General features: G+C 55.6%; 8 protein-coding genes and 1 long non-coding RNA gene across 14 annotated transcripts in view; 5 read left to right on the top strand and 4 right to left on the bottom strand.

The window, feature by feature from the left end:
• MRPL37 (mitochondrial ribosomal protein L37) overlaps positions 1–3,080 on the top strand; it is a 4,270-nt gene extending 1,190 nt beyond the window's left edge. Inside the window, exons 3-7 of the mRNA XM_075155710.1 lie at positions 264–379; positions 917–1,102; positions 1,404–1,561; positions 2,080–2,283; positions 2,861–3,080. Of these exons, the coding sequence (XP_075011811.1) occupies positions 264–379; positions 917–1,102; positions 1,404–1,561; positions 2,080–2,283; positions 2,861–2,938 (742 nt within the window). The 3' untranslated portion in view covers positions 2,939–3,080. The remainder of the gene's footprint in view (positions 1–263; positions 380–916; positions 1,103–1,403; positions 1,562–2,079; positions 2,284–2,860) is intronic.
• Positions 3,081–7,915: 4,835 nt separating this feature from the next.
• Positions 7,916–66,572, bottom strand: SSBP3 (single stranded DNA binding protein 3). Of its 4 annotated transcripts, XM_075155706.1 has the most exons (18): positions 66,393–66,572; positions 66,183–66,255; positions 65,926–65,987; positions 65,157–65,241; positions 27,662–27,751; positions 18,894–18,974; positions 18,033–18,092; positions 15,854–15,920; positions 15,670–15,746; positions 12,735–12,799; positions 12,574–12,622; positions 12,232–12,267; positions 11,976–12,030; positions 11,432–11,502; positions 10,814–10,892; positions 10,534–10,562; positions 10,272–10,373; positions 7,916–9,382 (listed from the first exon to the last, which is right to left on the bottom strand). In XM_075155706.1, the coding sequence occupies exons 1-18, from the start codon at positions 66,446–66,448 to the stop codon at positions 9,353–9,355; spliced, it is 1,167 nt and encodes a 388-aa protein (XP_075011807.1). In that variant the 5' UTR covers positions 66,449–66,572; the 3' UTR covers positions 7,916–9,352. The 4 variants fall into 4 exon arrangements, 3 of the variants coding, with proteins under 3 accessions (XP_075011807.1, XP_075011808.1, XP_075011810.1); XR_012674437.1 differs by lacking the exon at positions 10,534–10,562; XM_075155707.1 differs by lacking the exon at positions 18,894–18,974.
• Positions 66,573–67,113: 541 nt separating this feature from the next.
• Positions 67,114–70,004, top strand: LOC142084753 (uncharacterized). Its single transcript, XR_012674436.1, has 2 exons — positions 67,114–68,525; positions 68,630–70,004. It is a non-coding gene; the product is annotated as an uncharacterized LOC142084753 (long non-coding RNA).
• Positions 70,005–81,953: 11,949 nt separating this feature from the next.
• On the top strand, positions 81,954–98,904 carry ACOT11 (acyl-CoA thioesterase 11). Of its 3 annotated transcripts, XM_075155703.1 has the most exons (17): positions 86,548–86,619; positions 88,142–88,340; positions 89,182–89,251; positions 91,221–91,271; positions 92,502–92,562; positions 92,797–92,898; positions 93,405–93,540; positions 93,844–94,000; positions 94,359–94,478; positions 94,576–94,720; positions 95,646–95,701; positions 95,829–95,895; positions 95,969–96,052; positions 96,165–96,298; positions 96,620–96,751; positions 96,828–96,954; positions 97,058–98,904. In XM_075155703.1, the coding sequence occupies exons 1-17, from the start codon at positions 86,557–86,559 to the stop codon at positions 97,211–97,213; spliced, it is 1,860 nt and encodes a 619-aa protein (XP_075011804.1). In that variant the 5' UTR covers positions 86,548–86,556; the 3' UTR covers positions 97,214–98,904. The 3 variants fall into 3 exon arrangements, with proteins under 3 accessions (XP_075011806.1, XP_075011804.1, XP_075011805.1); XM_075155705.1 differs by lacking the exons at positions 86,548–86,619; positions 91,221–91,271 and adding an exon at positions 81,954–82,240; XM_075155704.1 differs by lacking the exon at positions 91,221–91,271.
• A 1,884-nt stretch (positions 98,905–100,788) lies between these two features.
• TMEM205 (transmembrane protein 205) lies at positions 100,789–101,843 on the top strand. Its single transcript, XM_075155702.1, has 3 exons — positions 100,789–101,047; positions 101,148–101,311; positions 101,544–101,843. Exons 1-3 carry the CDS (start codon positions 100,918–100,920, stop codon positions 101,841–101,843), a joined length of 594 nt encoding a protein of 197 aa, XP_075011803.1. The 5' UTR covers positions 100,789–100,917.
• Positions 101,844–102,340: 497 nt separating this feature from the next.
• On the bottom strand, positions 102,341–110,290 carry TTC4 (tetratricopeptide repeat domain 4). Its single transcript, XM_075155701.1, has 10 exons — positions 110,178–110,290; positions 109,961–110,078; positions 109,657–109,818; positions 108,905–108,982; positions 107,957–108,081; positions 107,576–107,662; positions 106,463–106,677; positions 105,184–105,265; positions 104,017–104,099; positions 102,341–103,064 (listed from the first exon to the last, which is right to left on the bottom strand). The coding sequence occupies exons 1-10, from the start codon at positions 110,247–110,249 to the stop codon at positions 102,965–102,967; spliced, it is 1,122 nt and encodes a 373-aa protein (XP_075011802.1). The 5' UTR covers positions 110,250–110,290; the 3' UTR covers positions 102,341–102,964.
• A 1,574-nt stretch (positions 110,291–111,864) lies between these two features.
• Positions 111,865–113,927, bottom strand: PARS2 (prolyl-tRNA synthetase 2, mitochondrial). Its single transcript, XM_075155699.1, has one exon. It carries the CDS (start codon positions 113,481–113,483, stop codon positions 112,074–112,076), a length of 1,410 nt encoding a protein of 469 aa, XP_075011800.1. The 5' UTR covers positions 113,484–113,927; the 3' UTR covers positions 111,865–112,073.
• A 3,809-nt stretch (positions 113,928–117,736) lies between these two features.
• CIMAP2 (ciliary microtubule associated protein 2) lies at positions 117,737–122,401 on the top strand. Its single transcript, XM_075156991.1, has 11 exons — positions 117,737–117,832; positions 118,009–118,113; positions 118,207–118,323; positions 118,518–118,655; positions 118,750–118,884; positions 118,960–118,967; positions 119,211–119,370; positions 119,565–119,693; positions 120,429–120,461; positions 121,036–121,166; positions 122,272–122,401. Exons 1-11 carry the CDS (start codon positions 117,737–117,739, stop codon positions 122,399–122,401), a joined length of 1,182 nt encoding a protein of 393 aa, XP_075013092.1.
• A 1,747-nt stretch (positions 122,402–124,148) lies between these two features.
• On the bottom strand, positions 124,149–134,842 carry DHCR24 (24-dehydrocholesterol reductase). The gene is made up of 9 exons (XM_075155698.1): positions 134,531–134,842; positions 133,073–133,228; positions 132,530–132,635; positions 132,135–132,253; positions 131,781–132,044; positions 130,836–130,979; positions 129,673–129,870; positions 128,733–128,911; positions 124,149–126,428 (listed from the first exon to the last, which is right to left on the bottom strand). The coding sequence occupies exons 1-9, from the start codon at positions 134,759–134,761 to the stop codon at positions 126,275–126,277; spliced, it is 1,551 nt and encodes a 516-aa protein (XP_075011799.1). The 5' UTR covers positions 134,762–134,842; the 3' UTR covers positions 124,149–126,274.
• Between the last annotated feature and the right edge of the window lie 1,272 nt (positions 134,843–136,114).

Genomic DNA, 136,114 nt, shown 5'->3' with positions numbered 1-136,114 from the left:
AGGTCTGTGTTTCAACTTGAGATCTACTTCTAGCTGATGCAGAATGTCAATTTTAAATAAGTAATGGTAAGCATTACCTCTGCCAACTTGGAACAGGACTGGTGTGTGGGATATTAATCTCAAATCTGCGTTAGCTGTTTGGAAATGTTGTGCTACTATATGTTTTACGTACAGTAGTGTTGCAGCATTCATGTCTCAGAAGCATCTGCCTGCCATTACGATCACATTTTTTATGTAACTTTTTTTCTTTCCTCATTCTAAAGCCCAGTGCTGTTTGAAGACTTGATGCATTTATGTCGGTTAATGTCTGTGAAGTATCCTTCTTTGGCTAAAAGAATGTTGGCTAGAAATTACAAGATATCAGCTACGTGGGAAAGAGGTTAGTTACTGCTGTGGTGGAAGCATTTAGCTCTTTTCATTAATATAAGAGGGGTAACAAAGCCGCTAGCTTAAAGGCTGAGGACTTGGAGAAGGTGAAATGATTTCTGGAACCAAGTAATTCTTTCAGTTTTAAATAGTGCTGTAAGAACGGGCAGCCTTGGAAGATGGCAGGATACTTGCCCTGAGGAGATTATTAGGGTGTTAGACAACATCAACAAGATGGCAAGAGAAGAGAACCAGTGTCTTAGAACTGATTGGGGTTTTTTTTGTGTCCAAAATCTGTACTGTTGGTTTTCTACATTCAAAACTTGTTTGACTAGAGTAGTTAAGAAACTAACACCAGCAATTAACGTTGGTATTTTAGAAGAAGAACCTACAGCTGAGCTACTATGTAAGTTTAGTTTGGAGGTGAGGGGAAGAGAATAAGCCTTGCGGAACAAGGACTTGGTAGAATGCTGCTGCCCAAAAGGAAACGTATGTCTTTCCCTAATGTTATTTCGGCAATGTTTGAATGTAGCCTAATTTCCGTCCCCAGAATCCATTCTCCTTCAGGTCCGCGGCCTGAATGGAATACTTATGAACTCTATGGCCCCAATACCACCAGTAGCCTCCAAGGAGGAGATACTGGCCACTGAAGAACATGTTCTGGAGACCTTCCATCCCATCTCTCCTACAATTGATCTTCAGGAAGTGAATGTGTACAAAGAGCTCAACGATACAGGTAAATCTAGCAGTTGATAATAATTTTCTGTCAGACTAAGTGTTCGGGTTAACCTGGAGTCCTTGCCCTTCTGCGAGACAGCTGTGGGTAGGGGGTGGATGGGAGTGAGGGGACACAGTAGCTGGGCACAGGGTGCGCAGTGCAAGCGCTCCAGACCTGTGGCAGGTATACTGTGGCCTAAGCAGGACTGCGGAGAAGAACTTAAATCCCGGCAAATTAACAGTTCCTGAAGATACGGGAGAAAACATTGGCTGTGTGGTCTCTTACTGAGCGATTCCTGACATGATTATCTGCCATTTAGGTTTTAGAGATGGTTATCCATACTCTCATCCTCACACTCTGTTCTTCCTGGAATCGGCCAACATTCGTCCTAACAGGTTCAGACCAGAACAACTTCGTGCTAAAATGCTGATGTTTGCATTTGGCAATGCGCTGGCAAAGGCTAAGGTGCTGTACGGGGTACGTATTGGAGCCTGCTGCTGACTCGCTGGGCCTTTGTTCTTTCTCTAAAGCTGCAGCTAGTGGAAAGAGTCCTGACATTCCCTTGCTGTGGCATGTTACGGTAGTTTTCAAATCTGAGCTTCCCAGTCCGGAGGTCTAACTCTAACCTTCAGGTATGGTTCTGCTAATCCAGAAAAAGATCTCTCAGCAGTGAGCGTGTTCGTGATGTAACATGCATTAGGGTGATAATGGGTAGGAACCAGGGAGTAAGTTCAACTGTAAAACTCTAACCCATCCCACAGCTCAGTATGTAAATTGATACCTCATTGCTGGCTGAAGGAGGAATTTTAATTAAAATACAAAATCTACATTCAAAACTTGTTTGACTAGAGTAATTTTCTGGGCAAGGTAACAATACATTTATTAAAATCTTGGCTTTAAACCAAGTAGAAGATGCAGAATCAGCGAGTATTCATACAATTTCTGTGGTAACTGGCTCTTTAAACATTCTACCCTCACTCCCCCTTCTTTCCTAGAACGATCCCAAGGTTTTGGAGCAGCCAATAGTGGTGCAAAGCGTTGGCACAGATGGCCAGCTCTTCCAGTTCATGGTGTTCCAGTTAAATACAACAGACCTTGTCTCTAGTGATGGCATAAAAAATCTAGTCTGGATTGACTCTGATCAGAATCTGTATGAAAAAGCCCAGTGTATTCCAGAAGTCAAGAAGAGAGTTGTTACGGTAAGCGACACTTGGGAGAAGGTCCTGGAGATCCTACCCTTTCACCTCTGCTGGAGGTTTGAGAGCTGGCGTAGAGCTGCAGTGCGGGTTTTAAACCAGCTGAAGGGACCTGACACGGGCACTGGCCTCGTTCTTAAGCGGGTGTCACCGACAGGGAATATTTGTAGTGCTGATGTACCGCGTGGCGTGCAAGCCCCACGCCAAGCTTAGCATGAACTCGTACATAAAGATATCCCCGTCTGTAAGCTACCGTCTCGTAATGCGCTTGTTTAAAATCAGCTCGTGCTCTGATGAAGGAACTGCTTACACGCAACTGTCAGCTTCGCTGTCGAGTAAATAGAGCAGAGTGCAGTCAGCCCTGTTACGCTGGGAGGGCGTCTGGGTTTGATGGGCAAAGGGGTTTTGCCCTCTGAGATGTATACCGGTGGAAGTACCCACACGCAAAACCATCTGGGGAGGGAGAGCATAATTTGGACGCTACCACGTCTGAAGTCTTATTCAAGCGTATTTAAAGCCGTTGTTTGTCTACATTAATCACTTCACTGCAAACTGAGCATCCATATCTTTTTCTCTGCAGAAGCCCGCTGGAATATATGGCTTTCAGCCAGACACATTCAAGAAGTTTCTGGCACTGTATCTGCATGGAACTGTGTGAAATTCAGCTCAAATGAAAGTACTTCACCAACTGTACCTGCTGCTTCTCTTTGCCAGCACCATCACATAATTAAAGAAAGGTGGATTAATTTACTTTCAAAAATAAATTATATTGTTACTGAAAGTAAAATTTTTTTTTTAAACTAAATTGTGCCTGAAGAAACTCTTTCATTTTAGGGGCTCACCTCTGGATTCGGGTGAGAGTCAGTCATCAAATGCATCCTCCCGCACTCTTCCGCCGTTGCCTAGAAAGAACATAAGCCAGTCATTATTCCTCTGCGCAGGTTCTGCTCTCGGTGTGCTTTTGCACAGAGCTAGACTCAAACCTATTTTCCGAGGTTGCTTTCAGTACCTCTGAATGCAGTGTGTGTGGAAGAGACTCACAAAGCTTCAAGAGGGGAGCCTGAGACATGAGCCTTTTTCATTCTGCCTGGCTTTTACTTTGTTTTACTCCTGGCTGCTTTGGGATGTGTCGTGCTGCCCTGCGCTTAGTTCCCAAAGCACTTAATCGGTGAGATTGCTTTGTTAGATCTATAGAACCGCGGTCCTTTTATCCCCCAATCCTGGATGAAGAGACCTGTCCATTTTGGGAAAGTGGTGTAGAATGTAGCGTGAAACTTTGGTGCCTGGTAGCGGGTATTTGCCGCTAAAAACACAAAAGGAAGAATTTCTTCCTGCCGCACAGAGTTAACTGAGCAGGAAGCATATTCTTTTTAAGATGGGGGGATTAGTGTGGTTTTTGTAAAATGAAGGCTAAATTAGCTCCAGCCGCATGTAGAATGTTCTGCAGTTCTGCACTGAAACCCTCCAGCACATGGGAAGGCATAGGACAGCCTGCGCTATTTTAAGGTGTGGAAGAGCCTATTTCCAAGAAATTAATCTCACTTCAGTGTCTTGCATCGGAGCCTGGTCTGTGCCTTGTGATCTTCTCTGGCCGTCTGCATGAACACCCCAGTTGCGTTCCAGTCTCAATCCATCAGACAGCTCTACCCTGCAGGTTTCAGAAAACAGACTTTCACTAGTCAAATTTGACATCAACAGTTGCACCCAGTAAATTGGGATGCATCGGCTGCAAGTTAGATTAACAAATCCCTCAATAGTTAGGAGAAAATACTTGAAAGAGAAATAATCTAGTAAGCGTTGCATTGATCTAAATCATGTTAATTCTGCCTGCTCCAGGGAGGCCTAATTCAGCTCATCGATTTAAATCTGCTCAGATCTATAATTTGCATCCAGTTATTTAGGAATATATTTTAATACACTTGTGCTCTGTGGAGACTGTTCTGGTAGGTGTTTCTTTCTCAGGCTGTTGGCTCTCTGCTATGTCACACGGACCCTGCTGAACAGCTCTAGGCAACAGCCCTCCGACTGTTGACCTGCTGTCACCCGTCCAGCTTTGGGTCATTACCCGCCTTAGGGAGGAAACCCTGTAGGGCAGCCAGCCGCTGCGTTGACATTCCTGAGCGGAGCAGTTTCACTGAGGAAGCGTGGTAGAAGAGCGGCTGTGGTGGAGAGGGGGTGTGGAGAAATGGAACACCTCGCACGCTTCGAGTAGATGTGGGAGTCTGTGAAGATGGTCTACACGGGAAAAAGCATCTAAGTCCCTTTAGATGCTTCTACCTCTCAACAAAGAGATCTCTATTAGGACAGGCAGTAAAAGAGGAGAAACTAAGTGAAGCTGGAGTCCTGCTGTCTCCAAGAGTGAGCAGAGGCAACGCGTGAGCACAGGGAGAGATGGACGAAGGCAGAACAAAGGCAATTTTGAAAAATGGCAGAAGCAATAAGACATGGGACAGTCAGCGGGGGAATGAGGCTCAGCAGGTTTCAAGAGGCATCAGGAAGCCACTTGAGATGAGGGGCCATACACAAGGATGCAAGACCATGTCCCTGGTTTGCTCAGGGCGCAGCTGATCCCACCTGCGGTGAGGGGGGAAGCAGTATTCGTGTCTTGCTGGAAGGAGCAGCTGCCCCTTGTGCTGGGTAAGCTCCTCTGAGGTCCGGGAGGGGAACTCAAGGTGGGCAGAGCAGGGCTCCCAGCTTGGCACCTGGGACGGACGCTCAGGTTGGTCCATCCTGGTGCAGGTAGGAGGTCCGTGAACCAGGCAGCCCCTGCAGAGCAGCCCCCCTACCACGGACAGCCCTGCACGCGTGTGTGGTGTCCCGCTGGTCTGCCCAAGCACGCTACACGTGGTTCACCCGCTCCTTCCTCCAGCGTGACCTGCTGGAATTAGCCCAGCTGAGGGAGGTGGGACCGAGGGCAGGACAATGGGTCACAGAGGCACATCTGGGTTGGCATCAATAAATTATAAAGGCTTGTCAGCAGATGAATGGCATTACCTCAGCATGGACCAGGAACCAGGCATTAACTTTTAATGAACAGCAGCCAGGGGAAGCAGAACATGCAAGAACAGGGCGGCTGGAGTCCGAGATGAAAACGCGGCGGTGCCTGGCTGACCGGAGGAGAGCTCTGCAGCCGCTGGCGCAGGATCTGGCCCCCAGCCCGCTGTGGGGGTGATGCACGGTGTGCCGTCCCGGCTCCACCACTCCACACTACCCTCCCCTGAACCGCTCCCGCTGCAAAATCCAACTTCACGGGCTGCACTCATCGTGCCGGCAAGTACACACCGTGCTCAGATCGGAGCCCCTGGTTGTTCAGATCCTCCTCCCGCATTTAATTTAATGAAAACTAATGGGGGAGACAATTATCCCTAAGGTTGGGCTCAGGAGACGTTTAGAGGAGGGAACTTGGCAGTTTCTCATGACAGTGTTTAATAAAATTAGCCTGTAACCCAGTAAGAACCACTGGGAAGGGCTTTTCTATGCCCCGCAATAAAAACATAACTGGCAGCAATGCTGCCTGTTGCTTCGGGCAGCTGATGGGCAGCGCGGGCAGGGATGGCCCCAGGGAGCTGGGAGGGCAGGAGATCCTCATCAGCACCAACTCATTACCCTTGGGGGTCATGTTTGCAAATGATGGACAATGCTCGCACGCTACTTTCTGCAAAGCGCAGAGGGACGTGATTGCCTTGGACCAAAACCCAGATTGGGGCATGGCTGCGGACCCCGCACAAGGACATTTGTGGCGTTAACTCGCAGGCAAACCTGCACGGGTAGCAAAGGGTGCGAATGCATACCGCTCCTCGGACCTGCTGTTAATTACGTGCTAATGGGCTCTGCAGGCACGATGATTTTTCTGGGTGATTCCCACACCTGGCAGACACCCAACGCATCGTCCCCTCGCCCCTCTGCTCCACGAGCATCCGTGACCACACGGCTCTCGCTCCAGGAATTGCAGCAGTGGCATGGCTGCAGGTGCTGGTGCCGGGTGGGAGCGTCCCCCAGGATCGGCAGAGCTCCAGGGTGCCTCACAGCTCCTCAAATGCAGCCCCCCGAGCCCGCAGCCCCCCGAGCCCGCAGCCTCCCAAGCCCGCAGCCCCCCAAGCCCGCAGCCCGCGCTTGAACATTCCCTCAAGGAGGGAGAGAAGCTGCTCGATGGCAGCCAGCCGTACCCTGCCTGAAGTAGTCAAAGGCAGAGACCAAGGCTCAGACAGCAGCTCCCCGGAGCGTTTCAGGCACCCAGCACTTGCAGCCACCCATCTAAAGACCTAAAAAGTCCCAATATCTCCCCCAAGTGCTGCAGCAGCTGATTCAGAGCCTGGATCCTGCAACGGTGCATGCCCCCACCCGGCACCGCAGCCAGCCCTTGCCCAAGGAAGGGGTCAGCAGACCCCGTTGCAAGCCTATATATGTGTGTGTATATATATCTATATCTGTATCTTTGAAGGTGACTCTGCCGTCCCGTCCCCTCCCTTCCTTACCTCCCAGCAACGGGAGGCAGCAAGACCCAGCTCCTCGCCCCGGGGCATCCCCGATCTGCAACCTGCTCCGTGGGATGCCATCCTCCATCGCCATGCCCATGTTCCAACTCCTCCGGCCTCTAACAGGGAAAACCCTGGGGGACAGGGTGCAAAAAAAAAAAAAATAATCCCCCCTTTTTAGCCCCTGAAAGCCCCCCCTCCGCCTGCAGCCAGGCAGGCTGGGTGCAGGGAGGGTGGGGGTCCTGCGGAGCGCATCCCCAGCCCGGCGCAGGCAAGACTGACCGTTTTCCTGGGTTAAAAGCTGAATTTTCAAAATGCTTGGAAAAAAAAACCCCAAAGCGTAAAACAAGCGAGCATCGTTAAACCAAACCTCTCTGAGCCCCCGCCGGGTCCTGCACGGCAGCCGAATCCCCGTCCACCTTCCAGCCCCAGCCCAACCCCCCCACCCAACGCCGGCCACCTCTCAGCCCCACACCAGCTCCGCTCCCGCATCGCAAAGCCGGGGTTTGGGCCTCGATAATTAAGGGTCGAAAAAATCCACCCCCTCCCTCCCTGGGTCTGGCAGCAAACACCAGGAACAAACTGCAGAGCACCGAAATCAAATGTTTATGTTGATATTTATTACAGCATGGGGCGGGGGGGAGAAGGGGGGAGAACCGTTTCATTCAAAAAACCATCCCATACCAATGAAGACAATAATTTAGCTATTCATTTTAAAATACATTAAAACCGGTCCTTTCATTTCCTCACGTCAGAACAAAAAAAAAAAAAAAAAAGGGAAAAAGAACCAAAAAACCAAGCTGGAAAGCAGAAAAGGCAAAAAAAAGTTGAGCCCTGGGGGAGCCCCCGGGTATATCTGTGATGCAACAAATCTGCGTTCGGTTATTTCTCAGCGTTACTTGGAAAATATTAACCTGACTGTAACTATGAGACTGACACCCTCAGACCCCCCCATCCCACCCGTCCCTCCCTCCCCAGCGACTTTCTACAGGTAAAGCACAATTAAAATGCCTAGGAAAAAGAAGGCAAACATTTAAAAAAAAAAAAAAAAAAGAAAAGTCGTATTACACGCTAAAAAAAAACGTTTTGTCATCTCATGTCTTGCAGTCAGAATAATAAAAACAAGCCAAATGTTCCCCAAAAACATTTCAATGAAGGGGTGCGGAAAAAAGACATCCCTTTAATAAAACATTATCAACAAATATCGTACACAAACTACAATGTATAATAATTACTTTTTTTTTTCCCCCCCTCTCGGTAATTTTCGAACCAGACTACAAGGTAAGAAAAAACACTGAAACAAGATACAATGCTTTCAATAATCCGCACAAAGGTCAAATCCAAGGGAGAGAATATTTTACAGAATATGATATACATGGAGCAGAAATGGGAGCTGGAGAAAAACAAAGACCAAACTACAGGGTAGTGTCATGTACAGAGATCCCAACCCGCCGCCTTGGCTCGTCCCTTCCTCTCCCGCCAGAAGGAAGGGCCTTCGATGCTTGCCATTAATTTTTATTTTCTTATTACAGAGCGAGCCTACAGAATAGCAAGGTTACATTTTAACAACAAGAATTCCTTAAAAAATATCTCCATCCAGTTCCAAATCATAGATAAGTGAAACCCTGACAAGAGCACATCTCTAAAGAAAAGTACCCCCCCAAAATACCCCCAAAGCAAATCAAATAACCCCCCCCCAAAAAAAACCCCAAAGTTAGCTGGAGATCACAAAGTCCCAGGTCAGATCAACCCTTTCTTTCAGTGGATTTAAAAAAAAAAAAAAAAAAATTAAAAAAATCCATTTTTGCAGTGAACCAGCTGAAGGACTCTGGGGAAGGGAGGGACAGAGATTTCTTCTTGTACTCAGAGAGGGGGGGAAAGACTAACACAGTGCATGCCACAGTCACAGAGAGCAAGATCACGATTCATTCGAGGATGTGATCCTAGAAGGGGTCACCTGCGTTAACAAGTTTATAACGAGGTGGTGGAGTCTCTTCCCCAAAGCAGATCTTGTTAACTGGAGGAGGAAGCGTTGTGCTGCAAACGAACCAAAAAAAACCCCCAAAAATAGAAGGGAAAAAAACCCCCAAAACCAAAAAAAAAATAAAAAAAAAACAACAGGCCTTCTGAACGAAAACCACCATTGTAAACTGTCCAGTTTATTTAAAAAAATGACTACAACAGAGACAACATGAGATTTCATATCTAGACTAGCTTCCTGGTGTCGCACGGCACAAACATACAACAGGTTCGGTTTCTGTCTTTATTTAAAAGAACAAAGCAAAGAGATCGGAGTTGGGTGCTAGAGGCTTCCGTTTGTTTCCAAAAAGAAGTGTCATGTACATATATAAACCCTTCTGCACAAAGAAGGGTCTTGTCATGTCTTGAAATATTTTAAGTTTTGTCCTTCATGTTTTATGGAATAAAAAGTTCAGCCTTTTTATTGCATGAAACTAAACCTGGGGTTTTGGCCCCCGCCACGCGTCTCCCTGCCCATACACCTAGCTTCTTCTTCTTCTTCTTCTTGCATAATTCGTTGAGATCCTCCGAACGGCAGCTGACTCTCTTGATCCTGGAGAGGAGGAGGGGGAGGGAAATCACACACTCATCGTCATGCTGGGGGAATACTGGAAGAGAGACAGAGCCAGGGTGAGAAACCAGGCGGGCCAGACCCCCAGACAGCGAAGGGGGAGGCAAAAGGAGGCTGATGACAACTCTACAGCAACCGAATTGGATCTAATAAATCGGGAGAGGAGGATATGCTGGAGACTCGAATTTATCAGGGCGTAATCTGCTCTGTAACTTGCTTTTCCAGGGAGAAAATCAGCAGAACAGTATGGGGTGAGATGCAATTTAAAACAAATAATTAACATGCGCGCGCGTATACGCTGCTGATAGACGAAGAAGAGGAGGGATGTCTGCAGCCACGCACAGCTACAGAATTTACAAAAAAAAATTCTTTTTTTAATACCCTTGTCCTTTTATTAGTTCTTTTCTACTTCATATTCTTGTTCCTGCAATTCCAATGGCAACTGCATCCGCGCCAGCTCCTCTCCGTCCCGCGGGATCCTCTCCCCTCCATCCCGCAGGATCCTCTCCCCTCCGTCCCGTGGGATCCTCTCCCCTCTGTCCCGCAGGATCCTCTCCCCTCCGTCCCGCAGGATCCTCTCCCCTCCGTCCCGCGGGATCCTCTCCCCTCCGTCCCGCAGGATCCTCTCCCCTCCGTCCCGTGGGATCCTCTCCCCTCTGTCCCACAGGATCCTCTCCCCTCTGTCCCGCAGGATCCTCTCCTCTCCATCCCGCGGGATCCTCTCCCCTCCCTCGGTACAACCGCATCCCGCCGGGGACCCAAGCTTGCACCTACCAACGTGTTTCTTCCTCCCCACTTTCTGTCCCGGAGCAGCTCACACACAGCACAACCCAGGTCCAAAAGGCACCCACAGCCAAGCCCAGCCGCCCCCGTGCCGGGACGCCCCGGGGACCGTCCCCCCCGTCCCCAGGGAGGCACTCACTCACATTGTCATTTTGGAAGGAATGGAGAAAGTTGCCTCCCAGCTCCCCGTCGTCTCTTGGAGTGCCCGGGGGATTGCTAATGCCACTTATGTTGTTTGGAGAATTCTGCGGGAGATGGGGGGGAGGTGGTGAGCAGGTGGGGGCAGGACGCAGCCCCGCCTGCCCCGTCACGTCCCCCCCCATATATCCCCATCCATTGGGGTCACACCGGCACCCCAGTGCTGAGAAAAGGGGGGCCCGCACACCCGCTCTGCAACTCACTTACTTTTGGAAGTCCATCTATGTCTCCTGACCCTGCGCAGGGGGGGACACAAAAGGAGAACGGCCTTACTGAGCATGCAGCGATGGCCCCCGCGCCCCCCGCCCTGCTCCCCCCCCACATCCCCCTTCTGATTTCCAGCCAAAGGCTCTGCTTCGAGCACTGGTCCGAACTGGGGGCTGACCCCAGGACGGGAGCAGGCACTGGGATGCTCTGCCAGCGTCCCCGGGGAGCGAAGGCACGGCGGGGCTCCCCGAGCCGCGGCCCCCCCCGCGCGGGCGCTCACCTAACGATCCGTTCATGTGATGGGGCTCCATGCCGCCCATGCCGCCCATGGGGCCGTCGGAGCCGGGACCCATCGGGAACTGCGGAAGAAAAAGGCGACAAACCCCAAATCAGCCACAAAATCACCCCGCACGTCTGCCAGGGCCTCGGCGGCTCCTGGGGACCGTCCCCTCCCCAGCCGTCCCTCCGGAGCGGGGCGAGAGGAGGGACGCATCCCCCCCTGAGGCTGTGGGGCACGTCTGGGGGCTCGTGGGCCGGTGGGTTCACCCATACAATTTGGCCGGAGGGGTGCGGGCAGACCCAGACCCCCGGCAGCGCAGAGGGCTCCCTCCAACCAGGGTTTAACGAGATTTAAGCCTGCCCGTATCCCGCAAAACGCAGCATCTCGCCGGGCACGCAGCTGCCACCACCTCGGCCGGAGCAGCAGGACCGCCGCTCTCTTAATAAGCATAAAAAATTAACAAAGTCACCGACGAGTTAATCGCTTTTTGATGGTTTGTTTTATTTCTGTTTTGTAACAAATGGCTGAAATCAATTAAACTGCTTTACTCTCAACTGATGAAGTTAATTATGATTTGTTATGGTATCTGATATGTAAATTATTAGAAAGCAGACTTACATTCGATCGACTGCCTGCGGGCGGTACTGGATTAATCATTGTGTAGATGTTGTCACTTGAATTTGTTGAATCTGTGGAACAGTGAAGCCCAATAAGTCGGGTGATTAATTCATTTCTTAATTAAAACAAACTCATGCCACTTGAACTCATTCTTTTGTATTTTATCACCTAAAATTCCCTCTAAGTACCACCATTTTCTGGCTAATTTGTATCTAATGAAGATCCACAAAGTTTTTAATCACAGAAATTCAACTGTGAAAAATAATTCGACTCCTGGCTGGGAGGTAATTCCTCACCTCCCCACTCCCCGAGCCCCGGGGCATCCAAATCCGTAGGGGGATATAGGAACACCCCCAAATGCCATCCCGAAGCCAAGCAGACCACGCTGCTCGCTCCCCGGGAAGGCAAAAGCTACATAACTTGGTTATCGCTGGTTGGGCAGGGGTTGCCCGTGCAGCCCCAGGTATGGGGGTCTCCTGGCAGCGGAAGGGGCAGGAGCCCTGGAGGGCTGGCCCCGGAGAGGGGGGGCTCGGGGGGCTCGTACCTGCGGGACTGGGCATGATGGGTGTCCCTGGAGGACCGCCGCCGCCGGGCGGACCCTGCGGAGAGACGAAGCAGGGGTCAGCCGTGCAAACACCTCCCCACATTTTCAAACGCCTCCCCCAGCTGGACCTCGCACCCCCAAACCCAGCCCGGCTCCCCCCACGGCACCGATTCCCCCCCAAACCGCAGGAGCTCCCCGAGCCATAACATCTCTGCACCCCGACGACAGGACGGACAGATGGAGCAGGAGGACTCACCACGTATGTACCAGGCGATGAAGAAGAGTATGGGATCTATAGAGAGAAGAGAGCCGGGTTCAGCTGCGGGGTGCACGGGGGCCCCCGCAGGCTGGACCCCAGCAGGGCACAGCCGAGAGCCCCCGCCGCCCCCCCAGCCCGGCCAGGATGGGGGTCCCAGCGCCCACCAGCCCCCGCAGCCGCAGGGAGAGCAGCACAGGAGCAGGGCTTAGGCTTTAACTGCAGCGCCTAAAGAAGAGGTTGGAGAACCCCCTCTTGTTAGCAGGATTCAGCTAACGAGACCGTTTGCGGGACGGTCCCCGACCAGCCCCACTCTTGCTTCAAGGACGGCGGGATACTCACTGAGTTAGCACTGCTGGGGTTCGGCCACGGTCTGCCGGCTCCCGGCCCCCTGGGGTGAAAATTAAACAGGAAAAAAAAAAGAATATGATGTGTTTTTATCCGTACGGTCCCGCAAAGCCCGAGGCAGCGGTCAAACATCCCCGGCGCGGGGTTTGTCTTACATGTTAATTCCAGGCATGCCGGGACCTAGGGAGTTGGGTGGAGGTCTCATGCCGCTGCCGTAGTTCTGCAACGATAACCAAGGGTCAGTCTACTGTAACGGGAAGGGAAACCGGAGAAGACAAGCGAAGGGGAAAAAAAACCCCAACAACAAACAAACAAAAATCCCAGAGGGTTAGTTTGCAAAAACGAGCTTTAAAAAAAAATATGAGATGATGACGAACGTAGAGGCAATTAGCAATCGTGTTTATTAAAAAAAAACAGGCAGCTGAAGATGGAAGGGAGCCAGGCTGAGCCCCAAAGTTCCCCCAGGGTCTCTGATGCCGGTGGAGGGAAAACAGCCCCCTCCCAGCTCCGGGAGACAAATCTGCTCACAGCCCCCAGGCGCCAACAACAGCCTTTTGGGTTTGTCTTTTTGTGCAGGAGAAAACAGGGGCAGGAGGAGAAAAGGCGGCGGCGCTTGGGAAGTTATTGCTGCAGCGTACGTACGGGAAAAGGCTGCACGAGCTCCCCCCGAGATGGAGCAGCCCCTGCTTCCCAGGCTGGAGTAGGGAAAACCAAGCCAGGCTTGTTTTCCCGTTGCTTCCCGGCTCTCTGCTGCATCCCCCGGAGCGGGTCTGCAGCCGCGGGGAGCGGGCGAGGGCAGGCAGCCCCTCAGGGCTCCTCTCCTGGCTTATTCCACCCCGGCTTAGCCTCCAGCCAGGACTGGGAGCCTCAGATCTGCGTCCCTCATCTCCTAAAACCAGCTCTAGTACAAAGCCAAGCCCAAGGCAGCGAAGGAAGAGGAATCCCCCGAATGCCACGCTCCATTTGGTCTGCGCTTTGCTCCCTGTGCCCTCCGGGCAACGTGCAGCCGGATTTAGGTCACGCTGCCGCTCCTCCCCCCTTCCCCCTGTGATGCATCTTTTTGGGTTGTATTTCTGCAATTTAGAGAAAAAATTGCTAGGGCAGGAGGGGGGACGGCTGGCCGCTTCCTATTTCGCAGCCCCTCGGAGCGCTCCAAGCTGGATTTTAAGTGCAATACTTCAATGCCGTTGATTTTTCCCTAGATTTATGGATGCACCGGAGCACGATGCTCTGCTGAGGGTATTGCCAAAGTTTGTTTTGAAGAGGCAGAAAAGGGTTTTCCCCAAACAAATTACCGGCAAGTCCTTAATTGATCGAAATTCCAGCCATTTACACTGAATAGCAGCATCAAACCCCTTGTTTAAAAAAAAAAAACCAACCAAAAAAGCTCAGCGTTTTTAATTGGAGCTGAAAGGCTGGAAAACGAAGCCATCTGAAAGATGCTCAGGGAGGGTGGGAAGGGAACGCAGCTGTGCCGAGCGACCTGGATGCCGGGCGCTGGCAAAACATCGCCAAAACCCAGCAAGCTACATAACCTCTTCACAGAGGCACCGGCAAACCTAATCCTGGCTTCTGCAGAGCTAAAACTGCGACTATTAAAGGGAAAAAGGCAGCGGCTATCAGCTGTAAGGGATGATTCATCGTCGGTGCGTAATGAGTAGCTGTTGTCAGGATGCCGGGATGTCCTGGCTGGGTGTTCTGCAGCCCTTTGGAATAATGTAAGGAGTATTTGGGAAGGTCTTGATGCAAAGCTTAAAGAAAAAAAAAAGCCCTGGGCACACAAGGCGTGAGGGGCTGCTGGGTTTGGGTCGGTATTTTTGGTGGTTGCCTGCACTGCTGGTTCCTGGATGGCTGGGGGGAGGCAGCACCCCGCGGGTGCCAGATTGGGAAGCCCAGCGCTTCTCCAGGGAAAGGCTGCCTTTTAAAAAAAACCTCTCCCTAATGTACGTACACAGGAGTCAAAAATAAAGCTCTGAACATTTCACAACTCCTGCCGGCTCCCGGAGCCGCCGCCATCCCACGCGGCGCTGAACGCGCGCTCGCGGCTTCCAAGTTTCACGGCGAGCTTTGCAAGTGGGAAGCGAGCAGCCTCCCCCAGGCAAACCGCCGCCGCTCTCCTTGGCGCAGGCCACGCTAACAAATGCTGGGTTTTTTTGGGTGTTATCCTCCAGGAAAGGAGGGTTTTAAGCAGAGCAGCGGCGCTATCGGAGGGCTTGTCCGTGAAACGATGCTCGTGCGGGGTTTTTATCTCCTGCCCTAGGATGGATCCGGGTGCCTGCGGAGAAAGCCGGGCATCCCTGAGCAGCATCCTCAGGCTGGTGTTAAAAAGAGATGACACAACTCCCTCTTTACACAATATTCACTTATCCCTACAATCTCCGGGGGAAAAACAAAACAAAACTCCAGCGCACCCGCTCGTCTCTTGACAGACTCTGATCCTCGCGCTACAAACTCGACGTAGGCGACGATGCAGAGAGGATAAACCTCCAACCAAAATATGGTAATCTGGTTTTGAAGTCTCGTAGAAGGAACAAACAGGAGCGAGTCAACAACAAGCCACTCCGTAAAGTGAATCAACGGGAAGACAGCATATATTAACCCAGATCTCCTTAATTTCAAGAGTTTACTCCCCTTTCCTGAAATAGAGAGCTCAAGCAGGCAGCAGGAAGGGCAGGCGGAGGGGAACCTCGCAGAGGAAAGCCTTATTCCCCCGCTAAAGGGATCTTTGCCATTTCTTTTTATTTATTTATTTTTAATGCAAGCCTCCTTTCCCTTTCCTGCTGTTAGGGTCGTAACTATTTCCCAGGCAGGCACTGTAATGCACTCAAAGGCTGCTCCGGCGCGGCGCTAAGTGCCATCCCCTTTGACGGAAGGGCAGGAGGGAGGCTGCAATACCCTTAATGAGCTCTGAAGACCTCACTCATGTTAAAAGGAGGGATTTCCAGATGCAAGACTAATGTAAAACGCATTAACACTAATGGGGGGACAGGGTGTCGGGGGGGAACTCCCGGCCTTTTGAGCCCCAGGAGGTTGTTTCGACGGCGCGCGGCGTTTGCCGAGCCGTAAGATGCTCTTTGGCGCTGGGCTTACCTGCGGACCGGGACCCATGGGGCCCATCCCTCGCGGAGGATTCATCCTTTGCATGGGGCCGCCCATGTTAGGGTGCCCTGTTGGGAGGAAAGCAGGGGTGTTACATGGCACTGCAGCCACTTTGGGTCTCAAATTAACAGCTAACGAGAAACTTTAACGTTCAACCCTCCTCTGCTGGGTTTACCTTGCTGTCGTGTGGGATCCATTGAATTGGGCAGCAACGGCTGTGTACCGGGAACGGCGCCCGGGGGCTGTGAAAACAAGGCGGGGAAGATTAAAAAAAATAAAAATTGCTAAAATGCAGTCTACAGAGAGAGATTTGGGTTGAGGCTTTAGGCTTTTGGGAGGCTCCTCGGTGTGCTCCCCGGGATGCACCACCCCTCCTGCCGCAGCACGACCTGGGGCTGCCCGAGCATCCCGCGTCCTGCTGCATCCTGCGTCCTGCTGCATCCCGCATCCCACTGCATCCCGCATCCCGGGCATCTTCCTACAGCCCAAGGGCGTTTGCCTCCCCTTTCCTTTCACAAACACCCTCTAAAAACCAAACAAGGCACAAGCATTTCTTCCTCTCCCCGCAGCCCACGCGCCGTCAGGCTGCGTATTTTAGGGGAGTGGGGGGAAGCCCGGGCTGCACGGGGCAGAGGCGTCAAAGCTGGCAGGGAACGGAGCCGGGCAGCGCGGCTCCCCGGTATTGACACAGCACCAGGGCCAAACCGTACAGGTTGCAGCGATTCATCGGCTGCCGATGGGGAGATGCTCCATTTGCAGCAGAGCAGCATTCAGACCACGCAGGCAGGAGGGGAAGGCGGATGCTCCCCCTCCCCAAACCCAGCTCTGATCGGGCAACGCAGCTATTTTAAGTTCAAAGGCTGCTCCGAACAGATAAAGGGGGAGAAAAACGCAGATACCATCTGCCCGGGGGAAGCAAACCGTAAACAGTTTTGCTACAGCGCTGCCTTTTATTTGAATACCGACACAGACAGACCCCACTGCCGGAGCACAGCGTAGGCACCGGGTCTGCACGGCCGCGCCGAGGCAGAATCTGCCCAGCGCCAATTTTTTTGCAGCTTGGAAGCTGGCAGCAGGAGGAAGATAAACCGGGGGGGGGTTGTAGCGATGGATATTTACACTTCTGCTGCCTGACCTTCCCGCCTGCCTATTTATTCCTCTTGTCCCTCTGGATGTGACCATAACCTCGCTGAGCTCTGTGTTTTATAGGTGGTATATGGGGAAAAAAATGAAATCTTTCTAATTAACTTTACCCACTCCTGGATGCTCGACCCCGCCGCAAGAGCAGCCACCCCGAACCAGTCCCCTGCCTCTCCCGCCTGCTCCAGCTCTCCGTGCTCACCTCCAGCGGCGCTCGGGACCAGCCCGGGTACCACAGCAGGACAGGGGCCCGTTAAAACTGTCCCGTGAGAAGATGCCGTTAATTAATACCTCGCTAAGCCAGCCACCAGTGCTCTGGGTGGGAGGCTCTTCCAGCCCAGCTGGGCTTGGGGGGTCCTACATCAGCCCCCCCTTGAGTTTTTCTCAGCTACATCTCAGCTGCCTCACCATCCTTCTGCGAGTTCCAGCCATTCAAGTCTCAAATCCAGCAAGCACAAACACGAAGCAAGCTGCTACATCCCTTTTCCTGACCGTTCTGCTCTTTCTGCTAATAAGAGCTATATAAAAATAATAGTTAGCCAAAAAACAAGCTCCCAAGATAATTCTTGCACAGTCACCTTTGCCACTGAAAGGAATTGCAGGTTTCCTTTAATTCCCCGTTAATGACAAGTGACCTCTGGTTCCGTCATTATCCTATGGATCTGCACGGCATCGTTGGGAACGAGATGAATTCCTCAACCAAAGGCCACGCGTTCAGGCAACGCGTGGGGCGGAAGCCTCCGTCCGTAAGGCCAGAAACAAACTGCCCTTGTTTAAGCTGGGATAAGAGGATAAACCCAACCCAAAAAATTCAGCAGTGACCTGCTTGACCCCGCCGCTGATCTCAGCATTCGGCCAACCCAGCGGCAGGATTATCTCCATCGCTTTAATTTTCTGCGATTGCAGGGAAAATCCAGCCGGGCAGCGAGCCTGCGGCGCGGCCCGGCCGTGCTGAAAACACCGCAAATAAAAAGCGACATACGCCCCGCCGCCGTTTACACCCTGGATATGCCCGAACTTCAAAAAAAAATTAAAATAAAATGGTTATGTGACGCTTGATGCTCCAGCACCAAGAAATGAGAGGATGCCCAAGGGAGGCGACGCCTCCCATCCAAACCCAAGGAGCATCTGCAGGACACCTGGCCCTTGTCCCCCTCCCCAAATAAAAGCCATCCCCAGGAAACCCGCCGGCACGGAGCCCGGGAGCGCAGTACCTGGTTGCCCATCCTGATGGGGGGCCGGGGACCTCCGGCGTAGCGCGGCGACATGAACGGCTGCGGGGACACAAAAGGGAGGTCAGGGCCGAGCTGCGGGGAGGCAGCACGCTCCCCACGCACGCCGGTTAGACTGTACACACGGTTTTTGGTTTTGTTTTTGTTTTCTGGAGACATCCTTTTTAAAAAAGTTAAGTTTCCAAAGGGGAAAAAAAAAAAAAAAAAAAAAAAAAAAAAAGGTGTCCGGAGTCCATTTTTTCAACATTTTCTCTGTAGATTTATTGTTTGAGAGCGTTTGACATCGGCAATACTAGGTGAGGCTGTTAAAATTAGTGCATGGGAAACCCTGAGTGTTAGATACCGTTCAAGTTTAAATATACAGAGATATATTAAAAAAAGTGGCAAATAAGCACATACAGACACGCACACACAAAAAAACCCCCAACGCTAAGTACTGGAAAAAAAAGAAGAAAGACTTAAAGTTACTTTTTTACAAGCGCTGCTACTAACAGAAGCTTAAAAACCCACATGAAGTTACGTTTCTCAGGCTACCTTGGGAAGGTAAAACAGTCTGATACCCACGATTGACTTCTCAGTCCATTGATAACTGCACATCCGAAAAAAGGAAAAAAAAAAAAAAAAAAGAAGAAAAAAAAAAAAAAAGGAGGGGGGGAAAAAACCCACTATTTCGCTTCGGAGCTGGGGTGCCCGGGGGGATGCTCCCCGGGGAAGCGGGTGCCCGCTGCCCAGCATGCCTATAGAGGGCTAAAAAAAAAAAAAACCAAAAAAAAAAAAAAAAAAAAAAAAGCCAATCGAGCGCACGTCCCGGTTCACAGCCCTACCCATCGCTAGTGTCTTTACCTGACTGTGGGGTCCCATCATGCTGTTAGGATTGTGGGGTGGAGGCTGTGCGTGTGGCGAGGGCTGTGACCCAGGCGGTCCCTGTGAGGTCAGACAGTAGAAGGAGGTTATAGATTAGGACATGAAAAGCGCAGAAAGAGCTAAAAAAAGGATTGACGGGCGGACCTGTTTTGTCAGGGAGGCGGTTCTCCCGTTTTGTTTTTAAATTTTTTTTTTTTTCTTTTTTTTCCTCTTTTTAATTGAGTTTCTATTCATTTGTAGCTGAACAATGAATAATGAGATATGCCAAAAAATAAAAAATAATAAAAAAAAAAATTAAAAATCAGAACATCTGTCAAAATACAGCAGCCACATTGATGGTAAACGGTCCGGTAGTTCAACCAAGTCTGCAATGATAAACACACAGGGAAACACTTTGCAAGGGCGTGCAACGAGGAAGAAAAAATATGCAGGAGAGGACCAGAGAGGTTGGGGGAAATACAAAAAACACCCCCAAACTAAAAAAAAAAAAAAAAAATTCATTTTTTCCTCTCTCATCCCAAAGGTCGCAAACACCTCCGGGGTTGGTTTTTTTTTTTTGACCGTGGTTCACTGGAGGTGCTGGAGCGAGCGCAGAGGACGAGGAGCACGTCCCAGCTCGCGCCTGGGCAGCGTTTGGCCGGCACAACCGGGGCTGCATCGCCAGCCTGTATGGATGCAACATCCTTCCTCGAGGTGGATTCCCTAAGGATGCGAGTAAAATGCCTTGCGAGCAAAGAAAGGATGTCTAGGGGAAAAAAGGAGAGATTAGTCGGTGCAGGTTTAAGGCTGCAATGCAGCAGCCGCTGACATTTTGGGTTTGAACACCCGCTTTTTTTTTTTTTTTTTTTTTTTTCCAAATTTCCCTTAAAAGCCCGAAATGAAAATTTGCTTGGAAAAACCGCGGGCTCGGTGCAAGAATATACCGGTGCGTGTTTTTTAAGGAAAACAAAAAGCAAAACGTATTTTTTGAGTCAAAGGAGGTGTAATTGGTAGAGAGAGCAAACGAGCTCTGTCAGTAGGCGATGGGAAGCGACGGCAGGCTCCAGGACCGGCGCCGGAGCAGATGTTCTCTACCTGCCTCGTTACTAAATTCAACAAGTGTTCGCCTTCTAGCTGCTGCCAGCAATGGCATGGTTTGTTACCATGAGCAATTTTCTTAATTAACAGACATTAATTAGCCATTTAGCAATTTTGCAAGCATTTGTTTAGCAGCTTTCCTAAACATGAATACCACTGTGATAATGGTACTGATTAGAGGGTCCCCTAATTAACAGTACAGGGAAGGAAAATTGAAATCACATAAATTAAAAAGGGAGGGGAAGTTAATGAAGGCAGGACATATTTGCACCTGCAAATCTTTTGTACGGCGGAAACTTGAGTGCAATGTAAATAAAGTAAGAGGGTGGGTTTTTTTCCCTCTTTTTTTTTTTCCTTTTTTTTTTTTTTTTTTTTTTTCGATTTGAACAGTTCGGCGGCGAGATGGAGCCAAGCGGATTTAAACCAACAGCCTCCTGCCAGCCTCCCCGCTCCAGCCCCTGCGCCCGGAGAAATCAAGTCCCACCATTTACACCACCGCCTATTCTCCAGGAGCCGAAGGCAACCAGCCCCTGCCCCTCCTGCCTGGCGAACCTTGGCTGGAAGAGGTCACAGCACCTCAGGACAACCCTCCCGGTGCCAACACAACTCCCTTCTCCATCCACATCCCACCACAGTGGAGAAGACAAACCTCTGTGGTCCAACTGTAGCATCAACCACCTTTAGCAGAAGTCATCTCCATGCATGAAGCGACTTATTTTTGCTTCTGAGGTGGCTAACTCTCCCTGTGCAAATGCAAACTGCGCCGGGGGCAGCAGCCACCTCCCACCGCCGCTTCACGGAGGACAGCACCCCGCAACGAGGTCTGGCCACCACCAAAGCCCTTCCTACACATCACAGCTGCAGGATTTGGGGTAGAGAAGATTGGCAAAGGTGAACGAGCGATGAAACCAAGTGGAAAGGACAAACCAGGACTCGCAGAGGCCAACCCTCAAGTCCCATCAACGCAAGAGTCAACAGGTCCTCCACAACGCCTGCCTTGCTGCGCTGCAAGGAAGAGGTCGTTGTTATCCAGGTACCGACTGGACAGGCACGCAGCCCCCCTCCTGAAGTCATTAACCCCCTCATTAAACCCCTGACATCCTCCCTCTCACATCCCGCGGCGTGTGAGGGCGTGGGGCTAAGAGGTATCAAACGCGGGGGGGGGGGGACATGGCCACCTACACGCGCCCCGGCTGGGCCCAGCGGTGAGGCTTTGGGGCTGCATTTCAAGTCTTGGGAGCGAGCAGCGTTTGGTTACTGTAGAAAAAGCAGCTATAAAAGACACGGCGGCATTTGCACTGGAGAAAAATTCCCCCGCGGCAATCGGATCCGGAGAGCATCAGTTGTTTGCGTGGCTGAAATGCATCCTCCGGAGCGCGGTCCTGCCCCGCCGCCCCAGGGCCGCTCCCCGGGATGCTCCAGGCTCGGCGCCGCGCTTTGCCGACCAGCGAGCAGCATCCTCGCCGTCGCGTTATCCCACGTGGTACCGCTCCCGGCGCAGACTTCTGGATAACGTGACTGCAGACACCCAGCTCGTGCAAACGCCTCGGCAGGCGGAGAGGAGCCGAAAGGGGCTTTCTTCTTTTTTTCTTCATTCTTTTCTTCTTTTTCGCAACAGCGACGAGCAACAGCATCCGAAATACCGTGGGCTGCAACCGCCGCAGCCCCCTCCCGTGCCCCCGCGGCACGGCCGCGCTGCTCTGTCAGAAACGCAGACCCTCTGGATATTGTTATCTCTGTAAATATTTGCAGATGTTGCAGGGCCGGGACCGGCGTTCGGCCGGGAACGCCTGCCGGATCGGTTGCTTTTTCGCACGGGTTTCCCTCGCTGCAGAGGAAGCGGCAGATGATCCCGATGGATCCCGGCGGTCGAGACAAGTGTTTAGCAGAGATGACATGTGGGCTCTAACCAACAGAACAACCCTTTTTTTCTTAAAAAATGTGTACTTAGCGGTTATTAACTAGTGCTGTTACAAGAGGAGGCCGAACGCAGGCGCAGCCCGCCTGCCTCCGCACCACCTCCCTCCAGATCCCGAAGGCCCGAGCGCCGCATCCCCGCAGCAGAGCTCCCTCCCGCTTGCTGCGCCGGGCGAGCAGGACCCGCTCGGCAGGGAATTCACTCTCATCTCAAAGACCAGCACTCTCCCCAACCAGAGAAACCCCATCGATTCTCAAGTTCTCTTTTTTTTTTTCTTTTTTTTCCTTTTTTTTTCTTTTTTTTTTTTCTTTTTTTTTCTTTTTTTTTTTTTCTTTTTTCTTTTTCCCCAAACTGGATGCCTTGCACGGGGAGTTACTCTTCACCTTCCTGTAGCTGCCTCAAAAAAAACCCCCAACAACCAACCCCAACCAGCTAAAATGGCGTTCGAGGAAACCGTTTCCGACAGCTCTTGCTGCCCCAACCTCCTCTCCCCTTCACTTTTTCTCCCCCTCTCCACGACGGGGACGTCAGGAGTCCGACCTGGCCCAGCAGACGCCCAAAGTTTGCTGCTGCTGCTGCTTTCTACCGGGAGTTTCCAGGCGATCAGGTTCCTTCCACTCCGTCTTTCACCGGCTCGGCTCCTCAAACTTCTTGTAAAATATTAAAGATGGAAAATGGCACCAGCGATCAGAGCTCTGCGTGTGTCGATTTATGTTTCCAGCATAATTCACCACAAATGGATCATGTTCGATGGGTTACATACTTTCAGCTAATGGGGGAGTTTTTCTATTTAAAAACATTTCCGAGCACCTCTGGGGGCGGCGGAACGCTGCGGGATGGTACGAGACGGCAAAGCACCGCTGCCAGAGCCAGCGGCGATTCGCAGCCCGCAAGAGGAAGGCATCTTGGCTTTGCAAACACCTGCCCCTGCCCACCGGTTTTGACATTCGAAAATACTAAAAGAAATGAGGTGGATCTTCATTAAAGAGGTGCTGGGTGCATTGGATAGGAACTTCGCTGCTACCGAAGGAGAGGGAAGTTTGGCAAGTTGGCAACAAAAAAAGGAAGAGATCCCGGAGGAGCCTGGAGGAGGGAGGCTCCAGGGGCCCTCGGAGAGGAGAACCACGGCCGCCTCCCAGCACCGGGTGCCGGGGGACCCAACCACCCCTCCCTGAGAGAGGGCAGGGCAGGGCAGGGGAAGGCAGGGCAGGGGAAGGCAGGGGAAGGCAGGGGGAGGCAGGGGAAGGCAAGGCAGGGGAAGGCAAGGCAAGGCAAGGCAAGGCAGGGGAAGGCAAGGCAGGGGAAGGCAAGGCAGGGGAAGGCAAGGCAAGGCAAGGCAAGGCAGGGGAAGGCAGGGGGAGGCAGGGGAAGGCAAGGCAGGGGAAGGCAAGGCAAGGCAAGGCAAGGCAGGGGAAGGCAAGGCAGGGGAAGGCAAGGCAGGGGAAGGCAAGGCAAGGCAAGGCAAGGCAGGGGAAGGCAAGGCAGGGGAAGGCAGGGCAGGGCAAGGTAAGGCAGGGCAGGGCAGGGCAAGGCAAGGCAGCGCAGGGCAAGGCAGGGCAAGGCAAGGCAAAGCAAGGCAAGGCAGGGCAAGGAAAGGCAAGGCAGGGCAAGACAGGGCAAGGCAAGGCAGGGCAGGGCAAGGCAAGGCAGGGCAACACAAGGCAAGGCAGGGCAAGGCAAGGCAAGGCAGGGCAAGGCAAGGCAAGGCAAGGCAAGGCAGGGCAAGGAAAGGCAAGGAAAGGCAAGGCAGGGCAAGGCAGGGCAAGGAAAGGCAAGGCAGGGCAAGGCAAGGCAAGGCAGGGGAAGGCAGGGCAAGGCAAGGCAAGGCAAGGCAAGGCAAGGCAAGGCACGGTAAGGCAAGGCAAGGCAAGGCAAGGCAGGGGAAGGCAGGGCAAGGCAAGGCAAGGCAAGGCAAGGCAAGGCAGGGCAAGGCAAGGCAGGGCAAGGCGGGCCAAGTTACCCCACAGACGGCGGAAGGCAGCCGTGGGCAGGAGCTCTGCCTTGCCTGCAGCTGGGGCTCCCAACTGCAGAAGCCTGGTTTTAAGGAATATGTTAAACACAAGCTCTTCAGGAAACAAACCCGTGTCAGCTGGAGCCAAGAACAGTCACCTCCATCTGGCTGGAGCACCCGAGAGAAAGTTGACTGCAAATCCCACCATATGCTCCAGACGCTCGGTACAAAAGCCTCGGGCATCCTTAAACTTCCAGAAAAAAAACTTTCTCCGATGCTTGCTTTTCCTTTCCTCCAGCTCCTAAGCCACCTTCCTTCAAACCCTGCCTGGTGCCAGGCTGACACCGAGCTCTGCCCCGGGCTTTTGGGAAGGGCAGCCTGGTTTTGTGGCTCCTGTGCCACCTCGCCGGAGCTGGCTGACCATAGCTGGTGGCACCTGCGGAGCGGTGGCAAATCCCACCGAGACATCAGGAGAGCTGAGCAGGGGGAAAATGGTGGCATCCAAGGAGGGAACAGGACAACATGGACCCCCTCCTATTGCCCCTGGCTTTACCATCCTCACCCCTGTGGGTGACCTTACCCAAAGAGACGCACCCCAGGATGCAGGGAGGAGGGGTGGGAAGGTCAGGGGGTGTCTGTCAGGGGGAGCCCCCTGGGCTCCGGAGCCCCCCGTCCTCCCCGGCTCCCGAGGTCTCTCTGCATTAGGGGGCAGTGTGGGAACACCGAGCAGCCGGCGCTTTGTTTTGGTGCATCTCGGCGCCGAGCCGCTGATGCATAGCTAACGCAGCCGCCGACATTGATTTATGGTCAACTTTCCATTTCATCAGCGTGCGGGGTACGGGGCGGCGCGGGGAGTTCGCACTGGGGAAAGGAGGCACGGCCGCGGTGGGGGGTGGCTGACTGGGTCGTCCCCCCCCATTTATTTAGTGGTAGGAAGGTGTGGTATTAATTGCTTTCAATTTTTAATTTTCCTTTCTACGTTTCCCTGGCACCCCCCTCTCCCTCCTTTGAGGGATCTGCACCCCGGCATCAATCCAGCTTTCAAAACAAAAGCAGGAACGCCTCCGATGACCTTTAGGAGGATGAGCAGAGGGTTTGTTTGCTCATCTCAAAGGGACAAAGAGAGAGATTTAAATAAAAGCATCTACCCACGCCAGCAGTCAACCCGGCCACCTTTTGTCTGGAGCGCAGCCCGATGCCGTGCCGCCGGCTGGCACCACGCAACGCCCCGGCAACCCAAGGGTGCCCAGGACCTCTCCTTTCCCATCGTTTTGGGAAGGTTTTGGGAGACTTTGCAGGCTGTGCTTCCCTTGGCCCCCAGCCCGAAGGTCACTGCTGAGTCCCAGCGCGGGGAAGGGACTCTCCCTGTAAGACGGCGGCTGCGGACGGGCGCTGCAGCCCGGGCTCCTCCCCTCTTCCCCCCTTCCCGGCGCATCACTTCTCCTCCAAGCTCGCTCCTGTGGGTTTTTGGGCTGCTAGCTCCCTGGAATGGTCCGTATCATTTTCTCCCTTTGCCAAACAGCGGCGCACATCCGAATGCGTGGGGCTGGAGGGGTTCACGCACCCCCAGGGCGGCAGCACGGGGTTTCTGTAACCTGAGCTTTGCTGGCGACTCCCCTCTCAGCTCCTGGAGTGATGCCCCACCATGCCAGGACAGGATCAGGCCCTCTAAAACCCCATGCCTGCTCTCCTCAGGGATATCCCTGCGGGTCCCTGGTGCCTGCAGCGCGGTGCAGAAAAGCGGGATGCTGAAAACCGCGAGCCCTCCCGGCACAGGGAAGACCCTGGTTGGGGTGGTACCACCAGGAACCTCACCCACTCCCACGGCTGGCACGCCACTTCCAACAGAGATAAGAAATTACCCCCGAGCTGCGACTGGCTCGCCGCCGAGCCACCAGCCCACCTCTGCAAGAGCTGGTCTCCAGCACCTCCTGAAGCTGGAACAAGCTCCAACACCCGCAATAAATCAGATGGGCTTTCACAGGGGCGATGTTCAGACTGTGTTAAAAGGTGGGATTTTTCTTCTCCCCTCCTCCCCTCCATCCCCAGGGCTGGGAGGAGAAACCAGATGTTGGAGGGCTTTCAGGAAAGGCAGGCTCTTGAGATGTCACATGCGAGCCATATGGATCTGCACCCGTCCTCTCTTCCCTCCGGCAGCTCCGGGGACAGGCAGCGTCCCCGCACACGACACCTGCACTGGTGCCATTACTTCTGCTGGGTTTTCAGGACCCCCCCCCACCAATGGTCCTAAGAAAGCGGGGCTGCTTTTGAGCCCCCCTTCCCCAGCGGCTCCTGGTCCAGCCGCACAAGAGGTAGGGAGCTGGGATGGGTTGTTTGCTCCTGAATCGGACCCTCCGTGCAAAAATGCTATGGGAAGGCAGAAAGGAAAGCAGGGGGGACAGCTTGGAGGCTGTCAACGCGAAGAGTCAAGATGGGAGCATGCACAGCACGTCTGAGGAGATGCGACTCCTCTTCCTCACCTTCCCCTCTCGGGGAAAGCCAACCCGTACTCTTGAAGCCTTGCCCTAACTTGGTGCCAGTTTTGCAGCCCTCGCAGCTCTGCGTGAAGCAGAAGCCCCAAAGGACAGTCAGCTTCGCCGCGGGGTGAGATCAGGACTTTTGGAGACACATTTGTTGGAAGCAGCAGCTTGGCACTCAAATTGCTGGCAGCAGCTATGACCTACGAGATAGCATCTCTGCTGTTGGCTTCACCCCCTGCCGCCGAGCGCTGCTGCAAGATTCGCCTGTTTTAGGGTTCCCGATCGATATCGGATATTCTTACTTTGTCAAAAGCATGTTCAGGAAATGGGATCTCTCTAAAAAAAAATAAGACAGGACCCTCCTTCCCCCATCCCATACACACGCGAACGGCGATATCGGGCTCAGATATCGCCACAATAAATCACAAGCGCCTTATCGAGTCCGCCTGTCTACTGCCCGAGAAGTTCTCCCCTATACAAATCACAAGCCCAGATTACAAAAAAGCAGCTTGCCAAAACAAATATTCCTTTCAACTCTTATCCCATTTGTTACACGAACAAGTGTTTCTTCCTCAAGAAGGAAGATTTTAATGCACCGGGAGCTTCCACCGCTGCAAACCAGTGCGGCTCGTGCCGTGCAAAGAGATTCCAGAGAAACCCCCCAAAACCCCCATGGTTCAAGTTTCGAAAACTCCCTTTTCTGTGTGATTGTCGAGCTCCTTTCCATCAGCGTCACTCCGAACATACATCACCCCCTGCTCAGTCAGAGCTCGGCGTGGGAGAAGGAAGGAGCGAGGGGACTTTGGGGACTTTGCTGGAATTTGCTTACAAGGTGCCTCCACGGCATTCGGGGACTTGGCTGGAGCCGGCTCCTGCCTGCAGCCGCAGCCAGCGTTTGTTAATGCCTTCAGTGATTGCATTTGGAAAAAATCAAGCGGTTAACCAGAGGAGGGGGGGGAAAAGTTTCAGGAATCAAAATCCAGAATGTTTTCAATTATGCACGTCTGTTAGGACCGGAGAACAAATACAATCCCAACCCAAACACAAACCAAGCAGCTTTGGAAAAAAAGCGTTGGTTGTAAATACAAACAGTAACCTCTTCGAGCAAGAAAGAAATTTGCTTTAAGGCCACAAAAAATAGAAAGCAAACGTGGAAGGACAGAAGAACACGAGTTATTCCTAGACAGGTCAGCTACGCCGGCATGCTGCTTCCCTAGCATCCCCTTGGAAAAAAAACACAGGCACGACAGCGCTGACACCCAGAGCGTAAGCAAACACGTGCGCGGTGTGGAGGCGAGCATCGGGAGGAGCGGCAGCCTACCTGGAAGAAACCGGGCGGAATGGGGCCCCCGGGCATCCCGTCGTTCGGGGGAATGTTTCCAAGCACGGGACTCGGGGCGGCAGCTGCGCTCTGCGGGGAACAAAACCAGGACAAACATGGTGGGTTTGAGTTGGAATTAAGAAAAAAAACACATTAAAAAAGCTGTCTCCCCTGCCACACCACATTGAGTCAATTCGTGTGTTACCTCCAGAGCTCCGAGCATCGCTCCCCATGCCCCGGGCATCTTCGCCCTACGGGGGAACAAGCAGAGGATGCTCGGAGCCGGAGGGGCACCGGCTTCTGCAATTCGCCCACGAAGAAGATGGCCGTGCAAAAACTGGGGATAATTCTGGGGCTTATTTGTTCATTTACCCAGGCATTTAGTCTCGTTAATCCACCTAGGAGCCTCATCCATCGCGTCACTTCAGGCAGAAGCTGTTTTGAGGCTTTTAAAATGCTTTTCTTACCCCACCTCCCCCTGTGCGCTCGTCGGGTCGGTTCTATCCTCTGAAAAAGACGCTTCCCTGACCTCATCAGCACGCCAAGGTTTAATTATTAATTTCCAAATTCATTGCACCCAATCTGTGGTGTCACATCTCCCCAGGACGAGCCACCTGAGCGGCTCCAGCCCCCAAAAGGAGGGACAGGGGCGGACACGGGGTACCCGGACACCCCGCTCACTCCTGCTCAGCATCTCTATTTGTATTTACTTTCTCACTGCGCTGCGGAGCTGGCAGCGCTGGGAAAGCACCGACGTGATGGGAAGGAAGGAAAATGGTAAGAAAAAGATCTTTCCCTCAAGACCACTGCTGGCAACACGTCCCTGCTGGGTTAGGAGCGGTACCTGTGCCGTCGAAGTGCGCTCTCGTTTACCCATCGCCAAACGAACCCCACTGCCAGGGCAGTTACAAGGGAGCCTCAGTGATATTAATTGGCTTCGGATCACTGAACTACTCCCTCCACGAATTTTTACGATGGACTTACCCACCTAAAACCACATGGCAGGGCTGAGGAAAATCGTCCACCACGAAAAAAAATCGGTGGAAAAATTTTCCGCCAAGGAAACCCCACAGGCAGATGAGGTACACGTGAGCCTGCTCAGGCTTGGTTTTACCCCAAAACCTGACGCACCCCGACCCCACCAAACCCCACGTCCCGACAGCAGCCGAGCCGGCCCCAGCCCCCGACTGCATCCGATGCAGCGAGAACCACAAGATGTGAGAAGAGGGGGCAAGCCGGGGTGTCAGGACTTGGGCAGCCCGGAAAATTAAGGATTATTATTAAGGACTAAGGCTTGCCAAGGTGGGATCCCAATGCCTGGTTGGGAATCTCGCTATTCTGGACCAGCAAACCTTGCAGAGGCAGGAGAGCACCAGGCTAACCGCAGCCTTGTGCCTTCCCGGGGGCCATCCCTTGCGCCCCCTCCGTCACGCTCTCCGGCAGGAGCCGGCGTGCAGGATGCGGGATGAAGGCCAGGAGCACACCAGTCCAGCGGTGACTTTTCCCAGCATCTCAGAGCTGCAAGCGCCAGAGACGACAGCGCAGGCTGATTCCCCAAAAAGAGATCCCCTTCGCGAAAGAACCGGGGTACCCCTGCGGCTACGGGGTCCTGCGCCCCCAGGCACAGCCCATGCCATGCTCCTGCCGGTCCCCGGGACGAGGCAGCCTTCCCCACATCAACAGCAAAGGCCAGATCTGAGTGTTTTTACAGTTAATAAAAAAAAGTCCTGGCAGGAAAAATAAGCCTGCCCGTTCCAGGCTCTTTTTATACATCAGACGGCAGCAAAAATAGACGGGAGAGGGAGGGAATCCAGTTCTCCCCCTCCCTCCATCCCCCCAAGTGGGTCAGCTATAAAAGTAAAACCAAATCTTAATCCAAGGCCATGAACATATTGCAGTTTCTCTGCAAAGCAGATGACGGTTCTTAATGCAAAAATATATAAGACCGAGCCCCAAACTGCAGCGAGCCCATTTGGAATTTCCTTTATTAAACCCTCTATCACGCAAAACGCTTCTCTCCCAAGGCGGCGAGTGCTGCAATAAAGCTGCCAAGGTGATATTTTATGGTTTCAAGAGATTTCCAACACACCATAATCCTTTGCTGGGGGAATCTCCCAAAGCAAAACGGATCCCAAAGTGATGGGGAGCGAGGATGGGATCCAGGGGGATCCCCGCAACAGGGAGCGGAGGGAGGAGGGCAAAGCAGCCAAAGAAAATCTTCAAGCAAAACACCCATTTTTCCACAAAACCACAGAGTATTTTTCCGTGCTAAACACCCCGAAACCTCACCTATGCCTTCGCGGCGTAAACGGGGATTTAAAGTTCCTCGCACATGTGGCACTTGGCAGAACTCGGTAATTAAAAACCCGCAAGTGCCCTGAGCATATTGTAGGATGGCAGCCAAATTGGTCAGCCCTTGATGAATGATTTACAAGGCTGCGAAGTGACATTTTATTTCTTTTTTATTCCCCTCCCCATCGCCGCCGCTAAGGTAAACACCGAGGCACCTTTAGCCCCGCCGAAGCGATGGGAGCGCAGCCGCGGCTGGAGCAGCTCTGCAAAACCCCGCTGCCAAAAAAGGAAGAAAAAGGGGAAAAAAAGACACTGGGAACAAATTTCCCAAACCCTAAGGGTCAGCACCCAAACCCTGAGGGTCAGCGCCCAAACCCTAAGGGTCAGCACCCAAACCCTAAGGGTCAGCGCCCAAACCCTGAGGGTCAGCACCCAAACCCTGAGGGTCAGCGCCCAAACCCTGAGGGTCAGCGCCCAAACCCCAACAGTGAGCACCCAAACCCTGAGGGTCAGCGTCCAAACCCCAACAGTGAGCACCCAAACCCTGAGGGTCAGCGTCCAAACCCTGAGGGTCAGCACCCAAACCCCAACGGGGAGCACCCAAACCCTAAGGGTGAGCACCCAAACCCTAAGGGTCAGCACCCAAACCCCAACGGTGAGCACCCAAACCCTAAGGGTCAGCACCCAAACCCCAACGGTGAGCACCCAAACCCTGAGGGTCAGCGCCCAAACCCTAAGGGTCAGCACCCAAACCCTAAGGGTCAGCGCCCAAACCCTGAGGGTCAGCACCCAAACCCTGAGGGTCAGCGCCCAAACCCCAACAGTGAGCACCCAAACCCTGAGGGTCAGCGTCCAAACCCTGAGGGTCAGCGCCCAAACCCCAACGGGGAGCACCCAAACCCTAAGGGTGAGCACCCAAACCCTAAGGGTCAGCACCCAAACCCCAACGGTGAGCACCCAAACCCTAAGGGTCAGCACCCAAACCCCAACGGTGAGCACCCAAACCCTAAGGGTCAGCACCCAAACCCCAACGGTGAGCACCCAAACCCTGAGGGTCAGCACCCAAACCCGGAGGGTCAGCACCCAAACCCCAACGGGGAGCACCCAAACCCTAAGGGTGAGCACCCAAACCCTGAGGGTCAGCACCCAAACCCCAAGGGTGAGCACCCAAACCCCAAAGGCTTTCCAGCACCAATTTCCAGAAAACCTGGAATTTTTGCCCTCCCAGCTCCCCCATCCAGCTTAATTTCATCATTTTGGTTAAGAAACTCTTTTTAGGGACTCTGGAGATTTCGGCTGGAATTTGCCTGCCAAGCCCCTTTCACGGGGCGAACACCTAAGCACCCCAAGCCCCCCGGCGCAGGTACGGGCAAGGCAGCGATGCCGAAGGGGCAGGCAGGAGATGGGCAGTGCCAGGGCGCTGCAGGAGCACGAAGCCCACGGTGCCACCGCATCCAAGCTGCTGCTAAACCCAAAGCCCGTCCAGCCACACGAAGGTCCCCGTTGGCACCCGACGCCCCAAATTTCCTTCCACCAAAGCACGCCGGGGACCGCTGCCGGAGACGAGCGAGGACAGCGCCGGCACAGCCAGCACGCCGGCTCGTTTGCCTTTTATTAGATGGTAAATTTGCTCCACGCTGGAAACAAAATGCAGTTCCTGAGGTACACGTATATAGATATATACACACACATATATATATATATAGATTTTTTTTTTTTCCCCCATGTACGCTGGATTTTTCCCCTTTTTTGGTGGAAGCGAGCGGAGCGATGACAATCCGGATCGCCGCGTTTCGCTTCCAAATCGAAGCTCTCAGTTAACACACCGGCTCGGTACGCCAGCAGATGCCGTCTAAGCCTTTAAATCGCACACTAATTGCACTAATTGAGCTAACAGTCTCTGTTTCGTCTCCCTACCCTGAGTCAACCAGCGTCTTCTGGTACTGCTGTAGAGATCCAAGCTGTTGACTGTAGTGTTATTTTGTCAGCCATTAAACGATTCATCAGAGTCATTAATTGATTTATTACCGCTGCCTGCGAGCGTAGCTTTGCAAATAAAGAAGGATGGAGGTCAGGAGGCGATGGAAATCGGACAAAACAGCACAGCCAGGAGCTGGGCACTTGAATTATCGGTAGGAGCCCGCTCGCACAGGACCGCTGGCACCAGGTTATGGGGGAAAACCAGGGGAAAAAAAGAAAAAGAAAAGATGTGCTGTTTGGCTGCGCTGCCAAACCAGTTAGCTTTTTCACTACGTAGAACGTAAAAGGGCTATTAAAACCGTCTTGTTTTCTTAACCTAATCCTTAGGAAGAAACCAGGTTATTCCGCTGTATTAATTGCGCTTCAGAGCGGCGGGGAAGAGGCACCGAGGCGGCTGCGCCGAGCAGCTCCCTGGCCCCCGGCGCAGCCTGAGCTGCCCCGCGAGCATTCCGGCGTCACCCGAATTTGCTTTCCCAGGCCGGCTGAACCGGGAACACAACTCACCTCCGCTCGTCCCACAGCCCTGGGAGGAGCTGCGGACCGGTGTTTTTATTTATTTACTTTCTTCGATACAGAGCTGAGGTCTTTGCTAGGCGTGAGGGTTTGCCGAGAGCAGGGTGCGGCGAGTGGTTTCCTGCCCCCCGCCCTGCGGCAGGCTCGACCCGAGAGGAGCTGGGAGGCACCACCGAGGCCGAGAGGGTTTCGGGGGCTGAATTTAAAAACCAGAGCAGCCAGCGACAGCACGCCGCTGCTCCCAGAGCCCAGCCCCAGGGTACCCCCGGTAATAAAAGGCAGCACCCAACAAAGGAAGGTTTGGGAAGGTGGGGAGCTTTCTGGATGCTCTGGCCACATGGCAGCCCTCGGGATGCTGCAACGGGATTCCTCCTCTTCATCCCCACCGCCGGACGAGCCTAAGCCGCCTCCAAGAGCATCTTGAAGGTGGGCTAAGGCGCTGCACCCCGATGCATCCCATCCTGCAAGGCTCCCAGCGTCACGGCGAGACGATACCCTGCGGGGTGGCACGGCATCAGCCGAGCCCCAGCTTGCCACCCGCCCAAACCTGCCACGCTTCACCAACGCAAGTGATGGTTTCTATTAACTATGAAAACCAGGTTCCCATCGGCAGCATTGACTCTGCCGTTACACGCGAGCCGGTGTCCCCACCGCACGCTCCGGGCGAGCAGCTTCGCAGCTCACCCCAGCACCCAGCGGCTGGCTTTCACCAAACACTTTATTTTTTTATAAAAATAACCTCCAACCAGTGGTGTGAGGCGCTGGCAGGCAGCAGAGAAGATGCTCCCTTCGGGGGAAGCACCACCACCCCCCGCCGCTCTGCCAGCCCCAGCCTCCATCAACCCGGCAGCGAGATGGGGAGAGCAAAAATAGCTTCATGGCACAGACCTAAAACCAAACTAAGGATGGCCAGATATTTGCTTTTTTGGTTCAAGATGTTTTTGCCCTCGCTCTCCTCTCTAGAAGAGCGGACCGGAGGATTTTGGCTGCATTTCACACCTCGCAGCCACAGTGGGAGCAGCACAAGGCACTCGAGGGCAGCTGCCTCCGGTACGAGCGTGCGGGGATGCGCGGGACACGTGGGTGATCTGGTATCTATCTGTCTCCTTTGATTTTATTTTTTTTGCCTGGAGCACAAGCTTTGGAGCCTAAGGAAGAAATCAGGTGCAGGTCAGGACTTAAGCAGGCTGCGTAAACAGGTAATACGGAATTTAATTGGACTCCAGTTAAGCCTTTTCATCTCGTTAAAGCTGCCTTCATCTTATATAGCCAGGTTTTCAATTTAATAATAGAACCCTCCCACACCTTGCAGTAACCCGATTAACGCCGGGGAGGACGGCACGCCGACCGCTTCCTCCGGACCGAGCCCTCAGATGCTCTCCTGCATCAGTCCCCGCCGCGGGTCGGTGCCAGCATCTGCGTTGCATCAACGTGCATGGAAATAAAGAAACCACTGGCCCGCTGCAGCTGATGCGAGCGCGATCGCCGGCCCACGTGCCGGCAGCGGGCACCCACTGTGGCACCCACTTCAGAGACACGGTGCTTGCAAAGCCTCTCGGGTGGGCTCAGGGTGTTTTTGGGGCACGCCGTGCTCCCCAGCTGGGGTACGCCGGAGACTGTCCTGCTTCCTCCGGTGCAAGCCACTTGGCTGGATGCTCCGGGAGAGAAAAAAAACCCGTTTTGGTTTATTTTAGGATAAGAGAAGGTAAAAAGAGGCTGTTTTGTGTATTAGCAAGAGGAAGATATAAAAAAAAAAAAGATTTAAATAGGCTTGTAGCAGTACCACCATGCATACCACCCAAACGCCATCACCGCGCTCCCGTGGGACACCAAGCTATGCATCCAAGTTCAGCTTAATTATATTTCTATCATAGCGCAAGCTTTTTGGGCTTATTTTAAATACCTCACCTGCGAGCCGCCCGGCACGGGAAGCCCCGGCACACAGAGCACCAGCGTACACCCGGCCGGGAACAGCCACGCTCGGCCACTTTTTTTCCCTTCCTTTAAAAAGAAACAACCCCCAGCCCTGTATTTCCCTTGAGCTTTAAAAGAAAAAAAAAAAAAAAAAAAAGGCACAAGAGTTGAATGCTGTTTCAAGCTAATACGGGGCTTCCCCCCCGCCCCCGCCTTATAAAGGATAATCTGAGACAGCAGCTCCGGCCACGAAACAATAGGATTTTAATCTCTTAAGTCGGCGTCCCCCTTATCCCCGGGAAGGAAACCCCTTCAGTCATTTACAAGTTTGTAAATAAGGCTCTTGGTAGCATCTCGCGGACATCTGCTCCGCCAGCCCGACAGCGTTCCTGCTAACATTTACAAACATCCTTACGCAAACACCCAGCGCGCTCTGCTGAGCTGGCTTTCTCTAAATATATCCCAAGGAAATAACTTGGCAGGGCTGCAAAAATTTCACAGCAACCGAATTAAAGGGAGGGGGGGGAAAGGGAAGGGATAAGCACGGGAGGTGTAAACCAGACTAAATGTAATTAGGCTCGGCTTTGCACGCGCATGTGTAGGGAAAGGTTTACAAAGGGAAACTTCTGGGAAGTTAAGCCGGGCTTGCTGGTAGTGCTTGCCCTGACTTAGGAATGGCTTTGCAGAGGAGAGCGCTCCGGTGCTTCACGCCGCACAGTTGGGTGCACGGATGCGCCCCATCCCCTGGTATTTAGGGATGCTTTGCCATGGGCACCCCTGAGCCCCCCCATCCCCAGCTTGGAGCGAAGGCGAAGCCGGGGTCCCAGCTCGGCGCCGGCAGCGGGAGAGCTGCTGGCATCTCCCCCGGCACAAGACCCACGTCCAGCCCATACCTTAAAACCAGCGTACGAACCCTCCCCACTGCCAAACAGTCAAATGGATCTCGTGCAATTAGCAACCTGGAAAATGCAGTAAATACACAGGTATTAATTACTATCAATTCTCCTCTAATAATTCTAGCAACAGACAGGCCAGGCTCTTTTCCAGCAATCAATACCATCCATTTCAGGGTCCACCTGCCAAAAAAGTTATATAAAATAATTATATAAAATTTTCATTAGATAATGCAATTGCTTAGGACTATTAATCTACCGCTCATCTATCAGCGCAGGATGCTCGGCTCTACCGAGGGCTGCCCGGCCACCGCCGCCGTGCAGCTCCTCGCACCCATGACCTGTATTTTCTCCTGCACCGGACATTTTGCGGTTCCCCCTGGATTTGCTCCTGATGTACCTACACAAGATTTATGCAAAGCTTGCAGATTAATTTCAGATTTTTAAAAATTATTCTTATTTTTAAAACCCAAAGGGAAATAGCCCCAGCAAGAAAAGCTGCGGGGAGAGGTAATTTGATGGAGTTTTCTGCAAAGTTGTGATGGTTAAAGCAGACGGGTGTTTACTCCCCGTGACGCCCCTCGCTTCGCACCGCTGCCGTCGGGGTGTAATTACGTGGGGTTGCGTGGCTGGATGCTTGTCGGTACGTGCACCGGCTCGCCTTCCATCCCTGCCTTGAGCACCGCGGCCAAAATCAAGTCCTCTCCTTTACCAGCCTTTGAAAAGCCCAGATTAAGGAAAAATACTGCCTCCCTCTCAAAAAAATAGTAATAATTTGGTGATGAGGTGCAAGGGAGGCTGCTGGCGTTGGCAGCCCGACTTCTGCTTCCCAGCGCCTGTACAAATCACCGCTCCTCTGCCTTCTGCCTTCTTCCAGATTGAAATTGCCAAGAGAATTTTGGAAGGGGTTATAAGAAAAACTAGATTTAAATTGGTAATCTAATTTAAAAGAGAAAAAAATATATAATCTGCGGCTTTAGAAAAACACCGCGCCATTGCACCACGTGCATTTGAAAAAACATAGTTTTAACTTGTCCAAAGGATTTACTAACAACTAACGAGGATATTGCCAATCCCGTCGGCTAACCGGCGCACCGCAAAACGCCCCGAAGGCATCCAGCGCCTGGCAGTGATTTCCCCATTAAAGGTGTGCGCAGATTAGAAATATATTTATATTTATTCTTGCCGCCTTGCGTTTCAGCTAGCTGATCTCATCGGTTGCTGTTTGCAATCAAAAATAATACACAATAAGCTGTGAGTTTGGATGGGGAGAAAGTGATGCCCGGTACCTTCATCTGGACCTAGGGAAGGGGGTGAGACCCCCCCCCCAGCGCCTGCCTTTGCAGTGCAGTGGGAAACACCGTGACCTCCCCTAAAAAACACCCATTTCCATTGTTCGGGCAGCGGGATGCTGCGGGATGGAGCACCGACACCCCGGCACAGCATCCGGCGCTTCCCCCCTCCTGGTCCAGCCGGAGAAGACCGGGACCCGGCTCTGCCCCGCGGGAAAACATCCCCATTTTCTCCATCATCTCCCGCCGCAGGCAAAGAGAGGAGGGAATTAATGCAAATACTCCCATTCTTGTCATGCACTTGAATGCCAAAATATCCCATTTGCTTAAGCCTATTTTACTGTCAGCAGCTGCCCCGGTATTATTCCCCGACACCAAAGGCAAAGGGCGAAAGAAGTTGGTCCGGAGCAGGTGAACGCCATCTGCCCGTCCCCGACAAGATGCTGACGGCCACCATCTTCGTGTAATTACACAAAGCCCGTTTGAACGCTTGCGAAAGGTTACGGCGGCGCTTGAAAAGCGCCGCCGTAACCTTTCGCAAGCGTTCAAACGGGCTTTGTGTTCCTACGGAGGTGGCCGAGCATCCGTCCCGGCTCGCAGCGGCCCCTGATGGATGTGCCCGCTGATCTGTGAAGAGTAAAGTTTTTCCACAACGAGCCTTTAAAAAAAGAAAGAAATTAAAAAATAGAATAACAATAATAATAATAAAAAAAAAAGAATCGAATCCCCTCCTTTTTTAAGCAGCAGGTTAAAAAAAAAAAAAAAAAACCCCATCATTTTTAACAAATGTGGCTTTGTTGATGTTTGAAGATGCTTCGTAGCATCTTCTCTGCATAGCACCTTCTATTAAATATGCTGGTGGAGGGATGGAAATGCCTTAAATTGAGGCGGAGGCGGCAGCTGATTTAAAAAAGCGCCGTGACTTGCTGCGTGGGTCCAAAGTCCGGCACCTCGTATAAACCCTGGCGAGGCGGCTGGGGAGGAAGGCGGTGGACTTTGCACGGGAGCAGCCGGCACCGCTGCGGCCAGACAGGGTGGCCCATCAGAGCCCTAATTAACCAGGATTGATGGACTTATTGCCAATTTTGAGGACTCCTGTATTCGGTAGCAATGATGGCTATGGGCTTTTGTCTTCCCCACCACCCAAATAGCACCCAGCCTATAGCACCCACCCTATAGCACCCAACCTCCTGAGAGCATTGCCATGATGAGCCCACCAGGTTTCTGCACCCTCGATGTATCCCAAGAAGCAAATACGGGCTTGGAAGTCCTTCGTGAGGCTGCGGTCATGCTCCGAGACCCAACCTAGCCCTCAGTAAGCCTTTGCTGGGATGGCAACATCGGGGTGTCACGAGGAAAGCCGTTAGCAAACCCCAATCCCAAGCAAAATGGGTTTTGCGATTGAGTGATCCCTCACCGGCATGTATGGAGAAAAGCCACCATGCCTCAGCACGATTCCCACTATTTCCAGAGCCGTGTTTTAAAAATGGTAAAAATATTCTGCCCTCCATGCAGCGCTTTACACCTAAGTGCTGCCCAGGTGCAGAGCATCCTGCACCCCTGCATCCCTGCAAGGTTTTGCTGTGGAGCTATGGAACTGCAGAGCATCCTGCACCCCTGCATCCCTGCAAGGTTTTGGAGCTATGGAGCTGCAGAGCATCCTGCACCCCTGCAAGGTTTTGGAGCTATGGAGCTGCAGAGCATCCTGCACCCCTGCATCCCTGCAAGGTTTTGCTGTGGAGCTATGGAGCTGCAGAGCATCCTGCACCCCTGCATCCCTGCAAGATTTTGCTGTGGAGCTATGGAGCTGCAGAGCATCCTGCACCCCTGCATCCCTGCAAGGTTTTGGAGCTATGGAGCTGCAGAGCATCCTGCATCCCTGCAAGGTTTTGGAGCTATGGAGCTGCAGAGCATCCTGCACCCCTGCATCCCTGCAAGGTTTTGCTGTGGAGCTATGGAGCTGCAGAGCATCCTGCACCCCTGCATCCCTGCAAGGTTTTGCTGTGGAGCTATGGAGCTGCAGAGCATCCTGCACCCCTGCATCCCTGCAAGGTTTTGCTGTGGAGCTATGGAGCTGCAGAGCATCCTGCACCCCTGCATCCCTGCAAGGTTTTGCTGTGGAGCTATGGAGCTGCAGAGCATCCTGCACCCCTGCATCCCTGCAAGGTTTTGCTGTGGAGCTATGGAGCTGCAGAGCATCCTGCACCCCTGCATCCCTGCAAGGTTTTGGAGCTATGGAGCTGCAGAGCATCCTGCACCCCTGCATCCCTGCAAGGTTTTGGAGCTATGGAGCTGCAGAGCATCCTGCACCTCTGCATCCCTGCAAGGTTTTGCTGTGGAGCTATGGAGCTGCAGAGCATCCTGCACCCCTGCATCCCTGCAAGGTTTTGCTGTGGAGCTATGGAGCTGCAGAGCATCCTGCACCCCTGCATCCCTGCAAGATTTTGGAGCTATGGAGCTGCAGAGCATCCTGCACCCCTGCATCCCTGCAAAGTTTTGGAGCTATGGAGCTGCAGAGCATCCTGCACCCCTGCATCCCTGCAAGGTTTTGGAGCTATGGAGCTGCAGAGCATCCTGCACCCCTGCATCCCTGCAAGGTTTTGGAGCTATGGAGCTGCAGAGCATCCTGTACCCCTGCATCCCTGCAAGATTTTGGAGCTATGGAGCTGCAGAGCATCCTGCACCCCTGCATCCCTGCAAGGTTTTGCTGTGGAGCTATGGAGCTGCAGAGCATCCTGCACCCCTGCATCCCTGCAAGGTTTTGCTGTGGAGCTATGGAGCTGCAGAGCATCCTGCACCCCTGCATCCCTGCAAGGTTTTGCTGTGGAGTTATGGAGCTGCAGAGCATCCTGCACCCCTGCATCCCTGCAAGGTTTTGCTGTGGAGCTATGGCAGTGCAGAGCATCCTGCACCCCTGCATCCCTGCAAGGTTTTGGAGCTATGGAGCTGCAGAGCATCCTGCACCCCTGCATCCCTGCAAAGTTTTGGAGCTATGGAGCTGCAGAGCATCCTGCACCCCTGCACCCCGCAGCAGCGGTGCAGACCTTCCCCGAGCCCCGGACGGCTGCCGATTAGGTCACACCGCGTGCGACCTCCCGAGTGCCGCATCCCTGGGGAGCGGGTTTGTCGGCGCAGCGCGGCGCAGCACCGGGCACCGCTGACGCTCTCTCCGGGTGGGCTTAAAGCGTGAGCGAACAATTCGGGTTTGAAATGCGTCGAGCTCAAGGGAAGACGCAACACGTGGGTGTGAGGCTTTCCTCATCACCCGCCGGTGCAGGATCCCACCCTGGGTCGCGGCCATCGCTCTCCCCCGGCAGCGCGGAGACTGAGCCGGGGGCACAGCCAAAACCAAAGCGGTGCTAAATGTCCCCAGAAATCATCCCCGGGGGTCAGAGATGAGGGGTTTTGGGAAGGGTGGGATTGGAGCAACTTTCCCCTCCTCTCTGCTCATCTAATCCTCTGGGCTAATCCCTTCCAGCCATATGGAGCCCTCGCATCCCAAACCTGTCCCCGGGAAGCACCCGCTGCCGCCCCTCCGCACCCCGTATCCCCCCGGGAGCAGCGCTTTGCAGCTCAAAAGCGGTGCATGGGTGGGGAAAGGGTTCGAGCCCCCCCGCAGCACCCCGGGAGATGCTCCCCTGCAGCAGGCCCCCAATAGATCGTGCGTGCACGGTTTCTGATGAAAATCCACACTAAAAATACTCTTGAAACCCAGGTAAGCTCAGGCCCCGTGTCCGTCTTCCCCCCTTTTTTAACAGCAGGGTTTATTTATTGCAGTTATTGGTGGGTGCTCCCCCCAAAAATACTGTTTCCCAGGTTCGGTAATTGCTCAAGGCATCTGAAAATTAATAGAGCAGCTAGAGCAAAGGACAGGAGGAGTAAATCTGACGTAAACCAGCATGTAATTCAGCACTCTTCCCGAGAACTGGCGGTTTTCCCCGCGCCCGGCAAAAGCCAGGGGCTAAGGTAGCTCGGAGGGGGTGCAGATCTTCCCTGGTAGGCTGGGATTTTTCAGGAGGAGGAGGGTGAATGGGAAAAGTCTAATTTCCAGAGCATTTTAAATATTATGGCATGTTCTGGAGAAGGAGAAGAGGTGCGTATCCATGGGACGGGAGGGAATTCACCGCATCACCTCGCCTCCAGCCCTGCTTTCTCTCGCCTACCCCTACCCGGGATAGGAAACACCGCTCCAAAGTGGCCCCAAGTTTTATTTACCTTAACGCCAGCTCTTCGCATCGCTTTGGCACCGCTGGCAGGGGCAGTCTGGGCACGGCCGAGTCGCAGGGCTTCCCTGCGGAAAAATCCTTGTGGAATTGTGTAACTCAAGGAGCAAGCTGACAGGGTGCACAGCGGGCTAGGAGAGGATTTCTGATAAAAATGTGGGTTTTAAATTAGTCGCTTTTTTTGCATGCTTACAGAGCGGTTTGGTTAGATGAAACCCAAGCTATGTCACCCTTAAAGTTTACAAAACATTAATTATTTTACTTCTAAGAGCACCTCTCCCCGTCAAAATAAGGCGGTTAATACAAACCCCCCATTTATGAACTGGGAGCTTTTTAAAGTCGGCTCTGGAGGGACCCTATAAAACCAGCATGCAAACCCCTGCCCCCTGACCCAGCAATAAACTAGTACGTGAGGCAGGCAAACTTAACGTCTTGAGAGCAAGGAGGAAAAGAAAAAAAAAAAAAAAATTAGCCCCAGGCTTTCAGACAGCAGAGGGGGGAGGGAGCGATGTGAGAGCATGGAGCATCACTGCAAGGTCTTGTTTAGACTGGCAGCGCTGGGGAAAACCTGGTTACAGAGTGGGTGGACAGAGTCCGAGGGACGGACGGGGACGATGAGCGGAGGGACGGGCCAGGCACGGTGGTCACGGCCGTGAACCGCTGATGGAAACTGCCCGATGGGCTTTTTCTTTCTTTCTTTTTACATCCACCATTTAATTTCCATAGGTAAGAGCAGCTCCTCTGCTCCCCGCAGTCAGAGCCGCTCTCACAACACCCCGATGCAAGCCCAGGCACACCGCACCAGCGGCACGGCCCCGACAGCACCCTCCTCTCCACCGTGACATGCCCACGGGCGCCAGGTTGTGGCCCCATCCCCGCGGCGAACCCTCCTTGGTCCCCAAAGCTGAGCATCCCACAACCTCCCGGCTCCGACAGCCGCTGCCCTTCACCTCCCTGGGAGCAAAACACCCCCAAACCTCAGCCGCAGGCAGACCCCGAGCTCCCTGAAAGGCAGAGGATGCCCCGTTAGTTTTTCTAAGCCTTGGTACAAGCTGGAGAGGACACCCTTCCCCTGCCACCCCTCCTGGGGCACCCTGCAGATCCCCCCGCTGCCAGCCGCCCCGTGCCGGCAAAGTCGGGGCGTCTGCAGGGTTTCTCCCTGTCCCGGCTGGATGGGGCACCCACCGTAGCAGCCCCCCGCACCCACCAGTGTTTCGGTGGGCAACAGCCCCTACTGGGAAAACTCTTCCCGGCCACGGCATGGAAGCGACATCAGGGACGAGGGGTCTTTGTGCAGGCAGCACCCCGCTAAGCCGCACAAAGCTGCGGGGGGGTTCAAAGGCTCCTGGCGCAGGGAAGGGCCCCCTCCATCTTCCCACCTCCCCGGGCACCGGCTTTTGTATCGCCTTGGCCGGATTCGTTAACTCCCCTCCTGGAGCTGGGGCCTCCTCCGCCTGCAATCCCTGCGGATTTTACCTCCAGGCAAGAGCAAGGGGGAAAAAAAAAAGGGGGGGCAGCCCAGAGCCATAAAAGAGCCTGGTAAAAACAACAGACTGTGGTTGGGGGATAGATACACGATGGCTTTAAAAAAGCGCACCGCCGAGGAGAGTTTGATGGCTCTGCCAAAAGGAAAGAAGTGTCTTCCCACTTGCAAACAAGAGTTAATTATAGAAAAAAAAAAGGCCCAGGAAAGTGTTAAAACCATCTGTGCCACGAGGAAGAGGCTGGGGCCGCGCGGGCGCAGGCAGCAGCGCTGACAGCTGCTGTGTACAGGCAGCCTGGACCGCTCCCCCCGCGCCCTGCCGTGCCGTCCTCCCGCCCCGCCACCCTCGCTGTGCTACCCTTGCCGTGCCATCCTCGTCGTGCCATCGTCTTGTCTTGCCATCCTTGCTGTGCTATCTTTGCCGTGCCATCCTCGTCGTGTCATCCTCCCGCCCTGCCATCCTTGCCGTGCCATCCCTGCCATGCCATCTTCCCGCCTTGCCATCCTCCCCCCCTGCCATCCTTGCCGTGCCATCCCTGCCATGCTATCCTTGCCATGCCATCCTTGCCGTGCCATCCCTGCCATGCTATCCTTGCCATGCCATCCTTGCTGTGCCATCCCTGCCGTGCCATCCTTGCTGTGCCATCCCTGCCATGCCATCCTTGCCGTGCCATCCTTGCTGTGCCATCCCTGCCATGCCATCCTTGCCGTGCCATCCTTGCTGTGCCATCCCTGCCATGCCATCCTTGCCGTGCCATCCTCCTGAGCCAGCGGCGTTAGCAAGCCACAGTGCTGCGAAGTCCTACCCACCCTGGCACGTGCCGTGGGTCCCCAGCGGGACCCTCCCCCAGCAGCCGCCCTCCCGCAGGGGTGCACAGGGCAGGAGCTCCAGGTTCAGCAGACAAGGTCACCACCAACCCCCAAAAGTGCCCCAGGTGGCACAGAAGGGACGTCCCTGGGATGCACGCAGCAGGCTTGTCCTAAACGTGTCCCACCAAAGCACCACACCGGTACATCCCAAGGGACAGACCTCTAGGCACTCATTTTTACCCCAAACCCTAGGGGAACGAGGCCCATGCGATGACGCCAAGCGCCCTGCATTGCCTCTGCCATCTCCTCGACGGGGCCAAGGATGGACGTGCCTCCTGCCGTGGGCAGGATGAGGTCCGTGGGAGGCCAGAGACCAACCCACACGGCTGCAGCAGCGCCGCCCGACCCCGCAGCCGGATCCCAACCGCTTCACAAATATTTACCTAACTGGTTTTTAAACAAACCCGAAATGCTGGAGAGTTTAAAGTCCATGTCCCAATCGGCTCCTGTCTTGCTCTCGCCTGCCCTCGGGTCCCCAGCCGCCCTGCCCGGGAGCCTCCAGGCTCCTGCACCCTGCCCCGACCCCCGGATTTTAAAGAAACTGCAGGCAGGCAGGCAGGCGGGCAGGCAGACGGGCAGGCAGGCGGGCAGGCAGGCGGGCAGGCAGGCGGGCAGGCAGGCGGGCTCCTGCCCGGTCAGGCAGCCAGGCCAGTGGCAACACTTCTGCCTCTGATTTTATTAGGGACGTTCAGGCTGGATGATGCCTGAACACGCAACTGGTGCATTTCAGAGGAGACCTCATGCTGATGAGCTTGCATATAGATTCACTGCAGAAAATAATTAGCCATAATTAAGGGTTTCTGGTTTATGGCTCCAACAATTGTTTAAACAGCAGAGCCCTGTTCAAATTAAGTTCAGGACTCGCCAATAAATATTTCTTTACTGTGATATGGTTTAGTTTCAAACTTCTGCCCCGAGCAGCCAGCCTGGGCTGCTCAGATCGGGGCCAGAGATGCTTCTCCTGCGAGAAGGCACAGGAGCCGCACGGCTGGACCCGGCCCCAAAACCATGCTCTTTTGGAGCAAAAACCTGTTGGGGGTAAGAGAAGGGAAGGAAGGTAACAGTAGGAAAAACTGCCGGGAGCTGGAGAAGACAAGAACGGATGAAGAGCAAGAAGATACCACCGGTGGGTAGATGGCTCTGTGGCGTGATGTGGGCACCAACACGATCCGTGGCCCGGCCGGATCAGCCGGCATTTTGGCTCACCAAGTCGGAGGAGCAGTTTGAGGCTCTTCCACGTAGCATCTACCCACCGGGCCGGCCCCGGCCCCACCTGCAGCGCTCCCTCCCTACGGACAACATATGGCACGTCTCACCTCATTAGAGACATAACTAGCAGAAATAACAAGCAAGGCTTAACACAAAATCTAAACTAATGCACTAGAACAAGCTCTTCAGCGCCGAGGTTTTTTAGTGTCCCCCCAAAACCCTGCTCCCAAAGCCAGCCGTGGTCCTGCAGCATGCTCGTGCTCCACACCACCAGCCTGGGCGATATCAACTGGGCAAAGCAGAGTTAAACGTGAAGATCGATATTCACATCAAGGCAGCTTCTAGGAGGTTTTAGTTGGTTAAGTAGCCTTGAGATTTTGGCCGTGAAAGGCGGCGCTGCCGATGCGGCCGTATGCTGCCCAGGTGCACTCGGGGGTCTTCTATACAACTGCGATCTCCGGAGCAAGGAGCTGACGAGAGGCAGTCCCAGGCTGCTGGGGTAGGATGCAGGAACCATGCATGGGCGGAAACCTGCAAGCAGCTCCACAACACATACGTTGAAAGTTTACTTTTTTCCATTTTTTAATTAACACCAGGCCCCCGTTAGCGCTGGCAAAGAGGGAACCCATGGGTGTGCCACTGTCCACCACGAGGCTGTGATGCAGTCCCACCACGCTGGACCAGGTAAAGGACAAGAGAAGAGGAGCCCATATGATGGTCTGCGTGGGAGTTCCGTCCCCAGCGTGGTAGGGACGTCGTGTGGGGATGCTGGCCCTCAGCCTGGGTAGCTTCTCCTCTCTAAGGCAGGTCCTGAAGCCACCTCAGGGCCACCAAGTATGGAAAGCCCAGATGTTGCTGCAAATCAATAGAAGTCTTTCTGCTGTTTTCTTCAAGGAAAAGGGATGTTTTCCCCCATGGCTGCTTCTTCCAGCAGAAAAAACCTCAGAAAGTCCTGGGAGCAAAACCCCAATGCTGCTCTGCCACCCAAAAGGGCATCTTCATACACGTTTGGTGCCTCCCCAGAGGGACAAGCCGGGAGCACCCCTGGCTCCCGCCAACTGCAGGGTTTTTCCAAGTATGTTCTAGGAGCACCGTGGGAAGCGCACAGGGAAAATGGCCATATCATAAACCAACTCAACTTTATGACCCGACGTGGCAGAAGCCTTTGTACTATGGACGTAACTGCAATATATCAGTTAGCCATCGCTTCCACCAAGATCTAGCACTCTAGATTTTGCAGCAAACGCTGACTTAAAGACCCATATCAAATACATTATGATACCACTGTTTCCCGTTACCCACGCTGATGATTCAATTAATTTAAAAACAGCAGTGAAATTTAATTTCGCCATTAACCCTGCAATCCCCGCCAAGCACCAGCTGGGAAGACGGCAGCTGCCTACCCAAGTTTGGATGGACCGGACGGATGGGAGGAGAGTGAAGGGATGAAAGATGAGGAAATACAGATGTGAGCAGAGAAACAGGGCAAGGCAGGATCTTTTCTAAGCCTTTTGCAGGGGTAGAAAGTGTAGGAAAGTTTGCAGGAGAGATGGGACAGGGAGCAGACGAGGCGTCGCAGAACAGCGCCTGCAAAGGGCTTTATTCAAAACAGGCTCTTGCGGGAAAGGCTCATTCTCCTCCCTCCACCGGCGTCGCTCAAATTCACGTGGTCCTGCACAACTCCAACGACAAACACGATGCAGAGCAAAAAACACGCTGGCGGCCGCCCTCCAGAAGGGTAACCCCCGGAGCCTGCCCAGGTCTCGCCTTGGATCCATCAGTAGGGCCAAGGGTTAACAGGAACCGTCAAATGGAGCGTGAACTCCATAAAGGCAAGCTGTTCTTTCGTGGGGTGGGGCGGGGAAGGTTGCCCTTTAGAGATCTGCAGCGATGGTCTGCACGTAGGCTCAGGCCTCGGGTCAAGTGGGGCTCACCCGTGGCTTCATCGGGCAGCCCAGCTCACTGCGGAGGAACAGCACAGAAGGGACACGGCCGCCTGACGAGCTTTCCTCCCTGACACGCGGCCGGAGAAGAATAGTTAGCCCAAGCAGAGCCCTCCCATCTGCTTTTGTTTTCCAGTCTTCAGTCCTGGGCTCCGCTAAAGCCCCTGAAGTCACCGGGCATCTGTTCTCCTCCACCCATCGCAATCTGCCAGCCACCGCCGCTCTGACAGCCATCCATCACGCCGTAATACGCTGACCACGAGACCCAGTGGGACATCATTTTCAAGTCAAATGCAGCAGTTAGCATAAAATAAAGCATCGCCCCGGTTTGGGTTTGGTTTTTTTTGACGATTCCGCAGCTGCAGCGAGGGACTCGGTATGCAACAAAAGTGAGGGGGGAAAAAAGGCACAGGAAAATGGCAATTCTACTCTTCTGAGTCATAACAATTATGACGTTGTGATAAGAAACGTTTTCTATGAATTTTTAAGTACCAGTAATCCTGTTTTGCAATTGTCCCCCGGGAACAAGGCGACAGATTGAATGGGGCTGACAGTTATTTCCATCCTGACGAACGCGGCTCCGACGTGCCATCTCCTCCCTCCAAACTTCTCGGCCCGGCGTTCAACCCATCGCTCCGGCTCCGGTTTGTTCGGTGCAAGCGAAGCGGAGCTGCTTCGGCCACCGGTGTGACTGAGGACATCCCCAATAACCCTGCGAAAACCACCCCGCTGGCCCCAAATCCCGAGCGTGTATTTATTCGCGTGCCCATAAAGCAGAGCGGCTCTCCAACAGGACGCACGGGGAGGAAACCCACCCGACAAAGCCCCTTTTCCTGGCGCGTGCAGCTCTCCCCTTGAGAAACCTTCAGCCGTGAGCTACGAGGCAGCCGAGCATCTCGGTCCCCCCCAGTCCGGCCACAGCAAACACCCTCGCGGGTCCCGGGAAGAGGGGGATCACCAGCACCGGATGCCAGGGAAGAGCATCGCTCGATGTTTCAGTGTTTGAGACTCCAAAATTTCCATCACTACCCTAAAACCCTGCAGATTTATCTCACTGACACCAAAACAGGCTGCGGGAGAAGGCGGCAGGGAAACGTACCTTTTCGTTAAAGTCTTTTAGACCGGGAACAAAACCAGTTCCTTTTACCTCTTTTGTACAATGAGCACCGTCATCAGAATCAGTGCCGAGGAGCGGATTTGTTTTGCAGAGGATCAAATAAATAATGGATGACGAAGAAAAGCTGCCACGGCGAGACTGCTCAGGAGATGCTCTGCTCTACGCAGCCTTTCCCCATACGCTCGTTTTTATGGTCCCTCCTGCAGGCGCCAGCTCCAGCCCCAGCGATGGTCCCCAAACCCGGGTACCAAGGGGTGCACCGGCCAAAGCGACATGCTCCAGGACATCGGTGCCTTACGACTGTTGTCTTTGGCAGCCCGTATGTGCGACGGGGACGTGTTTTAACTGCCAGCGGGCAAGGAGAGGGATGCGGGATGTGCTCCTGCAACCCCAGGGCATTGCACGGTACCCAGGGTACGAGCAGCCCGGCACAGAGCAGCATCCCCGGAGGGAAGCCCAGCTTGCCGTCCTCCAGCACCGGCCATCCTCAGCCACCAGCCGGTTAATAAGTCTCAATCCTTTCAATAATATGTTAAAAAATAAAGGAAAAACTAAGTTTCTTCTTCCCTGTAAGCAGCCACCCCGCGCCTCTCCCACCTCCACCCTGCGACTGCTCCGTGCCACCACGCCAGCACCCTGCACGAGGCGGGACGATGCCCTGCGCCCACCTACGAGGGAAGCCTGGGCCTTTAAGGGCTATATAGCCAGAAGACATTAAAACCAGCCTGTCAATTTAGATGCAAATTTATTTTAGATGCGACAGAGGGCTTACAAAAGAAGATGCTGTTTGCTTCTGCTAAGGCTGTTGTGATTTGGCTCCCAAGCATTGGATGGGTGTTAGGATGGGTGACGGGGGAGCTTGCGGGATGGGTGCCGGGATGCAGAGGCTTTCACCTCCAGATCGGTCCCCGGCTGAAACCCAGCCTGGCTCCATAATGACCAAAAGCCCTTAGTCTGAAGGCTGCGCAAGCTGCTGCCGTCAGAGAGGTGCAAGCGCAGAAGCGTGCCCACCACCACCGCCTCCTCCGCACCTCTTCCCGGCAAGTCCTCCTCGGTGCGATGCCGCTGAGACCGGCATCCTTTGTTTTCCGCTTTGTTTTCCTTCCCCAAGCCTGGGCAGCCCTCCTCCTCCTCCTCCTCTCCTCCTCCCCATCTCCACCGCCACCGCCCCGGGGCCAAGCTGCAGCCCGGCAGGTCCCCGGGGCGGTTTCTCAGAAAGCGTAACCGTTTCTGCAGAAAGTTTGGCAGCTCGGGCCAATGGCAGGAGTTTCTTTAATCAACTCAAATTGCATTTTCTGCAGATAAGTCTCCCCATTCTTGGCCGCCAAGAAAAAGCCAGCCGGATGGCAGCAAAAAAATAAAAACCCAACACAACCCCCCCCACGGAGGCTGCAAAGTCACCGCACGAGCTCGCGGGGTGATTATTTATAGCGTTTCCCTCTGCAAAAGCCAAAAATAATTGTTCCAGCCCAATTACCGAATTTCTGAGTGCTCGGCTTGGGGGTAGCCACCAAAGTGCCATGCCTCGAGCCACTCGCAATTAGCGCCCGGCGAGGTGGGATGGCTAACGGCGGCAGGCATCTCCGGAGAGCCGGCATGCTGTCGGCACAACGGCGCTTCCCAGATGCTGGGTTTTGGTGAGGAGGATGTGTCTTATGAACGTAACCTCCATGGGGTTAAGCTGGGGCTCCAACGAAGCTCCCCAATAAAGCGCTGGGCTCTAACGAGGTTTCGCTGCAGCCTGTGCTGAACCCCAGAAACCCCTATAAAGGTCTGACCACAGACACCATCTGGGAACACGTGTGGGGAAACGTTGAGTTGGGTTCCTTCCACCCTGTCCTGAAGCCCAGCAAGACCAAAAGCTTTCTGCAGCCCCCTGCACCACCAGCAAGGCTCGCCGCTGGCTTAGACGCCTTCCCCAGCCATTTCAGCCCTCCTTCGGCTTCCCATCCCTCCTTACGAGCGCTCCCTTTTTGTTTGGAGAGTGTTTTTCCTTCTCCTCGGCTCAACCCACCCGTGCCGCTGCTGCCTTTTCCATCGGCAGCAAAGGCAGGTGAAGAGGAGCAACCGTTTTGCATGGGAAGAGGGGGGAAAGCGCCAAGCGCCCGCTCCGAGTCCCCTACCTCTGAGCACCTTCCCCAATATAAAAAAAAAAAAGATTACATATATAGACCAAAAACGCTGGTGGTGGAGCCAAGCCAAGGGGCAATTCAGGGCTGTACAGCTGCCGTGCTTGCAGTCAAAACTGAGCTCCCAGGTTGGGCATCACACATTTTGGGGACGTTTGTGTCTTGAAAACCCCGTAAAGAACAACCCAACCACCAGCAACCCAGCGTGAGCCCCATCAGGGAGGTGGAAAGCCCCCGGCACGGCTGCCAAGGATGGGCAGCAACCACTGCTGCCTCCGGAGGGAGAAAGTCCAGGCTCCCTCTGCACCCCACTTCTGCGTCTGCTGGCTTGACCCGTTGGGAGGTCTCAAAAAAATACCAGTTTTGTAAAAAGCAGGTAAAGCTGAGGAAAACCCAGCTGCTCCGGTGGCCCCAGCCAAAAGAGCCAGCAGGAGCTCAGCTGTGGAGGAACCTGCATGGGAACCCGGAGATGTTCCCAAAGCGTGCGTTTCTTTTCAGAGATAGCCTAAAATTTTTCCGTATTGGGAAGAGTTTTCCTTCGGTATCTCCTTTGGGATGACCAGATGTGTCGTACTGAGCTGCTCTCATGACAGCGATCGCCCAGGGTCCCCATGAGATGCGCCCTACGCTGCAGAGCACCCAGTCGCCAACACGTGCTACCAACTCGGGCAGCTAGTGAAGCTGCAAATGCTTAAAAAAAAAACAGGTTTTGACCACCCAAAACCTGCCCATTCCCTTCTGCATGGACTCATCCCAGCCCACAACCATCCTCGTCTCAGGGATGACCTGGGGAGCTCTTCCTCCCAGGCGCAGAGGAGGGGGCTGAAGACCCTCCTGGGGATCCACCTCCATGGGACACCTCCGATCAGAACCAGCCTGGCCTTCAAACCTACCTAGAGAACCACCAAGCCCCCGGCTGGGTGGATATGGGGTGGGGAGGACCCCATCTTTACCCCAGCAAGCGCTGCTCCCCCTCCCCGCGAGGCTGCGCCGGCTCCAGCCGCTCCTGCGATCCAAGCGGAGCAGATGGCACGCGCAACACTTACGGCTTCGCTTTCCAGCCGCCATCGCAGAGCCGCTTCTCAGCAGGGCGGAGGCGGGGGGGGGAGACGGCTTTTTTTTTTTTTTTTATTTTCCCTGGGAATTTTGATTTTCTTTAAAAAACCACTTACAATCCTGCGCTTGAGACCCGGGAGCCCCCGGCAGGCAGAGCGCAGTGCTCTGCGGATGGACGGTGCGTGCCGGATGATCGGCAGTCCGTCTGTCCATCCGTGCCTGGGGAACCAGCTGACTGTCCGAAATCCCCGTTGAGAGAGACAAATCCTGGAAAGCCTCACAAAGCAGAGATGGGGAGGAAAAAAAAGGGATGAAGTGATCAAAAAAAAAAGGGTTTCTGCTGGCTCGCCGGGATATCCTCCCCTTTGATGGCTCATCCCCTGCTCACCGAGGGGCAGCTTCTGCCTCTGCCACCCCGATGGGGCGGGCAGGGGGTCGGAGAAGCAAGCCCTGAGCGGAGAAGACCCATCTTTTGGCTCCCTGGGACACTGGTCCTCCCGTCTCCGTTGGCTAAGATGGAGCAAGAGAGATGCTGTCCCATCCAGGGCGATGACGGGCTCTGGGGGCATTCGCCAGCTGGGGGACCAGACCTGCCCGGGTCCAATGCTGCAGCGCTCCATGGTCCTCTCGTCCTACACCCATGGCTCAAACCAGGTTTTTTGCTTCCCGGTGGAAGCCAACACCTAGAATGAGGCTGGGAAACCATAAATCTGGGCATCGCAGACACCAGATTGCTTTCAGCAGCCGCGCTCTGCACAGAGCTCGGCGATAAGTAACAAAAAGTCTGCGCTTTGCGCCGCTGATTCCTTGTCTGGGGATGCATAAAACCTGGGAGATGACAGATCAGCACCTCGATCCAAGAGCATCCCCGCGCTCGCTCTGCCGGAGAGGGGGATAAACAAAGGCGGTTCTCCCCGGCGTCCGCAGGCAGCTGCCACCGCCGCCGTGCGATAGCGGGAAGGGGAAAAAACAAAAGAGGTCTGCACCGTTGGGATCCGCGGGAATGGGATGCTCCCGGCTCTATCCCAGACCCTTTATTCCGTTGGTACCCGCAGGGAGCTCGGCCCCGGCCCCTCGGACACCTCCCTTCCCCGGGGGTCTCCTTGCCCAGCCGCCGCGGCTGGATGCCAAGGGCAGCGTCATACGCCGTAACCGCTCGGCATCGCACGGCGAGGAGGAAAACATCCCGGTTTTGGGCAGAGAGAGCGGCTTGGCCATCCCGGCAAAGAGCTCAGTGATGATTTGGACCAGGCTGCAGCGGTTTTGTGCCGATGGGTGCTGTGGGGTGCGACAGACACCCATCCAAATCCAACGTGGGACCGCGCAGGCAGAAGAGTTTGAGCGCCCGTCCGATGGCACCCGGAGATTTGGTGAGGTCAAATATTTGGCAGGGAGGTTTTCTGATGCGGTTTCTTAATTTAGACGGCCTCACCGCTGGCAAGGAGCGGCGGGCGCTCACCGATGCTTCGCATGGGGCGGTCATGACAGCAAGGGAAAAGGGAATGAGCTGGGAAATGCCAACTTGAGGATGTTTCCAAGAAAAAAAAAAAAAAAAAAGAAGAAAGAGGCCACAGCTGCGGCACCGAAACGCCCAGGTCTTGGCCCATCCCTACGAGGGCACGTGCTGGTCGTGCTCGCCTGGCCTCGTGAGCTCAGCGCAGCCTAAAGCAGCTGGAATAACACTGCCACGCTCCTCCCAAACCCACCCTCCTTCCCTAAAAACGCTTGCTGGACCCCTGCATCCCATCTCCGTCACCTTCACAACCGCTGCAGACCCGCGCCCCCCTCTTTGCGCCCCATCAGTTTGTCGCTCGAGCCCCAGCTCCTCGCCCGAGAGCCCCACTGCCGGGCTGCACCCCGCCAGAGCAGCACGGACCCCCAAAATTTGGGTTTTCGAAGTGCCAACGAGAGCATCTCTAGCTCCCGGGAGCCGCGCAGGTTATTTCACCAGGCCACCACGGCGAATCCCACGGGAGGAGGGAAGGCAAGGCAGGGAACCAGCTCTGCAACCTCGAAGTCGAATAATTAGGAAACCCTCTCCCCAGCTCTCAGGACCCACCAGCACCCAGGGAGGAGACCGCGTCGCCGGCTCGTCCCCCCCCCCACCCCCGGGGTTTTGCCGAGGAATGCCGGGGGCGGCAGCGGGGGGAGCAGCCGCGGCGGCGGCGGCGGCGCTGGGAAGAGAACCAGCTGGAGAGCCGCAGCCTCATGAAATAATGAAATGCCAAACCAACCCCTGCATCTTCCACAGTCTCTCAGGTCACCTACCAGATTAGGAGGCCTGTTGCTAAGGCAACCATATCTTGCAAGTGCTAGCTGAACTTCCCCATCGTTTTTAACCCTTTAAGGAGCAAGGAGGGGGGGGCGGGAAAAAAAAAAAAAAAAGAAATATATATAAAAAAAATAAAATAAAAGGATAACGTCGATGATGCAACCCGCGGGAGACCGGCGGAGGCAAGGGGGGGGCAGCTGGGAAAGGGAAATAAAAGAAAAGGCGCCCCAGCAGCCGCCTCCCGCGCGATGCACGCCGCGCTGGCTCCCTTCCAGGCGGCTAATAAAATTATTCGGCATCCGCGCACGCACGCGAGACCCAGCAAACTTTCGATGCGCCTGGCACGGCAGCGGGGGAATAAAAAAGGCAACAAAAAGTCAGGTTACGCATATGAAATGGGGGCAAACAAAGCAGAAATGGAACTTTTTCCTTTTTTTTTTTCCTTTCCCTTTTTTTCTTTTTTTTTTTTTTTTTTAAAAATACAAGCCCTCGTGGCCTCGCAGACGCCGGGCAAGCCCTGCCACCGCGGCAAGCAGCCGGCAGGCCGGCGCCGCGCGGGAGGGGACAGATGGCCGGCGCTGCGCCCGGCAGCGACGTCGGGATGGAGGCGATGGGCGCCCACGGCCACCCCGCCAGATCTGCCACAACCAAGGGCCAGGAGCATCCACGTCGGGGATGCACAGCTTGCACTCTGCAACGATAAAATAAAATAAAAATAAAAATACCTCCCTCACCCCCGAGGGACCACATCCCAGTGGGGTGATGGGGACCACGGTCCCCTCCTCTGGGAGGATAAAAGCCCATTTTGAATGCACACAAGGGGGGAGCCCCAAACATTGCAGCTTGCTGGGATAACGGGGAGGCCGGTGAGCAGTAAGCAAAAAAAAAAAAAAAAAAAGGAGCAAGGCGATGCACGGGCAGCACAAGGGAAAAAAAAAGGAGGGAGGGGAGAAAGAGGCATGGAAACGAGGAGAAAATGTGGAGCGGCATAAATCAGGCGCGCGGGGGGAGCGGAGCCGGGGAGGTACGGCAGCACGTGCTGCGTTCCAAGCGCGCGGGCAGCGCACGCAGCCGGCTCCTGCCCGGCGGGGTCAGCGTCGGGAAGCAAACCAGCCTCGTGCCCCAGGGAAAGGGGCTCCCACCCACCCCCCCCAGGTGCTAATTTGGCTCCGCCACCCAAAACACCATCGTTGTGCCCTCCATCAAAATCTCTTTGGGAAAGAAAAAGCCTCCGCTGGTACTGGTGCAAAAGATGCTCGACGGCAAAAATTTAGGGGATCCCCCCTTTTTGCATCCCCCTTCCCACCCTCGGGTCAGGGTGGGGACAGCAAGTGTGACAATTCCTGCTGAATTCCCCTCAAGTGAGGGCAGCAAGATGGGAACTTGCTCCCAAAGCCACCTTCTTCCCACCAGCACGCTCCAAAATCATCATAAAGAGGGGTGCAAGGGTCCGTGCAAACCCAGTCCCGCTTTGCTCTGGGGCTGCAGTGACCCGGGCTCGCGGCCGGGCCACCACGCCAAGGGGCTGCCGGCATCGCCGCCTGCTCCGGTCCTGCCCTCCAACCTCACCCCCGCGCCGGCACCCCCGCACCTTGCCAACTGGCTGGCGGGAGAAACTTAATTAGCCATGTCCGTCAACCCCAAACATCTGTAACCAGCAAAATTTACAACCAGAAATAAAGAGGAGTGACCTTCGCGGTGTTGAAAGACAGTTGGGTTCTTGTATTACAACGACGGGGACAGGCAAAATTCATTATCTCTAATAGCCGTCCTTATAACCAGATTAAACACAAAGGCAGCAGTTCCATATCCCTGACCCACCCCCGTCCCCATCCCGGGCGCAGGGGAGCTCCCCTCTGCCGCAGCGCCGCTCACACAAACCCCATCGCTGCAAATTCAGTTGATGTTTATGCATGCGGCGATCTCCATCCCTCCTCCCCGAGAAAGACAATACCCCGGCTCGTCCCACCCCACCTGGCTGGGGACACCCAGCTGGTGTCACATCCCTCCCGGTCCTTCTCCGGGCAGTGCCGGGGAGATGCTTGGCTCCCCTGCGAGCATCCCTGGGGTACCGGCAGCGAGCACCCCCCCGCACCAGGGATGCTGTGGTGGTACCCAGAGCCGGTGCTGCAGATGTTTGCTCACAGGTTGCAAGGGAAAAACACCTGGTTTCCAGCACCCAACCAACCAGAGCCCGACCCTCCAAAAATAATCATCGTCACGTCCCAGCGCACGTATGTTCCCAAACACGAAGGCTTTTGTCCTGAAGACACAGCCACGGCTATCACCTCTGGCTGCGAGATGCACGCGGTGCCAACCACCGGCCGGGGAGCGAGAGTCTGTTATTTCCATCAGAGGATGTTCTCCAGGGGGACCTTCAGCTGCCAGCCAGGAGAAACAAGCCACTGGAGAAAACCTGAGCCTCCTAATGGCTTTTTCTTCACCAGCCCCGGCCCTGGCAGCGGCGCGAGGGCAGCTCCTTCTCCAGAAGATGAGCACCAGCAGGGCCAGCTGGTTTCTCCCGTGTTCAGCAGCAACAAGTCAAACTGCTTGGAAAACACTTAAGGTGGGGGGGGAAGCTTCAAATGGACCAGGCGGACGGTGCACCGTGCTGGAGCAACGGTAAAAGTTAAAATTAATTAGCTGGCAGGATGACAAAGAAGCCATTGTGCAGCACGGTGGAGCAATCCAAGTACAAAGGCTTTATATAAGTCATGTTGAAAACTCCTTGATGACTGCAGGTAAGGACGGACGGGCTGTCAGTGCCACGACACCCTGAAGGGCTCCAGGACAAGCAAGTAAATGTGCTTTTAATGATAAAACGAGCCCTGGGAGCCCCAGGCTGGACCTTCTCTCCAGAGGAGGCTGGCAAAGGTGTGAAGAGCCTGGACGTTATCGGGGCTGCGATGCCCAGGATAAAACAAAAGCAGCTGGTTTGGGTTTTTCCATGGAAAACTGTGCTTGAGCTGGGCTGAAGATGCCCATGTGCAACGTGGACCAGCTTCTGCCTCCTTGTGAGCTCTCGCCTCCATCCCCAGCCATACCCCACCAAGCACATCCCTGCCAAAAGCCCCCTTGATGTGACCAAGCGCCCTGGAGCGGGGGCCACCCCTGCCTCAAACCAGGCCCCAACGGGGTCTTACAAAACCAGACCTAACTCCTGGTTCACGCCTCGCAGCCTGCTACACCCCCAGGTGGGAGAAAGACCCCCAACAGCCAACGGGGTCTCCATCACCAACAAGCAGACCTGGGTTCTGCTCCTCGGGGAGGAGCGTGCCCCCTCCCAGAGCCGCGGGGGATGCAGGGGAGGGCCAAGGAGGGGGGGGGGGGCTGAAGTTGCGATGGAGAGTCACCCCAACGCTGCTACCAGCCACAACCCTCCCCCGCCTGCACCTCCCCACGCCGCAGGCAGATGGGCGGTGGTGCGGGGGGAGGCCGGGTGTGATTTACACCCCACCAGCTGCACGGCTCTCCCGCAGAAAGGAGTCGAGGGGGAGGGAACACCTCTCCCTCCTCCTCCTCCTCCTCCTCGCTGCAAGCATCGCTCCCGGGCAGGGGGATGCACACTGCGGGGATGTGGGGGCTCGAGCAGTCCCTGCGTCCCGCTGGCTGCCCTTATCCCAAAGGAGCTTCCCCGAAAAACAGGGATGAGCACCCAGCCGGGTAGAGCAGGAGGGCAAGGAGGATGCCCTGCCGGGCTTTGGCTGGGGAGCGGAGCCGAACACGATGCCGCAGCCTTATCTGCCCACCCCAAACCAGGGCACGCTGCGAGGAAGCGCCCTGCCCCCTTCCCTGGCGTGCGCCGCCTTTTTTTCACTTTTTTTTTTTTAAAAAAAAAAAAAAAAAAAGGCAAAAAACACAGACCCAACAAACCAAGCTCCCAACTCCTCCCCAGCCCAGAAGCTGAGCTGCAAGGGCAGCAGAGCCGGGCACCGCTAGCTGCCCACGGGGCCGATGTAGGGGCTTTTCCTCCTTATGGTGGCCAGAAATGAATAAATAAGCAAAGCCAAGGCTTGGGACACCCTCGGAGCCAGCCTGTTTCGGGAGGAAAGGGAATGCCAGCCGGCCGCTCGCCTTGGCGGGCACCCATCGGTGCTGGAGCAGGAGCCGCGGGTGCAATAGGAGCCGCCCGGGTGGGAGCTGGGACAGGAGGGGGATGCAGGAGAAAACCCACGTCAGGGAGGAGGGACCGGCTCTGGGCTGGCGTGCCCACCGGGAATGCCATGGGATGCCGGCACCCCAACGGCGCCGGGCAGGTCACACTCGCCAGCAAGGCAGAGTCACTGCAGTGCATCCTCTGCTTTGGTTCGTAGCTGAAAAATCCCAATTATAGGTGCGAGCTCAGCCCTGTGAGGTTGTAAGAAACCAGTCCAAATCCAGGGAAAATGGGAGGGAAAAACCCCGGCTCCAGACCCCGTTGGAGGCGGGCAGGAGGGGCAGCGAGAGCTCATTTTCACTACAGAAAGCTGCCGCACCCCGGGAGGAGAGGCGCCAGATCAAATGTTCAAGGGTTGATGTAGAAACATTAAAAAAAAAAAAAAAAAAGAAAAAGAAAATGTTAGCTTAAGACACAGCCAGAGGTCTTCCTTTGGACTTTATCTCGAGGCGGCAGGCTGCAGTGGAGCTGCCTCGCAAAGGGACGGACAGACGGACCCCACGGCCTCCCGCCCGGCCCGGGGAAGGCAGAGGTGGAAGTCACCTTGCTCAAAGCCAACGGTCATGGTGGGGATGGCCACGGAGGAGGAGGAGTAAGGCAGGACAGAGAGCACTTGATGGCCAGGCGTGAAGCGCTGCTCTGCTCTGTCCCGCCACCCCAACCACACGCCAAATATATAGGCACATGCACCTATATCTATCTATATCCGTATGTATATCTTAATTCTGCATATTGCGTAGATATAATTGCATGTATCTTAATTCTGCATATTGCATAGATATAATTGCATATATACACACTCATATATTTTGCTTAATTCTGATAATAACAGCCTCCACGCATGCAGCATTAAACTTGGGCAGGAGAGTGGGCATTTCTCCTCTTCTCCAAAAAAAAAAAAAAGATTTAAATGCACAAACCTGAGACAAAAGAAAAGGTGGGGGAGCTGTGCCCCACCCATGCCCAAACCTCACCCAAAGTTCCCCGGGTGCCCCTCTCGCCCTGGCCGGGCGCAGGGGATGGCCGTCACCGCCGTGGGATGCGGGGATGGGAGCAGCAAGGTGGCGGTGGGTGGTGGTGGGGGCAGCTGGGTCCCACCACATGTGGGAAGCGGCACCCACAAACAGCCACCCCATATTTTGGAAATCCCCCCGACTGCACAGCTGTAGCTTTGAACTCAGCTCCTGGCACTTGTGGCCACGAGCAGGAGTTTTGAGAGAAAAAAACCAAGAAAAAAACCCCCAAAGCGAGGCGGAGGCGAGGTATTTGTTTACTTGCAAAGAGCCGTTTTTGCTCCCCGCCAGCCCGGAGGAAAGAGCCGCTTCCGCCCCGCCGAGCCCCCCGGCCCTGGGGGGGGTCAGGGCTCGGAGGGAGAAGCTGCTGGGAAATAAGGGGGGGGGGGCATGAGCTTGTGGTCAGGGCTGAGCAGAAGCCTCAGCGGGAGTTTTATAACCTGACCTGTCAGCGGGATGTTGGCGAGGTGGCCGGCGTGACGCTCACGGGGATCACGCGTGGTCCCCGCGGGGCAGACCCCCGGCACCGGCCGGGCTGGGAGGCACCAGGGCGGGCAGGAGCTGCTCCGGGCGCTGCACCTCTCCCTCTGCCAGCCCCGCTGTTTATAAGGAAAAACCAGGACCAAAGGCAGCTGCAGCAGCTCCCCCGGCTCCTCTCCAGAGCACCCCGCCATCAGCAAGGGTTTCGCACAGCCGGGTGCCATTTAGGTGGTGCCGGCTCTGCCGCGGGTGCACGCACGGTGAAAGAGGAGAAGGAGCCGGAGCCCCCCGCCCGCTCCCCAGGACCGGCTCGGGCAGCTGTTTCCAATAGATCCAGGGACGGCTTTACAAGAGAAAAATAGGGAACAAAAGGTAGGAGAAAATCCAAGTTTCCAAGGTAAGGAAGGAAATGATCAGGAGAACAGGAAAGCCTCACTCGTACCCAACGCACACGTCCTGACCTAACGAACCTCCCCACTGCCCGCCCCAGCAGGACGGGGAGCCCCCCCCGCCCCCCGGCACGGCACGGCAGCTCGCGGCCCCTCGCCCTCTTTGTTCCTCCGAAGGGACCCCGGAAAGCCGGGGGGGGGCCGGACTGCGAGCTTTGTGCTCGCCCAGAGCCGAGCATCTGCCGGGGGCGGCCGCTCCCCCCGCAGCCCACCGCGCCGGCAGCGGGTCCCCTCGCCGGCCTCACCGCGCTCGCCCACGTGGCCACGGCTCCGCCGGGGCAAACAATGGGATGGCGCGGGCTGCCGCGCTCGCCACGCAAGGCCTTCCTCCTCCTCGGGCTTCGCCTGCCACCGGGAGCTGGCCCCTCTTGAGCACCGGGGGGGGGGCTGTTTTAAAAAAACATAATACAAAAACCCCACAGAAAATAAAAAAAGAGTCAAATCTGCCTCGTTGCTGCACGTCGGTGCGTGCCAAGGCGACAGCACCCTGCCCCACGCGCACCGAGACAGGCCATGGGGACGGCAGAGCGGGACCTCCCTGGGTAGCGCCCAGCCACCCACCCCAGCACCCAAGGGCGCAAGGGGGTCCCTGCCCACGGCGCAAAGCCCCACCTGCCCTCGTCAGCCAGGATTGAAGAAATCCGCCCTCTCCTTCCGTCCCACCCCCGGCTTTTCAGGAGAAACCCCTCCCGGATTGGAGCTGGAGAAACTTTGCATCTTCGCACCATTTGTTGACATAAAATCCATCCCCTGCCGTACTTTTGCAGAGGCGCTCGGGGTGGGGTGGAGGGGGGGGAACGTCTGTTTCCATTTGAAACTGTCAAAATTAGCATTCAGTAATTAAAAATCACACCCTTTCTCTTAATAACCTAACCAGCATGATACAATCAGGTTGTGCCAACTCTTTAATCTAATTGACTAATTACAGATTTTAATTTAGTCAGTTACTGAACAACTGTTGACAATTTGTTTTCATTAGGGACAGAACAGGATAAATATTTAGGCTCCCCAGTCAAAGACTAAGACATAAGCTCTGGGCTCTGACCTCCAGTTTCACGCCGGCGGCTTCTCCATCGGCATCATCCATGGAAAAGTGCCGCTCCGAAACACCCCGGTCCCGCCACTGGGCAGCGGGAAGTGCGGCAGCGGAGGTTGCTCCATCGCGACAGCTGATATCGTTTAACATATAAAATTAAACTAATCCAGCTTTGCATGGCGCTCCAGTAAAAGCAGGGTTTAAGGGATGCTTAGGCTGGCAGGTGGGATGGGCACACCAGTACCCTAAACTGGGAGGGAAGGCTGAACCCAGTATGCTGCCGGGAGAGGGAATTTCTGTAATTTTTTTTTTTTTTAAAGTGATACAGAGTTTTGCAGCTGCTCCTGGCAGCCTGCCACTCCCGAAGGAAACTCCCCTCTCCGGTTACCTACCGGGGAGCCCTGTCCCTGCAGAGCGGAGCTGGATGGAGCCCAGACGGAGCACGGTCCTGCACAGAGACGGGACGGAGCTGTGCGTGCCACCGGCCGAGCCCCTTGCCCAGGGCTCCGGCGATGCCCGTGGGGCTCCCAGGGACTACGCAAAGCTGTTCCCAACCCTGTCCCTGTGTTGCACCAAATCTGCCCCCAAAAACGCCTGCTCTCCTATGCAATACGTTTCTAATACACTGGCTGCAAAGGGCACATTGCAGAGGCACTCATGGACCTCCACCACCGCCAGCGCAGGGGCACTCATGGACCTCCACCACCGCCAGCGCAGGGGCACTCATGGACCTCCACCACCGCCAGCGCAGGGGCACTCATGGACCTCCACCACCACCACTACAGAGACACTCATGGACCTCCACCACCAGCGCAGGGGCACTCATGGACCTCCACCACCACCACCACAGAGACACTCATGGACCTCCACCACTATCACGTGTGCTGGTCCCACACCCTCCCCACGCAGCCGCGGGTGCTTGGAGCAAGAGTCTCGCAGCCTTTGCTGGTCCTGGAGCGAGAAGACAGCTCGGCACGGGAGAGGCGACAGTCACACCAAACCCCTCACGCGTGCAGAGCCTCTCCTCCAAGGAGGGGTCCCAGATGGCCATCCCGCCTGCTGAGGTGCCACACCATGAGGTGGCCACATGGACCCCAGGGAGCAGAAGATGCTGTGACGAGGAGATGCCCCCCCCAGCAGCGATGCCGGGACGGGGTGCCTGTCCTGCAGCCAGCTGGGGCGTGACAGGCAGATCCAGCAGAAAAGGACCATTTCCCACACCTCGCCTCCAAAGCGTGGCTGGGAGGGCACTTACAGCGCACAAATGGCTGGGTTTGGGGTTCACACACCAATGCCTGGGTGACACCCCCAGCCCGAACTGCCAACAGGCCAAACCCTTCCAGCCCCTTGGGTCTCACCACGTTCCCCACCGAGCAAAGTCTTGCACGCTAACGCCAGCAAGCCTGGATGCTACGTTCGTCCATCTCCAGGGGCTTCAGAAACCCCCTCGCCAAGATCTCAATCCAAGGGGAACTGTTTACGATGGTGGGGAAAAAGGAGGAGCCCTGGTTGCCCCCAACCAGGATGGCAGGACATGACCCCCAAGCACCTCATCTTTTCCCAGACCAACCACCACCCTTCCAGCAGCAACCGCCCCCGCTGCAGCAGAGCACCTTCCAGACCAAGTTCGAAAGACCTGCAGCAGCTTTCCAAAGTTAAAAAAAAAAAAAAAAAAAAAAAATCAACGCTTTGCGTTAACGGCAAGTTGAAGCCATTGCTCTGTAGATCTTGCACTGCAAAGAAAACATCATTTCCAATGCTCCCAGGTGTGGGTCCTTCTCAGAGGGGAGCTTGGGGGAGCAGAGGAGGGGAAGGATGAAGTCAAAATCCCCGGCAGCCAAAGGCTACCCTGATTTTTCTCTCCTGCACGTTGACGCTCTGAGCTGGCCGTGCAGGCAGCGCAATACCACAAAAAGTATGTAGCAACAGCCAACTAGATTTAAGTTCATTTTCTGTAGCTCGAGGCCAAAATCGACTGAAGTGGTTCTGGTGATCAAGTTTTCTGCAATTCCCCTTTCTATGTATTAGCTCTTTGACAGAAATTCACTGCGGTATTTAAACTGGCAGTCATCACCGCTAACTCAAATTGTATTGGCTTTCATGGCGTTGAAATGCTCAACTGCGACCAGCCATCAGCCAATTCCCAGATAACGCGGCGGCTGAAATCCCCTGTCATGCCGAGCGATCCCGTTGCAAGCTTGCTGGCTCCGGGAGCGTACCGTAACGCCGGCGCACTCGCCACGGGGCTTTGCCCGGCAGAGGAGTCCAAATCAACGGCTATGGGTTGAGTTTTAGGAGTCGGTGGGTGCTCGTGGTGCTGTTAACTTGGATAAACTCTATTGATACAGGTGGGAGAGGCTGACCAACAACCCTCTGACCAGTACAACTCGTTAGTTGCGTTAACAGGCTCGCAGCCGCGCTGGAGACGGAAGGAAAGAGAAGCGCGGCGTTCCTCCCGCTCCCATCGCCCCTCGCCCAACAAGCACATTTCTACTGGGTCCCAGCAGCCTTTTGTCCCGGCTTCAGAGAAAAACCTTGGGGGAAAAGTAAAAAGCAATATTGCTCAGCCATGGCAAGAGCCCCACGGCTTTCAAGGGTCCCCCCCAAAAAAGAGGGATGGGATTTCTCCTTTTTTTTTCCTTACTAAAGAGAGTTCAGTATTAAAAACTAGAGCGGGAAATTGGCGATTTGTCCTGCTGCTCCTAATAGTTTTCATACAGTTGCACTGGGAAATGAAGTGGAAATGACACAGCACGCAAATCCCACCGTTAGCACCCCGCTAACGAGGCGCACCGCTCCCCCTCCCGAAGACGCGTCTCCCAGGTGAGCACCCCTCCGGCGCCGGCATGCCAAATCCCGGCTGGCCCGGCACCGCCGCGCTGTCCCCGGAGCACCCCGTTTTGTCCTTAGAGCATTACGGTAAATACATCGTCTTTGGGTAAATAAACACCGTATTTTGGGCAAACGCCAAGCTGGCGGCACAGAGGTTGCCCATCGTTGGCCAAGTGTAAATATGATGCTCTACCAATCTGGACCAAAGCTTATATTGGGATATTTTTAACCACAACCACCGTATGAAGTGGTTCATGACTCACTGGTCCAGCCTCATTCGGGGCTCGTACCCCATTTTAGCTGCCATGCACTGCTGATGGGTTGTGGGGTTTGGTGCTTGATAAAAACCTGCGTATCGGCTCCGGCGCCCATCGGCGAGGCCGGCCGCTGCGCTCACCGGCACCAGCAGCCCGCCCTGGCAGGGAGGCTGGCGAGAAACAAGGCGCTATTCACACTCCCCCGGTTATCATTCGGTTCTTTGGTCAATATTTAAGTTTTGGCCGGGTAGGTCCCTCACCCTGTAAAGTACACGCCGTGCCGGGAAAACACCGCTCCTCGGAGAGGGACTGTGCCGTGAGCATCCGCCACCGGCCACGCCGGGAGGAGAAGCACAACCCCTGTTTCGAGGCCAAAACACGCCCGGGGAAACCAAACCAGTGCCACCAAGCCAAGGCACAGGGGAGTGAAAACCTTCTTACAAGTCTTCGTGGGTAAAACCCAAAAGGTAAAGCACTTGGGGCTGTTACAAAACTGCATTACACCGAGAATTAAAAACAATCAGGATTGTGTCTATTTACTGTAAGCTTAAAGCAACATGTATTAAAGAAGTTTATGCAAATCATCTAATGCACTCAGGCCTATTGTTACAATTATTACCAAGCTAAAAAAAGATTAATTTCTCTAAACACACTAAGTACTCAGACACGACGAGGAGACCGCTGTGAACGGAGCATTACCATGCCTTGGTTGCTAATGTCATTTTCACCTGTGGCTTTGCTGCACAAAGATCTACCTTCGCCTTGCTCCTGACGAGCCTGCTGTCCCAACCAGCCTCCAAAAAAACCCAGAATTTGGCCTAAAACGCCCAGGAAGCGAGCAGCTGCCCACGCCGAGCAGTGGACATGCCACCAGTTGTCAGCTCTGACCCTTGGTTCAGGAGTTCACCATCTTAATCCGACCCAGTAAAAACAAGCGATGCAGAGTGCGGTCGCGGGGAGGGACGGACAGACGGACAAACCCCCACCTAGCAAATACCCAGACAGGCTTCCCCCGTGCCCCGACAGGACAGGCATCTTTCCACGCCAGGCAGAGAGGAGAGGCAGCTCAGCAGCCAGCTGAGGCTCTCCAGCAGCTCGGCTCTGCCCGTGCCCCAGGGCGACCGCCGCGTCCAGCGCCGGCATGCAGGAGCGCCGCGGAGGTCCCCGAGACGCTCGCCCGGCGCTGCTCTCCAGCAAACCCTCGTGCATCCCAACCCAGGCATGTCGAGGCAACGAGAAACTCGGGAAGAGAGGAAAAATGGTTTCCATACCATAGGCTCCCCAGAGCAGACAAAACCAGCTCCTGCTACAGGGTTTAAACTCACTTGACTGGGGTCCAAGCCCGCAGCCAGGTGACTAATCCTTTGATGCAAATTCTTCCCGACGCTGCAGATGCGGGCGACACGCGCGGGACGGGAGCGGGCAGCCCACCCATCGCCCACTGGAGCCGACATGCCGCGCACCCTCGCCAAGAGGTGTCTTTTTGGGAGGCACCTCAGCACTGGCATCCCACCCCAGGAGCATCATCCCTGGGTCACGCTAACACCTCTGCGGAGAAGAACCCAAAATACCGACAGACGAGATGCACACCGTCAACCAAGGGGGGTCTGCAACACCACCTTCCACGAGCAAACACCTTCACCTTGCCGGTCTCGAGGGAGGATTCGGACAACGAAGGAAGCCCCCAGCCTTGCCAAAGGCAGGGAGACATTCATTGGGGCATTCAACGGCATTTTGGGGAATTCCCCCCCTCCTCCCCACCGCAATCCAACCCCTGCCCACCCTTCGAGATATCCTCAGCATGAAATATCTCCCCATCGATCCTCTAGTAAACGCTTTGTTGTCCATCGCTATGCAAAACTGCTTAATTCTACCAGTAGCCTGAATGCCTTTAAGTGCTTAAGATAAGTATCTGAGCTAATTTACATAATTGCAACATTATGAAATACTGTTCAGTCAAATCAGAACATTGCTGGTTAAAAAAAACATGCTTTTGCCAGTCGGTTTTGTTGGCTCTCGGTGCGCCGGAGAAGCCGGAGCTCCCCGACGCTGTAATTACCGCGAGGATTAGAAACTTGTTACTCACGTAGTCATGAAAGGCTTTCGCTTCACTCGAATGTTCACAAGTGTCTCGCCTTTCGGGAGCTGCGCAGTAAAGGTCCCAAAACACGCTGCGTGGCGGAGAAAGTCAAGAGAGGAGGCAGTTACTCGGGGGGGCTCTCGCACCGAGATGGGGGGTCATCGGAGGTGAGCAGCTTCCCACCCCGCCGGGCCCACAGTCAGGGAGGGGACCTCAGCCGGATCCGGCCGTGCATCCGAGCTCGACGCCACTCGGACCTCTGGAAGTGCCCGACCCGGTGCCGCTGCCCCCAGGATGGGCGACGTTGGGTGTTTGGAGAGGCAGAAGGAGCCTTTGAGGGGTAACAACCGCCGCACTTCAGGGACTCCCTCCAGCCCTCGCTGCCGCCTCTCCCTGCCTGCCCCCGGCCGCCCCAGCGGCCCCACCACAGCTTGGTCTCTCCGGCCGCCCCCGGCGGCTTTCCGGCCGAGGGCTGTGAGGCCTGCCCGCCGCCTCCCAGCCCACCCGCTCCCGCGGGGCCAGGGGTAGCTCCACCGCCCCGCCGCGCCTCGGCGCCCCGCGGGGAGCGGGAGAGCGAGGGACCGGGGCGGTTTGGGGCTCGGCGAGCCCCACGACGCGCCGCCGCTGCTGACTCACGCCCTCGCCGGGGCTTTACCCCGTGGGGCCGCGCTCTGCCGGTGCGACCCCCCTCCCCCCCCGCGGGGGCTGCCTGGCCGCTCCCACTCGCGACGAGGCACCGTGGGGTGCTCCCCCCCGCCCAGCCCCCGGCACTTACCACCACCAGGAGTGCAGGAAGCCGGGGGGCTCGCCCAGCGTGATGTTCTTCTCCCACCGGATCTGCGGGCGAGAGGAAGGCGGTGGGGGGGGTGGGGTGTGTAGGGTGGGGTGGGAGGGGGTGGGTGGGGGGTGGTCACGAGTGGGCGTGGGCCCCCACGCGCGGCGACCCCCCGGCGCCGCCGCCGCCCCGCGCAAGATGGAGGGCGGGCGGGCGTGCGGCGGCGCACAAAGGGCGCGGGGGGCGGCGGGGCTCACCTCGGACAGGAAGGTCTGCGCCGACTTCTGGGCGCCGACGTGCAGCAGGTACTCGTAGACGTACAGCGCCAGCCTGCAACAGCCGAGCGGCGGGTCGGCGGCGGCGGGGGGGGGAGAGCAGGAGGAGGATTCCCCCCCCCGCCCCGCACAAAGCCGCCCCGCCGCCGCCCCGCTCCCCCCCGCTCCTCCCGCCGCCGCCGCCGCGCTTACTTCTCCCGCGCCTGTCCGTCCGAGGGCACCGCTGAGCCCTTCCCTTTGGCGAACATGGTCCGCGCCAAGGAGGGGGGCGGCCGTCGCCGCCGCCGCCGCCGGGAGCCGCTCTAGCCCGCCGCTGAGGGAGCGCCGGGGGCTGTCAGAGCGCCGGCCGCCGCCGCGCCCCCATCGCCCCGCGCCCGCCGCCGCCGCTCGCTGCGCCCGCCGCGCCGCTGGCCGCGCACCCGAACGTGGCCGCGCCGGGCACCGCCCCCCCCCGCCGACGGGCGCTCGCCCCGGCCAATCACCGGCGAGTAAGGGCGGGGCCGACCGGCGCCACGCCCCCCTCCGGAGGCGGCGGGCGGCCTCCCGCGGCGGGGAGGGAGGGAGGGAGAGCGGCGACGCGGGGTCCTAGCGTCCCCCCGGCTCCGCCCGCCGGCGGCGCGGCTCCCCTAGTGCGGCGCCGCGCCATGGCCCTTTAAGGCGCCGGGCCGCGGCGCGCAGCGCCCGCTGATTGGTCGGCGCCGCGGAGACCTCGGAAGGGGGGGCCTTGAAACCGCCCGCCGGGCGGCGAAGGGGAGGAGGGGGGAGCGCGTCGGTGCGCCCGGGCGGGCGCTGCCTCTGGCCGCGGCGCCGGGCGGGACCCGCCGGGGCCGGGCCGGAGGCGGTGGAAGGCGGGGGCCGGAGCCAGCCCCCGCCTTCCACCGCCTCCGGTCCGGCCCCGGCGGGTCCCGCCCGGCGCCGCGCACCCCCAACCCCGCGCTGCGGGCGGGTACCTCAGGGCCAGGCGGCCTGGCTGTGAGGAGCCCTGAGGGGAGCCTGGGGCCGGCCTCCCCCCCGGCTGCCAACTTCAGCGTCTGTAGTCACGGGGCGAGGCTTGCGGTGGGGCCTCCCTGCCTGTTTTGCTTCGCTGCTCTTAAAAACAAGGGGGGAAAGCCACCCCCTTGGGGCCGGGGAGAGCTGGGTGGTGCTCTGGGCTGGATGGGGGGGGCCGTGCTGGGGTCCCGCAGAGCGGGCTGTGGGCAGCCCTTTTGCCTCCCATCGGGGGTTTGGAGGCAAGGCCGTGCTGCCCCCCAGGGCACCCCTGCTTTAGGAGGCCGGGCTTTGCACCCCCTCGCCCCACCGACAGCCATTTCTAAACGCAGGAGCCCACCAAACTAACCAGCGCTCCCGGCTTCTGGTGGCAGTTTCCACGGGAACAGATGTTGGAGCCGCACAAAAATAAGGGCTTCAAAGAGCTTTTTTCCCCCTCCCTTGCCCCGGCCTCACCTCTACCTCCAAAATGACTCGCTGAACAAAAAACAGCGGGGACGGAGGCTGCGCGCTGGGTAGGGGTTATGCGATTAGTTACCGATCGTTAAAATCGGGAGGTTACACGCACCGAGCCTCGTGCTGCAAAACACCGAAGAGCTTGAGGAGTTTGAGCAGGGCCATAGGCGCCTGGCAACCCTCCTGCGAGGGCAGGGAGGCTTGGGGTGGCGATGTGGGGAGCCGCGGGGCGTAGGAGTAACTCCTCCGGCGGTGGGTAGTGCCGCTGCGCCCCGTGGGAATACACACGGCCATCGGGACCTGCCTGAGCAGGGCCAAACTCGCTTTAAAGCAAGGTTTAAAACAAACCGGGGGGGAAAAAAAAAAACCAAACCTCTCCTTGCAATGCGGTAGGTCGAAAAGGATCAAAACTTGAAGGCGTCCGAGATCCTCTCTTTGGAAAGAGAAAACCTGGCGCTTTCCACAAGTTTTGCTTTGCAGGGTGGGGGCCAGGGTGACAGCGGAGACGACGAGAGGCTTTAGGGGCTCTGCTCCATGCGCACCTCTGCGGCAGAGGCCGGAGGGCCAGGCCAGGCAAATCCCAGACTTTGTGTCTCCTGAGCCTTCATGTCCCTCTGCTCCTCTGCTGCTCCAAAGAGCTCAAAAATAACCGGGAGCCTCCCCGGGGACTGAGGCTATGGGATAAATTTGACCCTCCGGCAGCACGTATTCCCCGTTAAAAATAATACCCTCGTATTCTGTACCTTCTGCGTGGAGGTGGAAGGCATTAATGCCACCGTGTGATCGGCAGCAAAAAGGGCCTCTCCCTGCCCAGAATATCACCCTGCCCCGCTCCTGTTCATCGGGAGTTTGTGCTTTTAACTCATTGATTTTCTGGGATAGGTGAGTAGACAAAACCCAGCTCCCTTCCCTGACCCCTGGGGTTGTTTGGAACATGAAGCAAGCCCAGGGAAAAGCGATGGGAGCCAGGATTTCTGCCTCCTTAGGTGCCTTCAGCGGTCTGATTGCAGGTCTCCAGCCGGGAGGGGAAGACATCTCCGAGACGCTCAGAGGAGAGAGCAGCCCCGGGGGGGCCGGGCAGCCGCCTTGGCTCTCCCTCCTCTCCTCCGGACCAGCTCTGGTTCTCGGCTGTTGCTAGGGGAGATGGAGAAGAGCGGTTGATGGAAAGCTTCCCGAAAGCGGCACCAAAAGAAAGTATCCGTATTGCCATCCCAGGGCGGCAGAGCCCGACCTGCCAGCCGCCAACCGCCGGCACAGCGAGGGCAGAAACTCCCGGCCCGTGTGAATTCACCGGGTACCAGCCCTGCCTTCGCATCCTCCGTGACCTGATGATTAGAGCAAATTATAAGCCGGTGCTTTGGACCAACTTAGCTAAAGATCAGAAGGGAGACTAATTTCATATCGTCACCACCGCAGAACACAATTAAATGGCTCTGCAAAGTTTTAACGCAAGTTATGACAAGAAATTTAGGAAAAAAAAAGAAATCCCCACACCCGAGGCCAGCAGCTCTGTCTAGCCGAGTCGCAGGAGGACGTACCAAGGCTACTGAGTGCTCCCAAGGCTCAGAGGGTGACCTTACTCGGCCGAGCTTTCTCTTCGTCGGGAGTTTTTCTTGGATTGCAGCAATTAAGGCACCAGAATTCATTAAAAAACCCAAACCAAGAGCCCAGCTGGTTGTTTTAACCACCCGCCTGTGGATTTCTCCCAGCCGTCGGGGTGCCTCCCTTGCCGGGGCTGCGTTGCACAGCACCCACCCGACGAGAACCCAACAGACCCCGCTCCGCTGAGCCCGAAGGCAGGAGAAGGTGCTGGGTGCCGGGGGGAAAAGGCAGCGTCCCCTGGGCACAGCGGGTGGGAAGGCACAAATGCACTGGGCGCTGCCGGCGGCTCGGCCGGGGTTGCTGTGGGATCCCCGTGGGCAGGCTCCCCGTGGGCAGGGATGCGCAGCAGGAAGGACAGGTTTGGGAGGGAGTAGCTGTGGGAAGAGTGGCCTCTCCACGTTGCATATTAACGCTCCACATGCTTTAATTGCGGTGGGACCTATCGCGCGGAGGCATTAGCATGCAATGCGGAGGAACACGTATTTTTGGGATGCCTGCCTGGCTCGCAGACTCTCAGCCACAGGGAGGCGGTGGGCCGTGGGATGCAGGGAGAGGTGTCTCGTCCCCCCCCCCGGGACGCCGCTGGAGTCGCAGCTCCTTCCTCGAGCCCCTGAATCATCCCCGCTGCCATCTGCTGCACCCTCGCTCTTCCCCGCAGATGTCCTTCTTCCTTCCCCAGAAGGAGATGAGAACCGAGGATGAGGTGCCAAACGCGACTTCAAACAGCATCTAATAAAACACGGGATTAATTTCTTCTGACTGGTGTTCAATGGCTCTGATTAAGGAGAGCAGGATTTAATTAGCTTGTTTGGATGGCCTCAAAACCCGTGCCAAAGGTGGGGGAGTCCCAGCGGCCGGGTCCCCCCAGGCCCCGACCACGAGCTGCCGGGGGCCGGCAGGACCTTCCCCCCCGTGGAGCAGAGCCTGCCCCGCCAGGCTGGCAGCTCCTTCGGGATCCCCCGACCACCCTTTACCACCCGGGATGGGTGCCCTTGGCTGTGCTTAATCCCACGGGGCAGGCACGGGGGGCCAGGGAGTAGCAGGATGGGGGGCGATGGACACACAGTTGGGTCGGTGGCCCCGCCAAGGGGACGCTTCTGTCTTCCCGAACAGCGTCTCATCCTCTAAACCCCGTGCCTTTCGGCATAAACCAAACTCGCCCTGCCACCAAGTCCTTGAATTTAAAGTAACCCTGTTCTCTCCCTGATTTACTACCAGTTGCTGGCTCCTCTCCTCTCCCTCCGCCTGTCTCCTTTAACCCATTTCATTATCTATGCTAGCTTAGGCTTGTCTACGTGGGAACATCACGGTGAAGTTATTGCAAAATAGATGGGCTGTGAATGTAAAGCGCGGCAGCTATTCCCCAGCAGCTCCCTGCACGGCGGCTCGCATTCCTTACCCGCAATACCTGCATTAACCTCGGCTGCAGGCAGGCACTGCAAAGTGCCGAGCAGGAGCACCCATGTGGGACGCAGCTCCCGGGCTTTCCCCAGCTGCAGGGAAGGCCGGGATGCAGCGCTGCATTCCCAGAGCTGGCACTCCTGGGATTTTAACTCTGCAGGTCCCCGTCCTTGCAGAGGAGACAAACAGAGGTAGAAGGCTCGAAATGAGATAACAGCCGGGGAGCAGGACTTCCCCATCTGAGGAGCATGGACAACTTGTGAGCCCCAAACTTGTGCTTTGGGTGTGGTTGGACTCCAGAGGAACGGGGTGGGCTGCGCAAAGGCAAAACCCAAAATGTCAGACCCTCGTCACCCTAGATGACCCAAAATGTCAGACAAAGCGTCACCTCTACCCACTGCCTGCCAGTCAGTGCCAGCCGCTCCAGGCAGGTCAGGTCCTCCTGGTCTCCACCCGCCTTGCCACTAGCCTACATCTCCCTGCAAGGGATGTTTTGCAATTATATATCCCCTCCCCAAGCAAACCAGCAAGCAGGAGCTGCGGTCCTGCCCCGCGCGGTGGCACGGTGATAACCCCCAGCCTGGCTCCTACCGGTGACGGTGGCATTGCCACGCTGCGCTGTCGTCTGTGTCTGACCCTGCTCGTTCCCCGCGGCTGGGCTCTGGTGGCAGCTACGTGGGGCCAAGCAGGGCACCGGCGTGGGGCGAGGATGCTGCAGGGGTTACGTGTTAAGTGCTGCCTCCAGGTCTCCTATGGCAATGGTATAGCAGAGACCTTCCTGGGGGTCCCAGCAAAGCTGTGTGTGCCTGCAGCCCCTACGAACAACAGGATGGGGTTGTTGGGAAACCTTGGGGTTTCCCCCTCTTGGGGCTATCCATCATCCCACAGGGATGGCCTCCAGGCTGTGCTACCTGCCGCCCGGCGTCAGCCGTTCCCAAGCGAAGGGTCGCAGCCCTGCCGGGGTAGCAGCGGTTGTCAACTGCCTCAGGAGCCGGGCAGGAACCCCATTGCACCGACTAAACATTTGCAGTTTAACGTCAGTGGTTTCCTTACCCCCCTGCCCTCGGCGAGGAGGGGTTTAGGTGGGGAGCGGGTGCCCGGCCGGCGTTACAGGATCTGAATCCAGCTCTGCTGGGTCTGGCCTTGAGCCTCCTCGCTCCGCCGGGGCAGTGCCTTCGGGTCCTATCGCTCCCGTTTCTTCTCCGGGCTGAGTCCCTTATCTGTCACCTCTTCCATCTGTCCCCGCCTGATATGCGCCGCTGGCAGGGCCCCGAGCCAGCCGCCCCCGCCGGTGCCCTGCAACGGGCAGGAGCGTCTCTTCGGCTCCGCTTTCCCGGGATGCGTTGCAGAGCCGGCCGGAGGGTGACCTTGGGTTTCGGAGCAGACGTCCCCCCTGCTGCCACCAGCCCCACGGGTGCTCCCACACCAGGGTGGACGGGTGCCGGGTGCACGTGTGGAGCTGTAACTCTGCTGCGAGCACGGTGGCAGTACGTGTATGTATTTTAGCAGCCTTATTTTAGACAAAAAGCTGCTGCAGGGTGAGCTGGGGTCTGACTGGCTCCGCTGCCTGCAAGGGTCTCCTCCGCTGCTCCCGGGAGGTTTTTGCGAGAAAGGGGGACCTCAGGAGCTGGAGGAGAGGCTTCCCAGGCAGCAGCCTGCCATAGGAGCCAGCATCCTCCGGGACCATCCTCCAAGGTTTCAAAACCAGCCCTTGCTGCTGGGAGGCCTTGCCCTGGCTCTGCTCGCACGCCCGTCCGTGCATGGCCACCACGCTTCCCCGCAGGCAGAGAGGGGACCCGGCCGGCGCTCGTCCATCCCGATGGCTGCAGGACGCCGCACGCGTCGGGCTCACCCCCAGGCCACGGACCGCGCGCCCTTCCCCGCTCCCCCGCTGCACTGAGCACCCCTTTTCCTAACTCAAAAAAAAAAAAACCCTTTTCATCGAGCCCACGTCTTCCTGGCTTGCACCTTCACTTTGTCACACGGAAACGCTGTGACCGGCTCTCCCCCGCCGACCTTCAGGCGGGGAGCCGCTTCCCCCCCGCCTGCTTTCACCTTTACTGTTTTAAGCGCGGTCTCTTCCTTCTCCCTCTGAGCGCTCATCGTTCGTGTCTAGCCTGCGCGACTTGCTGACCCAGCACTCCTGCCCGCTCCTCCATCCATTTTGCCTCCACGCGTAATGCGTCTCCATAATCTCTCCGAGGAAGGACGTGCAGAGCGGGGCCACGGTGCCGCATCGGGGGCCGTGACCGCACAGGGTTCCTCGTGCACCGGCCCGTGCTCCGCTCAGGGCCCCTCGCTCACCTCCTGCACCTGGGTTTTCCTCACCCTCCATCCCAGTGCTTGGCCCAGACACCTCCAGGGATGTGGAAAACCCCAAAATATCTAATTAGGGGGCTGCCTGTAGAACAGCGATGCTCCTCTGCGATGCCGCCCGCTGTGCCGGCCGGCTCGCTGGCCCCGGGGACCTTCGCACTAAGCCAGGCTGCCGACAGCCTTCTCGCACCCCTGCCCTGGCTGCTGCCACGTGGGTGGGGAGGAGGCAGGGGCTCGCGACTGCCTGCAGCAACAGCCCGGGGGGGAACAACAGCCCAGAGGTGAATAGCCCAGAGGTGAATAGCCCAGATGTGTACAACAGCCCAGATGTGTACAACACCCCAGATGTGAATAGCCCAGAGGTGAATAGCCCAGATGTGTACAACAGCCCAGATGTGTACAACAGCCCAGATGTGAATAGCCCAGAGGTGAATAGCCCAGATGTGTACAACAGCCCAGATGTGAAGTATAGCCCAGCTCTGCCCATGCCACAAGCCAAGGGATGCTTGGTGCGGGGGCCGCTGCCCCAGTGCCTCCGACCGCCCCAAAATCTCTTGTCCTGCTGCAAGTGCTGCTTGTGCCCGGGGCGCAGCCTCCGGGGCTTTGCCGTGCCCACAGTGTGCCCCCAGCCCCTGCCGTCGTCCCACCCGGCGAGAAACACGAGAGCCATCGCACGGGACCCAGCCGAAGCCTCTCCCGTGTTGATCGGCAGAGGCATGGGCTGCTAACCGCAGGGCCTCCTCGTTAGCTTAATGAATGAATTTCAAAGCTGGGCTTTCGGATGAGTTTTGGACATGCAGCGAACTCTTTGGGAGTGCCAGGCTAGGACACGGTCTTGGCGTCTCCAAAGCCTCATCTTCTGGTTTCCGAGTGAAATAATAACCAAACCAGGAGAGTCTCATAAAGGAAATCAGCAAAGACAACTACTTTCATATGTGCGCTTAAGTATTTAGGTCAGTATTTTTAGAATAAATAGCCGTGGGTTGGTTCCTATCTTTTCACTTTCATTTTTCACACTTCAGCTTCATTTTCCCAAATCTGGTTATACTGAAGCAGCAATTGGGTTTTTCAAAGCGCTCACACCTACCAGCGCGCTGACCTCGCTGCCTCCCGTTTCCCCACCGGCTCCTCTGGCCTTTTCTTCTCCCCTGAGCTATTACCACAATCACGGGCTGAACCCGGCCCCCTCTGCCCTAAAGATTTCCCCGAAAGCAGGTAAGGGACGGGAGGGGAGGGCTGCGGGGGTGGGTCGGCTCTGCGAGGGGGTGGGGAGCTTTGCTGGTCTGAACTGGGAAGGGGGTGCACGTGGTGCATGGCTGTGGCCCACGATGGATGCGTGTGGCTCCGTCGCACGGCTCCAATCCTGCACCCAACGCCACCCAGTCCCTTCCCGCACCGGGAAGAGCCCCGGCCGCGAGCTGGGCGTTGTACCCTGCAGCCTGCTATTAAAAGCAAACCATCTAGAAGAGTCCTTCGGAGTGAAAGCAGCTTTTAAAGGAAACATTGGCAGTCTCGTTTGGCTGCAACAGTGCCTGCTTTGCTAACGGCCTCCAAAATTAGAAGAGGCTCAGAAACTTAGGATGGATGTTACTGCAGCAGAGCGGGGAGGGGGGACGAGGGGGAGGCTCGAGCCTGCTCAGCCTCGGCTGTGCTACCCCAGAAATCGGGATGCTGCTCCATAGCCCATAGATACCACCTTTTTTTTTTGGGGGGGGGGAAGGTAAGCTCGCTGTGGGAATGGAGCACGGGGAGCAACGCCCGGCCGGCGTGGAAATCCCGGGTGCGCACGTGCGGCTGGAAAAAGCAGCGAGCTCCGCTGTGCTAAACGCGCTCCGCGGGAGCGACGGAGATGTGCCAAAGCCTCTTCATGACTTAGCTCCTAATAAACACGCTGCGGATGGGAAATGAGCCTTTGGCTTTCTCCGGCGCGGGTGAGCAGGGAGCTTGCCCCGGCAATGCTCCATCCCCACAAGTTGTGGGGGGCCAGGGGGTGCAGGGCACGTCCCTGCCCGTCCCTGGGGCTGGGGCTGGGCTCCTGCCCGCCCTGCATCGCTCCTGGGGGAGTTTATCCCAAAATAAAGCCCTCCTCCTCCCCCCTGGCTCAACGGCCGCTTCACCTCCAAGAGTTATTCACAGATAAACTCCATAAATTTGGGGGACAGCCATTTTATCACTCCTGGCAGCTCTGTGCGTTGCCTGCCACAAGGTGAAGCCAAGGGAGCTGGGAAGGGATGGAAAACCAGCTCCTGGGAGAGCCGGAGCATCGGAGCGCCCGGCAGGCACCGGCTCCGCTCTGGGGCAGCCGGGGCCATGGGACGGCCGCATCCTGCCCCGGCTCTCGCTGCCCGCCTGGGGTTTCTGAGGCTTTGTTAGATGCAGGGAGGCGCGAGAGCAGAAAACCTCCTCCTCTCTGCCTTGCCTCCACGATGATTTATTTCAACACGCGACTCCAGCCTGTTTTGCTGCATCACTCCAGGCGCTTTATTGCCTCTGGCCTGGGCTGGCGACATCCCCGCACCCAGCCCCGGCTGCCCGGGAGCAGAAAGGAGCCCTCTGCCCCTGCCACCGGGGCTTGTGACGATACCAAAATGACGATACCAAAATAACAATACCAAAAACTTGGGTAGTTAGTTGGCCTTTCCTGACGTGCTAGAGCAGCTCCCCTTCTCCCAGCCCCTTCCCCGACCTGTCGGTCCATCGCTGCCTGCCGGCTCCTACCCGGGGCCGTTTAGGGTGCCCGTCGCTGGGGAGGATGCCTGTGCTTGTCAATGCACTGGGACTATTCTGCTGGAACACCACCTGTAAAAATAAATACATTTAAAAAAAATCCATCCTTAATTTCGCCCTGCACTTACGAAGGTGCATGGGGCTATTCAATAGCTAATGTTAAGGTATAACGGCCCCACGAGCTCCTGAAGCGATGTGGCCCCCACCCGCAGCCCGTGTGCGGGCAGCGCGTTGCTGCGGACGGGCACCACTGCCGTCCCGGCCGGGCACGGACCCGTGCAGGCTGCATTCCCGCACGGCACGCTGCGCCCCAGCCCGTCCGTGGGACCATCCGCCCACCAAGCACGGCTACCACTGCCGGCAGCGCTCCGGCGGCAGGAGCCTGCTCTGCTACAAGCAAGTTTGGATTTTGAATTTTAATTTTAACCAAACTATAGATTTCCAGGTAGCTGCCAGCCCGGCGTTCCCTTTTCCCATGGGAAAGCCAAACCCCGGGGCGTGACGACTGCTGGTGATGGGGAGGACGGGAGATGGGCTCCCGGCAGACCGGGGCACCACACGCTCCCCGTACCCCCCCTGAAAATAACTCCTCCATTTCACAGCCTTCCTGGAGTGCAAAGCAGCCATCGAGGATTTGGGTTTGCTACCGAGGACCTACCATTTGGTGTCTAAAATTTCCCTATCTTCTATTAAGGCTTTTTTTTTTCCCTAGCAGGAAGAAAACGCTCCTGGGCCGGGCGAGATTTCCACACCTCAGTGGCGGTGGCGAGCGCTCTGCATGGCTCGCATTCAAATGAACTCGGCGCAGGCGGGCAGGGGCGGTGGGTGCTGACACCCACCTCCTCTCCCACCCCGGCCCCTCGCCCCGGAGCCGCTGATATTTTTCAGAAAGAGTCATTCTTGCCCGCCTTGGGGTTGGGGTTACTGGGTCCCGCGGGAGCCGCGGTGTTCGGGTTTCCTGTTTACCCGCGCAGCTGCGCCGGCGGTTGGAGGGAGGCCGGCGTGCGATAGCCGCGATGCCGAACCATCACCGTTACCGTAACTGGCTCCTCGGCCGGCGCAGAGTTCGAGGCCTTCCCCGACGCCGGCTTGCAAAAACCCAGCCAGCGAAAGGCTTTTGACGAAGGAAGAAAGTAGCAGCAATCTGCTGGTAGCTGCTGTATGCGCATAATTAATTAAATTGCGTAATTAATAACATTGCATTATTTATAAAGGGCTGGGGGATGTCCCCATCACAAGCCAAGGGACGAGTGCCACCCTGGCCCGGCACCTCCGTGCGCGGGGACGCGTGCGGGAGAAAGCAGAGGCGAAGCCCTGCGCTGCCAGCACCCGAAGTCCCCACGGCCCCGGGCACGGTCACGCGTGGGAGCGCACTCCCTTGGGGTACGCTGCATTTCCCCCCCGCCCTCCCCCCGCGCTGGGCTGGCGCCGGGGCCCGCTGGCGTGGGCAGCACAGGCAGGAGAGCGGGCAGGGAGCGGGGCAGGCTGCAGGCAGGGTGGGTAGCGGGGCAGGCAGGCCGGGGCAGGCCGGGCCGGGCCCCCCCCCGGGGCCGCCCCCCCCTCGGAGCAGCGCAGCGGGGCGGGGCGGGGCGCGGAAGGGGCCTCTTGAAACCGCCGCGCGCTGATTGGCGGAGCGCTCGCCCCGCCCCGCCCCATCCTCCTCTCTTCGCTTCCCCCCCCGCTCCGTAGGGGCCCGGGGGAGCCGGGGGTGCCGGAGGGCTCCGTCCCCCCGCGCCCACCCCCGCCCCCTGCACTGGCCCCGTCGGCGGGCGGGCCGCAGCCGCCGGAAGGCCGCGCCTGTGCGCCCGGGCGGGGCGGGGCGGGGCGGGGCGCCGGGCCGGGGCGGCCGCGGGCACAGCGCGGGGGGGGTGGGAGCGGGGGGGGGCGCAGCGCGGTCGCTCGGAGCAACGGCGCCCCCTGGCGGCGCGCGGCGGCGCGGACGGTGCCTGTACCGCACGGACTCCCCCGGGCTCCTGTGTCCCTGTGCTCCCCCCCGGGGTGTCCTGTGCCCCTGTGCCCCCCCTGGGGTGTCCTGTGTCCGTGTGGCCCCCCCGGGTGTCCTGTGTCCCTGTGACCCCCGGGGGGTGTCCCTGTCCCCGTGCACCCCTGGTGTCCCGTGCCCATGTGCCCACGGGTGTCCTGTTCCTGTGTGCCCCCCCGGGATGTCCCGGTGTTCATGGACCCCTGGGATGTCCCTGTCCCCACAGACCCCCTCGGACTGTCCCTGTCCTCACGTGCCCTCCAGGCTGTCCCTGTCCCCATGTACCACAGGGTGTCTCTGTCCTTACGACCCTCCCCGGGACTCTCCCTGCCTTGTGGACCCCCGGGGCTGTCCCTGTGCTCATGGACCCCCCGGGCAGCCCCTGCAGCAGGCCTGTTCCTTGGCACCTCCCAAACCTTCTCCAGAAGGTCCTGCTTCCCGCTGGCCTTTCCCCTTGGTGCTCCCCATCCCCATCACGGCCGGACCAGTGCCCCATGTCACGCGCTGTCCCCTTTGCCGACCAGCGTTCCAACAAACCACGCTTGCTCTGGGCTTTAACGTTTGAATTAAAACCAAAATAAACCCCATAGCCAGCCAGAGCCCGGCTTAGCCTAACGGCACACGGCCTCCCTCCTCCTCTCCGTTGCGGGGCGGGCGAGCCGGCCTTAGGAAATTAAGTAAATACCAATGGAGGAGTTGAAAAATAGGTTACCTTGTAATTGAATTTTTTTGCCTGCAGCTAAAGAAAAATTAGCCTTCCTGCTATCTTGTGCAGCCTGTGTGTTTGAGAACTTACCGGGGTGTGTAATAGCTGAAGGGGTGGCGTGACAGCTCCTTGGCCCAGCCTTTTCAACTGCCGTACTTCGGAGCTCTTGCTTTTTTTTCTTTCCCTTTCCCCTGCCTTTAAACTCCAAGCGCTGCCAGGGAAATCTAGAGCTTTGACAGCTCGGAGGAGCCAAGAACAGGACTCCTGGCAGAGCGATGTGGCCCCCGTCCCACACCAGGGGCTGGGGGAGAGCCCCTCTCTGAGGGAGACCCCCGCTCGCGGGGTGCCGTCACCCCATCCCATCACCCCGTCCCATCGTCCCGTCCTGCAGCGGGTGCTGCGGCAGCCGCCGTGGGGTAGCAGAGGCCGGCCGGGTGGGAGGGTGGTTCAGGGCAGAGGACCCCGAGTGCCGGTCCCTGAGCGGCTGGGGGGGGGCCATCGTCCCCTGCTCGGGAGGACGCAGGACCCCCAGCCCAGGCGGGCGGCACCGCGGCGTGGCTCTCCTCCCCGGTGTTGCAGCAGCTCCTGATGCAGCAAGACGGCACAAGGGTTTGATTTATGAAGCTGGTGCATTAGTATCATTTTTTTCCTCCCTTTTCCACAACGAGCCGTTTGCATAGTGGTGCCTGCTGTGCTGCCCTCCCTCCTTCCCATCGGCACCCAGGTTTTGGGGGCCATTTCCCAGGAAGAAGAGACCTGCAGCCCACCATCATCCTGCAAAGAGGGAGACGGGCTTGGCCCCCCCCAGAGGCAGGGGTGCCTCGACCCCCAGCCTCCCACCCCTGCTACCGCTCGTGGGATCACCTGCGCAAACCCTCCCGGGGGCCGTGCCTCCGGATGCCGTGGGTGCTGAGCGCGGCTGCGGGCCTTGCGGGTGATGGGTGCATCCCATGGCGGGGAGCGGGGTACACAGAGCAGCCTGGGGCACCCTGAAAGCATCTCCAAGCCCCTGGCATCATGGTCCCCCCTCCAGCAGCAAGTCGAGGGCTGGGGCTGTCGCTCCCGGCTGCTGGGCTCGATCTCCCAGCCCCGTCCCTGGTGCGGGTCTCGCTTCTGGCCTCGCGGGGCTGCGGGGTCAGCCGCGGCTGCGCAGGTACCGCGTCGGCGCCCGCTGCCGTCCCCTTGATAGCCAAGAAAACCTACGTTTCAGCAAAGATCTGACTTACACTGCGGCCCCTTTCTCCCGCTGCCGAGCCCGTGAACAATTTATCCTTCTGACTACTCCAAGAAGCGATGAAACCAATAGGTCACTTTTTTTTTTTTTTTGCTCAGCAGTAATTAATGGTTTAATTAACACTCACGACATCCAATTCCCATTGCTGCCTCCACTGCCGGGGCCTCACTGCAAACTCTCCAGTAACTGGGGGTGGAAAGGGTTAGCGGGGGAGCCGGCGGGAGCTGCCGGCTGGAGGCCGCCCATCTGGCCGCGATTTCATCCGAAGCTGGAAAGTTCTCCTCCTCCCGAGCAGCAGCAGCGGGGTTTCCAACACGTTTCACAGCCTGCTTTGCTTTTGTACGGGCTTGTTTATGGTGCGGCGGCTTTTAAGGGCGAGGGAAGAAACCGGGCGCCATGAGCGTGCGCTAGGCACAGCCCTCGTTATTTACTCTTAACGATTTTCCAGTATTTTAACACCAGTCCCCAAGAAATTTTAGTTGTCCCAAGGAGAATAGCTGCTTGTAACCGGTTGCTAATTACAAGTATGAATGTCAATTAATTCATTTAGCTAATTATCCACTCTCTGAGCATCACGCACCAAAGAACTGTAAAAGACGGGCGTATGGTGATGGATCGGAAGGAAGAAGCTGGCGCCTGCGTGCGCTCGCTGGGCAGTCGGGGCCGGGCGCGCGCTCGCCGGGTGCGCCGGCGCGCCGGGGCGCCGGGATGCAGGGCGGCGCGAGAGCTGGGGGAATACGGCCACCACAAGCCGTAATTACAGCCTAACGCTAATTGGGCCTGGAAAACATCAACCCTCTCCTTGCAACTTTTGTTCGGAGGCTTGAGCGCGGGTCAAGCATCTAAAGCATTCTAATTGCGCTGCTCCCTCTGATGCGGGGAGGGGGGGGGAAGAATCATTTTCCCTGCAAACCTCTCGATCCTAATCGCTAGCTGCAGAAACAAACAGTCCTAAGGAGGGAGGGAGAGGTCCCTGACGAGCCGCCGTGCTAAAGGTGGGGAGATCTGCTGGAGGGTGCTTGTTGCAATCCGGCCGCCCGTCAGCCTCACAGGGCACCTCGGGCTGCTGCAAGCGGGTAGAAAAGTGGTTTGGTGAAAAATAATCTTATTTGTTGCCCCAAAAAAGGAAAATGTTTTAAAGGGAATGTTCGTTTCTGAAATGATTGGAGTTAATCGCAGCTGGGTGTGGAAAGTTACCCGTAAGGCGTGGAAGAGGTTGTGGGGGGAGAGGAGAGCGGACGCCCCCCCCTCCGCTCACAGAAAGCCGATGAAGAATTGCAGATTTTATACCAGCAGCTGAGCAGCTAACGCTCGGCGGGGTTAAAGTCCTCGATCGAAGCGGGACAACGATCTTCTTCCGGAGGGAATCGCCATCGCCGCGCTCGGATCAATCACCAGTGCAGCGCTGCCCCCTCCATCCCCCAAAGGCTCCTAACCCTCGGTGGGCAAGCATCGCCCCGGGCTGGGCCACCAGCTCCATCCCTGCCTGGCCCAGCCTTCGCAGAGGTACCGAGCTGACCCGGCTCTAGGGTTCGGATGAGCATTTCCCAAGTCCAACCTAAAATTTGGGTTGCTGAGGCCCCAGCACTGCAGGGGCAGCACCCGCTGCATCCCACAGCGTCTGATACTGATGCTCAGTGCCCGCTGCAAGCATTTGCTCTGTTCCAGTGCTACGTTATTCTTATTTACCAAAAAAAGTGAGGTCTTATTTCCCGTTGAATTTGTTTAATTATTTCACCGCTGGCTTTCCAATGGCAACGCTCGTGCTGCCTGTGCCCGCGAGGAGCTTTGATCAAACCCCTGTACGTCGATTACCGAGATTCGCTTATAAAAGCGCGTAAATCAAATACAAATAGAACAACATCTCCCCCCAAAAAAACCCAGTCGGCTGTATCGTTGATGCGGTGACACGGCAATGTGCGTTTTAGTTCCTTGTAATAAAAAAAAAAGAAGCCCTGTTAGAGGTGCTTCAAAGGCAGCAGGGCCAGGGAGCCGCTGCGTGAGTTGGAGGGGCTCCCGAGAAATTTGCGGAGGCTTTCCCGGCGGATAAGCCCGGCATCAGCGCCTGCGGCTCCAGGGAAAAACCAAATATTTTCAGGGAGATTTAATTGGGGTGGGAGGAGCCCGGTGCCGATGCGGTGCTGCCGGTACCGAGCGGGCTGGGGGAGCAGCCGGGCACCCCCGTGTCCCTCGCTGGGGTGATGGGGGGAGAAGCGGGGGTGACGCGTGGGGCTGGGGAGGGGACTCAGGACCCCATCTCAGGGGCTGCTCGCTGGGGAGAGATGGAAGGAAACCGGCAGCACCCTGCTCCGCAGAGCTGTTGGCAGCGTGCCGGTGCCTCCCGCCGCGCTCCCCATCTCTGCCGCCGAGCATCTAGAGCAAACCTCCGGAGCGCCGGCCATTTTCCAGGCAAGAGCAGATTTGCCAAGCGCTACCTTAAGAAAAGTTATGCATGACTATATTTAAGGAAGCAGGGGGTGTGCGCTGGCCCCGTCCCAGGGCCCTGCGCCAGCCCTGGCCTCGACGCCTGCGCCCGGTGCCGGCCTCGCACGCAGGTGTCCGGACGCTTCTCCTCCGAGCCAGCCGTCGCCTCGCCGCCGCCCGCAAATGCTCAGCTTCTTCTGGCTGAGGTGAGGGCCGGGGGGGGGGGCTGGGGACGATGGGGACAAGGGGGGGACACCCCGGGGCTGGGTGAGCAGGAGCCAGCGTCCGGCGCTGCTGCGGAGATTTCCACGCCCGGCGGTGGAGCGGTGGCTTGTCCCGGCGTGCGTCGGCGCTGGGCGGCTCTGCCGGGGGAGGATGTGGGGTGAAAGCCCCTTGTGCCCCCCCCGCTAGCCCGGGTGATGCCCTCTTGCCCTTGGGGTTCGCAGCGAGCCGTGCCGCAGCTCCATCGTGGTCGAGAGCCGGCAACATCAACCCCCTCCCAGGGGTTTCTGGGTGTGCCGGGAGGGGTGCCGGGGGGGTTCGGCTTGAATCGGCCTTTTTTCACTTAAAAGCAGGGGAAGGTATTTGGGAAGCGTGGGCACAGGGCTGGCGGGAATGCCGATGTCGTGGGGAGGGCAGAGGGATGCGCCAGGGCTGGCTGGGGCAGTGTGGGTGGCCAGATAGAGTGGGTGGCACGATGCTGTTGTGGTCTCCACCCTGGTGGTCTCCACCCTAGTGGTCTTGACTGAGGTGGTCTCGACCGTGGTGACCACCACGGTTGAGACCACCTGCGTGGAGACCACTGCACCACCATGGTGTCCACCTTGGTGGTCTCCACCCAGGTGGTCATCACCACGGTTGAGACCACCACCATCAAGACCACCAGGGTGGAGACCACTGCACCATCATGGTCTCCGCTGTGGTGGTCTCCACCGTGGTGGTCTCGACTGCGGCGATCTCCACTATGGTGGTCTCCAACTTGGTGGGCTTGACTGTGGTGGTCTCAACCGTGGTGGTCTTGATGCTATGGCAGTCTCCTCCCTGGGGAAGCCATGGGTGGGAGGGCAAAGATGCCTGGGCTGGGCGATGCTGTTGGGTGTCTCCACGCTTGTGAGTTTTGGCCCTGGTGGTGTTTGCAGCTGTAACGGGGTGACATGGGGCTTCGCTCTCCCCCTGGGCTGGAGGCAGCAGTGCCAGGGGACCTTTGTCCCCCGGGACACTCCCTGGGGGGACTTTGCCCCCGTGCCGGCAAACCAGTGCCAACCTTCCCGGGAGCCTCCCGGGAGCCGCAGAGAGCGCCCGGACAGGAGCGTGGATGGGCTGGGGCTGCGGGCACAGCCAGGGCTGGCGGTGCTTCGCCCGGCGTTGAGCTGAGCGGTGGAGAGGGATGCCAGGGGGCCGGAGGGGTCCCCGCGGCGCTCGCCCCAAGCGAAGGTTTCTGGCCTTGCGAAGGGGACCGTCCTCATAGCCCCCTGCTGCCTTTGGCCCTCGGTTTGCACTTTCCTGGCCCCATGCCTTGCTTTGCTCCATGAAACCCTAGGGAAAGCATGACGTGCGGTCCCAAAAATACTACTCACGGGGCGCCCTGGCTGGCCGCCCTCCTGGGGTCCTGCTGAGACCTGCCACAGGGACCTGCCACGTCTCCTTACTGTGCCGTGACCCGGTGATTCGGTCCCTCTCATCCCAGCAGAGCCACCATCCCGATGGCCCCGCAAAGGAGCCAGCACCCCGTACCCAGCACCCAAGCAAGTGCTGTGGTTCTTGTCCCAGGGACCCCGCTCCATCCCCGCGGGCGGGGGGTGATGGAGCTGAGCTGGGCTGGACATCGTCGCCGCCGCTCACTGGTGGGGGTCCCGCCGGAGGGGACATCTCCCCTTGCACAAGACCTGCCCGTCCTGTCCCCAGGAGCACCAGCTTTGCCGCTGCCGGCAGTGGGACTGGTGGGCCGGGTCTCGGGGGAAGGAGAGCCCCCGCTGCCCTGCCGAGATGGCAGAATTTCCCAAAGTAGGTCAGGTTAATTTTTTAACGCGTGCAGATTTGCTTGTTACCATGGATATTGCTCAATTATACACCAATAATCCCCCATGAGAACTTCATTGTCGCCACTTTCCTCCCCCCCCACCAATCCCCCCTTTTTCTTTAAATATTCCCAGAAAGGGGTAAGGACGCGCCGAGGGGCTGGGGTGCAGGTAGGAGACCAGAACCAGGTGAGGAAAAACAGGGATTAGAGGTTCGGGAAGCGGTGGTGGGAGAGCTCTGGAGGGCAGGCGGGGGGGGCTCGAGGCGTGGGGTTGCCCCGTTCTGCCCAGAGGTCCCCCGCAGCCCAGCACCCGGGACCCCCGCCCCGGCTTCACCCTCGCCCTTCCCTCCCATCCGCTGCTTGGGGGTGGCTGAAGCAAACAGCGGGCTCAAGGATTCTCTGTATCCCTGCCCGGCAGCATCCCGGGGGCTGTGGGACCCGAGAGGGTTTTGCGATGGAGCATCCCCCCCGGGCTGATGGTCCCCCAGTGATTTTCCAAGCACCCAATTCGGCAGCAGAGACCATCCCTGGAGCTCGTGGGTGCTTTTGCGCTGTGGGACACCCCCCTGCTGGGATATGGGAGAGAAGTGGGGTACCATGAGGTCCTTCTCCCCCATATTTGCGGAGCCGTTGGGGTGTCTCCCCCTCTGTGCCGCCCCCCCGGTTTGCTCTGCGGGCTCCGAAGGTTTTTTTTTCCTAATGCAAACTTTTTTTTTTTTTTTTTTTTGGGTAGAAGTGGGTCACTCGAGGGGTGACAGAGTAAGAGCATCATCGCCTGGGTACTGCATCCCGTTGCCATGGTGACCCAAGGGCTGCATCAGTCAACAGCTTAAAAAATTGTGACAGTTGAGTGAGGCTGAAGATTTTAATGAGGACAGACACTTGCTCGCTTAGTTTCGATAACCGAACACTCTATAAATACCCACCAGCTGAATGGTTCCGGGTCTCTGGAGTGCGTTTGCGACGCGTGGCTGCGGTGCTCCCCTTCCCCGGGCAGAGCCCTGTGCTGCGGGGTGGGAGCGTGGGCTGGCGCCACCTCGGAAATAACGGGGAGGGGGGTGGATGCAAACCAGACGGCTTTTCCCCCCCCCCCCCTCCTGCTAACCCAACCCGGGGGACAAGGTGACACGATTGCAGAGCCAGGAGCAGGTTTGGGTTTCCGACGTACGACCCCAGCCACGTGCCCTCCGGCGCTGGCTGCTGCGGCCGTGGTGTGTGACGGGGCCACCCCCGGTCACTGCCACCGTCTTGTGCCTGCAATAAAGCAAACCCAGGGAGCAAACCCAGCTTGTTAAACAGGAGAGTAATTCTTGCACCGGGCTCTTGCAGGGGTGGGTGAGCCGTAAGCAAGCTCCCAAGCCTCAATAGGAAGCCTGGAGAAGTCGTGGGGCTGGGGAAAGCAAAGCCCGGTGCCACTGAGGCAGGAGTGGGAGGCTTTGAAAGGCTCGGGGGTGCCGCTTGCGTCCCTCGGTGCTCTGAGCACCCTCCTTTCCCACCGAGCACAACGGGTGCGTGCCGTGCGATGCCCCGATGCCGGTTCCCGCAAAGGGCTGATGGTGCAAGAGGCAAATCTGCAGCTTTCACTTTTTTGACCCTGTGCCAAAATCGGTCGGTCCCACGCCTTGGGGAAGGAGTTGCCGCCTCCGGCAGCCTGGCTGGACCCACCTGGGAGTGGGATGTTTGCTGGGACAGCTGAGGGCACACCAAGGGCCCGTCGGTGTTGTGTTGAAAAGCAAACTGTAAATATAAAGCTTCTTCCACTTGTTTTTGCTGCAGCTCCCACGCTGCCTTTCCTTGCAATGCCACCACCGTGTCCAGCCAGGACCCGGTGGCAATGCATGTGGCCGGGGAGCCCGCGGGCACCCAAGGGCACAGGATGCCCTTGGTGGATGCCAGGGCTCCACAGGCAGAGGGGCCAGCGCAGGGCGCAGCGGCGTTGCCGGCGACGGGCGCTTCCCATTTGCTGCCCCCGGTACCACCCGCGTGCAGCGTGAGTCCTGCCCGCTGCCAAAAATATGCTCCCGGCTGTCTTGTGACTGTGGCAGTGTCACCGCGCCGGCCGGGAGAGCTTCAAGACACAGCCCTCTGTCACATGTAGCAACATGGAAAGTATTGACACAGTGTCACCAACCGAGGGATGGCCACAGCACCGCATCCTGGGCTCGGTCCAGCACCCCAAAATAACTGGAAGCTTTTCCATCACAGCTGGGGAGCGCCGGACCTGACCCCCGAGGAATGGCAGGCACTGGCCCCGGGTCTGCCCTTCTCTGTTCGGCTCCGGCAGCCCCCCCGATAGGTGCTGGCGAGGGGCCGGTGGCGTGGGGAGGGACATCAGCGTGGGGCACGGGGACAGGGTGTGACAACCCACCCTGCAGGTGGCTGTGGCAGATGGGGGCCCTGCAGCACCCACCTCGTCCCTGCCGGGGGACAGCCACAGGCGTCCTCCATCCCGGTCCTGCTGTAACCGCAGCCACTCTTCTCCTTTCCAGGTGTCTCTTAAAAATGGTCAAGGAGAATATTGTAGACCCTGAAGAAATCTTGAGCTTCTGTTGCAATGGCCTCAAGGTACCCCCCGTGCCGTGCAACTAACCCCGGGGCTCCCTGTTGTGCCGGTGGCTACTAACCGAGGCTGTGCCAGGCAGATGCCACCCCGTGCCGGGAGCCGCTCCCAGCCCCGCACCGGCTCCAGCTGCATCCGCTCCCCACGCGTTCCCCATCAGCATCCCCAGCCTCTTGCTGGCTACCGTGGGATCAGGGCTGTTCCCACGGGGTGCCGGCTTTTTCCCTAAAATTTAGAAACGGCAAGCGCCGGGAAAATGAACGTCGGGAGCTCCGGCCAGGCTGGCTGCTCGCTTTGCAGCGGCGGCTTTGGAGCTCTTTGCATTGCTGGCTCGTGCCCCAGAGCCTGCCGGCTTCCCGAAATAGCTCCGTGGTACTCGTGTAGGCACCTCGGCATGCTGGAAAACAGCCCGGGAGGTTCACAAAGGGGTTCAGAGCCTGTTGGAGGGGCTCCGGCGACCGGGGGTCCGTCTCGCCGTGGGATGGGGGGGCTCTTTGCCGTAGGCTTGGCTTGCCACGTTCGCCGCCGTCTCTGCTAAGCCGAGGTTTGTGCCGTTCCTGGGATGTCGTGTACCAGTAGCTATGGAAACAGAGGTTAGACCTGCTAGAGCAAAATGCTATTCCGAGAGGCGGTGAGCCCAAGATAGTGGGAAAGCTTCATTTTCAGCATAAACCCATCTTTAAAAGAAGCCGGGCAAACCAAAGGGCAAAGAAGCTGCTGACACGGGGCTCTTGCAACAAGCGCTGTAGACGGGAGCCACAGCGGGAGCAGAAAGCGGAAGGAAGGGCTGTAACGAAGCCCAGACGGCTCCTCGTGTCTCCTCAATTACTCACCGGGCTAACCGACTTCACCCCTTGTGTAACGCAGCTCCCTTGACATCTAATCAGCTCTAATTTTTTTATCGGCACAATCGCGATACCAGCCCCTCTCTCCCAGCCCACTACCGGGGCGGCAGGCAGGAGCGGCTCGGTGCCCCGCAAACCGCGAAGCCCATAAGGACTGGGTTTAACTGCACCAACAACCCCAAACCGAGGATGCTTTCCCTCCCCTCTGCTTGCACCAGGCAGGAAAAACCGCTTTCGGTGTTTCCCTCGGCAAAGGGGGGTGTTGGTGGAAGGTGTGGAGCATCGCTGCCTGCCCAGCCCTGGGTACAAGCCCCGGGAATGCAAAACCACCTTTTGCTGCGGCACCCTAAAAATGAAGCTGTCGGGGGAGCAAAATTCCTTCCCAAAGAATTGATTGACTTTGGGAGAGGGTTTTGCGCAGTTTTCGGGAGGACGCAGCGGGGTTGGGTGGTAAATGGCCTGGAAACCTGCAGCCATCACCCACAGAGCACTTTTTAGAGGGACTTTTTCCTTTTGGCTGCCGGCCCTTTGGCAAGGGCCGGGTGGGTTTTGGTGGTGCCCAGGGCCGTGCAGGGCTGGGGGTCCCGCTGGCTCTGCCTGGGGAGGGGGGGGCTGCTTGGGTCACCGTTTTCTCGGGGGATTTTCCTCCCATTTGGGTAAACGAAGCTTTCGTCCCCCGCAGGGCTCGACCTCTCCACCGCGTGCCTGGGAGCCAGGGGAGCGGGAGGAGGTGCCAGGGGCCATGGCGAGCCCCTCGCCCGCCCGCAACCCCACCGAGGTGCAGATGAGCCAGCTGGTGCTGCCCTGCCACACCAACCACCGCGGCGAGCTCAGCACCGGCCAGCTGCTCAAGTGGATCGATACGGCCGCCTGCCTCTCCGGTAAGCCACCCTCTCCCACCGAAACCATCGTCCCACCGGGCCGGGAGGGAAGGGACCTGGCGGCATCCCCAGGAACTGGCTCATCGGCAGCGTGCCCGGTGGTCCAGCGCCGTCCCTCGGAGCTGACGCCAGCTGAGGACCGGCGTCATGCCATTTTGCTGAGTAATTAGAGAGCGAACGAGAGCAGGATGAGAGGGGGAGGAGACATGCGCTGCAGCACGCGCGCTTGCTCAGGGACACATCAAAATCGACGCTTGCTTCTTCCCAAACGCTGTCCTTTTCCTTGCCTGGTGCGCAGGGCATGGCGAGGCCGGGCTGGTGACGTCCCTGGCACCCCGGCAGCGGCCGGAGAGCTCGGCGAGAAGCTCACCCTGCCAAGCACACCGTGGGTCGCCAAGCCCGGGGAAAAGAAATCGGGTGCAATATTGCAGTTTGATGAGCTGCCCAGGGCAATTCTGCAGTTTGAGGTTCCCAGAGAAAGCCAGAACGGCAAGACGGCTTTAAAATATTTGCTGCGTACGGCGAGATGATATCGCTGCATTCCCGCAGCGGCTGAAAGCGTCGAGGGAAGGCAAACAGCAGGGCAGCGTGCCTCCTAGTTACAACCCACCCTCCAAACCCTTAAAACATCTGCGAACCCACGCTGCTACGGGGTGGAGAAACCCCAAACCCCGCTCTCGTCCCCTGCAAACGCGGCAGGCGGGCACCAGCGGGGAAAGGGTCGCCAGCCGGGGTTTCACCAGCCCCAAGGCAGCGGCTGCGGGGCAGAGGAGCGTGCGTGGCCCCTCGCACGCTCGGCGTGTTGCTGCAGGTAGCTGAGGTAGTTTTTTTTCCTTTCCAGCCGAGAGACACGCCGGCTGCCCGTGCGTCACGGCTTCCATGGATGATATCTATTTTGAGCATACCATTAGGTAAATATTCCGCTCTCCAGCGGGGCATGCGCAGGGATGGCGGATGGGGTTTTTCCCGTCTGCCGGGTGCAACGTGGATGGTTGGGGCTGGAGTCGGGACAGGGAGCGGCGTGTTTGGGAGGGGAGGAGATGCGGTGGCAGTGCCAGGCTCGCAGGGCAGCCAGGGATTGAGGCTCCGGCTCCGCCGCGGGGCTGCGGACCGACTGTCTGCTCTGATTTATCTGCTGTCTGGTCGCTCGGGGAGCTCCTGCTGGGTTGGCTTCCCGGTATTTCCTCCAACCCCAGCTCCTCCCTGGTTTTGTTCAAGAAACAACTCTCACTTAGTGCTCTGGAAAACTTAAATCTTGCAAATCGTGCCTCTGTAGCAGCCGCGTGGGTGGCTGGCATGCGGCGGAGCTCACCCACCCACCGGGTGCCAGGGGGAGCGGGACCTCCTTGAGCATCGCATTGTGAGATGCACCAGGCTGAGCTTTGCCCAGCCAAAATCCCCTCCCAAGCTTGTCCTGGCATCCCCTTGGGCACCGTCCCAGCAGAGGTGCCCACCCCGATGCCCACAGCCCCTGGACAGCCACGTTGCAGGGGACAACATAAGCATTCCCACCGGGCACGGGTCTTACCTGCCCAAGGCGGCCCCCTCCCTTGCCACCCCCGGTAAGCCCAGGTGCTGCCACCCGCCTTCACTCACCCCTCAGGGCCCCCAAACCCTCCCTGCAAGGGGGTGCCCTCTGCTCACCCCCTGGGCACCATCTCAGGGGGCTCGGTGGGTGTTTTGCCGCAGGGTTTTGGTGCACTTACGAAGGTGCTCACGGGGCCCCATGGCAGAGGTGCCCGCGTGCCGGCAGAGGGGTTTTTGGGGTGCCCTGGGGACCCACTGGCTGAAGGCTGGGCCGGCCGAGAAAGCCGTACCGTATAGGATCCATGCTGCCTAGCAGCTCCCCACGGTGCAGGTCTGCCCACTGAGGACAGAGACCAGCTGTGGGTGCCCAGGGCTGGCGCTGGGGTCCCAGGCTGTCGACTGATTTGTTTGGTGCCGGGAAGTCCGACTCGCTCTTGGGTTTCACCGTCATCCCCAGGAAACGTTAAACTCCCACTTTCTCATCTGACATCAGATGCCGCCGTGCTGGTGGGTCGGCAAGCCACTGGCGGGGGCTGGGGTGCCCGTCGGGTGGCACCTTCAGGCTCAATGCCCTGCACCGAGCGGGCTCAGCGGGAGCCGTGCCCAACCCCGCATGGCTCCAGCTCCTGGGGCAGCTTTGCCCGGGAAGCTTTTCCCCGTGGGTTTCAGCAGTGGGAGGACAGACCCGAGCCCCGGTTCCAGAGCATTAAATCAAGCCCTGCAAGGCATTCGCCCCTCCTCGGGGGTGAGCCGGGCACCGCTCCAGGGGGTCAGGGAATTTGTGCTGCTCCTGGCTCAGATCCCGCTTGCTGCGGTCCAGCTTCATGCTCCGAGCGAGGGGCCTGGCAGGGATTCCCCGCAGAGCTGTTTGAGGAGCTTTGGATGGCGTTTGCCGTCTGCTCTCCTCCTTGCCCGGCTGTTTGTGCTTTCTGCCACCCTCTCACCGCGAGGGAGAGCCCCCCTTGGGCAGGGAACGGCTGTGGGTGCTGGGGGGGGGCGCAGAGGAGACCCCAAAACATCACTGACTTAAAAACTCACCAGCTGGGCATGGGATGCTCCCCATCCCTCAGCCCTGCCGTGGGGAAGTGGCAGCCTCCGGGGAGGATTTCACGTGGGTTCATGTGGCTTTTATGGCCACCGGCTTGTGCCGTTTGATAAGGAGAGAGAGGATAAAGCATTTTGGGGGCTGTAATATAGACAGCCGGGGCTGTCCACGTGCCTGCCCGGGCCCCTGCCCTTGCACCCCCCCTTGCTGCAAACCCAGCCGGAGCATCCGTGCTCCAGCCTCACCGTACCACCGCTTCCTTCATCTCTAACCCTCTCCCCCCATCTTGCTTTTTCTTTTCGCACCAGCCAGCTGTATTTAAACCCTCCTGGGCAGCGGGACGGGAAGAGCGGTGTCTGGTACGGACATTTGCAGCCCTAGAGCAGCCGGCCTAATGCAGCGCTGCCGTGAGTTGGGATCATTAACCCCACTGACACGGCCCGGCCCGGGAGGTGCACGGAGGCTGCTCACGTAACCCCGCTAACGTTTCGGCATGCTGCGGCGGGCGTGGGGTTGCTGCTGGTCCCAGGGTCCGTGCCGCGGGATGGCCGGAGGCACCGTGCCAGCCTTATGCCACCCCTGCTCCAGCCAGAGCCAACGTGCAAAGCGTGTCGAGCAGCCAAGGTGATTACGGTCGTTTGAAGCCAGAAGTCATGCGTAGGCGCAAGGGGGAAGTTACGGTGCTGAAGCACACGCTGACTCTTCCTCGCTTGTGGTTTTGAGCCCTCTACGGTGCAAACCTGCGGTGGTGGTTATAGGGTTTATTTTTCCACTGGGTTTCTTAGCATTGGTCTCTTTTAGGGGATGAGGAATATTCCTGATTTAATAACGCATTTGGTAAAGACTCTGTTTGCTGTCGGTGTCGTCAATAAGCTGCATTTGCTCATTTGGTCAGTACCAGTCTGGAGAGGGTTAGGCTGCAGAGCTGAAGCTGTGTGTGTTTACTCTGAAGCCTACTGACGGCCCAGAGGAGAGCTCCTGGACTCTGCGAGCAGCAGTTTGCTGCCAGCAGATGTTTCATGTGAGAGATGGTGCAAAATGCCCCTGGCTGGATCCTGCCTCCTGCCGTCTCCCAGCATCCCAAGGTGCCCGTTGCTGGGAGGCCCTGGAGAGGAGGAGGGACGGGAGCAGTCAAGGTGCCTGCAGCTTTGGGGCTGCTGCTGCTGCCGGCCGAGGGCCCCTGGGGAGGCCCCATGGGTGCCCCCGTTGTGCAAGACAGCGCATGCGAGGCTGGAGGAGCCGTTTGCTCTGGCAGAGCATGCGTGCCCGCGTGGCTGGGGGTGCCGAGCAAGCCTCGGGCACCTCTGCACCCCTCAGGTGTCCCGGCAGCACCCCAGACCCGGGAACCTGTTTGCACGCAGATGCTCAGGGGTGACATCTCACCGCCAGGCTGGACACCCATGGGCTCCCACGTCTTGGGGGTGGCCATCCCGGCATGTCCCCGCTGTCCCAGGCAGCCGCTACCGCAGCGGGCAGTGACCCGTAACGCCGTGGCACGTCGGTGGGGAGCCGCTCGGCGCCGGCGCCTGTGCTGGATAACCACGGGCTGTCGTCCCCCAGTAACCCCCGCGCGTTTTCTCCTCTTTCAGCGTCGGGCAAGTTGTCAACATCAAAGCCAAAGTGAATCGAGCCTTTAACTCCAGCATGGAGGTTGGTGTGCCGCCCCCTGCCATCACCCCCCGCCCCTGCCCCTGCCCCGCTCGCTGGGTGCCCATCCCCACCAGCCGTGCGTGCCCGTTCACCGCGGCCAAACACAAAAATACCCAAATCCTCCCATGGTTTCCAGCTTTAATCCCACGTGTCGGTCCCCTCCTGCCGTGCTCGGTGGGATGTGGGTGCCCGGGGAGCAGAGCCGGCTCTCAGGGGTGCTGTGCCCTCTCCCAGGTGGGCATCCAGGTGAGCTACGAGGACCTGTGCAGCGGGAAGCACTGCAGCATCTGCAAGGCGTACGCCACCTTCGTGGCGCAGGGACCCTCCGGCAGCAAGGTGAGCGGCGGCCGGCGGCTGTGGGGGCCCGGTCGGCCCCTGCGCAGAGGCAGCGAGGAAATGGCCTCTCTGGGGAGAGACGAGCTGGGCTGGGCCCGGCTTTCCATCACGGCACGTGCCGTCGTTTCGTGGCTATCTGCACACGATGGGGTCGGTGGTCCCTTGTGGGGTGCCTCAGCCCCTCTCTGAGCATGGAGGGCACCTGCCCCCTGCTGCCGTCCCCTCCTCTGTGCCCGGGGAGGGGAGGGACGTACCTCCCCGCCGGTGCCGCGGGACGGCTCCTTAGCATCGGTGCCCGTCCCTGCTGTACGCCGCCTCCCAGGGGATCCCCACCCAGTTGTAGGAGCCATTTGCCCTCTGGCAGCTATAACGTAACCCAGCGGGAGCGCATCTGGCTCTAACACGCGTGGTGGGACGTACGGTGCTGTAGGAGCGCGTGCCGGCGCCCGAAGGAGCCCTGCCTTCTCCCACAGCGGGACTGCACCCTGCCCGTGTCCCCTTTGCAGGTGAAGCTGAAGCCGCTGACCCCGCAGACGGAGGAGGAGAAGATCGAGCACAGCATCGCCGCCGAGCGCCGCCGCATGCGCCTGGTCAACAAGGACACCCTCAAGGACCTCCTCACCCGCAGCCCCCGTGAAACCGGTACCGTGTCCCGCAGCCTGGGCTTCTAGCCCCAAAATAGCCCCGACACCCACCGGTGACATCCTCCTTCCTCGGTGGGATGCTAGGGGGGAAGTGGTGATCGCCATGGAGGTTTGGGAATGCCCTGGCTGTGGAGGGATAGGGATCAGTCCCACCATCCCAGACCCCCAAGCCAGGAGGTGTGGGGGGCTGATGCAGTGGGAGGGTGGCCATGGGGAGAGGAGGCAGGGGCTGGTGGGGTGCTGGGAGTTGGGGTCCCACCAGCCGGCCAGCACGCTGAACCCCGTTCTCCCCCCGCGGCAGAGCTGGAGACGCGGGACGGCAGCGTGGCGGTGCCGGCGGCGAAGACGCGGGTGGAGAGCGTAGAGCTGGTGCTGCCCCCACACGCCAACCATCAGGGCAACACCTTCGGTGGGCAGATCATGGCCTGGATGGAGAACGTGGCCACCATCGCAGCCAGGTGACCCGACAGGGACTTGGAGGTGGGGGACAGCGTGCCTGGAGGGGACACACAGCCAGGGCAGCGTCCGGCTGGGTCAGGCCACAGCCGGGTTGTAGGGACCCTCCAAAGGGATGGTCCTGAGCCCATCACCCTTGGGTGATGCCGTACAGGGAGTCCCACGGGTGCATGGTGCTGGAGGACCCCAGGGAAGGGTTCACACCCACCACAGTCTGCTTATTGTCCCCTCTCATGGCTGGTTTGGGCAGCTAAAATCCAGGGGTGATATTTTTTGGGGTCTCCTTGGCTCTGGCTGGGTCGAGGAAGGTGCGTGGGGTGCCAGGGTGCCACAGCCGGGGGGTAACGCCTGCCCCCGCAGCCGGCTGTGCCATGCCCACCCCACACTGCGGGCCATCGAGATGTTCCACTTTCGGGGACCATCGCAAGTTGGGGACCGCCTGGTGCTCAAAGCCATTGTCAACAACGCCTTCAAAAACAGGTGGGTGCCGGCGGCAGCAGCGGGGGGGGGTCCCCATCCCACCCTCCTGGCAGCTCTCCGCACCCTCACCCCTCCTTCTCTCCCCTCTCCCCCCCAGCATGGAGGTGGGGGTCTGCGCCGAGGCGTACGGCCAGGAGATGTCCGTCAGCCGAAGGCACATCAACAGCGCCTTCATGACCTTCGTGGTGCTGGACCAGGAGGGCCGGCCCCGCACCCTGCCGATGGTGGCACCCGAGCCGGGGGTAAGGACGGGCAGGGCTGGCTTCTCCCCGCCGCGGTGGCAGGGGACCCCTGGGAATCCCGCTTAGCCCTGAAAGGCGCTTGGATTCACGGCAAAGCAAATGCAGTTTTACGATGATGGAAATCAAATTGCTCGATAGCAAGTGAATTAAATTGATTGCTCGCTATAACTAATAATAAAATAAGCCACTTGCCCGTGCGGAGGTGGAGACGTATTAGCCATGCAAGGCGTAACAGAATATTGCCTGCAAGTTCGAGCTCATCTTTTCTATAATTTAAGGAAAAGAATGCAAACCTCTGAGGTTGTTTTTACCTTTCAAAGCATCCTAATCCATAATTTGCTCGGATCCAAATATTTAAGAAAATCTGTCACGCGAGCACGGCGGTGAAGCAAACACCCGCGCGTCTCGGGGTACATCGTAGCGTGAGCGAGTGATGGCGTCGCCTTCCCCTTGGCTGACCCGTGCCCACCTCCCTGATTTTTTTGATGCCTTAAAACTCCTCTCCCACCCTGCAGGACAGCATCTCGCGGCCGGAGCTGGGCTCCCTGAAACCTCCTCTCCGCCTGCTTTAAAACACCGCGCTAGCGCTTTCTTCGAAACAAGCTGCCTTTTGGGGGGTTTTGTTTCTCTGGGAGGGGACGTTTGCACGTGCTAGGGGACGTGATTTGTGTTTCCGTGGCTGTTTGCAGCTCTGCAACCGCAGCGAGGGTTTTTTCCTAACGTGCCAGTGCCCGTCACTTGACCACAGCGCGGTGGCAATGCCAGAATAGCTCACGGTTAATCACTAACCACCACTGCCGGCGAGCGCAGGGGCTTCGCCTTCCAGCCCTTCCCTGCTGAATGTTTTGCCCGCTCCCAAAAAGACACGTGGAGGGTTTTTAAACTCCTTTTCCTATTACCCTAATGTGCTTTTCCCATTTATCAGGATGGAGAGAGGAGGTACAGAGAAGCCAGCGCTAGGAAAAAAATTCGACTGGACCGGTGAGTGGAAAAAGCAAGTGGGACGCGGGGATGGAGGAAGGAGGAGAGGGGGATTGGCGCTGGGGTACAGGGACAGTCTGCGGGTGGTTTGTGTCCCACCATAAGGGAAACCGTTCCTTTCCTGCAGAAAATACGTCATCTCCTGCAAACAGACCGAGGTGCCGCTCTCCGTGCCCTGGGACCAAAGCAACAAGGTAGGGTGCTGCCCCGCGGGGGTCGGTGCCTCCTGCCCCCCCCTCCCGCCCCTGACGTGCTGCCCCTCCCCAGGTTTATCTGAGCTACAACAACGTCTCTGCGCTGAAGACGCTCGTAGCCAAAGCCAACTGGACGCTCGCCAGAGAAAAGGAAAAGGTATTAAACCCTGCCCCGTCCCCCTGAGCGGCTTCTGGCCGCCGAAGCGTGGGCAACCCGGGGGCTCGGTGGTGGCTGAACGCGTCCCAGCCCGTGCCCTGTGCTCCCCGAGGTGCGGATGTACACGCTGGAGGAGGACAAGTTCCTCTCCTTCCGCATCGAGATGTCAGTCCGCATCACCGCCGGCCAAGCCTTCTCCCTGCTCTCCGACCTGCGGCGCCGGCACGAGTGGGACAGCCACTACGCGTGAGTGCTGCGGGGCTTCCCGGGGGCGCCCGACCCCTTCCAAAAATCACATCCCAAAATTTAAGGCTCATCACTGAACACCCCTTTGGGCTTTCCTGGGAGCAAGTGTGTTGCCCCAGAGCCATGATTGCTCCTAGAGACCTTTCACCGTGTGTCCCTGTCCCAGCTCCGCTTGGGCTGATGGCTGCGCTTTGCAGCAGAAAATATCTATTTTGGGTCCCCCAAAATATTTTGAGTACAGTGGTGGGCTGTAAAAGTGGAAGCTGCCAGACTTGGGGGCCACAGCGGGGTTTCTCTGACCGGTCCCCTCCTGCCTCGCAGGAGCGCCGAGCTCGTCCAGCAAGTAGATGACGACGACATGATCTACCACGTGGTGAGCCAGACGCTCAGCCGCGAGAACAAGCCGCAGGACTTCGTCATCCTGGCGTCCCGACGGAAACCCTGCAGCAAGGGGTAACCGGCCCCGGCCCCGACCCCCTGCTCCCTGCCGGCCGGGCTGCGCCGGCTCACCGGGCTCTCTCCTCCCCAGGGACCCCTACGTGGTGGCCTTTCGGTCGGTGACGCTGCCCACCCACCCCGCCAGAGCTGGCTTCACGCGGGGGGAGACGCTCTGCTCCGGTTTCTGCATTTGGCCGGAGTCGGAGGAGGCGAGCAAGGTGGGATGCTGCGGCCGTGCCGTGGGGCCGTGCCGCTCGCACCCCATCGGGGAGGCTCCCCCATCCCCACGCCCCCCTACTAACCATCTCCTGTGCCTCGCAGGTGGCTTACTACAACCAGGCTACGCCGGGGTACCTCAACTACGTCACCACCAACGTGGCGGGACTGTCCTCCAACTTCTGCGCCACCTTCGAAGCCTGCGAGAAGTTCCTGCTGAAGAACAAGGAGGACCTGATCATGCGGCTGCAGGACCTCTAGAGCTGCGGCACCCCTGCTGACAGACGGACAGACAGATGAGGGGGCACCTCCGCGGTGGAAGGGGACATGGGATGGTGATACCCGGACCCTGCCTCCCTGGGGGGCTTTGGCTCGAGCGAGGTGCCAGGGGCTGGGGTGGAGGGGCATGACAGCACCGCCTCGCCCCTTGCCCTGACGTGTCATGTCTTTTCTTCTTCTTCTTCCTTTTTTTTTATTTAGAAATTTTATAAGCTGATGTACAGGACTTGGTTTTCTAGTTCACTTAACGCTACTTGAATCTTTATATGATCCGAAGTCTTCCTAAAACAGATTTTTGGGTTTTTTTTTTTTTACTATTTCTTTATGGGGGAAACTGGTTCCCTTCAAGGCAGCAAAGGGAGAGAGGGGGCAGTGATGTGGGGAGGGTGCCGACCCCCACCCGCAGCTGCCGGGTGCTGCTCCTCTTCCCGGGCAGGGCTGGAACACAGCCCCTGCTCCTGCTGGGCTGAAATCCCACCCCGTGGGGCTGTGGAAGTACTGGCAATAAAAGTGCATTAAAAGGAAAAAATATCTCTATGTGCCCTGGGTGAGTGTCTGCTCCAGGGTTCGCTGTGTAGCTGCCCGACCGGCGAGCGTGGGGTGGGGGTCCCGCGCCCGCAGCGAGGAGGGGGACGGGGCTGCTCAGGGTCACCCACCCCGAGAGCTGCTGCCTGGGGCTCGGGAGGACGCGGGGGTCCTTTGAGGAGGACTGTGAGTCGCAGGAAGGGGGGTGTCAGTAAGTGCTCCACTCAAATGGCTTTTGGGGACTGCCCGGAGGCATTGCCACCACGGCAGGGACAGCGTGGGCTGGTGCAGACCCCGGGGGCTGCCCCTTGTCCCTGTTCATTGTGAGCCATAAACCCCAAACTGCCTCGGGGGCACTGAAAAAGCAAAAAAAAGTCAACCCCAAACCTTGTTTCCCTAAGTCTGAGCAAAGCTGCTGAGGACATGGAGAGCGGTTGCAGGCAGATGCCGAAGCCCAGAGCCTCAAAGGCTTCGATGCCATCGCTAATTGCCCCCAGCACTAATGACGTGAGTGCCTCCGGGGGGTGTTTCCCCGCTTACCCCCCCAACCTGCTTTGGCGGCAGCACGGAGCTGCAGAGGATGGGGCTAGGACCCTTGCAAAGACCTTGCTGCCAACCTGCTTCTCCCGGAGATGCTCCGGGAAAGCCACCGAAATGCAGCACAGGTGACAGTGGAAGTGCCACTCATCCGTCACACCCCAGGGGACGTCTGCCCTCAGCCACAGGCCTGCTGAGAGCCCCCTCCCAGGCTCTCCTGGGTCACGTAGCCAGGGATTTGCTGAGGGCATCGAGGTTTCTGAAAGGCTTGCTGCCTGCCGGGAAGGGAATGAGCCCCCTGGGCACGCAGAGCCCTGGGCACAGCAGGTTTAACGCGGCCCCGCGGCGGCAGCCAAGCCCTCGCCTTTGCTAGAAAAGCCCCCATGCGCTTAACTCCGAGCAAGGGTTTTGCAGAGCTTAACTCTGATCAAGCAACAGTGATGCCATGCTCGGGGTAAGATGAGGCTGTGGGGTACCAGAAATGAGCACAGGGTCTTTTCCAGGCACCCAGGGTGTTTTCTCCCTCTCTGCCCTAGAAAGGCGCTTTGCCACCCAAACTCCCCAGAAGGGAGTTTATAAGCAGAAGGAGCTGCCTGGCCCTCTCCCGCGGGCGCTGGCCAGCAGCTCCCCCCTATAAGCTCCTAATCTCTGCCATATCTCAGATCATAAACATCTCCGTGCAAGGCCTGGCACGGCGCTGCCCCGACCTCCCCCTGCTGCGCTATCGCCACAAGATAAAGCCGTCTCAAGCTGAACGTGGTACAAAACATTCAATTTTTATAGAGCCCTCTTATCTCCCGAAACTCGGAGCAATCCTGCCTTTTTATCACCGGGATGTGAGCCATCCTTTCTACTTATCGTTAGAAATTGCTGCTGCTTGATTAAGTGCGGGGAATGATGTATTCGCCTGAACATTAAACTTTAACTGACCTCCCCTTCTCTTTAAGTATTGTGCTTTTTCCTGCTGTGAGGCCACGGCGAGCCCTCGCCCCGGCCTGGCTGGGTCCCTGGGGGTGCAGGGTGATGGAGCGGGAGCGACTTGGGGGCACAACAGAGCTGCAACAGTGTGAAGCATCTTGTGGTTTACGTGAAGGTGGGGAAGAATTGCAGTCCTGCAGTGTCTGCTGGCCCTCAGGCACAGGGGAGTGTGGACAGCAGGACTGGGCGGCTTGGAGCATCCCTGGAGCACCCATCTCCAACTGCTTCATCCCACAGCCCGCTCCTGGGGAGCAGAGACCCACTGGCGGGTGCGATGGAGCCTGTGGGGAGCAGCCTGCCCTTACCAGCCTTTCCCAGAGCCCCCTATTTGCCCTCCCCACCAAATGCACCGCTCTAGGGCCAATTTAGCAATCAATCACTATTTTTCTTTTCCCCTTAAAAAGAAGAAATCCCTGCAGGGTGTTACCCCCTGCTCTGAACAACCCTCCCGGCTGCGGCTTCTTTGCACGAAAGCACGCATCTGCCTTGCTGCTCTCGGCTGCTAATTCCAGCACAGAGGCGAGCGATTTGGAAAGGCAGATCTGGGATCCTGGGAGCGGGAGGGCTCTGTGCCGGCTGCCCGCAGCACCCATCGCTGCCATCCTGCACAGCATGATGCAGGGAACAAAGCCCCACCAAAGGACCACGGCTGCCTTCCCCGGGCCCCTGCCATCGTGCAGTGGACAGGGCTGCCGGAAGATGGAGCGGGGAAATATCCCAGAAATGCCAAGAAGCTTTCGGCAAAAAAAAGGCCATGAAGACAGCTGGGGATTTACAGGCCAGCACTCCAGGTGGGATCTGAGTGACTTCTCCAGTATGTGATGCTACCATCATGAGAAGGTTTCAAGGACCTGTTTTTATAGATGCCTAAATAAATACATAGGAATTGATATATAAAAACACAGCGTATATTTATCTATTTTGCAGGGGGAGCGGGATGTAATTAGATGGCCACATCTCTCTCAAGGCAACCGCCGCTGTAATTCATGCCCCAAGGCGGCCGGCCAAGGGGAGGAGGAGGAATAAAGCAAGCGGCAGAATTGATGGGCTGCTCCCAGAAGTTTTGTTTTAATTATTTTCCAAAGCGCTCCTTGTAGCTGAGCAGGCAGCTTCTTCCAAGCCTCCTTCCCCCGGCCGCTGCCCGTGCTCTCATGCTTGTGCCGGCGTGGAGTCCGGGGCGGCGGGGTGAGCCCGGGAGCTGGCTCTGCTTCTTCGAGCCCCCAGGCTTTTTGGTTAAAGTGTGCAGAAGCTGTTGCTGTTTTTAGACAGGGGGACTTTTCCCTGGCCAAGAAGCCTTTTTGATGGCCACACCGTGGACAGGCGTATTTGTCAGGGCTTTTCCTTTTCCCCTTTTATTGACTTTCTGATTGTTCCTGCTGCCAGGGGTCAGATGGGGCTTTGGCTGGACTTTGCCGAAAGTCCACCCGAAACAGCCGGTTCCCGGGTGCTGACGCAGTGCCTTGCCCCTAAGATATAAAGGGTCTGAGAACTGGATTTGCAGCCTGGTCGGGTGCGTGGTGACAGGGCTGGGAAGAGGCTGTGCCAGCTCCAAAGCTCTTCCCGAATAAGCAGGCTTGTGAAGCTAAACTGCGTTTGCTGGATCCAGCAAGGTGACGGCAGTAACAGCAGCTCAGGGCTTGGCCGACATGGAGGGACCCATCCCCGGCCAGGAAACCATGCCGACTGACACGGAGCCCTCCAACACTGTCAAACTGCTGCACCTGGTTTTCCTCTCCACCTCCTGGGGAATGCAGATCTGGGTGACGTTCGTGGCTGGTAGGTTGCCGTCCGTGCACACCGCCGTGGCTCTCTGCCCGGCGGGAGGCCCAGGGGAGGGGGCTCTGCCTCAGGACCTACCTGCTCTCCCCCCTTGCAGGGTTCGTGATGGGCAGCCGCCTCCCTCGCCATACCTACGGCTTCATCCAGCACGAGCTCTTCCCCTACTACTTCCACATCTGCTCCGCTTGTGCCTTCCTCAACCTGACTCTATTTGCCATGTACCACCCCAGCGAGCTGCTCAGCGATGAACAAACAACCCAGGTAGCCTCCGGCGAGCTGGCCGTAGCCCAAATCCCTTCCTCTGCAGGGTCCTGCTCTGCTCTGCTCCACTGAGGCTGGTTTGCAAATGACGACGAGGTCCGCACACGGCTCTGGTTAAAAGAAATCAGTTAGCATCCAGATTGCAGCGAGCCTTGTGTGTAAGAGGGGCTGGGGGAGCAATTTAATCCACAACAGGTGAGAGATGCTCACGGTGCGTGTTGCTCCCCTGCAGATCGTCGTCTTCTTCGTTTGTGTCGCTGCTTCTGTGCTGAACACACAATGGTTCGGGCCGGTCACCTCTGACATCGTGGCAGACATGCACCTCATCGAGCGCAGCCACGGCCTCGGCCAGGAGGTCGGGCTGTTCACCAGCAAGTCCTGCGGGCAGCTGCGTGCCTCCAGCCCCAGCTACAGGCAGCTCTCCGGCCAGCTCACGCTGTACCGCGCTCTGTCCTCCCTCTGCAACCTCTGCTGCATCGCGTGCAACGGCTTGAGCTTGTACTACCTGGCTGCCCGTCTGTCTGCCCTGTGAGAGCAGGGCACCGCGAGGCGAAGGCTGGCTGGCCAGAACCAACACGCTGGGAAAAGGGAGCCATCCTGCTGCCTTGTTGTAGAGTAACCCTAAGCTTTGGAGATTAAATTTCAGCATCCTCAGATGGAGATACTTTTAACTGTATTCGTGCATGGTGCAGAAATTTAGGAATAGCAAAATGGAAATGCTTTCTTTAGAGCTGTCTGAATCCAGCTCTGGAGTGAGAAAAATCCTCCATGACCTAAGCAGAAGTGTTTATGGCTGAACAGCTTTTTAATGCCCCATGCACTAGATGTGTCTAAAACTGCAGTGAATTTCTGCAATCACTGAGAGACGGCAGAAGAGAAAGAAACTAGAGATTTAGAATTACTCTTAATTAAATGCTGAAAGCTAATACAGAAGCGCAGAAGACCCTGTGTGTTGGCTTCACCAAGGTTGTTAAGTTTGGGTTTAGAATTACTGTTTGTCATTCTCTTGTAGTATTTCATGAGGCGAGAAAAATTATTGTCTCATTTATTAGGCAGAAGTCAGTTTACTTAAAATAGACATGTTTATTCCTAGGTTATATAGGACGATCAGTAAGGTAGCAAAAGGGTCAGTAAAACACACCGCTCCGAACAAAGAGCTCTGCTTTACCCTGGCCAGCAGCAGAGCCAAGCGGTGAAAAAACAGCAGCTGCTTAATCCCAGGCAGGAATCTGACTGCATCCATCCCGCTGCAACAGGCGGGTCTCTCTCCAGACCACTGCTGTTAAACCCCAGCAACTACAGCCCACCTCCAAGGAAATCAGTGATTTTTCACAGGTAAGTACATTCCCAGCTGCTGTTGCTTCAACTGCAGCCAGTGTTTGGCACTGCTTCAGGTTTATTTCAAAACCACATGAAGCCTATCATAGAGGAGACCTTCTGCAAGCCAGCTGGATTTCTTTTTAAACAAATAATCCCCTCTTGTAAGCCCTTCATTCTCCTATGCTGCTTTCCTGGAAGTTTTCCTGTGTGCCAGGATTATTTCTCCCCTGAAGTGTGCAAGGTATTTTTGTTCAAGCAGAAGTTTGCAGTCTGTAGCTGGGATACCGAACAGCAGCCTCTTGCACAGGATTCCTCTTGTTTCATTCTTGCTCATTACAGTCGATGCACATTCTTGCCAGAGAAGTACTTCTTAGAGAAAGGAGAACGCTTTACAAATGCCAGAACTGTTGGAGTCCCAGCCTTTACAAAATACCTGCAAAGATTAAAAGGAGTCCTTTGGCTTCCTTGTAGCTGGCCAAGTGTCATGCGAAGTGAGTGACTTCTGCCCGGCTCCATAAAGACTGACCTCCCCAAGGCCAATGACAAGCTTTTTTGCTGATTAGCAGAGCCTTTCGTAGCCAGAGCTACACACATCCGAGTGTTTTATGAATCAACTCTTCTCCCAACAGCTACTTCTAATTAAAACAGCTGTTATTCTCCCTCTGGAAGGAGGCTTCTTTTGCAACTGCCCTTACAGCCTGAAATCTGAGGGCTTATGCACGCTGCTGAGTTTTATGGAGTGACAGTTCAGACACAGCCCGCAGCAGTGGACCTAGAGCTCTGCTCCCGCTGCGACAGACCAAGCCACTCGCGCTGTGCAGCAGGCTTTCTCCAGCTAGCTACAAGATGGTGCAAGTTAATAGCACAGGCTTTACAATAACTTTTTGGCTTCCCAAACAGCAAATCCTTCACTCTAAATAACTGCATAACACTTTAAAGTCAGTTTCAGAGTGAAACTGTGCTGCACGCTGTGCTGGGGGCTGCTCACGCAGCATTATTAACAGTGAGAGCATTGTTAACCTTCAACATGCTCTCTTTATATGCTGCTGCTTCTTTTTTTTTTTTTTTTTTAAAGTAGCACTGTGTAGATGGAATCTGAAACAGCCCTTTTGTGCTGCTGCTTGTGTGTAGCCCAACTCCCCTTCCCAACTCCATCCAGTCCTGGAAAGAGTCATTAATATTTTTTTTTTTTTGGAAAAAAAAAAAAAAAAGTAAATCACTAAAGCCAGGGACAAAATCCATGCAGTCCCACTGCTTTACACCTTCCCCACTTAGAGATGCCAAGAATTAGGATGATTAAATCAGAGAACAAACTGCACTTAAAGCCCAAAACTTGTACTTTTTGCCTTTGTGCTCTCTCTAGACACGAACAGGTACAGCCTCACCTTTGGTGCTGCAGCACTTGTAGCAACGTGTGTTCTGTGTTCAGCTCATACATTTCTGCTCTTTCTTCATCTTCAAAATAGAGCTGAAAAATTTTGGGAGGGTTATTAAATACTTAAGATACATGAAGGCAAACTACTAAGCTGTTGAAAGTCCAGTAACAGCACACCATATATCAGCTAGAGGTTTATCAAACTCCCATACCTTGAACCAACTGTGTCGGATGCTAACTTCAACAATGTAGAAACTGTTTTGTATAAATTCCAAGCCTTCCCTGTATAAACCAGCTTAGCTTCTTATGGCAGCAGAAAGGCAAAACACACTGGCTGCTCCTGTGCTTTACAGAGAAGCAATCCAAATCTACGGGTTGCTTCTTAACAGGTGAAATGCAGCAATGGTATGAGCTAAACTGAGTAGGTTTAAAGATATTTGAACAAAGAGTAGATTTAAGAGATTTGGATCCAGCAACCGTGCCTTAGACTGTACATACACAGGGAGCTGTAATCCCAGTTTTTAACCTGGTAAAGTACACAGCCACTGTCCTTTTGGACCTGTCTGCTCACTGCACTAAGGGCTGCGCTGTTGCCTGGCACATGTGACACTGAAGTGGAAAATGAAAAATAAACACCTGTATCCTTCTATGTACAATTTTTGAAAAATTCTCCAGACCTGCTGTAGCCACAACCAACTCACATCCCACATGTGCTAAAGGCTTAACAGACATGTATTGTCTCGATGGGATTAAGTGTTTAAGCACCACCAGTTAGATCTGAAAATAACCTTTTTTTTTTTTTTTAAATATTTTCTCATTTGTATCAAGCAACTTCAAAACAACGCAGTTAAACTGGCAGCCTACCAGCTTGATGGTCTAAATCCTAATTATCGTTACAAACATGGGAATCTAACCAATATCTATAAATACCTTTTATCAAATACAATGTAAGTGGAAGACAAAAGAACTTTCCTTTTCATAAACGAATTCTGTGTCCATGTCAGCACATCTGGAGAATGTTTGAGTTAATAAACGAACCCAGCTCTCCAAATCCTTATTTCACATCCATGTACGGTGAACAGGTAACAATGCCATTGCTTTCATACACTCAAAACTGCTCAATCGCACTCCAGAAAGAAAAACAACCCTGAAATAGAAGGAAAGTCAAACTTCTCACCTCAAGATTGCTGGGAAGGTATTTTCTTTCTAAATCCCAAGGAGGTAACTCAGCAAACATCACCATTAAATGATCAATAAACCTAAAAGCCAAAATACATTTGGTTAGCTTAGATGAAGTGTTCAGCTTCAATAATGTGTACAGTTGCATTTCAATGATGGTAAAATACATTAGCAAATTAGACAATAGACTTGAAAGTAAGTTTAGTTTGCCCATAGTTTCTTCCCTTCAAAATCACTGCTTTCCCAATGAGACCAAGGCCCTGTTGTAACTCATGCTATTGGTTTCAAACTTGAGCAGTGCAACAGCAAATTATTTTTAATTTGTCATTTTGGCACTGAAAAAGATGTCAAAATAAACACCCTGCATTTCGTCTAAAATTGATTTTCCTTCTACATGGTCCCACCAGCACCACGCTTCATCAGATCAGAGCGCTCAGAATATGCTTGCGTGTCAAAGGCTTGTTTATTTTGGTACTTCAGAAGTGCTGGTGGCCAATTTGTTCCGAGAACCAATTTTCACTTCCTTTGGCCATGAAAAGGCATGTAAGAACTACCGTATAAGAACAACAACTTTACTAATCTGCTTGCACTGTAATTTTAAATCCTAAACTTATTCGTAGATCTAAGAAATACATATCTCCCCACAAAAAAAAGTTACAAATTCCAAGTTTGTTTAACATTGCAAGATCAGAAACTGAAGTTAACATCAAGAAAAGTGGAATTCCCATCTTGCCAGTCACTTGCTTGTAGTCTGAAAGGTCTGCAGCACTTCAGTCAGGCCTGCTGTAAGCCCTAAGGAAAACTGCGGGGTCACATGTGGTTACGAGAGGTCCCTTTTGGAAGCCTTTTATAATTTTTAAGTTTAATCCTCTTTCTGAGACACCATATTTGGAGGGCTTCGAAACAGCACCTTAATGAATCTCTAAAATCCACGCATGTGGATGGGTCACGGGTATTACTGGCCACTGGTCTAAGCTTGCACTGCAAGGCCCTTTAATCACACTGGCTAAATATGATGTGTTTCTCTGCGCTGTAAGTTTATGTAACATCAAGATTTTGGCCCTCATATTTTAAAGTGGCATTTGTAAATCACAGAATAATTCAGGTTGGAAAGGACCTCAGGAGGTCATCTAGTGCAACCTCCTGCTCAAAAGCAGGGTCAGCTATGAGATTAGAAATCTGGAACTGTTTCCTTAGCACGGCAGTTTCACTTGCTGTCTGTTCTCATCTACTCAAACATCTCCTTTACGCAAGAACGCTGCTGACAGTGCCTTTACCTGGAGTTCTCATGAAAAGCCGCAATGAAGTCTGTCTGCTCGTGCTCAGGGTACAGAAAGAGGACAGGCCAGTTCAGGTTGCCATCAGCATCCAAGTGCACCTTTGCCCCCATGGCATTGCCAGAGTGGAACCCATCTAAGGATATCTCAGCAAGGCCATCTGATATTTCCTCTTCTTCATTTGAAGGCTCAAGAACCAGCTTGATATTTCTTTCCTGGAGGGGAGGAAAGAAAATAAACCAAACAAACCAAAAACAGGTATGGTGGGGAGAATAAGAGCAAAAAATTAGCAGTCAGTAAAAGGACAAGTTGTGTCATTCTTTTTAATGAGTCAGCTCTTAAACATGGCATCAAAAGCCTTCCTATACTATCAGACCCAGGTGACTGGTCCTCCCCGTAGAATCCAGAACCTCAGCCAGACACCCAGACTCCTCATAAAACAGATGAGGAGAGGTGGGAATCTAGAGGAGCCCCACGCTGAGAGAAGAGCCTGAGAAAACGTGGGGAAAGGGATGTATCTGAAATCCTGTTCTTTGGGACCTAGCAGGCATAACTTCAGGGTGCAACTACATGCACCAACTCCCGAGAACACCCACTCTTTCAGAAAACTGAAGAAAGTTCACTCTTTTCTTTGGAAAGACAACTGCAGAAGAGGAGATTGGATTTACGCAATAGCCCAAAATATTTTAACATAGCCCAAACATTTGCCGAGAAAGGAGAGGATCCAGGATTGATTCTCTCCTCCACTCTACTGGTTGGTTATTTTCTACCCTTCCACTGAAGTAGTGCCCAACAGCAGCAGAGAAAGCAAGGTTCATTGGGGCAGTGTGATGCTACAGCCCAGCAGCCAGAGCACTCTCTTGGATGCTCAGTCCATCTCCTAACACTGGGTTTGTATTTTGCGTTAGTCATTTCTGAAATATGGAAACCTGGGAGCTGGGGCTAGAGCCACGCAGATAAGGAGAATCATGGTTTTAACTAAAGTTTTTTGGCTCTAGTCCTCAAAAGCCTGTGTATGAGAACAACCTCTTAGAGACAAACAAGAGCTCTTAAAAAAACCCCAAACAAACAGCAAAACAAACCACAGAATACCAAACCCTCTCACCGACCCACCTTTATTGCTGCAAGCAAAATTTCCTTTTGACACTGCTCTTTCTTCTCCATCACCTTCGCTTTCCTTGCATCCCGCTCCTCAGCTCGCTACATGTAAGAAAAGGTTGCACCATGGTCACGCACAGCAAGTCAATGCCCACCACTGCTCTACCCTGCCAATGAGTGGAGAAATCAGTTCAGATCTCCAGAAGGGTCTCCTCCAGCTCTTTCCCTACACATCTCAACAACACACACTACATGAAACCACCACTCAGCTCTGTTTGAGGGTATTATACTACACAGAAACTTGTACGGAGCACTCTTCAACCAAGGATCCCAAAGTGCTTCTTGACACAAAGCAGGTGACAAGCATTGTAGATGCTAGACTGCCTTCATATTTACCTTTAATTTGTCAGCTTTAGCTCTCATTTCCACAAGTTTTTTCTCTTTTGAATCTATTCGCAAGCCCTCCTCACACCACGCTATTGCTTCAGAGAAATTCTTTAGCTCCATGTGACAGAGAGCTCCTGGAAGGATTAAGATTTTAAGTTTCTAGTATTGAACTCAGTATACAACTACTACACAAAGCGGTGGTCATAAAAACAGCATTAGCCCTAGTGCTTTCAAGAGGCACATACAGCAGCGCACGCTATTGTCTTGCGTGGTCATGTTCGATCGTAGACTTCCAGCAGGTCTATTCAGTTGAGAAGAAAATCTAAAATATTTCAGCAGTTCTTGTATCATTTGCTCGTCTAGTCACAGAAATCAGCAGAATGATGCTAAAAGCATCTGTTACAAGCAAAATTTTATCATTATAATTAACATATCAATATTTGTCTCATAAGGAAAAATAAAGTGGCCATTTCCATGGAGTGAGAAATGCTGGGGGCGGGGGGTGGAAAAACAAACCCCAAAAACTAGTATGGTGGAAAACAGCAAAAGTATGCTGTGCTCTACAGAAACAGGTCCAATGCCTCTTTGACAGATATAGAAGCTGAAGAGCAAAGAGCAGAAAGGTAGTGTTTTGACTGAAAATCCAAAGCAAAACACACAGCTCTGTTTTGGGGAGAAACAGCAATAACAAAACAAAAGAAAAAATCTTGTACAGTAACCACTTCACTTTTCTGAAATGAATGCCATCCAGAAACAAAGTATAATGCACACTCACAGTAATTTAAGGTTTATAAACACTGTTATTTAACATGTGCAGCGAAACAAAGGAGCATCTAACAACAGTCTGTTGCAGGGCTTGTAACAGTAACAGCATCATAAGTAAAACTAACATCTGCAAAGCTGTTTTGACACGATGTTCCTTGCGCTCCATGCAGTAACACGTGCTTTAACTCTTACCTCTTACGATTGCTTTGAGATGGGTGGGCTTTAACTTTTTTGCTTGGGTGGCATCACTGAGAGCAGAACGGTAGTTACCTATAAAGCAAGCAAAACTGCTCAGAACCTTTCATTTATATTCAAAATCCAAGCAGATCCCAAGGTGACAAAATAGCTTATGTGGAGACTCTGTAATTCACTGTTTCTACAATCACTCTGAGGCGAGTGGAGAAAGAAAGTGCAAATTAAGAGCAAGAAGTGAAAGGACAGGAATCGATCATACAGGTGGGAGGTAAGTAACGTGACTATGAGCAAACCAGCTCCCAGCTGCCACACACAACAGCATTTAAAGACCAAGAACACCCTCCCTGCTGCACAGGTGCTGTTGGTAGCTTGAGGAGGACACCGCCAGGAAAGAGTGACAGAATGTGTGGCTTCAACAGATTTTTGAGGCCAGGGCATCTCCCTGTAGTTCCAACCACCCTGTGAATCTGTTCAGCATCAAAAACCACCGGCTCTGCCGTCTCCTGGAGCCAAGGCTTGAGCAGCAGGTAATAGCTGCAATGAACAAAGCACAAACCCCGCACGCAGTCGTGCTCTGAAGAGAGCCAGCTCTTCAGGGTTCCAGGTGTCTTTTTCTCATGAATAAGCTTTTTAGTATGCTGTACCACAAAAAGGATAAAGAAAACCCAAAACGGGGAAGAAAAGCAACTCTGGACCGCAGAGCCCCCTCCCCAGCCCTGTCTGAGGCAGGATGGCGCACATCTCCTTACCCAGGTGAAACTGCGCGGCCCCTCGGTTTGCGAGCAGCACGGCGTTCAGCTCGGGGTCCTCGCAGCTCTTTTTCAGCCCCTCGGTGTAGGCGATGACAGCTCTCCTGTAGTCCCTCTCCCTGAAGTACTCGTTCCCTTCGTTTTTGTACATCCTGGCCAGCTCTGCAGGGGAAGGAAGGGGGGGGACAGGGCCTGAGCGGGGGGCGCAGCTCGCCAGCGCCCCACGGGCGCCCCAAGCCCTCTCCCCCCGGCCGGGGCCGGAGGGGCAGACCGGCAGACCCCCCCTCCGGCCCCGGCCGCCCACCTGCGGGACCCTGCTCCTCGTCGAAGAGGAGGGACTGCAGACAGGCCAGCTCGGGCTGCCGCGCCGCGTCGATCTCGGCCGGGCACCGCTTCATGAACATGGGGATGGCCTCCAGCTCCTGCGGGCGGACACACACCGGCCCGCAGTTCAGCGCAGCTCAGCCCAGCCCAGCCCAGCCCGGCCCGGCCCCCCGCATCCCCCGGCCCCACCGCCTCACCTGCTCCCAGGTGTCGGGGTGGAGAGCGCCCCGGTACCGCGGCGCGCCGCCGCCAGGCCCGGTCTCCGCCATGCTGCCGCTCCGGACCGCCCCGCGCCTTCCGCCCGCCCCCCGCGCCTTCCGACCGCCCCCCGCGCCTCAGGCCCGGCCCCAGCGCCCCCAGGCCCGGCCCCTCGCCTCAGGCCCGGCCCCAGCGCCCCCAGGCCCAGCCCCAGCGCCCCCAGGCCCGGCCCCTCGCCTCAGGCCCGGCCCCAGCGCCCCCAGGCCCGGCCCCTCGCCTCAGGCCCGGCCCCAGCGCCCCCAGGCCCGGCCCCTCGCCTCAGGCCCGGCCCCAGCGCCCCCAGGCCCGGCCCCTCGCCTCAGGCCCGGCCCCAGCGCCCCCAGGCCCGGCCCCAGCGCCCTCACGCCCGGCCCCAGCGCCCCCAGGCCTGGCCCCAGCATCCCCAGGCCCGGCCCCTGCGCCCTCAGGCCCGGCCCCTGCGCCCTCAGGCCCGGCCCCTCGCCTCAGGCCCGGCCCCGGCGCCCCCAGGCCCGGCCCCTCGCCTCAGGCCCGGCCACAGCGCCCCCAGGCCCGGCACCAGCGCCCCCAGGCCCGGCCCCTCGCCTCAGGTCCTGCCCCAGCGCCCTCACGCCCGGCCTCAGCGCCCCCAGGCCCGGCCCCTCGCCTCAGGGCCCGGCCCCGGCACCCTCAGGGCCCGGCCCCGGCGCCCCCAGGCCCGCTTTCAGCAGCAGGTTTAGGTGGCACCTCCCGTGGGGATGGCAGGTGGCGCTGATCCTGCCTGGACCAGGGAGAAGAAGGACGAGGTGACCTCCCGAGGTCCGGGAGCATCTGTCTACCACAAAGCCCTACGTGACAGTGGCACCGGTGTTGCTGGTGGTCTCAGACCCAGGAGCTGCGGCGTGGGGCAAGGCGACTCCCTCCAAAGAGCTCCCTGTCCAGGGCAGATGGCAAAGACACACGAAGGCTGATGGGGCGATGGCACCAGTCAGTGCCGCGGGGATGGCGGCGAGCTGCTCCTCACGGGAGCCCCGGGGCCCGGCGTGGCAAGCCCCACACCGCAGTGGGCAGGTACAAGCGGGATGTCACCGCCCTGCGGGACAGGGTTACTTACAGCTTATAAGCAACAACATGGCCTGGACGTTTTTACCCCCAGGCTTTGCAGGTCCCCAAACGTCATGTTTCCTTCTTAATTTTTTTGCAAAGATTTTCTACCGCTTGGAGGCCGCATTCCCAAAATCACACCGTCACCACCCATGCCCAGCAGATCCAGGCGTCTCACCAGCTGGATTGACCTGCAGGACTGGGATGTGGATGCCCGACACCATTCTTCACCTTAATTCCTGCAGATTTACAGCATTATGGCATTTTCAGGGTGAGCAAGGCTCTAGAGTTCACCATGTTGCTTTAATTAAGATTAGCCTCCACCTTCACGGAACCTGGGTGCCTCCAAAGAGAAAACACAAATGGAGGAAAGGCACCTTTCCTTTCTCTCCTTAAAATCCCTCACGCCGAGAACTCAGCACCTGAAAAGGGCGAGGGAAAGCCCTCCCGTCCCCCCTCCTGCAGCCTCTGCTGTTGCGTGCGCTCGACAGAGGCCGTCGCCAGCCCGTCTGCCGTGGCTGGGCAGCGAGGGGCTGACCCCGCCAGTGCTCCCACAGCTGCACGCGCCAGTAAAAGCAGCTCGCGGGGGCCTGTAGCCAGAGGAAGAAACATCCCCGGCCCCACGGGGGAACGTGGGCTGACCCCAGCTCGCCCTCAGCACCCGGCGTGGTTGCAAGACACCCTGGCTGGCTCACCCAGAGCCATCGCTGACAACCTGCACGTCCTTGAAAAGGAACAAGGACCATTCAGATAAACTTAGTGTAGCAAAGACGAGAGATTTGGAGACGGGGTGCTTAAGGGACTTGCACTTTACTCAGCAACTCAATGACACCCTCCTTGGTGAGGAACAAAACCTCACCGGCATTCTGATTCCAGACCTCAAAGACCGGGGGGTCCTCGCAAACCCTCTTCCCGGCTATGACCACGTAGGGATAACCCAACTTGTTGGCGTCCTTTAGCCTTTTGCCGATGGTCAGCTGCGTCCTGTCATCCAGCACCGAGTCGCCGGCGAGGTGGGGCAGCGCTTCGGCGAGGTCGTCGTACACCCGCTCCAGCAGCGCGGCTCCCTCCTCCTCCTCCTTGCTGCCTCTCTTGGGGGGAATGAAGCAGAGCTGGTAGGGCGCGATGAGGCTCGGCCAACGGATGCTGTCCTCCGTAGACAGCACCTCGATGGAGGCCGCCAGGATGCGGGTGACGCCCAGGCCGTAGCAACCCATTTCTGCCAGCCGGGGTTTGTTCTCCGGGGAGTAGAAGACAGCGTTGGAGACGGAGGAATATTTGGTGCCCAGATAAAACGTGTGTCCCACTTCGATCCCTCTGGTCTGGGTGAGTTTTTCTCCGCACGTGGGGCAAGACGTTTGCTCCCCGTTTAGCGTTTCCACGTTGGCCGCAAAATGTCCGTCGGGGCACACCGCCAGCCTGTCCTCACCGACATCTGCCGGGAGCTGGAACTCGTGGGACACGGTGCCGCCGATGCTGCCCGTGGCCGCCCGCACTTTGACGAAGGGAAGGCCCAGGCGGTCGAAGAGGCTGCAGTAGGCGTCGCACACCAGGTCGTAGGTCTGCCGAGCCGCCTCTTCGGAGGCGTCAAAGGTGTACATGTCCTTCATGTAAAACTCCCGGCTGCGCAGCAAGCCGAAGCGGGGCTTGGGCTCATCCCGAAATTTCCTGGTTACCTGGTAGAGGCGCAGCGGGAGCTGCTTGTAGGACAAGTTGCTCTGAGCGGCCACCAGCTCCGTCACCGCCTCCTCGTGCGTGGGGCCCAGGCAGTAGCTCCTGCCGTGCCGGTCCGCCAGCCGGAAGAGCTCCGGCCCCATCCGGTCCCAGCGACCGCTGGCACGCCACAGCTCCGCCGAGCACAGGCTGGGCATGTTCAGCTTCTGCCCGCCCACGGCCTGCATCTCCTCGTCCATCACCCTGACGAGCTTCTCCATGGCGCGGACGGCGGGCGGCAGGTAGTGGTAGCAGCCGGGGCCGGCGGGGTGGATCAGCCCCCCCTGCAGCATCAGCCTCTGGCTCCGGCAGGTGGGCTCCCCGGGCCCGCCGTCCCACCCCGCCTCGCCGCCCGCCTGCAGGTTGAGGGGCTGGAAAAGCCGCGAGAGCAGCAGCCGCTCCGCCCTGCCCGCCGCGCCCTGCCGGGGCCCGCAGCCCCGCTGCCGCACGCCCGGCGCCGGCAGCCGCCACCTTCTCAGCAAGGCCTCCATGGCGCTGCCCGAGAGGGGCAGCGGCAGCAGAACGGGGCCTCGGCGCCGGCGGCCAGGCGGGGGCCTCCCCTGCCCACGCGTGGGCAGCGCTGCCGCTGCGGGGCGCCGAGTGGGCACCGGGGCACGCCGCCCCACGCAGCTGCGCGCGGACACGCCGACACTAACCGGCGCGCGCGTGCACGAGGGCACACGCGTGCCTGCACGCACACCCGCACAGGCACCTGCGTGTACGCACCCCTACACGCACACGCGTGGACGCAGCAGAGGCACACCCGCGTACCTGCACACACGCAAGCACGCGCAAGCACACCCACAGACGCACGCGTCCTCCACGTGGGTGCAGGCACGCGCACAAGCGCGCCGCCCCCCTGCCCGCGCGCGCGCCGGCCCACGCGCGCGCACACACACTTACGTGAGCGCGGGCGCGCCCCCGCCCGTGCCACGCGCAGCCCGCGGGCACCACCGCGCGCACCACCGCGCGCCCCGCCCCGCCGTCACAACCAATGGGAACCGCAGCCCCCGTCACGTGGGGGATCTCGCCCGCAGCCGGAAGTTATCGGGGCGGGGCCCCGCCGGCGGGCGGAGGAGGCCGGGACTCTGTGGTTCCGGCGGCAGGGCGGGCTGCGGCAGGAGGCCCGCCGGGGGTGACGCTGGCAGGGGGTGGCGGTGGGTGCGCACCAGTGCCGGGGACGGCGGGGCAGCAGCAGGGCTGACCACAGGCGATTTGTTACTGCTTTTTAAATTAACAAGGGCGAAAACCGAGAAGGTCCTGACAGCTCACGAGAGAGAGACGGCCGCTCTGCGGAACCTGCTGCCACCCCTGAGGATCAGAGGGACGGTGACCGCTCCTTCCTCCTGCCCGAGGCAGAATCGACCTTCACCGTCTCAAACGGCACCTTCACCAGCGCCTCCTCCCCCGGGCCTCCCCTCAGTGTCCAAAGCATGACCCCATGGTTAGCAGTACCAGGAAAGGTGGTGCAAGCCCCTGAGATGCTGCTCACCCTGTTGACCTTGGCTGTAAATTTGGTTCCTGGTGATCATGGGGTCCTCGAAAGCAACTAGCCCATCCGCTCCCCCTTCCAGGCTCAGACATGCCCTAACGTGTTCAGAGGTTGAACCACTTGGCCGTAGGAGCGCGCCTGAAGAAGGGCGGGGAAATCAAAAGCCTTTTTCTTACGTCGTTTCAGCTTTCTCCAGTCAAACCTGGCAGCCAGACACCACGCGGCACCCAGTGACCACCTCCACACCGCACTTTTCAGCCTCCTGCCTCTAGCTCAAAGGAAGTTAAACGTCTCTGAAGAGCAGTTGTAAGCATATATTAAATTACGCCACTAGAGGAGGAGATTTCACTTCACTGAGCCTCATTTTATGAGGAGTTAAATAATCCTGTTTAATACAAGGAAGTAAGAATGAGTCCTTATTTTATTTAAAAATGGGATTTGAAGAAATCTTCATGATTCTTCTATAATGGGAAATACTCACTAACGTGCACTCCTGTTTACAGGGGTCTGGAAATGGGCAAAATCAAGGGATTAAAGAGCACGTTTTTGATGCCCCTGAGTGATTTAGGAGCATTAAAGTCATTAAATAGTCGAGCCAGTTCTGCGAGGTGACTCAGCGTCCTGTGAAACGTTGTCCAGAGGGACCTGGGGAAGTCCCTCCGCAGCTCAGTGCCAGAGCCAGGATCTGGCCCAGATTTCCTGGCTGCCAGGTACCAACTTCACTCCCAGACCAGCCTTCACTGGTTTTGTCAGGCAATTATTTCTCCTTACGTGTTTCTCACCACAATTAAACGAACAATGCAAACGCTGTCTGGGAGAAGAGGCCTGGCTGTCTCGGAGGCTGGAGGAGCAGGACGGGTCCCTGTGGGAAGGGGACCTGCCCACCCCTCGGACACCCAGCACGCTGTGCTGGCCCCAGCAAGGACCTACCTGCGCCCCGGCGCAGTAAACCTGCCAGCTGAGCTGCGGGTCCCGCAGGACATCCAGTGCGGTGTTGCACATCCCTTTGGCCATCTCCTGCTTGCCCGGGAAGTGGAAGATTTTCACCAGGACGGGAGGGTTGTCTTTCACCATTTCTATCGCCTGTTTGAGCCACAGAAGTGAAACACATTTCCGTCAGTGACTTATTGCCTGCTGTGCTGATCAAAGGGACAAAACCATCTTGGATTGATTCGCCGGGGCGGTGTTTTAACCGGGAGGGTTTAAGGCTGTACAAGAGACGCGGTCTGCGGGTGAAGCTGATACCTCTTATTAAATCAGCAGACAGGACTGAATGCGGGGCTAAGCTCAGGGGTTATGTGCCTGAAAGCATGTCTGTGCTCCTTATTTTTTCCAGCTGTGCTGGAGGAATCTAATAAAGGCACTGCTGTCCCTGCAGCCTTTCACCAAACTGCTCGCCTGCTGCTTTGCCAGGGCTGATTTATGCCTTTGGGGCCAAACACGCGACCTGGGAGGGGTGCGCTCTGTACATGGCAGGACCGAGGGTCTCGGCTCCCATCTGGGGCCTCCCCGCTGTGCCCTGGGGGATTTCCAGGAGGAAAAATGCTGAGGATGGGGGGAAGATGAATGAAGGACCAAGCAGGCAATGGCAGCTGCCTCGAATCGGTCCCTGGCGCAGCAGCGCTGGGTATAGCACCTTGCCGAAGCAATCAAGGGGGTCAGTCTCAGAGAAGCCACAGTCCTGGATCCCCGTCGGGGAGGTGGAAAACGTTTCTTTCCTTTCCAGCAGCATCCCCAGTAGCACCAGGCCAGGGCTAGGGAAGAGAAGTCAAGGCAGGTGAGAGGCCAAGTCATTCAGCAGCCAAACCTCTCTCCATCCTGCGGAGGATTTGCAGTTTGGGCTTGGGGTCTCGGCACAGAGAGGCGGCACATCCCGACTGACCCTGACATGCTCTTACTCAGCTTGCAGGGTCCGCGAGCCCACAGCGCTGGCTCACGCACCTGGCTGACTAACCTTCCTGCGTGCTTTCATTCCCTCCAGTGATGTTACTGTAACTGCACGACTGCAGGACGATGTTTTTATGCCCAGTGAAGCGGTAAGTTGCAGGGCTTGTCTTAGATTCGCCCCTTGGGAAGTTACTGGGGGATATAAAATTACCGGACGTCCCCTGCACCCTGGCAGCTACCCAAGGTGCAGGTGCTCCCGGGTAACCCTAGGGTGCTTTCACACAGCTCCTCCTGAGCAGACAACACTTTTGAAAATAAACAACACTGATAAAAATACCGTAATTAAATCAATCAGAAGAATGCATATCATCACCTGAGGTTCAGGGCTACCTTGGATGTAGGTACACACAGCATCCATCAGTGCTGGATGCATTACACCATGAGTTACGCGTGCGTAGGGACCAGAGGTGGGTTTTACACAGATGGGTTTGGGGTTCCCCTCCTGCTGAAATAATCCATTGCTCCTACCTCTGTAGTGTGCATTGGAGGACTTGGTGACTTCTCAGAGCAGCGCCAAGGTCCTGTCGGAGGCGGGCAGCCTCTTCTGCTCCTCCCTGGCTCAGCAGGATCCCATCCAGCCTGCAACGGGAGTGGGCGGCAGGGCTGGGACTGGGCAGCAAACCACGCTTTCTGCACCAAACAGCAGCCCAGCGCCAGGGAACCGGCTTCCCCTCGCCTGGCTTGCTCTTGTCCGAAACGCCACGGGCGTTAAGGGGGCTGGTGAGCCTCCCTTGCAAAGATCATGGATGCGGATTGCCTTGCCCAGACCCGCCAGTGCTCACAGATGCAGCAAATACAGCGCCACAGAGGACACGAGCACCAAAAGCATCTTTTTATTGCCCCAAGTGGGTTGGCAGGTTGGGTTGTTGCTTTAAGAATGTATTTTTTAGCAGCTTAGAGATAATTTGTCCCTCTGAAAGCCTGGTAAACGGTTGGATCAAGCCCTGAATATGTTGCTTTAGGCAGGCTGGGAGCCTCCGTTACAACCAGGATCCCTGCCTCAGCCCTGCTGTCTGCCAGCCCTGTCTGCTCCTGGAAGGGGACATTCCCTGGGGAACCGGGATGCTGGGTGCCACGGTGATGGCTGCCATGGCAAGGACTGCCACCATCCCCGCAGCCCTCGGGGACCAGAGCTGCCAGCATGGGGCTGCAGGCGCTCCCTGGGAGCATGGGCAGCCAGGTGAGGCCACCGGCCGGGCTTGCCTGATGCGTGGGGAGAGCTGGACTTACCGGCGTAGCTCTCCTCACCTCCCAGATGGTCTGTGCCCGCTGGCAAGCAGCTTCTTGCACAGGGACTTTTTGCACATGACGGTCCGGGACATCCAGCTCAACTTGGGAGCACCCCAGGGTGGAAATGTGGGACATGGGCTGCTCACGCTGGAGCTCGCTGGCACCTTCCTGGTGCTCAGCAAACACAGAGCACGGAGGAGTGGGATGTGGAGCAGCAGACCCCCGTGTCCATCTCCCCTAATCACCCTCTTCACCCAGCTGCGGAGCCACGGCTGGCTGGGCATGGGCTCGGCCTCGTGCCCCAGTCCCGGCGCTGCTGATGGCAGTGCTCCGGCTCTGCGTTGCAGGGGAAAGCATCAGCCTCTGGCTGGGCCAGGGCAGAGAAGGGCTCCCGGCTTAATCAGCTGCCCCATTTCCAGTTCAAGGAGATAATGAAGAGGCGCAAACGCCAGGTAAGAGCTGGGTTTCATCCGCCCTCCGTGCACATTTGCTGGGGGCGATGGTGCAGGCAGCGCTGCTCAGCCCCGTCCTCTCTCCTCTCGCAGCAGGACAAGCTGGGCCCGGGAACGTACAACATCAGGGACTTTCTGCAGGAGACACGGCCCTCCAGCCTCCGGGGGATCTGCGACACGAGGGAGCAGCGGTTCAGAGACGCCCACAGGGTACGTCGCACCCCGACACGGGAGATGCTGGGGAATGGTGCTCGCCGACTGCGGGACTTGGCTCCGGGCTGATGTCTCCGGAGAACAAGCCCTTTGCAAGGGTTAGGAGCTACCGTGGGCACCGTCTCCTCCTGCTGGGTTGGGGACTGTCCCCCTTGCCGAGGCTGCCCACGGCCACCCCACCTCTCCCGCAGGACTGCTTCCCCGGCCCCGGCACGTACAGCCCCCGGGGGATCCCCTACGCCCGCCTCGAGGAGAGGGACAAGCGCTCTGCCAGCACGCGAGGGCTGATGGACAGCAGGACGGCGAAGTGTGCCCTGCTGCCAGCCGTGGTGGGTCTGCCCCTCGCCCTGGGGACACGCTGGTGGGGTGGCCCCGTCCCCCCACTGAGCGCAGCCCCTCCCGCCTTTCCCTCCGTGCCTGCAGGGCAGCGGCCTGGGACCTGGCACCTACCACCTGCGGAGCAGCATCGATGAGCGGCTGCGGCGGGCGGGCGGCCCCGGCCAGCTCTTCTCGAGGGACAGGTCGAAGCCCACTGGTGGTGGCCATCATGCCTTGGAGGTGTGTTGCCCCAGGGCCCCACACCCGGACAGGGTTTCTCAGCGAGCCGCGGCATTGCCAACACATTGCCATAAGGATGGAGAGCTGCCTTACGCCAGCATCCATCCCGCTTGGATTTTGCTCTTTGACTTCCCTTGGATCCTGGAAAAATACGCCCAGGCAGCGGCATTTGGGGAGCGAGCGGGCTGCAGGCACCGCACAGGAGAGGGGGCTGGTGCCCGTGAGCAGCGGCAGGGCTGAGCTCTCGTGGCACGGGACGGACGGGGTGGCCCGAGAGACCGCCGGCAGCTGAGCCCCTCACCCGCTCCTTTGTCCCGGCAGAGGAGAGGCACCGAGCTGAGCACTGGCACTGTCAAGGGTTTCCTGGACGAGCTGACGTTGAAGGAGAACAAGAAGAAAGGCTGCTTCAGCACCCTGCCGAGGAACCCGGGCTGCCCCTCGGAGAGGATCTTCTGGGCCACGCTCAGCCAGTGCCCGAGGGAGGTGGTCAGTGGGAGCACGGACATCGGCACCGGCCGGTGTCACCAGCATCCCTGGTGGTGCAGCGGGTGCCTGGGGTGGGGATGCATTGGGCCATGGGGGGATGGAGGGATAGATGGATGGATGGAGGGATGGCTCTCCAAAGTTGTGCAGCTCTTTTTACAAGCAAACTGAAGCGTAACGGGTTTCCTTCTGCCCAGCATGCAGTGGGACCGGGCTCCTACAGCCCAAAGCCTGTTGAGAGATCAGCGTACTCCAGCCAACCCCCATTCTGGTCATCTGCCAAGAGATTCAACAGAAAGTCCTACTGCCTCTTTACTGGGAACGAGGTGAGTGAATGGACAAGGCAGTGAGAGAGGGATGCAGGAGTGGTCAGGCTCCGAGCTTCCTCCATGACCATCCCCAATCCATTACCAGCACCCCTGGGAGAGGACAAAACTCTTCTGAGCCAAAGGGTGGGCGCTCCTTACCAGCTTCAGCCAGCTAAATGTTAGTGTGTCCTCTGAACGGAGCAGCACCCCGGCAGGTGGCTGTCTGTGATAGAAGGACAGACTGACCTCAGGAGGTGCTTTTCTCTCTCCCTTGATTATCAGGGAAACCTGGGTGACTTGGCCAGATATCCCTCCTTTAGAGAGGAGATAAGTCCCTCTGGGTGCTGTTGTTCTTACCCAGAACATGTTGCTAAAGAATAAATGGTGAATAAAGGCCCACGGCCCAACGTCCTGCCAGGTCAAGGGGAAGGTGCCCCCTGCGTACAGCAGCACGCTGAGCACCCACCACTGAGCACGCGCTGCCCGCAGGCAGGGGAGCTTGGCTGGTCCTGAGCAGAGGGGCGGGAGGTCAGCAGCGACCACGTTGTCTCTGCCTGCATCCTCAGGCCTTTGCCCTTTTCAAGGGATGCTCCGACAACCCTTCCCATTAGTTTTGCTCTGCATCAGCTGCAAGCAAGCGGATGCACTTCATGGATGAGGGCAGCTGGGTTTGAATCCTTTTAGGTGCCAGGAGCTCCTTGTATCCTCCCAAAAAGTCACATTCTGCTGCTTGAAAGCCAGTTTTTCCTCTAGCAGCATCAGCAGCTCATTGCAGAGCCGGTGCAGGTAGGAGCCCTTCCTTCCTGGAGCTGTATTCATCTTGGCAGCTTCCCCACGGAGAACCAGAACAAAGCCTAAAGGGCTCAAAGCAGATAGGGAGAGCTTTAGTCTGAAATAGTCCACCTTGGCTAGGGATGAGGAGCAGGCTTCCACGTGGCTTCTCTCCTTTACCCAGCTGAGTGGGAAACAGGCAACTTGAAAGAGGTCAAGGATGAAGACATCTTCGTAATTGCTGGGGAACTCGACAGATTACATTTCAGTGGGGAGGCTGTGACACGGCAGCCCTTCACTACAGCTAGCAGTAGGCGACTGGTGAGTGTGCTCGAGCCCGCAGAGCTGATCAGCTTCTTTACCGACCGCTGTGACGAGAAGAATTGCTTGTGCAGGGGACTGGCCGGGCTAACACCGATTAGGGTGTCTTCTCCTCCCTTCCTGCAATATAGGGTGGGTTTGCTTAAGATACACCACATATTGTATTTTTTGCACGCTCAGTCACGTGAAGGCACTACCTGGTTTTGCCCCACTCACATCCCCCACGCTGCCTCTGGATGGGGAAGCACATGAGACCTTCTCCTTCCAGAACCCTGTAGGCGTTGGTCGCTACGACATCACCAAATATGAAAAATACCCTCAGAAGATGAGATACCAGTCCCTGTACCAGTGCGATGCGCAGCGGTACCTCAGCAACTTGAAGCGGGATGCCTACTTGCTGTAAGTCTGACAAACAAGGGGGCTGCAAGTGGTTTCACACTGGCTTACAGGAAAATAATCTTGAGCAGCTCTGGGGAGACTGAGTGCACGTTACTGACACTACAACTGATGTGAGATGGGACGATCGTGTAGTTAAAGCACTGGATCGGGACTGAGAAACACTCGCCAGCCCCACCGCAGGTTCCCTCTGTGGACAGGGAGGTTGGTATTGCTGCACCTCTCCCCTCCCGGGAAAGCGAGGAGACCTTCGTGCTTCCCCACCGCAGAGGGGCAGTGGGAGGGTTAAAGAACTACTGGCTCTCAAGGCACTTCACAGATGCCAAGGTGGCTGTTGTATCTTGTGAAATGCAGTTTGCCTGCAGCGGAGGTGTAGGCAAATGGTTTCCACCGAGTTAGAGGGAGGCAGCCTGGGAAGGAACTGGGAGGTGGACGGATAATCAGGCTGCCGGGACTCATTCCCAGCGCCGGCACTGGACTGCTCAACCGCCCCGAACAAAAATCACCTTCTCGGGCTGTGCCTTGGTGTACCCATCTGAGGAAGGAAGATAACAAGGCTCGCTTTCACCACAAAGGGCTTTGAAATCGCTAGCGTGAAAACCCTGTGAAGCAGTTAGGAACTATACTAATGAGAGACCTCAGCATAGCCCTCCGCTCTCACCTTTGCTTGTGGCCAAGATTAGCAAACTGCTGCGGTGGCACTACGGGCTGACAGCTCTGCAAAGGTTTTTCTTGATCTCCAGAGAGGAGTTAGAAATCGGTCTTGGCTGAATATAACTCGGCAGCTTTCAGCGGGGCAGCCAGAAGTTAGCTATCCTATGATGGAGAAAGCATAATGAAATCTAGCTTTCAATATTGCCCAGCTTTGTTAATTTTGCACTTCCAGTAGGAATAAAAAAGAAATCTGAACAGTGAGCAGGACTTGGAATTCAGACGCATCTCTCTGATCAAATAGCACTAGCTCCAAAATCACTTTTCAAGCTACAGCTGTGCCTTCTAGGGAATAGCCAGGCTTTTAAGAGCTCTGTTCACCTCCATGCTCATTAAGACTAATGAGATTAATCCAGCCAATAATTTGATCCCACTGAATCGCATCCCCTTTCCACAGCGAGCGGCTCAAGCCTGTTGCTAAAAACAACTGGAGTGATTTGATTTCTGCTCCACGTTGTCCAGATACCTCTGAAGAAATCGCTGTGGTTTCCAAACATAAGATGGTGCTGGGAAGCCCAAATCCGTGAGTAAATGGCAGACGTGCCAGCAGATGAGACTGGGTGGATGAAAATACAGCGTGCTGGCATGCAAGTCAAGAGATAGGAAACAACTCAAGTCTTGTTCTGTGGTAATAAAACACTCTTAGGCAATCAGCAGTCTAACTTTTCTGTTGAGTAATTAATTATTTCCACCTTGGACTTTATAAAAGCGACACATATGAGAAAAGATACTGCACGTCCTCTGAAGGAAGGTCTGCTGGCCCATGCAGCTTATCCAATATCAAACATTTCCTTTCAAACGGTGCTACTGGAAGAAGTTGCACATACCTGTTACGGGCATGGTGGTGTTACCACCACCTAATGCCCCCAGCTCCACCAGTACAACTCAACGGCGAGCCAGGTCTGGGAAAGCAGTACTGTGGCGAAGTCGTTGGTCAGGCCTTCGGCACCTGCCTACGTACCTGTCCCCTGGTCCTGAGGTCTTCCAAGTAGCTGCAACATACAGCTTGACTTGAATTAACAATGCAAATGTTTATAAGCAGCTGGATGGAATTAGGGGGAATTTAGTGTCATCGTTCCAAATTTTGTAGGATATTAAAACCTAGAGGCAACGGAGAAAGTGAAATGGAGAGCCGAGTGGGTGGTAACAAAGGACGGACATAAAAATGTACTGGGAGTACACTGGTTCACTTAGAGTCAACCTTTATGAAATCTCGTACTAGTGTTTAGACCAGACTGGAATAATTAAATCTAGGTGTAATTACATGTTAGTTGTGGCTGATTAAGTATGCTAATTAATCTGCAATTATCCTTTGGTGGGGTAGATAATTGAACACAGGTAAAACTGCAGTGATTTAAGGAAATAGTGATTATTGTTCTAGAGAGGCAAGCAGAGGAGGGAGGAGGTCTCTGAGGGGAAATGCCTGAGCAGTGATGTGGGTGAGCGCAGGCTACAGAAATACTGCTGGGGCAACAAGGGAGGATTGTGAAATGCAGCCCGAGTCAGGGCCAACAAAGAATGTGATTAAAGGAACTCAGGCCTTTGGCACCTGAACTGTGGCTTCAGTGGGGTTGAGGCATTTGGCAGCCTGGATTTCAGGAGAAAACCTAGGAGCTTCTCTCTGGGAAGAGAGCACTGGAAGAGGATGCACCAGCTGTGGCCAGGGGAGGGGCAGGAATACCTCTGACTAAGCCTACATTGCTGCTGTGGAGGCATCTTTCAAGCAAACAGAAGATGTGGATGTGAAACTCCTCAGGCTGAAGAGGGCACTGAATCTTCATCCTCGCTTCTGTGGCTGATCATTCAAATCAGGGATTAGGTTTATTAGCGTGAAGTGAGAAGAATGAAGTAGCTACCCATGTCAACGGCTGTAGCACCTAAATCCAAAATAGGGTTTTGTCCTTCTTGGACAAAACATCACAGGGAAAGAATGAGGTGAGGGGGAAAAACAATCAGGATAATTGGCATAATGAGGCTATGTGGAGTTAGTGGGGCGTAACTGAAAGGTTAAGGCTCAGCTATAACATGTTTGTTCTGTACAGGTGTGTCTTGGGGCAGAGATAAGGGTAGACTTACAGACTTCAAAGACATTCCTTCAAAGCTGTTTGCAGCACTAGGCTCCTCATCTCCCAACCACCACGCAATGCCTCTGGTCTCTTACCCAGGCAGCAGCTCTTCTCAGTAATCGCTGACCATTTGTAACAGTACAATAAGCACCAGAAATGATGAACACGGCTGTTGAGAAGTAAGTAATCGTTCATTAAAAGACACCACTTTGAACAGTACGCTGGCTAGATCTTTATTTTAAACAGCCCGTACAACCAAAAATTAAGAGCAGCAGTAATTATGCATGTGCATGTGTGTGACTGATACAGTTACAGTACCCAATCACGTCATACAAAGTTTGCCAATAAACTAAGGAGCAAAAAAACCAAGAGTGCATACCTAAAGATCATCAGTATGTAAGTGAGAGAAACACAACCTAAGTAAAAATTTTTGCATATCCTCTAGCTGTTTTAACATCGCCCTTTAAAAGCTAACCAAACCCATTCTTGCTCTGTGCAGATTATCTTGCAAGCACTGGGCTCAATCGTAGCTTTGCCCCAGGGACAAGGAAACTGCTCTTGTGCCGCTTCCCTCACAGGGGCAGGAGGGCAGGTTACACCCCGAGAATCAGTGTTTGCTTTCCTGTGTACCCCAAAGCCTGGAACGCTGTAGCAGACACTCCTGGATCACTGACACAGCTCCAGCTCCTGCCCGGCCCCATGGCTTGGGCAGCACTGCTGCATCTCCCCTTGGCCGGCTGCGCCTGCTACCAGTCCCCCTGCGTGGGATTTTAAGGGGTACCTTATTTGCACACAATTTGTCCAGCATGCATCACTGAGTAATAGGCCGAACTTCTTCTTGTTACTGCTTTATCATTGGTTTCATCTGGACCATAAACATCCATCTATCAATAAATAAAATCATTGGTTTAGCACTGATATAAAAATTACAACGCCTCCCTCTGGTAACTGTTTAAAAAGTTCTTCATGATGCAAACCTCAAGAAAACTACTTTCTTCTCCCTCAAGCTCAGCAAGGTTTCAAGTAACAATTTAAAGTACCGCTTGGACAAGACATGGGCTTGGTTTGGAACCGTGTTTCTGGCTACAGGGTCAAAACATTTCCACACTTCTACACTTGACCGTATGAAGTGCGTGACTGTGCCGTTTTCACCAGGGAGCAGCAGAAGGGGAACTGAACAGTACTTGCTGTTGATTTCCACTCCGGGTGACTGAAACAGTCCTTTTACAAAGCCTATCAATCTAATCCAGCTCAAACGAAAAGCAGAAATGTCACTCCAGTCAGAACCAAAGCCTGCGTGTATCAAGATTCACAACAAGAGTTCTTCTTATCCACAGCCACTTGCTCTAACAAGCCTCGTATAAACAAAGTCTTGAGTTCCTTTTCCTACTGGCCAGGACAGAACAGTCTGAAATAACCCACGTCTTCCTCCAACTGAGTATTTATAAGGCACTAAAATTAAGCAACAACCAAAACCCTCCCCCAAAACCCCAAAAAACAAAACAAAACAAATCCAAATAAACTGACCCACAACGAGTGAAAATGGAAATTAAAACTTGGCTATATGAAATAGCAGCTATTTTTTCAGTAGTCTGCGAAGCCAGAACATTGGCATTTTGGGGCAAAAAACCAATGCACTGTTAGCCAATTACAAAGTACCTAAAACCTACACCCACTTACACTTATAATCAAAATCAGTACAAATCGGATAGGCACAAGTAAAAAGCATTTTCTTCACACCTCAATGCTCAGTTTTGAAACCGAAGTCACTGTTAGGGAGTTTAACTGCTCGAGATTATAGTTCGGTATAACCCAAGCAGCGTAGTACCACACAACATCATGCAGCGCTGTACAGCCGGAAGATGACGGTATCATTGCTAAGCTGTTCTACAGGTTACTGACTGGAGGCAAATGTTTTTAACATCATGATTAATTTTACAACACGTTCAGCTTTGGCACCTATTTCTGAGCCCTCCTTACCATTTTCAAAAGTAATGTTAAATATAGCTATAGTATACAGCTGGTGTAACTCCAGTATCTTCTTCCTTTCCAGTTATTTTTCTTATGCTAGGTGAATTCACCTATGTCACTACATTAGATACAAAGGCTAGCACTTAAGATCTCTTAAAAACAATCACTTTGAGTTTGGAAAATTGGTTTTAAAACATACGAAGAAATACTAAACATAAATTTATAAAGCAGGAGTTCATATCTTTAAACATCAACAAGAATGAGCTTATTTGGAGAGCAATAAAGCTTTTTTTTTAAAAGGATATACTGACTAGCTACAGGTAAATTCATCTTTCCCTGATTGCTTGATTAGATCATCCAGGCTCAGTGCCTCGCAGCTTTGCAGATTTTGTCATACACTTCTGGAAAGGCATCCTTGCAATTCATTTGCTCCCTCAGCTTGTGGTATAACGAACCATCGAACATGTCCCAGAACTCCTCACGGGTCATATAGCAATCTGCATACAGCATCTGGAAACTGGAGAGGGGAAAAAAACACCAAAAGAGACAGAAATTCAATATTAATTGTACCACAAATTTTGAAATAGAATATTAAAAAAAAATTCAGGGCAAGCTATGAATAGCAAATATTTAACAAAAAAAAACATCAAAAATGCTTTTTAAAAACAAGCAAATATAATTGCTCACATGGATTACACTGGGACACTCAGCCAATTATATTTTGTGGATTTAACATCACCATGATCTCTTTTCCAAGAGGAAACAACATGTAATGGTGAAAACAGCAGAATACTGCTACAGTCATTTTGGTGAAGGGGAAGATGGGAAAAGAAAGCAATTAAAATAACTGTTGCTTTTAAAATATGGTTCAGAATACTTCTTTAGCCATCAACATATTGATACTTTCATTAGTTTTGCTACTACGAAGAGAAAAGGAGAAGGACTAAAAAATGCGTATAAAACAGTGGTTCATGTTTGGACATCCTAACCACGTGCAGCCAAATCTTCTGACGACTTGTATTATATCAACTTGTGTTCGCAGAAACACAAGTCTAGAGAGATCTTCAAAAGTTCCCCCAAATCAAGAGTCTGGCCCCTTGCACCAAAAAACCACACGTAACCTAAATTCTCCCTGACAAATACTTTTCTAACTGCTTTTGAAAGCCTGCTTTCCTTTTTCTTCCATTCAAAACCTTTTAATTCCAGCTTCAAAAAAAGGAAGTATTTTTTCTGCATGCTTTCTTACGAACCATGGAGGTACAATCATGGCATCCCGTATTAGCCTGCATTATAAAACGCATTCAAGGCAGATGTAACAATACATTCTTTGACTTTTTACAGTCTCTTTGAACTGGACATTGAGAATGCAACCAGGAAGGCAAAAGCCTACCAAATCAGACCAGGCCGAGAAGATAAATTTATAGTGTAAAGGAAGTGTAACAAAGGTCCATTTACAAAAATAAACAAAATCCTTATTTAGTTGTGGACTCTTCCTTACTTTCATACTCTGCTCTCTAAAATGCAGCCAGCATCAGAGTAAAAACAGCAGTAAAACACAAACTGTTACATAAAAGCTCTATTGTTGTGTGTGATTACAAAACTCTAAGATTAAGCACTTATCCATTGTCCATTTCCCAATGACAGGTAGAGAAGAAAAAAACTTTGTTTGTAAAGAGCTTTAGATTAAAAGATTAATTTCAAGGTAATTAAAAAAAGCTTAAAGTTAACTTTTGGTTGCTTTGTCCCCTGGCAGATCACTTATTGCAGCTAAGTCATTTACACTCCAAATCATCTCGAAGCAGACTCGTCATTGTTACTCAGCCACAGGGGACACAATCACTGTTAGACTGAGAAGTAGGTCAAAATAGAAATGTGGATAAATTATACTGATGGTGTAAAAATACCACGTAGTTGTTTTTTTGTTCCTGAGAAACAAGCCTGTAACTGCTCCTCCACTGACACTACTACAGCAAACTAGGCTGGCACGAGTCTGTGACAGATGGTGGGCACATATCTCACGCCTACTGTGGTCCTATGTAACGAGAATCGGGACAGGGAAGAGGAAGCTATGGAAGTACAAGTTGTGAGGGAGGAAAGACTCCCACCACCGCACAGGGACTGCAGGGAAGAGTCAAGGCTGGCCTCCCCGTGCAAGGACACACCAGCGCAAGGACGGGGCAGAGCTGCTGCACGACGCTGCGAGGACTGCAGGGAGAACAGTCCCAAGGGCAGGCAGGGAAGCTGTCCAAACTTTTAACAGCCTGTGGGATTCCTGGAGTGACGGCGGCCAACACAGCACTTGCTCTGCCCCTGCTCTGAACCCGCCTGAAACAAGTCAGCCTCAGTACGCAAGCTCAGCGGCTGCTTTCCCGAGGGCTGGGCTAGCCAGCCTTGCTGAGAGCCGCCACCGGCCCACGCTAACACCGCTTTGGACTGGTTTACGCCCAGTCAGTACAGATCTGCCGAGGTCTTTCCGCACCTGGGTGCACAGATGTATTTTGTTGCAGCAGAGACTCTACTCCCAGAGCAGCCTGGAGCTGAAAGGATGCACAGGTGACCTGAAGCTATGCAGCTCCCAAATATCCTGGAAGAACTTCAGCCAGTGCGCTCGTTTGTTTGTTTGGTTTTGCAATCAAATAATGAAAGCGAAATCGTATTTAAAAATTGTAACATCAAAATCAGCAATTAAAATTAGTTTTCAATTATGGTGGTTCTTAAATTATTTCAATATTAAAGTGCTGTGGGATTAAATAACTGTGACTAACCCACATGGGTGTAAATTATATGGCATTATTACTATTCTAAGGAGTGGGATCCTTACCCATGCACACTTCTTACAAACTTTTCCATTTGCCTCATCGAAGCCCTGGCTTCAAATTGTTTCCTTTTGGGCTCTCCATAAGCTCCTATATCCACGTAGAGTTCTGCCTCATCCCCTTTTGGGTGGACCATACCAGGATTATTGGGCAATATGAAAGGACATAACCAAAGAGGGTACACCTGCAGAGGTAAGAAAACACTTTGCCACTTATTTTTAACAAAACAATCCTTTACGCTATCTCTCAATAAAGGTGACAAAATGAAGAGTTAAGAGGACTTCTTCCCAATTTGGGATCGAAACTTACACAGCTCTTCCTTTCCAATCATCTTGCTGTGTTTCTTAGCTGCACTTTCTAATGACCGTAACACAAATAGATTGAGATGCTCAGAATATGTGCTGTGTCCTCCTAGAATTACATCTCCTCCCCCTTAAATATTTGAAATGAAAAAAAAAAGAACAACCAACATCCCTGGTCCCAAAGCGACAACTGAATACGCATTCTCAGTAAAAAGAGAACGAAGAGTTTTCTTTTCCAGGTCAGTTTAAAATTGAAATCGCCAAGTTTGTACTTATACTAACTAAAATGAATTCAGAAATAAAAGCAAGAAAGGGAAATTAATTCCCACAGTTGGGGTTTAGTGAGACTGCCAGTCATTTTAGGTGAAAGAAAAATCAGTTCAAGTTTTACTAAGGGATAAAATCTTTTAGAAGTGTTGGCCTTCTACTAAAGTTTGAATCTCACTTTTTTTTACTCTTTTTTTCAGAAAGTCGTATTCATTTTTTCTGCAGCCTTGCATCATAGACTCGCAAAGCACAGTACTCCCCAGGATACAATAATGACCTTTTACACAAGCAGACTATTATGTCTTAAGATCAACAGTCACAGTTCTTATTACACACAGTCCAAGATTTGCTGCATTTTAAAAACCTGTGTTCTTACATTAAGGTCAACATGGAAGGTTTGGATAGATTTTTCAAGGCTCTTCATTGGCACCAACATGTCCTGTACAACATGGTGTTGCTCGTACAGCTTTCGAATAGCTTCTCCTTGGGTGAGTTTTAATAGCGAGATTTTTGGAGGAACCATCCAGCCAAACAGGTAACGGAAAACAGGGTTATTGCCAAAAGGAATGATATCCTTAAAAGAGGAGAGAAAAAAAGTTTGACTTAAGCATGTGTAAGTGAACCAAAAGACAATACTTCAGAATCCTCAGAGCAGTATTAAGCCGGATTTTCAATAAATGTAACTGCTGATGCTTTTCCTACACTACTATAATACAAATACGAGCAAATAAGAGAGGCCTGGACTGAACTTAACTACACAGCCCTGCCCTAAACCTCCCCTACTTACGATGACTGATTATCAGTCATATGAATCACAACATACTCAGCCCCAAATACTTTCAGAGAATGAAGTTCAGAGAACAGTAGGCTATTATCTTAAAACAGTTAAGGAAGGAGTGCATAAGAAGCTAAACTTACAGAACTCTTGCAAGAATAAACACATACAAGATCAGTTCTTAAAAGAGTTTTAATGCTGTAAAATTTTAAGCACTTCCTACACAGCCAACTCCTGTTTAACTTCTCTGGGAGCTGAAAGGATCCGGTATCTCACTCCAGAGATTCAAAATGTAGCAATGGGAAGCTTTCATAATGCCAAATAAAGTTTTGCGTAAAAGCACATCACAACAAATACATTTATGAAATCCAAATTAATGACCTTACTGCATAATTACTATTCTGAGTTTAGGCAGGGCAAATTTTCAGCCACAATTTCACATTCATGTTTTTTCCACCATCTGTCTTTGAAAATCACTTTGTAGGTATAAAAGCTTAATGTTGAAATATGTACTTAAGGTCTAAATTCAGAAAAGCACTAAAATGGAAATTAGGAGGTTATGATATAACGCCTTATGTCTAAAGAAATGCCTTTGGATTTGTTTTGCCCAAATGCAGGACTTTTAAATTTGCCATAAACTTCAGGTTTTTTCTGCCATGAAAGACAGAAGTGTTGCCAAGGGGAAGAAGGTGCATTGTACCTACACCGTGAAAGTGCAGAGTACCCTCCTGCAGATGTTATTTTAATTTTGGAACTGGTCTTACTTGGAGCTCCCAGAAGATACTGCGTGTATGTCTATGGTAATAATGTCTTGAGGGAATGTATTCTATTCCAGTCCTGTCAGCTTTCAAATACTTCTCCACATGCTTAAAGAACCACGGCTTGTAGTAGTTGCCAATTCTGTTTATCTACAAGAAAACATGCATTCATTAGCAAACACCAACACAGGTAACAGTTACACCTTACTAGACAACACTAAGTGTGTCCCCAAGTGCCTTTACTGTGAAGAATCAATGTTACGCTCTGTGACAGTTTGAATGAGACTGTCACCAGAGATCTAGGGAGCCTTCATTTCTCCTCATGCATGGCTCCTTCTTACCTTTCTGGCCATTAAGGTTTAATTTAAACAAGGCTTGCTAAGGCTTGCAGGTTACAAGCTAATTAAGAGACCATGAATGTGACAGAACTGGATTCCTAAAATACTGATCTCTCAACCCATCGTTAATCAAAAGTCTCATTATGGCAGAGGAGAAACATCCAGGATGAGGGATGCAGTGAACAGTTAGCATGTCCCTCCTGTAAATGTCCCTGATGTGTTTTACCAATATTAAGCGTATTAAAAGCTTGCTGGGAAAAGAGTTACTCTGAATAACTGCAGTTTAAAACAGCATTGTTCTGTATATGAGCAAAGACACTTCTCTCCCTCCTTCAGTACTGCAATGAAAAGGCTGTAGACTAAATTATTTGCTAGAATAATGAAATCAGTGGGTCATTTCTTATCAATTGAACAGATTTAGAGTACAGAGACTGTTATAGTAACAGAGAGCTGTAATTCAAAATACTCTGACAGATAGATCTAGCTTTTAATCCCATGTTAAGAGATTGTTCCAATCTTATAATGATTCTGGTTTTATATTGGCGTATTGTACAGCTTCAGTTAAAATTTGGGGGTATTTTCTTTTCTTTGTGAGTAACTTCCCTTTACTTACCTTGCTTTGCTCAGCTTCATCAGTCAAGACTCCTGTCATGATGACTGCTTCTTCCAAAGAATAAACAAGTCCTTCCACAAAACTATTCTCCTTTTTCTTAGATTCTTCAGTAAACTTTTCACAAATCTTCTGCAGTCCTCTCACAGGCTCATAATGTATTTTGACATATTTCTTGGCAGGAATCATTTTTATTTCTGCTGCAACCAGGAAACCCAGAGTACCACAAGACCAAGGCACTGCATAAAATAGGTCTGAATTTTCAGTCTGCAAAAAGTATGTCATACTAAATCATATATCCATACCGATAACTGTCAATGACATTGTAAATGATAGCAAAATAACATTTTGTCTTACTGGTGAACATCTCACAAGGCTTCCATCAGCAAGAACAAGTTCATAGGCCACACAGGTATGTTGAAAAAGTCCGTATATATGGGACGAAGACTCAATGCCAGTTCCCATGATCAGGCCACCTTATCAAGAAAGCACATAACAAATCAAATGAAACACACTCCAAAATGAAGGTGGTTTATGAGAACAAAACCCCACTTTTAAGCTCTGGGCATGACTTTTAGGACTATTTAAAAAAAAAAAAAAAGGAAGCGCTTACAAGATAAATACCACAACAGAATGTAAGGTTCAACAGAGTATTTCCGGAACCTTTAGAATAATGCAACGTGTTACTGCATAAAAAGCTAAGGAAAATGCAGCAAAATCAGTGAGTCTCTTGTCACCACAACGACCCTTACCTACTGTAAGATCATCAAGCTCTGGTACCACAGGAATAGTCCAGCCCATGGGATTCAGGTGGGCAGTCAACTGGCCCATGGTCACCAAAGGTTCCACACGAACAACCTAAAAAGCAAAAAAACCCAATTCCCCCCACCAAACATAAATCAAGTGTTCAGCATTAACGATGACAAAATAGGGCTAACTGGATTGTACTTCCATCTGTTATCAGAATTCAGAGACTGACTTTCCTAAGAGCACTACTAAAAATAGTTGAAACTGTTTAGTGATTCCTCCTCTGCCTCAACATCTTGTTGCTCAGTCCCCAAAACCATAAATCAATCTGGTCTTTTAGACTTCAGCACATAAAAGCTAAGCAATTCCATATGCTGGTTTTTTGGATAGAATGATCCAAGCACACATTGTAAAACCTGAAATTTGGTGGGTCTACTGCTGCAAAAATCCTTTGTTCTTTATGGAATCTAATCCCCTCTTCAGCTACAAATAGAGTACAAAAAGCTGTAAACTTCATTATTATGAAAGCTTTGTGATGAACCTGTTACCTGTCGTTCACTGTCCACTTCCAGAACATCCATTAAGTTGATCATGATGTTCTTATGAATCTTCTTATACTTTCCAACCCGAAGTGATACAGTCAACCAGCCAGGCCGGCCAGTGCACATGTATCTTTTGCTGCCTTCATTTTTCCATTCCCGAACCTGCAAGAGGTAACAACAGAACTGACACTGTAAGGCATACACGTCATCAATAATGTATACCAGAAACATTTTTCCCTCGCTGTGAAAAAGCGTTCAGAAATATTGTTACTCCTCTACATGTATGTTACCTGCAAGTTACAAAGCCTGGATGTCACTATGTTGAGTAGCGATGCTTTGGAAGTCTCTCTACAGACCTCTGAACCTCTAAATAAAATACCACCAGAGGGGTCTAGTTATGTAGAGGAAGCATTTCTAATACCCTGTAGCTTTGGGGTATTTTTGGAGATGGAATTCAGAAAATTAGAAAGAAAGTTTTAAAAATCCACAGGAAAACCTATACTTGAAGGGAGGTATTATCACTGTCAGTTCCGTGAAGGTTAATGAAACAATGCCTCCTCCTAAACACACCAAAAAATGGTCTGAGCCTGAAAATGAACGGGCAAAGAGAGAAAAGTTGAGAAAGAAAATGTGTAAGCCACACACGCGATCCATGAATTTTGCAAAGCCACAGTGGTTAACATTTGGAGAACAAACATCAGTTGCAGCATTTTCTTCAAAGCTCAACTGCTACTACAGCTGATGATAAAAAAACCCAACCCCAAACCCTCAAAGAATAACTCCCTGCACATTAATATCCATCTGTAACTGCAATGAACATGAGAGTCAAAGAAGAAAACAGAAGTAGATGAGACAGAATTACCATAAATACTAGAGAGCACAGAAACATTAAAGACATCTGCACTTCTGGGTGGAAGAAAAGTTTCGGCTCCCCTTCAATCATCTCTTGGAACTAACAATGCCGAGAAGCGGGACATCAGCGGGATTAAAACACAGTATTAGGCCAACCATTCTAAGACTAACATTTTCATGCTACACCCGCGCACACAGGTACGTGCCTAAACCCTGTGCGTGTACAGAGGGAGTCACAGCACATCTCGAGGGGTGTCAGTGACAGCAGCCGCACAGCCGCATCCGGACTCGCCGGCTGTCGACGCCGCAACTTCGCGAGGAGTTTCAGACGGGGAAAAAACACCCCACAGGGGCAGAAAAGCCCGCTGGCTTTTAGTCCTTTGCTTTTTCCCGCTCCGGCTGCCGCACCCGGATTCGAGGCTGGATTTTGCCCCGGCTCCGGGAGAGGCGGCGGGGGGGGGAGGGGTGCCCTCGCCGCCAGGCCCCGGGCAGCAGCGGCGTGCACCGCAGCGGGGCCGCGGGCTGGCAAGGAGCGGGACGCGGGACAAGCTCTCCTCCCGCAGAGCCGGCTCCCGGGCCGGGGAGGGGGTGCGGGGTCCGGCCGGGCCTCACCTGCGCCTGGATGTGGCGGACGCGCTGGGCGTGCTGCCGCGGGGCGCTGTGGAGGCGCCAGACGGCCCAGGCGCGCAGCTGGTAGTAGACGTCGAAGAGGATGGAGAGCGGCAGGAGGAAGAGGCAGACGAAGACCCAGCGGTGGTGCACCAGCACGGCCTCCAGCCCCCGGTGCCGCACCCACAGCAGCAGCAGCAGCAGCCCCGCGCCCAGGGACCACACCGGCGACATGGCGACCGCCGCCCGCCCGCGCTCCCTCACGGCCGCCGGGACCCCGCCATGCCGCGCCCGCCGCTCGCGCCCTCGCCGCCCGGCCCCGCCCCTCCCCCCGCGCGCCCGCTCCCCATTGGTCGCCGCCGGCCACACCGTGAGGCGAGGGTGGGGGAGCTGCCAATGAGGGCGCTCCGGGGAGATCGGACCAGGCGCTGAGGCCGCTAATTGGCTGCGCGCGGAGCGCCCCGCTCTCCCCTCATCGCCGCGGCCGCCGGCCCCCGCCCGGCCGGCTGCCCCCGCGGTGCGGTGTCCCCCGCCATGGGGCAGCGGGGGCCGGGGGCAGCCCCGGCCAGGGCTGGGACGGGGCCCGGGGCGGAGTCAGACCCCCGGCCGGGGCTGGGGACGGGTCATGAGGCAGGGGACAGGGCCTGAGGCAGGGGCTGAGGGGGGTGTGTGGGGCACGGAACGGGGCCTGAGGCAGGGGGGACCCAGCCAGTCAGGGCTGAGGGAGGTATGGGGCTGGGCACAGGCCCTTGGCAGCTCTGTGGTGGAGGTGCTGTGGTGGCCAGTGTCCCTCAGGCTAGGGGCTCACCCTGGTGCCTTTGGGTTGGGGAGCAGGAGCAAAACGCCTCCACACACCTCCCTTGGGCATGCTCATGATGTTGGTTTTGGTTCCAGTGAACCTGGCAGTGCAGGTGTCTCCCACGGAAACTCAAAAGTGCCTAGCGGTCCACTTTATAGAAGGAAGAAGGAGATACCCCCTTCCAAAACATGGCTTGCTGTCTAAAACCCTGGCAGAAAATTCCTTTCCTCCTGCTCTCCATGATGGAACAGTGGGAGGGAAGGTAAATAAAGTCTGTGAGGAGGATAAAGCATTTTTTTAAGGTAAAACCTGGGTCCCTCAAGAGCTGTGCTGTTTGCGAGGACAGTGGCAGAGGTGCCCTGCAGGCAGCGACCGTCCCAGGAGATGCTGACACAGCGCAGTGCCGTCAGGGACCATGGAGAGGCACAGAGAGACCCTGCCGCAGCTGGGTTCAGGGAGAAACATGGTGTCAAGGTGTTTTGTGAGGACGCTACCATGGTGGCGTAGCACACTAAGGTGTCCTGCCTCTGTCAGCAGGACAAATGGTCACTTCGGCCTTTAGCTGGCACAGGAGTTACTCCGGAGCACCAGACTGGGAGGGATGGTTGCATCAAGGTTCAGAGCTCGGCTATGGCAGGCAGCCACACCTTGTAGTCTCCTTCAGACAACTCGCAGGCTTTGTTTTGAACCCAGTTCATTTTTTGTCCCACTGCTTTTATCAAAAGACTGGTCTGAAACTTCCCTGCTTTGATGTTTGAAAATGACCTCCTGATTTCCAGCCCAGATTT

This window comes from Calonectris borealis, chromosome 8, assembly GCF_964195595.1.
Source record: "Calonectris borealis chromosome 8, bCalBor7.hap1.2, whole genome shotgun sequence".
Lineage (NCBI taxonomy): Eukaryota > Metazoa > Chordata > Aves > Procellariiformes > Procellariidae > Calonectris > Calonectris borealis.
This window is presented reverse-complemented; position numbering and strand designations above follow the sequence as displayed.

Excerpts from the sequence above, each read along its gene's own strand:
- ACOT11 (XM_075155703.1), top strand. The coding sequence starts at position 86,557 with ATGGTCAAGGAGAATATTGTAGACCCTGAAGAAATCTTGAGCTTCTGT. Across the intron at positions 93,541-93,843 it reads CCGCAGCCCCCGTGAAACCG|AGCTGGAGACGCGGGACGGC; the intron begins GTACCGTGTCCC and ends CCCCCGCGGCAG. Across the intron at positions 96,955-97,057 it reads AGTCGGAGGAGGCGAGCAAG|GTGGCTTACTACAACCAGGC; the intron begins GTGGGATGCTGC and ends TGTGCCTCGCAG.
- DHCR24 (XM_075155698.1), bottom strand. The coding sequence starts at position 134,761 with ATGTCGCCGGTGTGGTCCCTGGGCGCGGGGCTGCTGCTGCTGCTGCTG. Across the intron at positions 132,636-133,072 it reads AAGTGGACAGTGAACGACAG|GTTGTTCGTGTGGAACCTTT; the intron begins GTAACAGGTTCA and ends TTTGCTTTTTAG. Across the intron at positions 126,429-128,732 it reads TTTGTAAGAAGTGTGCATGG|TTTCCAGATGCTGTATGCAG; the intron begins GTAAGGATCCCA and ends TCCCCTCTCCAG.
- SSBP3 (XM_075155706.1), bottom strand. The coding sequence starts at position 66,448 with ATGTTCGCCAAAGGGAAGGGCTCAGCGGTGCCCTCGGACGGACAGGCG. Across the intron at positions 65,242-65,925 it reads TTCCTGCACTCCTGGTGGTG|CGTGTTTTGGGACCTTTACT; the intron begins GTAAGTGCCGGG and ends TCCGCCACGCAG. Across the intron at positions 12,800-15,669 it reads CCATGGGTCCCGGTCCGCAG|AACTACGGCAGCGGCATGAG; the intron begins GTAAGCCCAGCG and ends TTATCGTTGCAG.
- TMEM205 (XM_075155702.1), top strand. The coding sequence starts at position 100,918 with ATGGAGGGACCCATCCCCGGCCAGGAAACCATGCCGACTGACACGGAG. Across the intron at positions 101,048-101,147 it reads CTGGGTGACGTTCGTGGCTG|GGTTCGTGATGGGCAGCCGC; the intron begins GTAGGTTGCCGT and ends CCCCCCTTGCAG. Across the intron at positions 101,312-101,543 it reads GCGATGAACAAACAACCCAG|ATCGTCGTCTTCTTCGTTTG; the intron begins GTAGCCTCCGGC and ends GCTCCCCTGCAG.
- PARS2 (XM_075155699.1), bottom strand. The coding sequence starts at position 113,483 with ATGGAGGCCTTGCTGAGAAGGTGGCGGCTGCCGGCGCCGGGCGTGCGG.
- TTC4 (XM_075155701.1), bottom strand. The coding sequence starts at position 110,249 with ATGGCGGAGACCGGGCCTGGCGGCGGCGCGCCGCGGTACCGGGGCGCT. Across the intron at positions 108,983-109,656 it reads GGCCGCGCAGTTTCACCTGG|GTAACTACCGTTCTGCTCTC; the intron begins GTAAGGAGATGT and ends CTTGCTTTATAG. Across the intron at positions 108,082-108,904 it reads TCTCAAAGCAATCGTAAGAG|GAGCTCTCTGTCACATGGAG; the intron begins GTAAGAGTTAAA and ends TAATCCTTCCAG.
- CIMAP2 (XM_075156991.1), top strand. The coding sequence starts at position 117,737 with ATGACGGTCCGGGACATCCAGCTCAACTTGGGAGCACCCCAGGGTGGA. Across the intron at positions 118,656-118,749 it reads GTGCCCTGCTGCCAGCCGTG|GGCAGCGGCCTGGGACCTGG; the intron begins GTGGGTCTGCCC and ends CCGTGCCTGCAG. Across the intron at positions 120,462-121,035 it reads TCATTGCAGAGCCGGTGCAG|AACCCTGTAGGCGTTGGTCG; the intron begins GTAGGAGCCCTT and ends TTCTCCTTCCAG.